Below are 144,179 nucleotides of genomic sequence, written 5' to 3'. Positions count from 1 at the left end.
ACGATAAACGTTACTTATTGCCATATGTTGTACTGTCTGAATATAATACTGCAGCTCACAGTACCCTCTGAACATAATACTGCCAAGCCAAAGGTCCAGTGCCCTGGTCCCTGGGGGACCTCAATTAGGGATGGGGTCTTGGACAGTTGCCAAGTCTGCTTCAACCTAATGCTGGTCCTCTTCAACATAGTATCTTTACCCATGAGAGGTAAGGTTTTCTAAAAGGGAAAAATGAGCAAGGAAACTACAAGCTTTTTGATTCCTTTATGAATATTGGCACCACATTTACTATGTGCCATTTCTGTTTAAATTTAGTAAGTGACCTTTTTCATCCCTTCCCCCCAAAAAAAACTTTGATTGTTTCTTAGGTGGCTTGTTTTAGGTTTCTTATTACAGGAACTGTTGAGTTACAATACTAACTCTTTCTGAGATGACCACTGTAAGCTGAACATATTGAGACCAAAAGCTCTGTGCAAAAGTAAAAATTAGTTCTAAAGTTCTCAAATTGCTCCAAAATAAGAAGAAAATAAAGAGTATGAAAAAATCAAAACGTACCTGTCATGAAAAAAAAAAACTTTAGAGTCAGAGAGACATTAAAAAAACAAACAACGGCCAGAACCCCAATACCACTATACACACTATGCAAGTGCATGCTGCTAAACACATGGCTAAAATACAGACAAAAACAGAAAAGTGCAACAGCAACCTGCAAGTGCAGGATTTACAGGATTTAGTGTATATCCTTCCCCTATCATAAACACAATATAGATATTTGAAATGGAAAAATTGCTCAAATTCCCCCCCCCCCCAGAAAAAAGAGGTTCTTAGCAAACCATTGAATCAAATAGAGTGTACTATCTCACCATGTTAAGATGACCCCAGGGAGATTGTCTCATATTGAGCCTGACCTCTCTTGGGATAGCACTAAGGCCTCATTCATACATCCGTTGTCCTATCTGCAATTGCATGCTCGCAATTGTGGGCAGAACATAGAACCAATGTTATATAATGACTCTTGAGAAATGAACCAGAGCGGTTCCGTAACGCGTTGAGTCTTTTAATAAATTTTATATATATATTTTATACATATTTTTTAGTTTTATTATATATTTTTTTGTTGGACCTGCGCCCTCACACCCGTGGGTTTGTGGTTGGAGGAATCGTTGCTCTAATGTTATATAATGGCCCTGTTCACACTTTTGTACGTGGGTACAGGGCCACAAATAATAATAAAAAAAATGGCCAGCACACCAGTACCACTATTCACACTATGCAGGTGCACGCTGTCATGGCTAAAACACAGACAAAAACAGAAAAGTGCAACAGCAACCTGCAAGTGCTATGGCTTTCCATAGTTACTGCATTAATCTTCTGCAATATATATATGGACACTGTCAAAGAGACATGTCAAAAGTTTTGATTGTTTGTTCAGACCGGGACCCATCAGGAGAACAAGTTGGGAGAAGTTGGCTTGCAGCATGTTCTCTCCCAGCTCCCAGCTATGGGGCCATCCAGTCCGGAAAGTGACACTGAGCCAGGAGTGAATGCATGCTAGCTCGTTTTCCTGATCACTCATTCCCCGACCGAACTCTGACAGTGTCTATTTAAGCAGAAAACTAACACACATGAAAGAAGTCCATACATGCGGGGAGAGCTGTAAAAAGCTGTTAGGCACTTTCTTCATACAGGAGTTTATTCAGGCACTTATGCATGCACTTACTAGACAATTGCTCCCACTTGCCAGATTCCTACTTCATACTGATGAGGGGCAAATACCCCGAAACAGCTGTCTGTGGATGGATACCTAGCTTGGGTGGTTTCCTTGATTGGAGACATTCCTTGGCTTGGTTGTTCCTTCCCGGAGTAAGGTCTGGCTAGTTCACTGAAGTCGAGACACGTGATGGTGTCTTTGCAGTGTTCTTTTGCATAGGAGTTTATTCAGGTTCTTGTAGCGCACTGAGTATACCAGAAAAATTAAATGGAGCCAACTTTAACTGATATCCAAAGTAGTTGTTTATCCTGACACAGGTAAAGAACAGCATAATAGTGTACTTTACTGTAGGGAGGCACTACTAAAGATTCAGTCAGGGCATTCCCTTCAGTAATTCAAGGGTGTGAGTAGTGAAATGTTCACTCTGGTTGAGACTTGCAGTCATTCACGCAAAACAAAGAGATGGACTGCATCAGCATTTTAATTAGAGAATAGTTTCAAGTTACAATGGTCAAGTATAGACCATTGTGTGTTGAAAATATTGTAATCTGAGGCAATCATAACTAGAGAGTCTACTGCATCTATGTACCTAAAAAGGGTTTTTTCTTTCAAATCAACTGGTGTCAGAAAGTTATATAGATTTGTAATTTACTTCTATTTAAAAATCTCAAGTCTTCCAATAATTATCAGCTGCTGTATGTCCTGCAGGCAGTGGTGTATGACAGTCTGACACAGTGCTCTCTGCTGCCACCTCTGTCCGAGACAGGAACTGAGCAGTAGCAAATCCCCATAGAAAACCTCTACTGCTCTGGACAGTTCCTGTCACCGACAGAGCTGTCAGCAGAGAGCACTGTGTCAGACCTAAAAAAAAAAAAAACATTTCCTGCAGGACATACAGCTGCTGATAAGTACGGGAAGACTTGAGATTTTTTAATAGAAGTAAATTACGAATCTATCTAACTTTATGAAATTAGCTGATTTGAAAGAAAAAGCATTTAGCTAAATAACCCCTTTAAGAATATTTGGGGTTCTTTTCCCTTTTTGTGGAAAAAAGAATATTTTACCCTTCTTTAGCTTCAACATAAGTCAATGAAAAGCCTTTCATTTTAGTAAAATATGTTTTGTGTGATGCAGAAAGACTGGCAATCCCAATTATTACCATATACAAGTGATTGTATTGTAGCAGACACCTTTAATTCAAATGTTTGTATTAAAGCCAATAATCCCTTTTATTGTACTACGCTTTGTTCTTTGTGGTACCTGTGACATTGTCTTGTTGGCAGCTAACTCCCCCAAGAGTTCTCAATATCAAAGAGATGTGAAGTGCATGTTTGTCAGATGGTAAAGTCCTCGCAATTGAGAGTTGGCCACACAACACTTTTATAAATTATCTGACACTTCATTTGCATTTGAGCTGAATTATAACTTGTTGTGTTCATTATGAGATAAAAGATTAAAGTCACCCATCACATGTTTTCTTGATAAATTTCAAAAGTGAAATGTAGAAGTTTGCCTTGATCATAAGCTTAGAGCTTGTTCACTGAAAGTAATGAAGCCAATTAAATGCATTCAGACAGATTTTTGTTGGATGTTGAGCTTTTTTTTTTTTTTTTTTTAATAAAATTCATTTATCTTTCTTGTTGGGGGGGTATACAGTCAACCTCAGAAATATATGGGATCAGGATCTATAGAGAAATTCATCATATTTCATTATATACAGTGTTATGGAACGTAGAGAAAATAAAGCTGCAAACAGGTCAAAGAAGAAAAGATATTTGAAAACTCCAGCTAATATTCATGTTATTATATTGTTTTAAATTATATTTTGACATGGCAGATATGATAGAAGACAATATGATAGAAGACAATGTAAAGTACGTCTGGAGCCGCACTTTACATTGTCTGCACAGTCTATTTTGTGGGGTGCTATTCAAATAATAGCGGCTGCACAAAATTTACATGTCAGTTTTCTGTGCGGCCGCATAGAATCCCGGACAAACAGCATGTGCAATATACAGACTTACTGGCCAGAGAAAATGTTTCATTTACAAGTTAGACTGCTTTGATCTGGAGACTTCTGAAGGTTTTCTACAGTTAGGTAGGATTGCAGGATCTTGTTTTTAGTGTCTATATAGTGTATAGAAGGCAGCACAGAGGCTATTCTGCATCCACACTGAAACTGAGCATAAGAAAAGCAGACATAGAGATGGTGTTTGCAGGGTGGTAACCAGAGGAAAATAGTGATAGAATGAGCAGATATAGTCCTGCTCCACATATACATACACAGGACAGTGCTTCCTGAAAATTACCCTAAAATTATGTCTACACTTAGTCAATGTAATGTACAGGAAAGTTAAAGGGGTAATTCATAAAAAAAAAAAAAAAAAAAATCAGCTGGTACCAGAAAGTGCCAAAGATTTGTTATTTACTTCTATTAAAAAATGTTAAGTCTTCCAGCTGCTGTATGTCCTGCAGGAAGTGGTGAATTTTTTCCAGTCTGACACAGTGCTCTCTGCTGCCTCCTCTATCCATGACAGGAACTGTCCAGAGCAGTAGCAAATCCCCATAGAAAACCACTCCTGCTCTGGACAGTTCCTGACATGGACAGAGGTGACAGCAGAGAGCAGTGTGTAAGACTGGAAAGAATACACCACATTCTGCAGGACATACAGCACCTGATAGTACTAAAAGTACTGGAAGACCTGTGTTTTATTAATAGAAGTAAATTACAAATCTCTGGCACTTTCTGGCACCAATTGGTTTGAAAAATGTTTATTTTTTTTTTTGCCGAACGTTCCCTTTAGGCTATGTTCCCACGTTGTACAAACAACGGCCGTTCCAAGTCAACGGCCATTGTTTAACACTAACTACGGCCTAAATTAATGAACATGATGCCATACATTTATGGCACAGTGACAGGATAGGCTTAGGAGCTGATCCAGAGGTAGGGCCTAATGTGCTGCCTTGAAATATTTTTGTTGACAGACATAAAACAAAGCACTACATAAGCCAACATAGTCACCACTAAAGAGACTTCATAAACCTAAAGACTATTCTCCATCAGTGTACTAATAAATCACTATTATCAAGACTTTCAAGTATTATTAAGGACCTTGACAAGCCAAGTTCTTAAGCTAGTATTACACCTTGCGTTAAAGGACGTTGTATTTACTGTACTGCTCCTTTAAAAAAAAAAAAACGACACGTAAAAATCTTATCCTGTCTAAGTGCTCTGGACACTGTGACTTCCTTATCCTGCATTACAACACTATCACAGGGACTATACTATACCTTGCACGGGCGTGTGCTGGGACCCAGGGAGAGCTTATACCACTCCGAGCCCCAGGACAAGTGCGGCAGTAGTACAGTAACAACAGGCCTTGCAAACAACACTTAGCAACCCTGGGTTAAGAGAATAGGGGAAGAGTGTCTGATCATAGACGACCCCTATTTGACATCACAATGGGAAAAGTAGTTCCCCAGTCCGTGGTTCCTGCGGCAAATAAGCAGCTAAAAATGTATTTCCATTATGGGGCACTCTGGATGTATAGATATCAGACCAATGGTATAATAAGTGTATTTTAAGCTTTAAACAGCCATAGTTCGGTAAGAAATACTATATCTATTACACGGGATTATAATCATGCGAAAAATCGCTAAAGCTGGGGGCCGGGGTTTGACACCGCTGGTCTAACGTTCTGACATTCTTGAATTCATGCATTTTTATTAGGAAAACCTATGCTAAACAAGAACCCAGAAAACTGCTCTAAAACTGCCCTGTGTGCATCGTGATCAATCAGAAATTTTATTGCTCATCAGTGTCACAAAATCTGATTAAATCCCCAGCAATTGATTGTTGTTACACAATAAACCAGGAATACATAGTAAGTATATGGCAATGAATAATTTTTAAAGACACTGTACACAGAAATCAATATATATAGTTTATCCATAAACCAAGCTATGAAAACCAACATTGTACGATTGGGGTCAACACCCAAGGACTACATTTTATAGACACTTCATTAAAAGACCTATAGTATGCGCTGTATTTCCAGAGAGAACCCTTTAACAGAGTATAATCTATACATTTAGATATATAGATGAAAGAGTTAATATGGCTGCAATGGCGGGATGCACATTAATAGACACAAGCTTAAGTGATTCATAATAAAAAACCTCTCCGCGTTGAAATGGCACCGAAGCGTTAACCAGTCCATTCATTTCAATCTGGTTGTATTAATACCAGAGGATGAAAAATAGCCTTACTGTGCAGGTCACCGAGGAAAGTTCAAGGTAACTCTGTGTTCAAGGTAACCTGTATAGACAGTGGCTCAGACATTTTGGGTTGTAGATGAGGAAACTTCTTTTTTTCTAGCATTTTAAAGGAGTTCTTACACCTCAACTCAGCGTAGAATAGCGTCTTTGAACCCTTGCAGGTGTTTCCTTTAATACATATGACTAACAGGAAGATGATCAGTAAAGATTTCCTTTCCTCTGATACCAGATGTTCTAATTTTACCTCATGATACAAGACGGCTGTATATTATTCTCTAAATCCCAATGGATTACGTGGTTTTGTTTGGCTGCTGTATAATACAATGGAAACATTTGTACTGTGATATCTTCAGAACATTATGCTCTTACAATCTCAGATTATTATTATAATCAGCTTTAATCAGTTTTCATAGGTAGCTTTAATTTAAGTAGCTTTAATTTTTTGTTATCAATACCATTGCTTTTTTCTGTCTGTAATTTCTACCTCTGTACTTTTTTTTTTCAGCATGTATGGATGTACGTGACCTGCAAGGATAGATTCATACCCAAATCCATTGAAAGTGCCTTCACCATGGATAAGTGGCCCAGAGAATGCCACAAGAACATTTCCCAGACTATAATGCTACTACCAGCTTTTCTTTTTCCAAGGTATTTGTTCTCTGATGTTTTTTATCTGACACGCCAACGTCCATTCGTTCAATGGTGATAAAAACAGGACTCATTGGAGTAGACAACTCTTTGCCTACCAGCGGAGGTATAATTCTGAAACTGCTTTGTAAATTGATGCCTTTTCTGCCAATGCAATGGCAGTGACCAGCCACCTGCATGGCAGCCCCATACCCAGCAGGGTTAACAGAACTGTGGCTGGTAACCCCCTGGTTCATATTGGTGGTGAGCTGCTCCACTGTAGTGCGTTGGTCCACTATCAAGTATCTTTACAGCTGAGGTGTATCTCTCACATCAATGACATGTGGCTCTCTGCAGTTTCTATGCCTCTTTTTCACATTTGTCCACTTACACACACTTTCACCACAGCAGCATGGGAACAGTTTACAAACTGAGCAGTTGTAGAAATAAGACCACCCTTGGCCTAAAAGCCAATAATGATCATTTTTTTCAACTGTAATAAATTGTCCTTTTTACCTATGATGGTAACTAGAGGTATATGTTCAGACAGCCTATTGCCCACCAGATACCCACTAAGTCATCTCTTGTGGTTTTCTTCATGAGTAGGGACGATCGAACAGCGGGAATTTTCAGGTTCGTTCAAACTTGAACCGTCCTTCATTCAAAAGCCGATGGTTCGAAACGAACAAACCAGTTCCAACATCTCTATTCGTGAGCTGGAAAGTAAGAAGTGGTCATAATAATGCTAATAATTAACTATGTAATTTGCCTTCTTCTTTGCCCTACATTTTTTTTTAACACCTACCGTAAGTGTGCTCCCTACACTATAATTTGCCCTATTCTGTGCGCCCACACTAGTATGAGTTCCCCACAATATAATGTAATTGTGCACCCTGTGCCTTGTGGACATCCTCTGCTTATCTGGATCATCGATGGATCTCTTCTCCATCATACAGTAGACACATACAGAGATGGAGCACTCCCCCGGGGGTCCCTGTGACCATGATTGTTATGTCCCTGCTCCTTCTTGCTGTGGCTTATCCCTCATGGGAACAAAATTTTGGGCATCTTCCTACTGCCCTATGCTGTGTGGGGGGACATCCCAGATTATGAAAACTGGCCGGTTAAACCAAAATGGGTAGGTTGGGCCAATCTACATCTAATGTTTACTGGCTTCTTTAGAATTTCTTCTTTATAGGGACCCAGTTAAGACAATAACCACAAATCGTTATTACAATGGTGTTTATGTGACAACTGTTTCCTTATCGCCATGTCATTGCACAAAAAAGAGTGCAAATAGATTCAGTGTGTTTTATTAAAGCTACACAATCTTCGATGTGCACATGATATTGTTTAGAATACGCAGTGAATATTGTACTTAATTTCAGAGCATAATAAAATGGAGGCGAATCTCTCGTGTTGCTTCCTACCCAAGCATATCTCAGATGTGAGAAGTGAGTCACTTTCTTAAGCTTACATAACCTGAAAACTCAGGTAGAAGCACCCAAGTGTAAAAATGTCTAGGATATAGGGATTGTGAATGGGGATCCCATTAGCACAGATGTCTGCAGTGATTGCAGCTCTGATAATTACGCTTCATTAGCACAGAAAATGACAATCATTATCTTGCTCAGAGATACAAATTTCACTCAAGAAGGTGAGGAAAGAGCCTTATTTATGTCAGAATTTGCAGTAAAATCAGCACTGTACCAACTGCAACAGATCATTCTCCATTTTATTGATATAGTTTATGATGGGGAGATATATATACGGGTAACCAAAGACTTTGTAAGAACCCTATTACACATAGTGATAATCGGCTGATTCGCTCTGTGTAATAGAGACAACGATCAGTCGATGACAATGATCTTCTGATCCTCACCTAAAATCATTGGCTGACGATTGAGTAAACTGTATACATTTCCTCTCCACACTCCCGGTGTTCTTCTGCCCTCTGCTTGCTCTGCTGTTGCTTCAGGGCTGGTCTCTGAACTGACAGGCTGCTCAGCCAATCACTGGTACTGTATACAGTTTAGGGAAGGAGCTGCATGGACATTGTTAATGATGTCCGTCCACCCCTTTCTAAATGATTAGTGAGCCGTGTAATAGGCTCAGTAAATGAGCACTGAACTAGCAGATTGGCACTCTCTTACATTATTGATCGGGTCATCATCAGCCTGTCTGATAGGACCCCTAGTAATACTGCACCTTAAAGGGGTAGTGAGGCGTTTAACATTTATACACTAAATAACACACATTACAAAGTTATACAACTTTGTAATGTGTGTTATTTAAATGAATGCCCCCCTTCCCCGTGTTCCCCCACTTCGGAAGTGTGGTGCAGTATACTTACCCAATTTCTGTTGACCCTGGCCGCTATCTTGGGTCGATGACGTCATCTTCAGGAGGCCGGCCTGACCGCTCCAGCCCTCCCTCATGCCGGCCCCCCTCTGCCGCGTCATCAGCTGCCCAGCCGCGATTGGCTGAGCATAGTTATGCGACCGCAGCGTTTAAGTGTAAGTGACAGGGGCAGTCCCCCTGGAGTTATATAGTAAAATCTACAGTAAGTTCTGTATGTAATCAGTCTTGTTTTTCAAAGTATATAGGAAAATCCATCTCCCTTATTTGATGGGATGTAACGAATCTTATCATATGTGGTTAATTCTGGGGCTATGTATGAGTAGATCCAGGACGGGAATAATGCTGGCATGATATTGGTTGGGAATATGAATACCAAACAATGGGTTCAAAATTCATCTGTCACTCCTATATGATGGATGAGCTGCCATCTGTGAACAAACACCAACATTTATGATGAAACAGACCAAGCAGCTTACTTAATAGGGGATACGGGTTTTTCTTTCTGGACAGTATTTAAAAGCAGAAAAGGTTTGTGAAATACGCTAGCAGAGAAATGTAAAAAAAAGTTAACTAAGGTAAAGGTACTCTAAGTCAAGCTGAGGCGAGAGGTATGGCTGATGCTGGAATTAGAAGATAAAAGGATGGAACAAGCACAGAAGTGGCAGTGCTCACTGTGTGGAGGGTCAAACAGTCTTTTCATTTCCATGGTAGACTTGAATTGTGTTTTCTCTTTGATGTGACAGGGTCATTCTCTATAGTTATAATGCAGGCACTGGTCCACCCAATGATATTACATATATAAAACACAAAAATTCATATACAGTAAAACCTCGGTGTTCAAACAATTCGGTACTCAAACTAAATTTCCCCCTCAAGTTTTGCTCGGTACTCGAACATTGCTCGGTATCTGAACAAAACCAGGGGGATAACTGTAAGCTGAACTGATGTTCAGCTGACAGATAGAGGTGTTCGGGAACATTGAGAGGCAGGAGCGGGCAGCTACTTAAACTTGCCGCCGTGCTCCTGCTCCTCTGAACTGCGGGGGACACCCTGTAAAGAAGCGGGGATTCCCCTCATTATGATGGGATTCCCCACTTCTTTACAGGGTGTCCCCCACAGGTGAGAGGAGCAGGAGCGCGGCGGCAAGTTTAAATAGCCACCTGCTCCTGCCTCTCACAGGGGGAACGATCCTGCCTCGCACTGCTCCCTGTCCTCTCTGTCTCATCCTCTAACTGACAAAACAAAGAGGACAGTTGTCACACAGATATAAAAGAGCGCCATTTTGAATATTTTAAAGGGAAATGACATATACACCTCTGCTAAATCTAAGACATAGACATGAACTATTCAAGTACATTATGGTTTCTTATTTGCCTCCCTGCCGCGCTCTATCCCTGACAATAACACTTATTACGTTGTCTTAGCAAAGCTTGTTTAGTGGCCAAAGTTATATGCAAATTACACATACAGCTCTGCTACATCTAAGTCATAAGGGGGCTTCCTTCTTATGTATTAGGGATTTTTTTTCCCCGCAAAATGACGCAATAAGTATCAGCGTGTATAGGCACATGTCAGACTTTTACATAGCGGATCTGAATGTGGCGACCTAAAAAAATTACATGACAAATTCCACTCTGCGACTTCTAACTCATAGCCGCCCATCATTACTTTTACACATCTATTTCTGTACTTGCATTTTAGTTTACACCGCCCAGTTACATTTCTATAATCAAAATGATCACCGAGGGGGTTGGGGTGTTTGGGTTTGGGGGGGTCTCAGCACGGGAGAGACTGTCAACGGGAGACTGTTAGTTGAGAGGGAGTTCGCAACTCAGGGAGGAGCCGGTGGCTGTGTGTGAGACTGTCAGCTGCAACCCTTCCCCCCGCACACACAGCTGACAGCTTCCAGCTCAAAGTCTCTATCTCCTATGCTGTGACCCCGCAGACCAACCCCCCTCCCCTTTCCCGGTCCAATACAGCTGACAGACTCCATCAGCTTCCAACTCCCCCCCTGTGCTCCCTTCTATCACTTCTCTATCTCCCCTCTCCCCCTGCATAGTTCCCCCTATCCCTGTAGCTTAATAGACATTGGTAGTGACTGAGTGCATGTAAAGCACCAATCACTACCAATTTTTATTATTAGAGTATTCATTGGTTGATAGGCTAAAAGTCATAGGCAGGAGGTATTGCATGAGTATTGCCAGGAAGTGTTGCATGAGTATTGCCAGGAGGTGTTTCTTGACAAATGCCAGGAGGTGTTGCTGGAGTATCACCAGGAGGTATTGCAAGACTAATGCCAGGAGGCATTGCAGAAGTATTTTCAGAAGGTGTTGCAGGAGTATTGCCTGGAGAGGTTGCAGGAGTGTTGCCAGGATTTGTTGCAAGAGTAATGTCAGGAGGTGTTGCAGGAGTATTGCCAGAAGGGGTTGCAGGAGTAATACCAGGAGGTGTTTAAAGACTTAGAAAGTATATAGTACTATATTTTATAATGATGTCACTAATTACTATTGTCAGGGATTGGTCCTCTTACTGCCCCAGTCTACCTGATATGCTGACATTAGCCCCTTCACTGCCCTCAGCCACCAAGAATATTAGTCTGTGTAATTGTTTTTTGAGTGATTGTCCTGAATGATGCTTGTGTTTACAGATGAGCAAATCTAACTGAAATGAAGCACGTCATTTGATCAGCAATCCAATAATCAAGCTGACGGCCTTTGAGCGCTGCTCTCTGTCTCTTCACCCCGGGTGCCGGGGAAAAGCTGGATTCAATCCTGGGAAAATAAGAAAAGTTACCCAGGATTGGATCCAACTTTTCCTGACATCCTGGGAGGAGCGTCAGGGAGCGGAGATTAAACAAAGCGCTTCACTTTGTTTAGATGAGCGATTTGTATAATAACCCCTTCAAGACAGAGCCCTTTGATGCACGGATGTCCGGGTCAAATTAATGCAGTGTTCTTCCTCGCCTTCTAAGAGTCATAGAGGGCTACAGGGCTGGTTGGGGTGTTATTTTTGGTGCTATGATCTCTAGTTTTTATTAATATCATATTGGTGTAACAGAAATTTTTTTTATCACTTTTTATTAATTATTTTATTAAAATCAGCAATCCTGGTGTTTGCTTGTTTGTTTGTTTTTGTTTACGCCGTTCACCGTGCGGGAACAATAATGTTATATTTTAATAGATCAGACAATTCCGATAGATCAGACCATATGTAATATATTTATTTATTTTCAATATTTTTATATTCAAATATTTTATAATGGGCAAGGGGGCATTTTAAACTTTTATTGGGAGGGGGGTTTATATGGGTTTTTTGAATACTTTTAAAAACTTTTTTTTTATTACACTTTTTTCCACTGTAATGCATGCAATCAATATATTGCATGTACTGATCTATGCTATGCAATAGCATAGCACAGATCAGTGTTATCGGCGATCTATCTATAGAGCCTGAGAGCAGACTCTATTCATAGATCGCCGATCCGACAGTACGGAGGTAAGTGACTTGCCCCCGCCCGTTGGCACAAGCGATCGGGTCCCGATCACTCAGTGACAGAAGCTTGGTCTGTCACTGAGTACCTTAAACGCCGCAATGGCAAAATATTGCAGCGTTTAAGGGGTTAATAAGACGCAGCTGTCTTTTATTACCTCTGGCCCCGGACACACTGATGTAAGCCCTTCAGTCAGGAACATATATACACTACTACTGCACGGGGTAAGTGCAGTAGGAATGTATATATACGTATCACTGACAGGAAGAGGTTAATGACGGGTATCCAGTCACAGGGGAGGAGATACAGTGGCTTCCAGTCACACTGGCCACACCCTCTACCCTTCCTGACCAGCTTGATTGACAGCCTGAGTACAAAGAGAAGGTGCTTACAGAATTGCATATAATATAGATGCTATGGCCAATGTCTGGGACACGGGGACCTAAAAGGTTCTCTTTAACTAGGACTCACAGCTGCTGGGACCAAGTCTACAATCCATAGGATTGAAGAGACTGAAGAGAACACGGCCCCTTTACTTCATCCTGCTCATTGTAATAATCTTCTCCGTCTTTCGTCAGGCCTCAGTACAGACTGAGGTAGAGATCAGCTGACCACAGGGCCCTTGTGGTTTGGCCAATATTTAAAAAGAAAATAGTATTTTGTATTTTATATATATTTTATATTGTCTTTTGTATTATATGTTCTCTTTTTAGGGATTTATCATAGGTTATACAAATAAATGTTTGCATATTAAGTATTATAAGAAGCTCATATTTATTACACTTATATATAGACTTGATCTATTATGATACATATTTATTTTGTCATAATTATGTACATACAAATAGATCTATATTGATCCATATCCCAGCATATATATTTATATTGATGCATTTACACATTTTTCATTTATTATATTATATGCTACTTTAGATCAGTATAAGGCCGGAATCACACTACGTATAACACCGGACGTTCTGTGACCCAGCCGGTACTGGGTACTGGCCGATTGATCTTAATTTCTGTTGAATTCGGATGCGGGTGCATCCGTGTGCGCCCACATTCCAATTCCCCACTGCAAACAATGGATTGTGCGGCCGGAACAATCTCCATTGTGTGAACTGACATGTCTGTGCGGCCGCTATTTAATGAATAGTGGCCGCAGAAAACGAACATGTCAGTTTTTCGTGCGGCCGGATGGAATCCCGGCCGGAGCATATACAATGTGTATACACTCGCTTGGATTCCATTCCTTCACATACAAAGTATGATTTGTATAAATCACGGCCATTGTTGCAAATTGCAACAAAGGCCGTGATTTATGCAAAACATACATTGTGTGAACATGGCCTAAAATTGGACTCATATTGACCATAACTCTGTTAGTTTACATCTACTGCTTTAAAGACTAGACACAACAGTTTGTTTTGACTTGAAGCTGTGAACATCAGTCTATTTCTTCTTTACAGGCCCAAACTTAGAAATAAACAATAGAGGCAGGAAACTGTTAACTATGAAATACAAGAATTCGTTTTATTTCATGCATTTTCCATTATCACATAAACCAATCACTTGTAATAAAAGCGGGCTGTTTTCAGGCCTCATACAAAGTAGCCTAGTATTTCATTTTTATATTACTTGGGGGCCAATGGGTTATTTTTTTACACTTTCATATATTTCTCTCTTTCTTTGTGTCTTTATCGGAAACATCCAACTTATCATTACGGCGTTGCAGGCGCAGGTGTATGCGGTTTCAAGCATTCTTCATTATAGAGACGTGAATCCGGGTTATGAAATGTTCCTCTATATTGCATTTCCGTTCAAAGAAATATGAAAGCAATTTCCAAATTCCATTTTTCCTAAAACATGCATAATTTATGTTCGATTCGCTTTTTGTGTATTTCATTTAGTTGAAGGGACTTTTGCAGCTGAACAGATAGGATGTGTGAGGGGAGCAAAGAATTCATAATACATTAGATTCCAATACTTGATGACCGGCCTCTTCTCCCACATTAAACCTCTTTGATAAAGTATTGTAGTAATCTTCTCAATTGGTAGAGGAGATTATTATGGTCTTAATATTAAATGAGGAGATTGCCGTCCTAATTTATATTTAAATTTTACTTTCGGTGATTGATCTATTATAGATGTCCTGGTAAGTTTGGCTCCCTCACAGGTATGGCGGGTATAGGAAATTGAATATAGAAATTATTTAAATCAACACTCTTTGCTCGGTGGCATTGTCAGTGACGGCCGTCTCTAATGCTTTGAGGAAATATTAATAGATGATATAACTAATAAGTGCTGCCTCTATTCTTTTCTTGTCATTTATCTGGAGCCAAGTTTATTCCACAGTGAAACTAGTAGGTAGAGATAATGGAATCAATCTGGTCCTTTCTGGATTTGACAATTTTGGTTAGGTTATCTGTGTGAAGAATAAGCCAAGAACAGTGGCAAAGCTACCATAGAGGCAGGGAAGGCAGTTGCTATGGGGCATGTGCAGGAGGGGGGCCCAGGGGAGAAGGTAGAAGCTGTGCTGTTCTCCAGCTGGCAATCAAGTAGGAAAATGTGTGCTTTGTGTTGTGCATAGGGGAGGAGGGCCCCTAAAAACTTTTTGCTAAGGGACCCCGTGATTTCTAGCTACGCCCCTGGCCAAGAACAGTATTAGCGATGAGCGAATTCACAGTAGGAACAAAGCAAATCGCTTTGTTCCTATCTGTATTCCACTTATCACGCTACGGGGCTTTGAAGTCTACTCCGCTTCCTGCCGTTCCTCCCCATGTGCTTGGAAAAGATGGATCCAGTCCTGGGAAACTTCTTCCAGTTTCCCAGGACTGGATCCATCTTTTTTCCAGCACCCGGGGAAGAGCCGCTGGAAGCGGAGCAGGCTTCAATGCCAAGCAACACGATGAGCAGAATACAGATAGGACCGAAGCGATTCTCTTTGTTCCTACTGTAGATTAACTCATCACTAAACAGTATATTTCTTATATTGGACCCTATAACACTGCTTAGATGCCTCAGATAACTTTTGTAATTTGTAAAGAGTCTTATGGAGTCATCACCAGTTCAGAACCCATTAAAGTGATACTTAAAAAAAAAAACAGCAGAAGATGTAGTTGCTGAGACCTGTAGGGGCTGGAATAGGGTTTTCCATGCCCAAAACTCTACAACCTTCTGGAAGGGAGGCAGAGCGTGCGCTAGTCTAGACTTTTCTTTAGAATTTTGCAGTGCGTTTTGTGGAGGAGAATCTAGAGCAAGGGGCTGAGGAGTGTGTTGTCCGTGAAGATAGACAGGAGAAGTCTCTAAGGATAATAGTAGGTTAAAATTCGGCCATTAAACTCACTTAGTAGCAATTCACAATTTTTTTCTATTCGCTTCACAAATTTGCTAAACATGGCGGCCGCACATGTTATATTACAGTACTGTCTTTTGGCGGGAGCAAGGGATTATCCATAATTCCTAGTGCCTGTCCAATCAGCTGCAAACCCCACTGTGATGTCAGCACCTCCCCCCTCCCCTTCTATATAAGGTGATTGGCTTCCTGGAGGCGGCCAGTCGACTGTGTATAGTGGAGAGCAGGTAGCAGCAGGCAGTTAGAGCAGGGATTGAAATATAGAGCGATAGGGACAAAGAGGAGAGATGGGGGGATTGTGGGTGGTTTTCTGTGGGAGCAGTGAAGCCATTGTCCAGTATACCAAGTAACTGGGTTACTGTTGTTCATTATACCAAGTCACTGGATGCTGGGTGTGAACACAGTGAACATAGTGCCTATCTTAAAAACTTACTGGGTGCTCATTTATTAATGTCCACTGCTGTCCTGGGAGAAAATTATGCCGCTGATCTACCAACATCCACTACTGTCCATGGCAGAAATTGAATGACTGACAGGCTGATTGACATTTTTTAAAAATTTACATTTTTCAATTTTCCGAGTGATTCGCTCATCTCTAGTTAAAATGACCTCTAAATCCTTAATCAGACCTCTTAGGCCTCTAGTCTGGACTAGCGTAAGCCACACAAAAAGTATACCTGCTCCAGAGCAGCTGCAAATTTTTGTGCAATTATTGCGACAGGTGCAGGTTCCACCAGCTTTACCAAGAGGCTCTTAGTAAATCCGGCTTTGTAATTGGAGCAGGGGCTTTACTTAAAGTCACACTTTCACCCCCTTTCAGTATGAGAAGTTCTCTTCACAGCTGTAAAGTCTGAATTCTGCAGTTTTCAAACCTTACCTTATTATAGATTTCTTGTTGGTCCTGTGAAAAATGTTTTTTTTTATCGTTGGTGGTTTGTGTCACCTGGGCGGGGCTTCATAGCCGCAGTGCCACTTGGCTCCGCCCATAGCAGCGCCGTAGGCTCTGGGATCATACTGGAATCTTATGCCTCTCTAATGAAGAAGCACCTGTTTGCACCAGTGTAGCTGGCCCTGGACCGTGTATTCATTTCTCCTACTTTGCTTAAACTTTGCTTAAAGTGACACTGTCACCCCCTTTTTTCATTCTGACTCCTCCACACAGGTTTAAAAGGTAAATTTACCAGTTTTCACACCTTATTTTACATCATACGTCATGGTGCTTGTTCCAGTAAAAAGTGATCTTTTATCATCTGTAGATTGTGCTAAGTGGGCGGGGTTTCTCGTCAACTGCGCCACTTAGTTTTGCCCACAGCACAACCATAGGCCCGGCCCCCTCGATGCCCATTGGGCCGACCTAGAGGGGGCGGGGCCTAGACCTTTAGGCAAGCCTGTTCTAATGGTCGACGAGGGGGCGGGGCATATGTGCCAATGACGTCACCGAGGGGTGGGGTCTATGATGGTGCTGTGGGCGGGACTAAGTGACACTGTTACTGTGAAACCCCACCTACTTAACACAATCTGCACTTTTTACTTTTTTTGAACAAGCACCATGACTTATGATGTAAAATAAGGTATGAAAACTGCTAAATTTTCCCTTTACATCTATGAAGATAAGCCAGAATGCAAAAAGGGGGTGACAGTGTCCCCCAATTGGGCTGATATGATTACCTGAACCGCTGTATACAGCTTCTGCAGCAGCCGCCGCATGTTCTGGCCACAGTCTGCCTGTCAGCACGATCCAGCGCGGAATGAATGATAGGCAGAGAGGTCTGTTACTGGCCTCTCTGTCTGTCAATCATCCCTCAGAGCGTGCTCACAGGCAGAGTGTGGTGACTAGACACAAGTAAGCTAGAGTAAAAGAGAACAAAGACAGCGCTCCATGTGCAGGACCAGATGCAATGGGATGTATAGAATTTCAGTACCGGAGTGAAACCGGCTCCCCTCTCACCTGGCTAAGTTGTGCAAGATCGAGGCACAACTCTCCATGCGTATACTCAAGAAGGGAACCAGTGTGCAGCCTTTCTGCAAACCGACGCCAGGGCCGTAAGGGCCAGGGCTGGAATTTGGAGAGGAGGTCTGCATCTTGTGACCAGACATGGACAGGGAGCCGCCCAGATGACTACCTCCCCACCTCTGCCTGTCACGCACCTGGGGGATTACAGTGCTTGTTTTTGGTTATACAGTTCCTGCTGCAGCCGCGGCCGGTACGTGCCACGGCTGCTGCAGGAGCTGCATACAGCGATTTAGGGAACCAAATGAGCCCTAGTCGGCTGATTGGCTCCCTTTAAACCCCAATGTGTCTGAGCGGGAAGTAGGTCTGATAGCATCATAGGAGTGGTCCGCCAGACTCTTCTACATATTTGCAACAATAACAAGATACAATCCAAAGGCTGTCAGGGAAAACGTCTATCCATTACTATCTCAATATTGTTAACTGAGCATTGGGGTGCTCGATCGATTTTTTTTATTGCTTTGCCGCGCAGGGGGCACCTGGTTAAATGCTCGAGTCTCCCACTGATTTTAGTTGGGCTCATTTGTCAGGTCAAGCACTTGATTTAGGTAACGAGTCCAGCCAGACCCATTTTTTTAGCAAGTGCTGGGGAAGGGAAGGATAAAAGAAATACTCTTACCTCCCCAGCTCTAGCACTGGTGACCGCATACAACCACTCCAGGCCACTTCCCAGTTTGAACAGGTGTCCCACCTCGGCAGCTGACTGGCTGAGCAGACCCCACATTTCACAACCCGGTCCCCACTCAAATCAAGAAGCAGCCGGGGACCCAGGGACCAGAGCGGTGGTATCTCCTTTAAAGCGACTCTCTACCCACAATCTGACCCCCCCCTGAAACCACTCGTACCTTCAGATAGCTGCTTTTAATCCAAGATCTGTCCTGCGGTCCGTTTGGCAGGTGATGCAGTTATTGTCTTTTAACTTTCAGCCCCGTGCCCTATGGGAGTATCTGTGCCCTAACTTTTCAGCACCTCTCCGTTCCTCCTCTCCACCCTCTTCATCATTAGGAATGCCACTGGAACATTCTCTCCATGCTGAATATTGCACAGGTCCTTAATGATCCAGCCCATGTGCCGGGCTAAACAGGTGGGGAATAGGAGGCAATCTGCCTGGAGCATTCCTAATGATGAGGAGGGCTGGGAGGAGGGACAGAGAGGGTGTGCCAGCCTAATGCATATACAATCCAGGCCACTCCCGTAGGGCACGGGGCTGCCAGTTTAAAAGTAAATTTTTAGCACAATAACTGCATCACCTGGCGAACGGACCCCAGGACAGATCTTGGATTAAAAGCAGCTATCCGAAGGTACATGTGGTTTGGGGGGGTCAGATTGTGGGTACAGAGTCACTTTAAGTGCAGGCTCAACACTACATCTAGCACCTTCATAAGTATGCCATCTTTTTTTTGATTACTCACCTATAAAAGTGTACCCTTGGCTGACAAACATTTTCTCTAAGCACCTATTGCTTCTATATTTTCATTGCGGTACATTTTGTACACATATAAAGTATTCTTTCTCCCTCAATATTAGATTTCATGTTTTCTCTCCATTTCTGTAATGTTTCCTATTGTCTTTCTGAGTGTGTCTCATGTCTCCGTTATGACAGATGACATTTTGTTAAATATTCATACGAGGTAAGCTCTAAATTGGAGGATATTTATTAACAAGGCTGACAGCTTCTAATGTTTGGCCAGCTTGATAAAACTTTGCATGATTCCCTATGAAGCTTTTATTTTTTTCTTCTAGGATGATATAGCACTGTGTCACGCAGTGGGAAGTATGCAGGCTTACATTCATTGATGACGAGTATAAATAAATGTATATGACAAGGCAAGCACATAATTTTTATATTGGGGGAAGGGCACATCTGCATGGTATGTGAATGTATTTCCAAAGCCAACTTTGACTTTCATACACTGAAATGCTGTAAAGAATATGTTATCAAACCAGTGCCAGGACCAGCCTGCTAATAGAGATTGTTGGGTGTAGTATTTCTTCACCACTCTGCTTTACCATAAGGTGCCTCAATCTCTTATACTGATGCAGTGTCCCAGAACACGCTGTCTGTTTCTCACTGTCAGTTTATTTTTGCTATTACAGCCATGCCTGTTCTGAAAACTATTTGCACTGCAACTGTGACTATGTAGTCCCTATTACTCTCAGGTTCATATATATTGTACATGTGTTTAACTCTGTGCAGTGGTATGCAAAGGCTGAGGATCACGTGACTAAGCCCTGTAACCATGGTTCCTCCAATGGCCGTCGAGCTTTGGCCAGGAGTACCATGTGACTTCCCCTTGCTAGTTAGTTCCGGCCCTTGCTCCCAAGCAAGGAGGTCATGTGTTTTGTGTCTCTCTTCACCTTCAGAAGAGTGGACCTGGTGCTCTGCTGTAACAGATCCTGGCTGTCCATCTGCTCAAGTGCCTGAAGTATCCTCTCATCTGGGTGTCGTTCCTGTTATTCATCTCCTCATCAAGTCAAGATTCATACCGCAAGTACTCTAAATCCACCCAGCATCTCTATTCCTCTCTCACCACTACTCCCATCATCCGGCACGTTTCACCTCAGCCTATGCAGCACCACCTTAGCTCTGTCTTTATAAGTCTGCTATATACCCGGTTGCATCCGGAAGAGACTGTTGCTACCAGTTACCTCAGTTACAATAAAAGTGTAACCACCGCTGTTACTGAACCCTGGCATTGGTGTCCGTTTACTGGTGCCCTGACTAGGTACAGCGAAGAATCGCATGCCCAGTAGCAATTCTACCGCAGTATCTGCAGACCGGTCCCTCAGCTGTGCCACCCTCAGGCCCTATACTGTGACAAGCCTATACCCTGCAGCTGCCCCGATTCCTGCCCGCTCACAACACCTGCACTGCGAAGTGACCCTCACGGGTCAGGGCATCGCACTGTGACCACAGGATTCTTGAAAACCCTTAGGCCCCAATCACATTTCAGTGTCAGTTTTTACTGTCAGGAAATTATGATCAGGAGACCTGGCTTCAGCAAACCATCAGGATTTCCTGACATTAATCAGTTTTTATGTTTAGGAAACCATCAGTAGTGTATTTAGGATTTTCTGATGTGCATCAGGATTTCCTGAACTCCCATAGACTTCTATAGGGGCATCCGTTCAGGAAATCCTGATGAAAATGGGACAGGTTGTTTAATTTCCTCACCTATTTTCCTGAACAGACACCTTTCAGGTAAAATCCTGAAGGGTTTCAGAGTTCAATGCAACCCTTTGGGTCAGGAAATCCAGACTGGAATTCCTGATAAGAAAAATGGACAATTTTTCCTGAAGTGTGAAAGGGGGCCTTATTATTATTTAAAGCACCCATAAAGCAAACAGGAACATTACAAGGTCAAAAACACATTACTTACAAGTATGAGGAATAGAGGACCCTACTCTCGAGAACTTGCAATGTTATTGGATCACATGCATTACATTTCTACGGCACCTCTGCCTTCTTCATCAGGGATGTTCCCCAGGTAGGTAACACCCACAAACCTGATTTGTGACCATGCCACTTTCTTCCATCAGTCCATGTCCCAGTTCTAAAAATGGGGTCAGCGTGGGCACTGACTGCTTTGTAGTTATGTAGTCTCATATGCAGCAATCTGCAATACAATCTGTTCTGACTAGAGATGAGTGGATACAGCCAATAACTATATCCATGTTTTCCACATAGCCTTAGGGCTTTATCCAAGTTCAGCAGCCACCGCTAATCAAATGCCGAAAGTTCGGGTTCGGATGGACTCGAGCATGCTCGAGGTTCGCTCATCTCTAGTTCTGACCCTTTTCTATCATAGCCTACATTACCTTTTCTAGTATTCTCTGCTACAGTAGCTCATCTGTGGGATAGGGCCAAGCAGGTTAGCCTTCACGCTCCACATTAATGGGTCTTGGGCACCCATGATGTTGGTTCACCAGTTCATTGCACCACTTTAATAGGTAGTAACCACTGTATACTATGTCATCAAACACAGTCATCTAGCCATTACAATATGGCCCCTGTCAAACCAGATCCCCAGATCCTAACACTTGCATGTTTTTCTTGCTGTACTGACCGTTCACTTGCTGCATAAATCACGGGCGATAGTCTGCTCCCCATATAAACCAGTTTTATTGGAAACTGATTGTTGTCTATGATTGAAGACAAAAGCCCAGACATTACTTCCTCTAGGTACTGACAGAATAAAGCTGACTACTAGATGACTTTATTGTCCATTATTTCCTGCTTTTACTGACTGACATAGCCTGTTGTTAGTGAATGAGCTGCTATACAAAAGATCAACAAATAGATGAATCCTCTATCAACTAAGGCAGACTGCTGTTCATCACATTTAACAGCCCAGTAGTATGGTACAGTATAGGGCTATATTCCCACAACATTTTTTTACATGAAAAGCGTCCATCTGTCATGATTAGAGATGAGCGAACCTTGAGCACGTTCGAGTCGATCCGAACCCGAATTTTCAGCATTTGATTAGCAGTGGCTGCTGAAGTTGAATAAAGCCTTAAGGCTATATGGAAAACATGGATATAGTCATTGGCTGTATCCATGTTTTCCAGACAACCTTAGAGCTTTATCCAAGTTCTGCAGCCCCCACTAATCAAATGCCCTAACCCGGTTCGCTCATCTCTAGTCATGATCATTAATAACATCCATTTTCATCAAAAGGCGGACGTTTTTACATTAAAAAAAGACGTTGTGGGAACCCAGACTTATTGTGATAAAAGGCTTAATCCCCCCCCCCCCATCCAATACCTAGCCCACTCTCCATACAGACCATAGACCAAGAAATAAAAACTGGTTTAATAACTTAGACTATGTCGCTCCGTTTGTCACCATGACCATAAAAGCAGAGTGAAGTCATCTTCTGACCTGATGTGAGCACATTATACTTGTCTAATCCATCAAAGGAAGTTTCATTTCCCATCATACTTATCCTCCGGACAGATGAATTGCTTGTTATTGTAGTCATTCACATTCTGTATTTTTAAACCACAATGCTTTGACATCCCCATACAAGTTCAGCAGGAAGTTGTCTTTGTTTTACTATAATATCCTAGATATCCATTTCCTACCTATAGTGTTAGAAGAATATTAGGAAATGTTTGTAATGGTTTGCAGAGCACAGACGTTATACTAATTTTAAGAATATAACTGTTAAACAAAGGAATTTAAAGGTGTATTCTGGTGACTAAATTTTTTTTTTCCAATACATTTCTTTGTAATATAACTTTATTAAAATAAATGTACAGTTTCTTTCTTATCTAACTTTTAACTTTTGTTAAGTGGTTGCAGTAAGGGGCGACATGGACCCCTGCAGCCATCAAAATTTGTGTTTGGAACTGTAGGGCTTAGATCTCCAGCTCTGATCAAGCACTGCTACACAGCGCTATTCGGAGCAGGTTTTCTAACCAATATAAAAAGGACCCACAAGGAGCAAAACAATAATTTATGTAAGATGTAAGATGGTTGATTACCACCATTGATCTATGTCAGTGTCACCACTATGTCAGGTCATGTGGCTTTTGTGGTGTGTACTATCAATGTGGTCAAAATATGATTAGGAATGACAAGCCTAGACTTAAACTGCTGTTGGGATTTTTTAAGGTCAATATTGTAAAAGGAAGCAGAATTAAAGGTAAGCATAAAAGTGTGGTTTACTGTTTTACTATTTGGAGGAACTTCACATGGTTATCCGAATGTTGGAAAATCCCTTAACTGGTGGCTACCAAGCAACACTGGCCACCTTGGCCAACTATGAACCTTGCACTAAGGCAAAACTAATCAAGTCACATTCATCAATAATAAGAACTGAACACCATTAAAAAAAGCAGTAGTGACCAAACAATACATAGGATTTAGGGATGGTCCGAACCTGCCGATGTTCGGATTTGTACGAACCTGGACTCTCGGCAATGATTCCCGCTGTTTTAAACCTCCGTGGAGAGGGTGGATAAAGCGGGAAGACCGCCTGGAAAACTGGCATACAGCCTATGGCTGTGGCTGTATCCCGGTTTTCCAGGCGGTTCTCCCGCTGTATCCACCCTCTGCACGAACCCGAACCTCGGCAGGTTTGGACCATCCCTTATAGGATTACAGTGGTTAGGCAGCAGTGATGGACAACAGCAGCAAATCTGAGAGGTTAGCGTGGCAACACCATTCATTCACTTATATCATATTTTATTCCTATATTCAATTCACCAGGATAATTAACATGTCTAATTTTGAAGTTAGAGATATTGATGTTCACGGAGTAGATAGCATTTAGCATAGCCTCCTGTAAGTTAAATTATAAAACTATACCTGAATCTGTTGGCAGAGCTCATAGCATTCGGGCTTGAGATCCATTTCAAATCATGAAAAAAAATTGATCATCTAGCACCCACCCTCTGGGTACTGGATTATTGAACTTTCAAAATTACCAACAAATTATTTGTGAAAATTTCCTTGTCCTTCTATGATTACACTAATATAGTTTTGATGGTTTGGTTCTGTTCTCTATATTATTTCAGCTCGAAGAACAAAGTGAAATGTGACTTCCAATCATAGGCTCTATATGTAAGACGTTTAACCTACAGAACTATACATTTTTTTTTTACATGTATAAATTCCAGTGTAAAATGTTCCACTTATTTAACGTTTGACCTTTTCACAGTCGTATGTTTTATAATGATAATTCCCAATGGTACAATACAAGGGCTATGCTTGCAGTCAGGTTATTAGACTTTGCTGGAGTCAGAATGAAAATCAGTGCGATGGAAAACCCTCCGGTGTATTCATTTTTCAGCTTCTGGGTCACACACCTACGTACTACTCTTGGGCTTCAGGCTATCCAGACTGGTTCTCTCACCTCCCACTTGATCTTCATCTTTGTCAAGGTATCCAGAAATGTTATCACGAATCATTTGAAAGGGTCTCCAAAGGGGGTTAATAAAGTAGACCTTCTTCTTTCCTCAGTTCCTACACACTTTGACCTTTTTGTTCCTTTTCTTAGGTCCCATTGCAAACATGTAATATATAATCTGTGTCATACATGGTTAGTATTCAGCAGTATTCAGTATTTAGCAGAATAATAGCATCTAACTACAGGTGAAAAGCTAGGATATGGTCATACAATACATATGTAATAAAACTTTATTATGGTAGAGGTAGTAGATTCTCTACAACAATTGAATAATTCAGGAATCTACCATGGCTATGTTAATATTGTTTCCACTGAAGAGTATTATGGACCATAATGGATGCAATTGGAGGCTCTACATGGTTACTAAAGGTTTTGTCTCAACGCGATTTCAGAAAGAAACTCATTGCGAGGCACATATACCATAGAGGCAGATGTTTCAATAGTTATAGTAGGGCTCTTGGATAGCAGTGCCATTCACAGGTTATTCCCATCCTATTTTCTACCAGGTGGCAAGAACCAGTTTCATAACAAACAAGGGGATAGGGAATCAGATATGGGTCATGGAAAGGGCCTTATGTCCTGCTTGGGCCTATTAAGTTGCTATAAGGCCACTTCTCTTCTTTATACACTATTGGATGTTTACTGCTTGTTTGAACTCAGAAGCTTCCAGTTTTCAGCTCTTATGCCCAGTAGAAGCCATGTTTAGCTGCATAGGTCCCTGCATTAAGATAGCCACACATCATCAATAGCTGTTGGCTGTAGAAACAATCTTCCCTGACCTTTGCATACACATGTCTGTCTGGTTCGGCCATATTCGGAATAAGAAGAGAACAACAGATAAAGTGCAACATGTTCCATCCTTTTCTTCTTTGGCATCATCTGTTGAGAAAGAGTCGAGTAGCTTCTATATACATTAGATGGAGGGTTGGTTCTATGGATGGTCCGAACCTGCCAAGGTTCGGGTTCGTACGAACCTGAACTCTCGGCAATGATTCCCGTTGTCTTCCACCTCCGTGGAGAGGGTGGATACAGCCGGAGGACCGCCTGGAAAACTGGGATACAACCTATGGCTATGGCTGTATCCCAGTTTTCCAGGCGGTCCTCTGGCTGTATCCACCCTCTCCACGGAGGTGGAAGACAGCGGGAATCATTGCTGAGAGTTCAGGTTCGTACGAACCCGAACCTCGGCAGGTTCGGACCATCCCTAGTTGGTTCTTCTGAAGTTTCCAGGTTCAAATGACTTTATATTGTATTGGGACCTTTATTCATGCAGGAAAAGTGTGGTGTATGGCTAGGTTCACACTATTTTCGCACTAGGTTCACACGTATTTTCCAATCCATTTTTTATCCGTTTTTACAAAAAAACAGATGGAAAACAGATGCATTTGTGTGTATATGTTTTAATTCATTTTTCCACTGATTTCAATTATAAAAAAGGATCAAAACCAATCTGTTTTTTTAAACGTACGCAAAAACTTAGTCGACCACATTTTTGTGTATGTTAAAAAAAACAGATGCGTTTCGATTAGAGATGAGCGAACCTCGAGCATGCTCGAGTCCATTAGAACCCGAACGTTCGGCATTTGATTAGCGGTGGCTGCTGAACTTGGATAAAGCCCTAAGGCTATGTGGAAAACATGGATATAGTCATTGGGTGTATCCATGTTTTCCAGACAACCTTGGAGCTTTATCCAAGTTCAGCAGCCCCAGCTAATCAAATGCCGAACGTTCGGGTTCGGATGGACTCGAACCCGAACCCGGTTCGCTCATCTCTAGTTTCGATCCCTTTTCTTTAGAATCGAAGTCAATGGAAAAACGGATCAAAACAGATGCACACAAATGCATCTGTTTTACAGAAAATGGATGACAAAAAAATAGATTGCAAAAACGTAGTGTAAACCCAGCCTAACCAACAATTTCATATATGGATGGTGTCTCTTGAGCCAGACTGGGCCCATGCATATGTCACCATTGGTGATATATGCATGGGCCCAGTCTGGCTCAAGAGACATCTTAAATTCTTCAGATTCGGCATCCCATTATTACAGGTCTTTAAGCTTCTTTAGGATACTTTTCTTTTTTCATCCTTGTAAGGAGATTATGAAGCCACTGATAACAACATTATTCAAGGAGCTCAAAACTTTGAAAATATATAAAGACCAACTTTCCAAGACCTATTGACACAAATCAATAGGTTTTTGCTCAGCTCTTTCCAGACTTTGATCCATTTAATGATTTTCTTGGGAAATTTCTCAAGGTTTTGTACAAAAAACTAGATCACTTATTAAAAAATAATAAGCTTCTATGATTCAGAAGAACATTTTACAATTATAACTCTTGATATCCAAAAAGCTAGGATATGAAACGAAAAAGTAAGCCAAGTCTACTAAAAGGAAGCTTGTGTTCTCGCCTTCATCCAAATATCAGCAATGGCTTGATCGTTGGTGTACTTTTATATTCATGCAGAACGGTGTGTTCATAGGTATCCTGATTTCAATAGTATAAGATGTTCCTCCTGCCGCTGAGAGTCTGGTGCAAAAACCTGTGAACCTTCCTATAATGAGTTCTCTTGGGAGATTTCTGTAAAGGAAGGAACAGTGTGAGGATAAAAAAAAATGAGATCAACTAAACACTTTCTCTTATAACAACAGTTTTATTTGCTATAATAGCTGTATTATTCCTGAAGACATGCAGATTGTATATCACTTTAAGGGATCAAACCCACTTGCCGGATCTGCAGCGAGTCTCCATGCTGCGTTTTTGCAGCGAGACTCGCTGCAGATCCCAGCCCTATACTTTCATTAGCAGAGAAACTCGCAGCAGGGATGTACATCCCTGCTGCGATTTTGTCTGCAGCCCTCCCCATTAACCCCCTAGCCGCCGGACATTATACATTACCGGGTCCCCGTTCCTGCTTGCTTCGGGGCTCCCGGTGTCTTAACGGCCCGCCCGGCCAATCAGTGCGCTGCGGCAGGGCAGCGTACTGATTGGCCAGGCAGAACGTGTCGGGAGCCGCCGAAGCAAGCAGGAGCGGGGACCTGGTAATGTATATCCTGCCCGCCCCCCCTGCAGCCCCGATCGCCCCCGGCTGCATGATCAGCCCCCCGCACCCCCCGGCCGCATGATCGCCCCCCGCACCCCCCGGCCGCACGATCGCCCCCCGCAGCCCCCTGCAGCCCCGATCGCCCCCGGCCGCATGATCGTGCGGCTGGGGGGTGCGGGGGGGCGATCGTGCGGCCGGGGAGTGCGGGGGGCGATCATGCGGCCGGGGGGTGCGGGGGCGATCATGCGGCCAGGGGGTGTGGGGGGCGATCCTGCGGCCGGGGGGTGCGGGGGGCGATCATGAGGCGGGGGGCTGGGGGCGATCGGGGCTGCAGGGGGGACGGGCAGGATATACATTACCAGGTCCCCGCTCCTGCTTGCTTTGGCGGCTCCCGACACGTTCTGCCCGGCCAATCAGTGCGCTGCCCTGCCGTAGCGCACTGATTGGCCGGACGGGCCGTGAAGACACCGGGAGCCCCGAAGCAAGCAGTAATGGAACCCGATAATGTATAATGTCCGCCGGCTAGGGGGTTAATGGGGAGGGCTGCAGACAAAATCGCAGCAGGGATGTACATCCCTGCTGCGAGTTTCTCTGCTAATGAAAGTATAGGGCCGGGATCTGCAGTGAGTCTCGCTGCAAAAACGCAGCAAGGAGACTCGCTGCAGATCCGGCAAGTGGGTTTGTACCCTAAAACTATTTCCCGTACGGTGGTCATAAATATTAACATGATCATAGTGTGAAAAAGAGAAATGTCATCTTCTGTAGAGTTGATCTATGGTAATGGCTAGAAATGTGCAGTAGAACTTTTAGAGCTATTCCGATAGAAGAAAATGTCTTCCTATAAACCTTCTTAAAGGGGTTTTCCAGTGCTACAAAAACATGGCCACTTTCTTCCACAGACAGCAACTCTTTTGTCCCCAGTTTGGGTTGGGTTTTGTAACTCAGTTCCATTGAAGTGAATGTATCTTAATTGCAATCCACACCTAAACTGGAGACAAGAGTGGTGCTGTCTCTGGAAGAAAGTGGCCATGTTTTTGTAGTGCTGGATAACCCCTTTAAATTATATGAATTAGACAGTGAAATGCTGAATTGGGGGCCATAATACGACCTAATCTGTGTTCGCTATACAGTGACTCTCGTACCAATCATTGGCTCTCTTACCAGTTCTAATGGTGGCCATATGCATTAGATAGTTGCGTGCTGAATGTATTTGGCGCACAATGTTCACACAAACGTTTTTTCCGTCATTTCACTGTCTGGCTGCCCATCAATGCAATGACGGCTGTTGGTACATTACTAGTTCAGTTCAGGTGGACTAATTGGCCTTTGGGTGTGTCTATTGATTTGAATAGTAAAAACGGTGAAAGGATGGTGAAAAAAGAAAAGCTGTGTGTGAACAACTAAAAAAATAACATCCGCTCTTTGCCGAAGATATCCGAAAATAATTGTCATGATCATTATTTTGACGTCCGCGCAGACAATGACCTTTATTTTATACACTGTGCATTGGACGTCCGTCATTCCATTGATGCCTTTTTAAATAGAAAAAGCAGATGCCTTTTCTGTATTTTGAACATCATGTGAACATAGCCAGTGTCTATTGTATAGTACATGTACTGTGACATGACAGTGCTCCTTACTCTTTATAGAGCTATACACTGTGACCCAATCACTATACCATGTAACCATGTGTGCAGTAAGAAAAGGAGGAGGGAGCTTAGCACCAAGCAGGTAAAACATCCAAGCTTTATTTTATGTAGTTAAAATAGATGCCAATGCGTTTCAGTTGCTAACCCTAACCTTAATCATGGCTGAACTCTCTCTGGTAAAATCACATCTTATAGGGTGGTATTACACTGGACAATTTTTTGGCAATTAAGGATAAACGATCTCAAACGACCGCTATGATGAACAATCTTAAATCTTTCACCCTATTACATAGGACGAAAATCGTTACTTAAGGTCGTTCTTGAGCTCGTCCTTTCCTGGCTGATTAGGGACCATGGAACGACCAAATGACATGTTATTACACCGAACAATGTTCAAATGATTTGTGAACGATCAATAATGAAAAAAGGTCTGGATTCTATCAAATGATCAACAATGAAAATAGGTCTGGATTTTAACAAATGATCAACGATTGTTAGTTAGACGTTTAATCATTGCCTGCTATTACACAAAATGATTATCGTTTAAATCCGAACAATCTAGTGATTTTTCGAATTATAATTTCTCCTTGTAATACGTCCCATAGCCACAGGCCCAGCGCATGTCATGTAACTCCTCCTCCCCACTCAGACAGCACTGCTGCTCACCTGGGCTAACAGGTGAGCTCCACCCAAAGAATCAACTGCCCATGTAAAATAAGAACAGATATCATGTGTAAAACATTTGCAAATACAGTGGTGCCTTGGATTACGAGAATAATTTGTTCCGCATAACGAGCATAACTTGTTCAAATCCACTCTTAAACCAAAGCAAAATTTCCCATAAGAAATCATAGAAATGCAGACAATTGGTTCCACACTCCAAAAATAATGATAAATTATTCTGAATAACATGTAAAACAAATGAAACAAACATTCAGAAACAGCAGAATATGTGATATTATAAATTACTGTACAGTAATGGAGAGGATGGGAAACACAAGGGCTGACAGACTGAAGGGCATGAAGGAATGAGCCGGACATATGTGGGCACATACATGCAGCACTCTCTGTCCGGAGAGAGAGGGGTTACAGCTATAGAGAGATTACCTCCACAGTCCTGTCCTCTGATGTAAGCCCCAGCCTGAAGGCGATCTGCTATGATTTGAAAGGTGAGGGAGACTTCCTGGGTCAGAGAACAGTGCTGTAGACCCTACTATGCAGGCCATGCCCCTCCCCCACACCCCCTCCCACCCCGTACAGGGAGCTCTTAAACCAAAGCAACGCTCTTAAACCAAGTTACTCTTAAACTAAGGTACCACTGTATATACATAACTCACGTAACATGTATCATACTAGTTACAATATTATAATTACAATCTCTATAGCAGTTACAGTGATATATATATAGAGCAAAATACCCCTCACTAGCTTATAATAGAGCAACATTTCTTTACGCAAGTTCATACCATGTGGAAAACATGTATTTAGACAAAACATCCAAACGCCTCCTTATCTTTGAGTAGACGCTGCATGTCTCCACCTCTACTTGGAGTGCAGACTTTTTCAATAGCAAAGATGCGAAACACTTTTACGGGCCCCTTACAGGACATATTAGGGAGAATCCATTATATCTTCAGTACCTCAGACCATTATCTACCCCTTCTCATCCTGGTCTAGTCCATTGGTGATTCTTTTTATTGTAATGGTTTTTAAATGGTTTATAATAAATGTATGCAATTCTCTTCATTTCCACATTTGGAATAATCTCCTAATGTTTTGAGTGCTAGCTGGATGTGATGGATATAATTGTCACCGCCATGGTGATATGTACTCACACTATGTATTATTCGTGTCCTGTGACATCACTGCATGTATTATCCCCACATTGTGCCATAACTGTGACTTTGGTCATTATCCATGGGCTGTGACATGACTGTTTTATTTCCGTTGGGAAAATATCACATAAGTTTTACAAGAAAACAAAAACAATATAAATTAGGTGTCACTGTAATCATTCTGAGCCGCAGAAAAAAGTTGAAGCGAATGTACCACTAGGTACATCGCTTTTTTTTCTGCCGGTGCCAAAGTCCTTTTTTTGAACCACCACCCAGTTCCAGCGCATGTCGCCGGTCTGTTTCTGAGCACCAGCTGGGTATGAAGCACTGGACGCAGGCCCGCCAGCCCCCAGTGTGATGATCTCCCCTCTGTGACGCCGTGCACAGGATCTGGGAGGCGGTTCAAAAAAATGACTGCGGCACCAGCCTCCCTGCACCACCGCGTTCAAGTAAAAAAAAAAAAAAACAGCAATGTACCTAGTAGTACATTCTCTTAAAAGTTGCACTTGCCTTGTAGTTAGAGATGAGCGAACCTGGAGCATGCTCGAGTCGATCCGAACCCAAACTTTCAGCATTTGATTAGCGGTGGCTGTTTACGTTGGATAAAGCCCTAAGGCTATGTGGAAAACATGGATATAGTCATTGGCTGTATCCATGTTTTCCAGACAACCTTAGAGCTTTATCCAAGTTCAGCAGCCCCCGCTAATCAAATACCGAATGTTCGGGTTTGGATCGACCCCGGTTCGCTCATCTCTACTTGTAGTACATTATATAATAATATTGAAAGTGGCATTAAAATGTATGACAAGAACTGTAAAAATAAACCCTCTAAAGGTTCTGTCAGTGGCAACATTGTGCATTCTTAAAGGGTTAATCAGTAAAAAAAAAAAACAACAGCAAGGTAATGCATTCCCATTCCAATGACATACATAACTCATGTAATACAACAAACATAAAAAAGAGGAATGAAGGATAACCCATATCTCCATTGTAGTGCAGGGTCTACACATTGAATGTAACTCTAGCTATTAAATGGCTTTGAGTGGTAATCCAATAATATGGCTGTATATGTGTTTAAAATCAATTTACATTACCCTTATTCAAAGTGACTGCATGCAGATACATTTTGCCTTCAATCTCATATATCACCTTCTTAATGTTTAAAATCTGGGACAATATAAAGATGAAATTGATCAAATTGTGTCCAGGCAAATAACGCCCGCTGTTTGCAAAAGACACCTGAAAATAATTGTCATGATCATTATTTTGACCTCCATGCAGACAATGACCGTTATTTTATACACTGTGTGCATTGGACGTTCGTCATTCCATTTACTTTAATGCATTGCATTGAAGTCAATTAATTTGTGGCAAAGCAGATGCCTTTTCTGTATTTTGAACATCATGTGAACATAGCCAGTGTCTATTGTATAGTACATGTACTGTGGCATGACAGTGCTCCTTACTCTTTATATAGCTATACACTGTGACCCAATCACTATACCGTGTAACCATGTGTGCAGTAAGAAAAGGAGGAGGGAGCTTAGCACCAAGCAGGTAAAACATTCAAGCTTTATTTTATGTAGTTAAAATAGACGCCAATGCGTTTCAGTTGCTAACTGCTACCTTAATCATGGCTGAACTCTCTCTGGTAAAGTCATATCTTGTAGGTGGGTATTACATTGGACGATTTTTTGGCGATTAACGATAAACGATCTCAAACGGCCGCTATGATGAACGATCTTAAATCATTCACCCTATTACATAAGACGAAAATCGTTACTTAAGGTCGTTCTTGCGCTCGTCCTTTCCTGGCTGATTAGGGACCATGGAACGACCAAACGACATGTTATTACTCCGAACAATGTTCAAACGATTTGTGAACGATCAACAATGAAAATAGGTCTGGATTCTATCAAATGATCAACGATTGTTCGTTGGACGTTTAATCATTGCCTGCTATTACACAAAATGATTATCGTTTAAATCCGAACGATCTAATGATTTTTCGAATGATAATTTTTCCGTGTAATACGTCCCATAGCCACAGGCCCTTAGCGCATGTCATGTAACTCCTTCTTCTGACTTTTTTAATAACAAAGATGCTAAACATTTTTACGGGCCCCTTACAGGATATGTTAGAGAGAGTCCATTATATCTTCAGTACCTCAAGCCATTATCTATAACCCTTCTCACCCTGGTCTATTCCATTGGTGTGTGTGTGTGTGTGTGTGTGCGTGTGTTTTTTTTTTTAGTTTTTTTTTTATTGTAATGGTTTTTAAATGGTTTATAATAAATGTATGCAATTGTCTTCATTTCCACATTTGGAATAATCTCCTAATGTTTTGAGTGCTAGCTGGATGTGATGGATTTAATTGTCACCGCCATGGTGATATGTACTCACACCATGTATTATTCGTGTCCTGTGACATCACTGCATGTATTATCCCCACATTGTGCCATAACTGTGACTTTGGTCATTATCCATTGGCTGTGACATGACTGTTTTATTTCCGTTGGGAAAATATCACATAAGTTTTACAAGAAAACAAAAACAATATAAATTAGGTGTCACTGTAATCATTCTGAGCCGCAGAAAAAAGTTGAAGCGAATGTACCACTAGGTGCATCGCTTTTTTTTCTGCTGGTGCCACAAACCTTTTTTTGAACCACCTCCAGCCCCCAGTGTGACGATCTCCCCTCTGTGACACGGCTCCATTGATTCTAATGGAGCCGTGTCACAGAGGGATGGGGTCTCATCACACTGGGGGCTGGGGGGCCCGTGCCCAGTGCTTTAGGCCAAGCCGGTGCTCGGGAATAGACCGGCGACATGCACAGGAACTGGGAAGCAGTTCAAAAAAAGGGCCGTACCACCTATTGGTACATTCTCTTTAAAGTTTCATTTGCCTTGTAGTACATTACATAATAATATGGAAAGTGGCGTTGAAATGTACGCCAAGAACTGTAAAAATAAACCCTCTAAAGGTTGTGTCAGTGGCAACATTGTGCATTCTTAAAGGATTAATCAGTAAAAAAAAAAAAAAAAAACAACAGCAAGGTAATGCATTCCCATCCCAATGACATACATCACTCACATTCCCATTCCAATGACATACATCACTCACATACCACAAACATAAAAAAGAGGAATGAAGGATAACCCATATCTCCATTGTAGTGCAGGGTCTACACATTGAATGTAACGCTAGCTATTAAATGGCTTTGTGTGTTAATCCAATAATATGGCTGTATATGTTTTTAAAATCAATTTATATTACCCTTCAAAGTCAATGCATGCAGATACATTTTTCCCTTCAATCTCATATTTCACCTTCTTAATGTTTAAAATCTGGGACAATATGAACATGAAATCGATCAAATTGTGTCCAGGCGAGTGTAAACTTTGACCCACACAGCTGCCTCACAATCCAATTCCCTGGAGTCTGCAACTCTGGGATTTATTTCCTTGTAGGGTTTCAGCTCAAAGGCATTGTATTACCTCAGAATTCAATTTGGCACGTTCTATTTATGTTTTCTTGTATAAAATGGAAGCTCTGCTGTGCTCCCACTGTACATAGTGAAGAAAGGTCATTGTGTATCCTATCCAAGTGAATTAGCTGGAGAAGGACTACATCCAGAGAAGTTCATTCATATTAAATGGACTCGGTTTAAAGGCTGGATTCGGATTAAATAAAAATCAGATTATTATTTATTTATTTATTTTTATAAAAAAAAAAACTAACCACTCTTAGGGTTAATGTATACGTATATTTTTTTTGTAGAGGCAGATAGCATACTACTACTACTACTACTACTACTACTAATAATAATAATAATAATAATAATAATAATAATAATAATAATAATAATAATAATAATAATAATTTATTCTGAATAACATGTAAAAGAGATTAAATAAATCTGTGATATTATAAGTTACTGTACAGTAATGGAGAGGATGGAAAACACAAGGGGTGGACAGAGACTGCAGGGGGCATGAAGGAATGAGCAGGGCAGATGTGGGCACAGTATAGCAGCACTCTCTGTCCGGGGAGAGAGGGGTTACAGCTATGAAGAGACCTCCACAGTCCTGTCCCCTGATGCAAGCCCCAGTCTGCAGTGGATTTGCTATGATTTGGAAGGTGAGGGAGACTTCCTGGGTCAGAGTACAGTGCTGTAGACCCAGCTATGCAGGCCATGCCCCCTCCCCATTCGCGCTCTCACCCAGTACAGGGAGCTCTTACACCAAAGCAATGCTCTTACACCAAGTTACAATTTTGAAAAACTGAGAGCTCTTAAACCAAGTTACTCTTAAACCAAGGTACCGCTGTATATAGATAGATAGATAGATAATGTCCACAATAGAGCGCACTCCCAGTTCCAGTGCTGGAGTGCCAAGCAACGGAGATTGGATAAAAATCTCCACTAAATAAATCCAAGAATTTTGCGGCACATCCGTATAGTGAAAAAAAGTTGTGGTATTTATTGGTACATCAAAAAGCAAGTGCAACGTTTCAGTCTCATCTCGAGACCTTTCTCAAGCAAATACAAACAGTAACTCATATCCTTTTATAGTGTGTAGCAAATCATGATTAACAGGTGATTAGAAGTGATAAGGAGTGATACAAATCTGGTGCATAAAATAGTGATAAATAAGGTTCTATATACTGAACAAATTATGAGATGTGATTACATATGATACACTCAGTGTGTTATACATTCATATGTGTAAAAGTATATTTAAAATCAGACGGCGGAGTTGGCTTCCACTTGTCACTGCTCTATCAGTTAAAGCAAAAAAAACAGGCATAAATAGCATATTCACAGTAAGTGCCCAGTCTTGAATATCTGTATCATAGACTGTCTTAGAAAAGTCACTGTGAAATAATCCTCAGGGAAAGTCCGTTGTCAGAACGTCAGAATGTAAAAAAAACGCATTGGTCCGTAGACGTCTGAATAGTGTTCAGTCAGGTCAGCGGGGTAGATCTTGGAACTCCTTCCTTTGAATAGCAGGTTATCCGGCTTGAGAGCCATGCGCCCCTGAGCTTCAAAGGCACATAGCACTCATTACAACGCGTATCTCAACTAAGACCACACTGTGGCTCAGGAGATACCCGGTGAAGTCGCCCAAACCCATATGCTAAATGTTGATCACCCCTACACCCATGTATTGTAGAACTACAAAACGGCTGAATCCCTTGCTCAATGTGAACATGTTCCTACTGACTTCAGCAGTGATTTGCGGTAAGCCTCCTCCGCCGTGTTCCATAATTTCTGTAACAAAAGAAAAGGAGAAAGGATATAAGTAAAAAGGTATAACAGAGCTTCTAAGGCAGGTATCATGAGGTTGCTGGACACACTCCCACTATAAAGCAAGCCATCATTTGTACATTTTTGTTGTTATTTTAAATTCAACATTAAGGCCATTGGGCTGGAGTGTATTTAATTTATGAATCCAGAGTAATTCCCTTTTTTTTAGCATAGTGATTCTGTCACCTCCTCTCTTAGGAGAAGGAATATGATCAATAATCATGAATTGTAAATCTTTCTCGCAGTGCCCCTTCTCAGTAAAATGTTTAGGAACAGGCAAGTCTTTTTTATGGCTTCGGATGGAATATCTATGCTGGTTTAGCCGTGTACGCATGTCCCAGGTTGTCTCACCCACGTATAACAGCTTACATGGGCACCACAACACGTACACAACCCAGCTAGAAGTGCAGGTAAGGTAAAATTTGATATTATAAGTCCTCCCCGTACCGGGATGTATGAACTGAGTTCCTTTCTGCATGTATGTGCAGCTCACACATTGTCTACATGGGAAACAACCTTTATTTTTTACCATTAAGAATGAATGTCCCTTTCTGCTGTCCTGTTTTGAAACATCACTCCTTACCAGTTTGTCCCTGAGGTTCTTGTTTCTCCGATATGACATTAACGGTGGAGTCTGAAAATCAGGAATCATGTGAAAACTGTTTTTAATGACACCCCAGTGTCGTCTGATCACATCAGCTATTTTAGGAGATAAATCGCTATAGGTTGACACAAAAGGGATTCTCCTAGGGGTTTCCCTGTGTATGGCAGTATGTTGACCAGTGTCACCCAGTACCTTGTTTTTGTGTCTTTCTAGTAATTGTTGGGGATAACCCCTACTCCTAAACTCACTAGTCATGGTTTTGATTGTTTTTTGTAGTCTCTCAGATGAATCTGTGATCCTCTGTGCTCTCAGCATCTGGCTGTACGGTAAACTCCGTACCATTGGACGTGGATGACAACTGTTGAAATGTAAGCACATATTCACATCCGTCTGTTTTCTGTAAATGTCAGTTTGTATATGATGGTCAGAAACTGAGATATTGACATCCAAAAAGTGGATTATGTCCCTTGAGTATGTGAGAGTGAATTTTATACTGCCTTCAATGCTGTTCAAAAAGTTGTGAAATTCAAATAATTCTTGTTCATTGCCCATCCATATAAAGCAAATATCATCTATGAATCTCCACCACCCCAGCACTTGGCTGAAGTGGTGGAATCCATAGATGTGTTGTTCCTCCATCATTGCCACAAAAGCATTAGCAAAAGTGGGGGCTACATTAGCCCCCATTGCCACGCCCCTCTTCTGTATGTACAGCACATCATCAAAAGAAAAGTAGTTATTCACCAACACCAGCTCCAGTAACGTCAAAATGAAACTGTGTGTATCACCAGGTATATCAAGTTTGTGTAAGTTATCCTGTATGGCTTTCATGCCACTGCTATGTGGAATTGCAGTATATAGGCTCACAATGTCAAATGTGGCTAATATAGCACCATCAGGTATAGTTAGTCTTTTCACCTTTTGTAAAAAATCACCTGTATCCTTAATATAGGATCTAGTGTCTGTGGCTAGAGGTCTGAGAATCTTGTCCAAAAAGATAGAGGCATGATATACTACAGAGTCCCTGCTGGAAACAATGGGTCTCCCTGGGGGGTTCTGCAAGCATTTGTGTATCTTGGGAAGGAAATAAATGACTGGCGTTATTGGATGTTTAATAATCAGATACTCTGCTAATGCTTCATCTATGATACCCTCCTCATGTGCTGTGGTCACTACAGTTTTAAGTTCACTTTCTATCCTTTTGCGGGGATCCCTCTTGAGAACCTCATATACATCAGTGTCGGTAAGTTGTCTGAGTGCTTCGTCCATGTATAGACTCCTGTCCATGACCACAATTGATCCACCCTTGTCTGCGGGTTTAATGATCAAACTGTGGTCATGGACTAAGGAATCTAGTGCCTCTCTTTCTTCAGTGGTCATGTTAGGTACTACAATGTTGTGACCTTTGTACATATCTTTGATGTTGGCTATTTCTTTCTTAATGAGATCAGTGTATGTCTCAAGTGCAGGTGGCATAGTAGGTGGTTGGAACTCACTCTCTGAAAACAATTGTAGATCTTTAGCTTTAAACACACATTTATCATTTTCAACATTTCTATCAGGTACAGTTCTAGACATAAACCAGATTTTTAAATTGATGCGTCTTAAAAATTGTGTCACATCAAGTTCCAACTGGAACCAGTCTATGGGTGAACTCGGGCAATAACTCAGTCCTTTTTCTAATACAGATAATTGTGCATTATTCAGTATGGTAGAGGAGATATTTACCACGGTTTTAGCGATTCCTTCCTCAGGCTGATGTGTCTCGGCATCGGAGTTTTGTTGTTCTTTTGAGTCCTCGATTTTTTGCCTGTTCCTCCTGCTGCGTCTTCTGCCTCCACGTCTGGTGCGGCGTCTGAACTGTGGCCTAAAAAAACCTCATCTTCCACTGTTGATTGAGTGCGCTGTGTTTTCTTGTCCACTTTTGTGGTTGCTTGTGTCTTTGTAGCAGTTTTTTTCTCTTTATATTGTGACTGTGTTGGTCGTCCGGTGTATTCCTTCCACGTGTAGACTTTTCCTGTGCGGTAGTCCATTTCATCTCTATACCATTTATGTCTCTTAATGTCCTGTATGTCCTTTTTGTATTTGTCAATGAACGCATTATGTTTCACCAAAAACTTTGAATATTCATCATCCTTAGCAGTTTTTTGTAAGGCTGTATCCCACTCAGTAACTTTTGCTTTAACCAGCGCCAGTTCCTTTTTTAAATATTCAATATTCAACATAATAATGTCCAATCCATATTTATTGGAAATCTTTTCAAATCTTGTACGGAATTCACTATCATTAGTAAAAAAACTCGGTTTCAAAGCTGAGCGAATACCTCTCGGGATCATGTCATACCTCAGATATTCACCCAGTGCTCCCAAATGTAGTTGCATATTAATCATGCGTTTAGTTTCAAACTCCAAAGTCCTTTGGACATCAATGAATTTAGGCTGCTTTAGGTAGGTAGTGTCTTCCTGCAGTTCCTCTAGAATCCTTGCCTTGTCCTCTCTGGTATATGACAGAATAGGATCTGAGGTGTTATCTGTGTTGGTGGACAAACTTGATGCAGAGTCGTCCTCCATGGTTCAACCAAAGGCAAAATCCGGGTGCGGTCTCTCAATCCACTAGATAATGTCCACAATAGAGCGCACTCCCAGTTCCAGTGCTGGAGTGCCAAGCAACGGAGATTGGATAAAAATCTCCACTAAATAAATCCAAGAATTTTGCGGCACATCCGTATAGTGAAAAAAAGTTGTGGTATTTATTGGTACATCAAAAAGCAAGTGCAACGTTTCAGTCTCATCTCGAGACCTTTCTCAAGCAAATACAAACAGTAACTCATATCCTTTTATAGTGTGTAGCAAATCATGATTAACAGGTGATTAGAAGTGATAAGGAGTGATACAAATCTGGTGCATAAAATAGTGATAAATAAGGTTCTATATACTGAACAAATTATGAGAGTTTGAAACTAAACTTTGGAGTTTGAAACTAAACGCATGATTAATATGCAACTACATTTGGGAGCACTGGGTGAATATCTGAGGTATGACATGATCCCGAGAGGTATTCGCTCAGCTTTGAAACCGAGTTTTTTTACTAATGATAGTGAATTCCGTACAAGATTTGAAAAGATTTCCAATAAATATGGATTGGACATTATTATGTTGAATATTGAATATTTAAAAAAGGAACTGGCGCTGGTTAAAGCAAAAGTTACTGAGTGGGATACAGCCTTACAAAAAACTGCTAAGGATGATGAATATTCAAAGTTTTTGGTGAAACATAATGCGTTCATTGACAAATACAAAAAGGACATACAGGACATTAAGAGACATAAATGGTATAGAGATGAAATGGACTACCGCACAGGAAAAGTCTACACGTGGAAGGAATACACCGGACGACCAACACAGTCACAATATAAAGAGAAAAAAACTGCTACAAAGACACAAGCAACCACAAAAGTGGACAAGAAAATACAGCGCACTCAATCAACAGTGGAAGATGAGGTTTTTTTAGGCCACAGTTCAGACGCCGCACCAGACGTGGAGGCAGAAGACGCAGCAGGAGGAACAGGCAAAAAATCGAGGACTCAAAAGAACAACAAAACTCCGATGCCGAGACACATCAGCCTGAGGAAGGAATCGCTAAAACCGTGGTAAATATCTCCTCTACCATACTGAATAATGCACAATTATCTGTATTAGAAAAAGGACTGAGTTATTGCCCGAGTTCACCCATAGACTGGTTCCAGTTGGAACTTGATGTGACACAATTTTTAAGACGCATCAATTTAAAAATCTGGTTTATGTCTAGAACTTTACCTGATAGAAATGTTGAAAATGATAAATGTGTGTTTAAAGCTAAAGATCTACAATTGTTTTCAGAGAGTGAGTTCCAACCACCTACTATGCCACCTGCACTTGAGACATACACTGATCTCATTAAGAAAGAAATAGCCAACATCAAAGATATGTACAAAGGTCACAACATTGTAGTACCTAACATGACCACTGAAGAAAGAGAGGCACTAGATTCCTTAGTCCATGACCACAGTTTGATCATTAAACCCGCAGACAAGGGTGGATCAATTGTGGTCATGGACAGGAGTCTATACATGGACGAAGCACTCAGACAACTTACCGACACTGATGTATATGAGGTTCTCAAGAGGGATCCCCGCAAAAGGATAGAAAGTGAACTTAAAACTGTAGTGACCACAGCACATGAGGAGGGTATCATAGATGAAGCATTAGCAGAGTATCTGATTATTAAACATCCAATAACGCCAGTCATTTATTTCCTTCCCAAGATACACAAATGCTTGCAGAACCCCCCAGGGAGACCCATTGTTTCCAGCAGGGACTCTGTAGTATATCATGCCTCTATCTTTTTGGACAAGATTCTCAGACCTCTAGCCACAGACACTAGATCCTATATTAAGGATACAGGTGATTTTTTACAAAAGGTGAAAAGACTAACTATACCTGATGGTGCTATATTAGCCACATTTGACATTGTGAGCCTATATACTGCAATTCCACATAGCAGTGGCATGAAAGCCATACAGGATAACTTACACAAACTTGATATACCTGGTGATACACACAGTTTCATTTTGACGTTACTGGAGCTGGTGTTGGTGAATAACTACTTTTCTTTTGATGATGTGCTGTACATACAGAAGAGGGGCGTGGCAATGGGGGCTAATGTAGCCCCCACTTTTGCTAATGCTTTTGTGGCAATGATGGAGGAACAACACATCTATGGATCCCACCACTTCAGCCAAGTGCTGGGGTGGTGGAGATTCATAGATGATATTTGCTTTATATGGATGGGCAATGAACAAGAATTATTTGAATTTCACAACTTTTTGAACAGCATTGAAGGCAGTATAAAATTCACTCTCACATACTCAAGGGACATAATCCACTTTTTGGATGTCAATATCTCAGTTTCTGACCATCATATACAAACTGACATTTACAGAAAACAGACGGATGTGAATATGTGCTTACATTTCAACAGTTGTCATCCACGTCCAATGGTACGGAGTTTACCGTACAGCCAGATGCTGAGAGCACAGAGGATCACAGATTCATCTGAGAGACTACAAAAAACAATCAAAACCATGACTAGTGAGTTTAGGAGTAGGGGTTATCCCCAACAATTACTAGAAAGACACAAAAACAAGGTACTGGGTGACACTGGTCAACATACTGCCATACACAGGGAAACCCCTAGGAGAATCCCTTTTGTGTCAACCTATAGCGATTTATCTCCTAAAATAGCTGATGTGATCAGACGACACTGGGGTGTCATTAAAAACAGTTTTCACATGATTCCTGATTTTCAGACTCCACCGTTAATGTCATATCGGAGAAACAAGAACCTCAGGGACAAACTGGTAAGGAGTGATGTTTCAAAACAGGACAGCAGAAAGGGACATTCATTCTTAATGGTAAAAAATAAAGGTTGTTTCCCATGTAGACAATGTGTGAGCTGCACATACATGCAGAAAGGAACTCAGTTCATACATCCCGGTACGGGGAGGACTTATAATATCAAATTTTACCTTACCTGCACTTCTAGCTGGGTTGTGTACGTGTTGTGGTGCCCATGTAAGCTGTTATACGTGGGTGAGACAACCTGGGACATGCGTACACGGCTAAACCAGCATAGATATTCCATCCGAAGCCATAAAAAAGACTTGCCTGTTCCTAAACATTTTACTGAGAAGGGGCACTGCGAGAAAGATTTACAATTCATGATTATTGATCATATTCCTTCTCCTAAGAGAGGAGGTGACAGAATCACTATGCTAAAAAAAAGGGAATTACTCTGGATTCATAAATAAAATACACTCCAGCCCAATGGCCTTAATGTTGAATTTAAAATAACAACAAAAATGTACAAATGATGGCTTGCTTTATAGTGGGAGTGTGTCCAGCAACCTCATGATACCTGCCTTAGAAGCTCTGTTATACCTTTTTACTTATATCCTTTCTCCTTTTCTTTTGTTACAGAAATTATGGAACACGGCGGAGGAGGCTTACCGCAAATCACTGCTGAAGTCAGTAGGAACATGTTCACATTGAGCAAGGGATTCAGCCGTTTTGTAGTTCTACAATACATGGGTGTAGGGGTGATCAACATTTAGCATATGGGTTTGGGCGACTTCACCGGGTATCTCCTGAGCCACAGTGTGGTCTTAGTTGAGATACGCGTTGTAATGAGTGCTATGTGCCTTTGAAGCTCAGGGGCGCATGGCTCTCAAGCCGGATAACCTGCTATTCAAAGGAAGGAGTTCCAAGATCTACCCCGCTGACCTGACTGAACACTATTCAGACGTCTACGGACCAATGCGTTTTTTTTTACATTCTGACGTTCTGACAACGGACTTTCCCTGAGGATTATTTCACAGTGACTTTTCTAAGACAGTCTATGATACAGATATTCAAGACTGGGCACTTACTGTGAATATGCTATTTATGCCTGTTTTTTTTGCTTTAACTGATAGAGCAGTGACAAGTGGAAGCCAACTCCGCCGTCTGATTTTAAATATACTTTTACACATATGAATGTATAACACACTGAGTGTATCATATGTAATCACATCTCATAATTTGTTCAGTATATAGAACCTTATTTATCACTATTTTATGCACCAGATTTGTATCACTCCTTATCACTTCTAATCACCTGTTAATCATGATTTGCTACACACTATAAAAGGATATGAGTTACTGTTTGTATTTGCTTGAGAAAGGTCTCGAGATGAGACTGAAACGTTGCACTTGCTTTTTGATGTACCAATAAATACCACAACTTTTTTTCACTATACGGATGTGCCGCAAAATTCTTGGATTTAGATAGATAGATAGATAGATAGCAGATAGATATCACACGAAAATCCAAAGCACTCCAGCATAAGGTGAAAAAAGGTATTGGTTTATTACAAAAATGTGCAAAAACACAGGACGCAACGTTTCAGTTCTCTCACAGAACCTTTTTCAAGCATGTTCTGTGAGGAAACTGAAATGTTGCATCCTGTGTTTTTGCACATTTTTGTAATAAACCACCACCTTTTTTCACCTTATGCTGGAGTGCTTTGGATTTTCGTGTGATACTTGGGGATGCCCCCTGCCAAGGGATTTGCATCCAACTGCACCCGCTACACCTGTGAAGAAGTGCGGCTCCTCTCTCCTTCCTAGATAGATAGATAGATAGATAGATAGATAGATATTTTTCATTCATTTGTTGCAAAAATTTAAGTTTATAGGATTTATAAAAATCCTATTCACATGCTGCATAAAAACTGCACTGGTTAGCTTACATGCAGATATACAACATACTTACCTTCCCCACTTTGATTTAGACCTATATGTGCATATCCTGCATTATCATGCGCAGTGGTATGCACCAATATGAAGTTCATTACATAAATATTATTTTGTGCTTAATTCGTAAATGTTGTACCAGAACTAAGCTCAATGCAAAGATATGGTATCTGGAAAAAAATAAATAAACAAAAGCCAATCTCTTTGAAACCTATTTGTCATGATAAAGCCTGATCAGTGTGCAGTCACTCCTGCCACCAGGAGATCAGTTAACCATAGATACATCCCCACCAGGTGAGTTCTGTGCATAAGCTCTGAATCCAAATAGGGCTCATGCATGGAACTCATCTGGCATAGATGTATCCATGGTTGTCGGATTCTCTGGCGGCTAGAGTGACACCTCAATCGGGAAAAGCTTCATCATGACAGGTAGGCTTTAAAGAGCACATACCGACCACCGCTGCTGCAGAAGCTTTATAGCGGAGAAAAAAGAGTTAAATCCCCCGGGCGCGTGACAGGCAGAGGTGGGAAGATAGTCATCTGGGTGGCTCCCTGTCCGTCACTAGTCACTGCTCCCTGCCTGTCAGCGCACTCCGCAGGATGATTGACAGGCAGAGAGGCCAGTAACGGACCTCTCTTCCTGTCAATCATCCCCTCCGAACGCGCTGACAGGCAGAGAGCGGTGACTAGACATGGGCAGTACTCAATACTCAATCAGAGCGGGGGCCCCTGACATGAGCATTGGTATCAGCAAAGGGGCCTGTGTCAGAAGTTGACAGCTAGAGAAAAAAATTATACATTTATTTTAAAGAAGTTATATTACAAAATAACATAACTTTGTTAAAGCAATGTGTTTGAAAAAGAAACAAAAAATCTCCGGTGTACCCCTTTGCCCATCTTAAGTATGTGAATACAAACATTTGTCTGATTAAATTACATTTTTTTCTGTCACTTGTAATCAAATTGTTCTTAAGTCTTATGACAATTGTTGTCTCTGCAGCTGTTACACAGACATTATTACAAACATCAGCCATATACCCTTTAGCACTGTCAATTAAAGGTCGTACAGCGTAGCCATTATTCAGTCCTAGGTATTAATAGAAAAGTACATTGACCCGTACCTTTTAACGAAAGCAATTTATTACCAGCTAGTGGGAGCACTTGAAGCACTTATTAGTTAAGAAGGAATCAATAATCAGAATCGTTGTCATCTCTAGTGGATATGCCGAATTGAAGCTGTCATTGTTGAAATTTCTTCTTTAAGTTGTACATCACATTTTATTGCCGTTATCATCTATATGTCCCAAGAGCAACAGCACATTTGCACTAGCCAATATGCAATTTCCTTTATGGATTATTATTGGATGGTTTTTTTTTCAAAACCACAATGTTTATTCCTCATCAATGGCAATTGGTTGTGCTAATGAATGCCTATCTCATTACTTAATGTCATATTCAATGTCATGGACATATATCATCCGCCATGGCATATGGTTCTCATTGTAGAAAACATAAGACAATGCACAGGAAGTATACGGAAGGAAAACGTGGATGTTTATGTCATTTGATAAGAGTACACCAAACAACCATAATATTGGAACCTACTGCCTATGTAGGTAGGGCCTATCCTTATGTTGGTTCATCTTTCTTGCTTGCAAAACATCAGGTCACAGGCATATTGAGGGGGGTGTAGGGAGGCTCAAGGTTGGGGGGGGGGGAGATGTAATGTGCATGGAGCTCCGCACACCCCATGCCCCTGTCACTTTAAAAGTTGCTGACAGACCTCCGCCTCCCATGCACTGCCGCTCTGTGCTACCTAGTGATGAGCGAATACTGTTCGATCAAATAGATATTCGATCGAATAGTAAGCTTTTCGATCTTTAGAATATTGTCGAATAGTTTGCCGAATATTCAACAAATATTCGATAAGCGTTCAACTCCCCCAGCTTCCGGTTTTTACCTCCAAGTGGTTGAATAGATGTTTTTCAATAATCGAATACTTGTTCCCTTTGACTTTAATGGGATCGAATATTCGATCGAATATTCGGGAGATATTCGTACGAATATCTAATATTTTACTATTCGCTCATCACTAGTGCTACCCCTTTGAGATGGAAGCAGTGTGATAGGTGATAAGCCTCCCCCATCTCACACTAGGAGCCAGATGTGACAGGCAGATGCCAGAGCGGCATCTGCTGAGGACGGCACAGGAGCAGGACAGGTGAGTATGAAATGCTGTACAGAGGGGTACCTGCATATTATACCTCATGGTATTATAATACACTACCCCTCTTACCTAAATGACATATAATACACTATGTCCCCGCCTTTTTGACATATAGCTCATTAATGGAGGGAATATAGTGTATTATTTTTTATTTGGGATGTTGCAATAGTGTACATTAAGGGGGGCTGCAGGGTACAATAAGGGGGCACAGTTCATTATACCTCATTAGGGAGGGAGGCACAGTGCATTATACCTCATTGGAGGGTTTCAATGCATTATACCTTATTATAGTGGGACACAGTGTGTTAAGGGGAGTCACAGTGTATTATACCTCATTATAGGGGGTGGTGGTGTATTAAGGTGGCACAGTAAATTATACCTCATTATGGTGGTCACTACTTCATCTACATATCCTGCCTCTTAACAGGTGCCATTGTTGAAAGAAAACTAATGTTCACTTCCCCTGAAAACTTCACAGAGAGAAGGGCAAAGAAGTAGTCTGGATGTTTACCGTCTAGCTCCCTAGCAGCAAGTTGTGCGACTACATTCTCTGTAGGCAAAGTAGTCCACAAAGACCACAAAGAGACAGATGGCATTTTAAGGTATGATACCCTAGATATACTTTATATATATATATATATATATATATATATATATATATATATATTGTATTTACCCCATCTCATGTCCATGGATCATCATTGCTCGTATGGCGCGGCGAGCACAACAGTTGTTTTCCCTGTGCAGAACCAGGGAAGGAAGTAACTGTGGCGAATTGATGCCTATAATTATTGTTATTTAGATGTTGCTTAATGATTACGCATTAAGTCATTGCTATGATTAGAATTACCCTGTGATTAAGTTCTAGTTTAGAGGAAAAAAAATCCAAACATCTTTGCCCCTTTAATTCTTCCCACTCATTCTGGTGAATATAACAGGAGAACTCTGATAATATATTTAATAGTTTTGTCTTATAAACCTGTTTACATTATTGTTTGAAGGTAAATTCTGTTATGGAATTCAGTGGTGCTCTCTAAAAAACAGCAAACAGACCATAGACTGGAACGGTGGCCAAATTACATTTGCCCACAATAGAATCTTATGAAAAAAAAAAAACATAAAAAATAACATAAAAAAGATCATTAGTAAATTAACAATATATGGATTAACCTTTAGCTTCATTTATTATATGTAAGTGTCTAAAGGGGAAGTAATGACCCCGATTTATTAAAATGTCTTATTATTATTACAATTATTATTATTATTTTTTTTTAAATAAACATACAAAGTAGGCAGCAACCAAGCTGCCCATACATGCAATACAGTAGTATGAAGTTGCACACAAATTATAACGTGTATCAACAGTACATAACATAATATAACTTGACTTGCTAAGAGCAGTAAATAATCAATACACATAAGCATTCTCTCACACAGGTTGGCACAGGATTTTAAGAACTCTCTGTTTTCCCTGTGCAGAACCAGGGAAGGAAGTAACTGTGGCGAATTGATGCCTATAATTATTGTTATTTAGATGTTGCTTAATGATTACGCATTAAGTCATTGCTATGATTAGAATTACCCTGTGATTAAGTTCTAGTTTAGAGGAAAAAAAATCCAAACATCTTTGCCCCTTTAATTCTTCCCACTCATTCTGGTGAATATAACAGGAGAACTCTGATAATATATTTAATAGTTTTGTCTTATAAACCTGTTTACATTATTGTTTGAAGGTAAATTCTGTTATGGAATTCAGTGGTGCTCTCTAAAAAACAGCAAACAGACCATAGACTGGAACGGTGGCCAAATTACATTTGCCCACAATAGAATCTTATGAAAAAAAAAAAACATAAAAAATAACATAAAAAAGATCATTAGTAAATTAACAATATATGGATTAACCTTTAGCTTCATTTATTATATGTAAGTGTCTAAAGGGGAAGTAATGACCCCGATTTATTAAAATGTCTTATTATTATTACAATTATTATTATTATTTTTTTTTAAATAAACATACAAAGTAGGCAGCAACCAAGCTGCCCATACATGCAATACAGTAGTATGAAGTTGCACACAAATTATAACGTGTATCAACAGTACATAACATAATATAACTTGACTTGCTAAGAGCAGTAAATAATCAATACACATAAGCATTCTCTCACACAGGTTGGCACAGGATTTTAAGAACTCTCTGTTTTACCAATTCAGCTCCTAGTCGAGGAAGGGATCCCAACCTAGTAGCTATAGCTAACTCCATCTGATAGTTGAAGCGAACTGTGGCTAAGACCTCTTCTACACTATGGAGGTCCCTACTCTTCTACATCTTTGCTATGCAGTTACGTGTTGCCATCAATATGCGTAATGCATTCGTAGGGTCTGAACTATGGCGATTCTCCATATTTAAGCCAAGAAGTGCAAAGCCAGGACTCCAATCGATTTTGGTGTGGAGAATTCGCTCTAGGACTTGATAATTGGACAATCCCACCAAACATGCATTAGATTACCTATGCTGCCCTGGCATCTCCAACATACTGAGAATGTACTGAGAGATGGTAGGGTGTCATATACAGTACCATCGAAAGAGTATTCTAGATGGTTAATACACCATGATACTATAGATACTGAGGTAAATGTATATAACCATTTTTCTTTCGTTATTGTAATAATTAAGTCAAAAATGTCTTAGATGGCATAGGCATAGACAGTCTACAAATGTGATTTATCAATGTAGCTTAAGCCTTCTTAGGTTAGGTTTAAATATGGTAAAATAAAATCTAAATACAACAACATATGAAAGAGCAGGTAGTAAATAGTGGGCATGTTCATTATTTGAATATTCGTAATCAATTACAGCTATGCCAAGTATAGTCTTCTCCCACAGAGACCAAGAATTATTATAAAAGCTACATAAAGCATTATTTGTGTGAATACTGTTTCTACCTTACTACCTTATTTGATTCTATAGATGTACAATAAAGCTCTTATTGTTCATTAAATCCCCAACTGCTAATATCAATGAGATGACTCTGCCGAACTTGCCCTGGTCTACACAGCAAATGTATGGAAAACAAAACAAAACAATTTTATGTACTATTGTTCTAGCTACTGTCACAATTCCATAGTGACATCCAATCAAAACGTACTGGCAAAAAGTAAAAACAAATAAATAAAAACTTAGAAAATGGCCTTATATTATAAGACTGTCAAGTTATTATTTTTTGTGGCTATGTGGATGCTAAGCTAGCATTCTGAGATAAAAGGTGACCTTGACTTGTCCTTGCCTGTTTTCTAAACTGGAAACTCTATCACAGACAAAAATCTTTGACAGAAATGTAGAAGCTAATGCTTCTAAATTTAAGTTGTGTCTCCTGTAAAAGAAATTGGTGCTATAATAAAAAAAAATTATAATTGGAAGTATATGGAGCTGCTAAACAGAAATCAATTTTTTTTTGTTACTGTTAGTTGAGTGCATTCTGTTTTACCATAACCCTCTTCCACACAGAGTTCACAACATGAAAATCTTAATATCATTATTTATTTCAGTGTTTTTATTTGCCTGTGTGTATTTTATAGATAAAATATACAAGGTAATGATATACTGTACGGATAATACACATGATAAAGTCATAGCATAGTGATAATACATGTGATAACACGTCACTTCATAGAGATAACTCACACGTTAATGTCACTGAGAAGAGATTAGTATCGCAATGAAGTTACAGTCTGTTTATGTCTATGCTGAAGATGTTTTAGATTTTTGTTATCCATATGGAAATCATCAATAGTAAAAACATAAAAATGTATATGGTTCAGTATAAAAAATAAGAAATTAACAAAAAAGGTTTCTTAAAGGGAAACTAACAGCAGGTGTATGTATACAAAACCTGCTGGTTTGTACCTAGAGATATTCTGATACTGATTAAAGATATCCATCTCTAGCTCATGTGTTTTTTTTATTTTTTAAAATCTACAAATCCATAATGTAGCAATATCTATTTTTGCCCATGCCAACATCCCACACTTAGTAACAGTGCACGGGATTTTGGAAATTTATATTCCCACATAGGAATAGAAATTGGATCAGAATGGGGGTCACGCGCATCACAGTCTTATTACATGTTAGTATCCATGGAGACCCGAACTTCCGGATGAAGAGAGGAAATTGCCACTGATCTATAAGCAGCCTGTTAGAGTTCAGTCTGTGTGTGTGAAATCGGCTGGAAGAATCAGCCGAAGCCCGATTTCTCTCTGACCAGTTCACACTTCTTGCTCTGCTGCCAGGGAGCCGACACCCAGTCTCATGCCTTTCTCCTGACTCCTCTCTGGTGCTCGTGGGGTTAAGCCTTCAGGTGTTGCATTCTCCTGAGGCTTGCTCCTGTCTGAGTACAGGGGAGGGCTCCCTGGCTGCTATTGGTGTCTCATGCTGCTGTCAGACTCCTTGCTCCTATCAGAGGCTGGGGCGGGAGCTCTGGTAGCATTTAAGCTGGTGATTTACACCTTGTAGTTGCCAGTGTATGTTTGGTCTCCAGCTACACCAGCGTATCTTATTGTTCTGCTTGCTATTTGACACTTGGACTTGGACTTCGCATCTGCCTCATCCTCTGTACTGCGTTACCTCTTGTGTTTGACCTAGGACCGGACTCTGTTTACCCCTTGTTTGCTGATTCGGATTTTGACGTGACCTCCTGTTGCTGACTCGGACTGCCTGACCTGTTTGTATATACTTGTCTGTGTGTACTGTCTACCTTCCGTTTCCCTAGGTAGGCTAGGGACTGTCGCCCAGTTGCTGCCCTAGGGGTTAGCCTAGGGGAGCAAGCAGGTAGGGACAGGGGTTGCGGGTCTAGATAAGGGACTTCCATCTTCCCGGACCCCAGGACTTCCTGACACAGCCCTACTGACAGGTACTTTTTTAAAAGAATAAAACTTCTTTTTATTTGTAAAATGTTGAGGTATAACCTCACACTAGCGCGACACTAAATTATGCTGCTATTCGTCAAAGAAATGAACACCCGTCAGTTCATTAAGGGTTAAATGTAGCAAAATAATAATAAAATTGACAGTAAGCGCAATATTAGGCAATCCTAGGTATGTAATAGTATGTTATACCGTGCATTAAATATATAGTTGGGAAATAAATTAGATTAGTTACCCGATTATCCCCTCTCACAACGTTGTTCGTAGTTTCCACTGTATGCTGTAGATCCAGTATCTATGCCGATTGTAGGTCCTTCTGAAATGCTCAATACCGTATGATTTGCAACAGGGTGGTAAATGTAACCTCCGCTGGAGGTGCTCCGGCCGGCGGCACTACTCCGCAGTTGGTTACGTGGATGTTGATAGTTCAAAAATATTTTTCCCGGGAGTCGAGTGACGTCACTACTAGTACGGGTGCTTGAAGAGGCAAAAAAGGTAATCAACGCGTTTCAGCAATAATATCGGTTGCCCTCGTCAGGATTATATTATTATCCTGACGAGGGCAACCGATATCACGGGAGAGCTGGGACCACACACTAGGAAGCATGCAGAAGCTCCAACAGGGAATAACAGGAAAGGTGCAGATGTATAGGGGAGGTGATTGGGTGAACAACCAATTAGAGATGTACTGTCCCTTTTGTAGGGAAAATACTGAAAAAAAAAAAAAAAAAAAAAAAAAAATAATATATATATATATATATATATATATATATATATATATATATAATTTTTTTTTTTTTACCACAACAAATAGACCTAAAACCTTGTCTAAAGTATGGGGAAAATAGTGACAAATGGACCTTATGTAAAAGGTTGGTGCTGGCTGTTTGAATCTTTTTTTCCCCACTCCCCTGTGCCCCCAATGTCTCCCCCTACATGGGGTGGGAGGGTGGTTGTGTGGGTTGGCCTAGGGAATATCCTCTGGTGGGTTGTGAATAATGTAATTGTACTTCTTGTATTTGATGTATGTAATTGATACTGTAACAAGAATTTATATGACTATGTATATTGTTTTAAAATTTAGTAAAAGAAATATGGAATTTAAAAAAAAAAGAGAGAGAGAGATGTACTGTCCCTTTAAATCCAGAACAGTGGAGGTGCTGGTTTTCCCTCAATTCCTTTTGGTCACATATATCTAATTCCATGAATATTCAATCAAGATCGGACAACCGATGTACTCGGGAGCTGTCTAAATGTCATACTTAATCTGCTCTGTGTCACTTCTCTTCCTTTTAGTAAGATCTATTTGCTAAGCTAAATTAAAAATAAGAAAATATAAGGCGCAATTTATAAAAGCTATATCTGCAATTACTAAGCTGAATTAAACATATCCCTTCATGAATAATGAAGTCGATAGAGGCCAGAGGAAAAACAAGATATGATCTCTAACCCATGTATTTTTAATTGCTTCATTATCTAAAATTTGGTGCGAATAACTGTATATATAGTTTGCTGTTAATGCACAAAAAAAAAAAAAAGAAATGGAAAATATTCTGCCAAATCACAAAAAGCTATCAAAAATTAATTTTGTCTGCTGTGATCACTCAAATTGTAAGTGGTTCTGTGTTCAAGTGACATAAAAAATGCCATTTATATGCTAATGGTGAACAGTCACATCAGTCCATTCTGATGTAAACTGTAGGAATACATATCTATATATTTTCTTTTTAATGAGCTGTGATGAGCGGAAAGTCATTATCTTATACCACAAGTCACAGAAACAAATAAAACTTTATACCATGAAACTGATGGCGTATCTTAGCAATGCATGAGATGTATAAACCATCTTATGGTACATTGCTAAGAGACAGTATACCATAATGTTCTTATTAGTGGGGGCCATAACTGAAGGGGCTGCAGTGGTGCTTTTGCAGTTTTACAAAACCCATGTGCCACTGCTGGTTCTGTGTATACATGTTATTGGGCATTCTGTGGATGGTAAAGATATCCTGTTTCCCTGAAAATAAGACCTAGCAGCATGCAACTGTAATTCTTTTTAGCCCACCACCGTCGTCCCCTACCTTAACCGTTTTTTTTGCAGAGGAGTTGCATGCAGGACATGAAGACTGTCACCTGCCGCCAATCCCGATGTTCCCTTCTGTGGCCGTCACTTGTAAACGTGCAGATAAGGTATCAAGAGGCCCGTCGCCTGACACCATCCCCGCTGTCCCCTGTCGCCAAATGTAGAGCTGCACATAGTCTGCTGTTATCCCGTCACCTGCCAATATACTGTATGCTGTCCCTGCTGTGCTGTATGAGTCTTGTGTGGTGAGGTCCCTCTGGTGGTCAAAAGCCACCATACGGCATGCTCTTTCCTGCTGGGCATGTGACATGTGAATTCTTCTTTATGGAAAATAAGACCTAGCGCATCTTTGGGTGCAAAATTAATAAAAGACACTGTCTTGTTTTCAGGAAAACATGGTAGTACTGCATTTTGGTCACTAGATGTCACTTTATATTTTCTATCCACTGTAAAGCATAGCTGAAGGTATTTGTAAGAAGAGCTAATGGTGTATGTGTCAAGGCATATGTCTTCTCCTGTTTGCTACCAGCTGGCAGTTTACTTTCTCCAATCTTTGCAAAGGTCACCTAAAACTGTTTCTATCCCTATCTCCCCGTGTCCTTTCCACCATTTAGAAACCTCTAGGAAGTCTATAGTAGAGGTGGGTTGGGCCATGTGAGTGTTAGGATCCGGTCCTGGTTTTATGTTTGCTGTGTTTGTGGGCATTTCTGCCTCTTTGCAAGATGGCCACTGTAGCTTCAGTGGCCATCTTACCTGCTCTCTGAGGCTATAATAATGTGTGCACCTGTGCCCCTCCCTACCTGAGTATCAGTTAGAACTTAGCTTCTGTCTGCCTCAAGCTTACAGACTCTCTGCTGCACATGGGATCACTCTGCTGTTTAAACTCCTCAGCAAGGTTTACCTAGTGCTACACATCCTGCCTGCTGTCTGTCAGCGGCGCTGCCGCTCACCTACATCTTCCTACAGATCCGTTAGTGGAACAGCCGCTTACCACCTCCAGCTTTGCTGAACCACACTCTGCTCACCTGCCGGACATCATCCAGCGCTGCTTCAACAAAACAAGAGTCTGCATATACTTACTGTGACTGTTATTTGCTGTGTACACCCCTACCAGCCATAGGCTTCCACAAAGTATCCACATAAAGTGTAACAGTGAGTTAGTTCTAGATTAGTACCAGTATAGTGAGAGAAAGTACAAGTGGTTACTGCTGGGTTTCTTTTTAAGGTCCTATGGTGGTTCCTACAAGAAAGCTAATCGTTTCTGCAACTGTTCCTGTATGCTAGCCATGTCCAGCTAGTACACCTGAGGTGTGACTACCGTTGACAGGGCAATCTGAATCCTATCCACGCTGAAGGGCTATTTTATTCTCTTTTCAAGCCCTGCAACTTCATCAGGAGCTTCAGTCAAGAATGCAGATTGGGAAAGAGCAACTACACCGATTTACCCTGCTCAATCCCCCCTAACCTAACAGGGAACCCCAACGGCTGGCTCACCCTTAACTTGGGCCTATACTACTGGACATGTCACATTCATTCAACCAGCAACAGACGGATCAGTCAAAGCCATGAGTATACATTGTTCTTCAAGTTTATCGAGTACAATACTATTTGGATAGGTCCTCCTTATGGTACTCTGCCTAGATCTCAAGTCAAGTAACTATCCAAGTCACCACCATACCCAGAGAACTTGAATTCCAGCATTTCTGCTGAAAGCAGTGTCCTCAGGGTTAATAGGATAATGACAAGGCAACTAACCAAGCTACTGTTCTGCACCTTGCATAAAAAGGAACCATGTATTTCTTGTACTGCCCCTTTAAGAGAACTACTAGTAAAACGTTAATCTGTTTATGTACTCTGGGCTCTGTGGACTCTTGCACCATCACACTACATGGACACAGGGACTGCTTCTTTAACAGGCGTGTGCTGTGACCAAGGGAGGGCTTCTACTACTCTGAGCCTCTTGACAAGTGCTGCAGCAGTACCGCAACACCAGCACTTGCAAACAACACCTAGCACAACACACAAAACTAGAGAAAAAGGAGCTGCTGCACCTCACACCTATGGCTGATACTAATTCCTCTCGGCTACATTTGAAAACCAACACCAGAATGTTGGTACATAATTTGACCAAACCATATTGCCTCATGTACCGCGTGCAGGTCTTCTGGCCCACATGAGTCCCTACACTAACTCCACACCGTGTTGGTCAGCGACCGCCAACCCCACAAATTGAGCAACAAAAGGAAGGGGGGATCCACTGCCCCCCCCCCACACACACACCCCGGCGGCTGCCAAGCAACACAAGTGACCAAATCAGCAGCAAGCACCTGTGCACATATGGTAATTACCTCCTCTTTCTCCCTTTATACCTCTTGGTGCAATGGTGTTGTGTAGTAACACCTTGTTCACACTTGTGTTGCTTGGTGGCCGCCAGCGGGGTGTGGGGGGCCCAGTGGGTTTGGTCCTGTGACAGTGGGGTTGCAGGGCTATTCTGAGGCCCCCCTCCCCTGTTGTCGCTCGCTTTGTGGGGTTGGCGGTTGCTGACCGACACAGGGTTGGTTTAGTGTAGGGACTTATGTGGCCAAGAAGACCTGAGTACATGGGGCAATATGGTTTGATCAAATTATATACCAACATTTTGGCGTTGGTTTTTAAATGTGGCCGAGGTGTACCATTAATTCAGAAAGTGAAGGGGCTGCAGTGGTGCTTTAGTGCTCATAAGGTAGCCAGGATTAACACAGTAGTACCACCATGCAGAAACAGACTGTGTAGTAGTTCGGTATTGTTGCTCCTTCTTTTATTATGTATTCACACTCATAGTCAGAAAGTGATGGCATATGTTTTTTTTTTCTTTTTTTACTATTATATCCAGATCCTTCAGGGTGCCATCTACTGCTTACCAAGGTTACCACCTAACATATCAATCCCGAAATGATTATTAAATGTGGACATGCCGTGACTGATCAATGGGGTGGTGTGAGGGCTATGTGAGGGGGCGTGAGGGCTATTTTGTTTTTTCACCATGTACCATGTTCACTGACACAGATCATCTGAACTCCATGTTCTACATGGAGATTTCCTGCCATCTATAGAATACGGGCACTGACTATAACAGCAAACTACCAGTACAATGACATTACAGGCTGACAAAATATATTTATTGTGTGTCAGTTTTAATGGTGGAGGGGATTTGAGTCATTACCCAGAGATACAACTTAGATTTCAATAATTTGTTCTATGTGCTCTAATACATGCGAATAAAATGCGGCAAACCGGGGGTCATTCACTGGAATCACCATCTCCTGGCAAGCACAAAGCCGCCATAATACACTGATCAATTTTTACTTCAAAACTAAGTAAAAATCTTTAGATTGCAGAAGCCACAGTATATAACTCTACAAAGGTATATACAGCCATTACTGTGCAGCACATACACTCACATACAGTTGTTTACACCAACCAGGAAATTAATATGCGGAATTGTTGATGATGTCATAGATACATATATAAGGTGACATCACAGACAGATAGAATAATCTTAGCTGGGTGGGGTTCAGCTTCAGTTTACTTTGTCAGTAGAAAGGTAAACATTGCTTTCCCAGTGGGCTGAAAAAGACTACATATTGCTATATTTTACAGTGATTGAAGGATATTTTTCCTCTTAGAGGATCTTGGTAGGAGAGTGGCCATGAGGCTGAGAGGTAGGAATAAGTTCTTTTTCAATGACCATACTGCTGTCCATCTGGCATATAACCTTTTAAGTTTTGATAGTTCACTGTTAATTATATATATTAATATATATTTCTCTTTTGCAGACATTCCGGTACTTTCCTTTCCCGTCATGTGTCTCATATATTTAGTGAGAAGCTGCCTGTTCTGGTATACATGTTATACATATGAGCCAGCAACACCTTACTATAACATCAGAAGATTAGGGAAGACTGTGGATAATAAATCATCCCGGCCAGCGTGACTATGTCATCATAGATATGCCGGAGTAGAGAGAGAGACAGCATCAGACAGACATCAGAGGACATCAGCCTAAAACACCTAGGTTCCTTTTAGTTCTATTTCCCTGCTAGACCCTCTGATGTGTCTTTCATGTTTACGGCGGTGTTGTTCAGGTCTGCTGTAGCTATGGAGCTATTGCCTACCAATCTACCAATCCTGTGGTGAGAATTCCTTCAGACAATATGCAGACGGCTCTAATCATTGATTCAATGTGGAAAGTTATGTTTTAAGCAGTTAAAAATCATGAAAATGCGATCCAGACAATGTTTCTACATGAAGAGAAATGCATGTGGCCGAAACCAGACTCCCCCATGCTCCCCATGCTTCAGGTTTAGTGCCTAGGGCAGCAGCAGGTGTTAATACGGTCCTTGTCTAGTGTCTCGACCACCTCTCTGTGTTATTATTAGTGGTCGGGCTGGTGACCTCACTCCCTGACTTCTTTGGAGGGAGGTGTAGCTGGATTTTTGGGTCACACTGCTCCTGAAATTACCTCACCTCTAACTTTGCCATAGCTGAATGTAATTGATCAACTATAAATGAAAAGAGTATATGACATACACAGCTCTGCTATATGGTTTCTACATGGTTTTCTAATTTACTGTACACATACAGCTCTACTATATCAAAGTCACTCTTTTCATACTTTTCAACACATATAGGCACATGAGGAACTTCTCAAAGTGTCCAGTCCCAAGAAAGGCAGATGACATATACAGACTGTCGGGTGTGTGTGTGTGTTTGAGGAGGGGGTGGGGGGCACGGGAGGGAAATTGTCAGGCTTGTGGACGGGCGCCTGTCCACAAGCCTCCACTCTGTATAATAAATGAGGAGTTAATTAATTGAGAAGTCCAGCGGGGGGATAAAAAAAGACAATGGGGGAGATTTATGGAAGGGTGTAAATATACACCTGGTGTAAACTGCCCACAGCAACCAATCACAGCTTAGCTTTCAGCAATGGTAGAATATAAGAGGAGCTGTGATTGGTTGCTGGGGGCAGTTTACACCAGGTGTATATTTACACCCTGCCATAAATCTCCCCCAATATGCTTACCGCTCCCAGTGCCCACTCTGCACCGCATCATGGAGCTTCCATACCCCTTTCCTTACTGACCACTAAGCTGTCAAGTCAATTCTTAACTGCAATCCCTTGTCAGCAGTGCCTGCAGTTAAAGGGACACTTGCAGATCCCAGGAGGTCTGTGCTCAGCCACCTAGTGCTGCAAATGATGACAGTTCAGGGGGACCAGTGTATTGCACGGCCCGGCAACAGGGCCCCTGATGCAGCAGGCCCCATGGCAGCCGCTATGGCTGCTACAATTGTAGTTACAATCTGACCCAGACTGTCTCCTGGGTCTGAGATGGTTGACACACTTCAAAGTGCAGTCCAAACTGTACAGTATATATTAAAATGGCTGCAGGCAACTTTATTTTTCTATCCTGGAACATATGTCGGGTATGGTTGGGGTTCCTCCTTTTGTCTTCATTGCATGCTGTTGATTTTAAGCTCAAAGGTTCTCCTATACACCTAGATTTGTATGTTACAAGGGTTTTCATTTTGGTTACATGCCAGCCAGATACTGGTAGTTTTGTTTTTTTAACCATAGGTCTTGGTGGTCCTAATATTTCCCTTGGCTAAGTTCTCACGTGTAGGGGTGAACCTGTATACTAGATGTGAGTGTACATCCTGCAGTCAGTACGCCTGGGTTACTCCGCATGGTAGGGGCTGAGAATGAGGTTTTTATGCTTGTCTGTTTGCCACCAGTTTCGGCTAAGTACCCCAATCCATCTATTTATACAGTGTGGGTTATAGATTTTTACTGACTTGATCATTCTTTTTCTGCATGACTTAAGGACTATGTAAATGAGGAATTCCAGTCTCTTTTCTTCTGTTGTCTCTACAGTCATTTTTTGTATGCAGAGATATGAAAAAAACAGAAGGTTTGATCTCATATTGCGGCGCTGCTCCACACAAAGATCCGAGGCGCATTGATAAAAAACAACAATGCTCTTTATTTGTGTATAAGAACACTTACAATAACATAAAAAAACAAAGTAATAAAACATGCTAGAAAGGTACAGATGATGCGTTTTAGAACTTAGCGCCCCTTCATCAGATCTTCAGATATGATCAGATATCATCTGTACCTTTTTAGCTTGTTTTATTACTTTGTTTTTTTATCTTATATGTCACTTTTAAGTGTTCTTAAACACAAATAAAGAGCATTGTTATCTTTTAACAATGTGTCTCAGATTTTTATGTGGAGAGGTGCTGCAATACGAGATCAAACCTCCTTTTTCTATCTCTTCATCTACTGTGACAGACCCCTTTACTTTGGGAGCATCCCAGGCCGAAGATCTCCAGGCCAGCAGCTCACTTCCACCACACCAACCACAGCAGGGGGTGATATGCATTAGGCCCAAGGGGCTTAAAAGTGAGGGTCAATTGTGATTTCCCTTTTTAAAGGGGTTATCCAGTGCTACAAAAAAAACATGGCCACTTTCTTTCAGAGACAACACGACTCTTGTCTCCAGTTCAGGTGCGGTTTGCAATTAAGCTCCATTCACGTTAATGGAACTGAGCAGCAAAACCCCACCCAAGCTGGAGACAAGAGCGGTGCTGTCTCTGGAAGAAAGTGGCCATGTTTTTGAAGTGCTGGATATCCCCTTTAACCTCACTAACAGGATTACATGAGGCGCTGCCCTCTTTTGTTCTTCTCTCACATATATGTTTTGTATGTCATATTATGTGTGAGATGTTTTTAACTCCTTCCCGCATGAGGGCGTAACTGTACGTCCACATGCAGGTGGGGGAGTTCAGAGGGGGCCGCGCGGCGACCCCGCTCTGAAACGCTGTGATCCCGGGTGCCGCTTGTAGCCAGGGACCGCGGCAATTAGCAGGCACGATCCGATCGTCGTGCCTGCTAATTTGCATTTTAAATGCAGCTGTCAAAGTTGACAGCTGCATTTAAAATGCTGCTTGGCCACTTCCCTGGTGTCTAGTGGGGGGGATCGCCCCCCGCGACGTTGTCCCGGAGGAGCGATCCCCGCATCTGAGTCCAACCGGGGTCTGCGCCGTAATGGTCCCGGCTCGGCATTCTATTGCTTTCAGCTGCAGCAGCCGAAGACAATAGAGTGCCTATCTCATGGATATATGCAGTATATCTATACTGCATAGATCTGTATGAGAGATCAGAGCAGTCATACTAGAAGTCCCCCAGGGCGGCTTCTAGTATGTGTGTAAAAAAGTAAATAAATGTTTTTTTTATTAATAAATAATTCCCTCCCCTAATAAAAGTTTGAATCACCCCCCTTTCCCCATTTTATAAATAAAATGCATAATCGTCAGAACAATTAAATTATCACATTCCCGATCTCTCACGGTAAACGGTGTAAGTGTAAAAAAAAATAATTTCAAAGTGCAAAATTGCGCATTTTTTGTCGCATCAAAGCCAGAAAAATTGTAATATAAAGCGATCAAAAAGTCGCATATGCGCAATAGAAAGTACACATCATGGCAAAAAAAATGGCACCTCACACCGCCCCATAGACCAAACGATAAAAGTGCTAAAAGATAAAAGAGCGATTTTAATGGTGCGTTCATGCTAAGCTCTGTGTTATGTGATTAGTCAGACTTATAATGAAACTCTATGGAGCCCGACTGATCAGTCCGACTGATCATGTGACACAGAGCCAGGAGAGGATTGTGCGTAGCGTGGTCTTCTCCCGGCTCTGTCTCCCAATCTGTACAGGACTTAACACTCAGACCCAGACCCATCAAAACTTTTGACATGTCTCTGACATGTCAAAAGTTTTCTGAAAAGACAAGGGCACTTTAAAAGGGTACTACAGTAAAAATCTTTTTCTTCAAATCAACCGGTTTCAGAAAGTTATATAAATTTGTAATTTATTTCTATTTAAAAATCTCAAATCTTCCAATACTTATCAGCTGTTGTATGTCCTACAGGAAGTGGTCTATTCTTTCCAGTCTGACACAGTGCTCTCTGTTGCCACCTCTGTCCATGTCAGGAACTGTCCAGAGCAGGAGAGGTTTTCTATGGAAATTTTCTGCTGCTCTGGACAGTACCTGACATGGACAGAGGTGGCAGCAGAGAGCACTGTGTCAGACTGGAAAGTAAACATCACTTCCTGTAGGACATACAGCAGCTGATAAGTACTGGAAGAGTAGAGATTTTGAAATAGAAGCAAATTAAAAATCTATATGACTTTTTGAAACCAGTTTAAAAGAAAAAGATTTTCGCCGGAGTACGCCTTTAACCCTTAGGGGACACAACCAGTTTTCATTTTTGCGGCTTCCTTTTTCCCTTCTTGTATACATAAGGCCATAGCGCATGCATTTTTCCACCTAGAGACCTAGATGAGCCCTTATTTTTTGCGCCATTAATTGTACTTTGCAATGGCAAACATAATTTTTGCCTAAAATATGCCGTAAGAGCTGAAAAAAATTATGTGTGTGATGAAATTGGAAAAAAACCAAGTTTTTTTGTTTGTTTGTTTGTTTTGGGGGTGTTATGGCGTTCGCTCTAGGGTAAAACTAACTCGTTATATATGTTCATCAAGTCAGTACGAGTAAGAAGATATGTAACTTGTATAACTTTTATTTTATTTGATGGCTTTTAAAAAATTAAAACCTTTTAAAAAAATATATGTTCCTTAAAATTGCTCTATTCCCATGCTTATAACTAGAGATGAGCGAACCTAGAGTATGCTCAAGTCCATCCGAACCCGATCGTTCAGCATTTGATTAGCGGTGGCTGCTGAAGTTGGATAAAGCCCTAAGGCTATGTGGAAAACATATAGTCATTGGCTGTATCCATGTTTTCCAGACAACCTTAGAGCTTTATTCAACTTCAGCAGCCACCACTAATCAAATGCTGAATGATCAGGTTCGGATGGACTCGAGCATGCTTGAGGTTCGCTCATCTCTACTTATAACACTTTTATCCTTTGGTCTATGGCAGTGTTTCTCAAGCTGTGAGGCGGGTCTCACCAGTGAGGTGCCCCCTAGTTGTTGGTGAGGCCCAGCTGAGGAGCCAGTTTTCACAAAAGTAACTATGATCTGCACAGTCCTTTTGTTGTTTGCAAAAATCTTCATTTTAGAAACATTATTAATTTATTTTGTACTTGCTTTATTAGTATATAGAGCTTGGGAGATGGATGTAAGCTAGCCCTAGCATTATTCTCAGCTTTTAAATCGTGAGGCCCAGGCACCCTTTTGGTCAGTCTGGTGAGGCCCGGGCATTGCCTTGGTCTGTTGGGTGAGGCTCCAGTAGAAAAAGTTTGAGAAGCGCTGGTCTGTGAGGCTGTGTGAGGTGTAATTTTTTGTGCCATGATGTGTTCTTTCTATTGGTACCTTGTTTTGCTTTTTGATCGCTTTTTATTACAATTTTTCTAGATTTGATGTAACAAAAAATGTGCAACTTTGCACTATTTTTTGGCGCTTACGCTGTTTACCGTGCAAGATTAGGAATATGATAATTTAATAGTTCAGGTGATTACGCACGCGGTGATACCAAACATGTTTATTTATTTATTTATAAAATGGAAAAAGGGGGTGATTCAAACTCTTATTAGGGTAGTTATTTTTTTTTATTAATAAAAAATATATATATATTTTTTTTACACACATACTAGAAGTACCCCTGGGGCAATCTCCTCACTAAACCACCAATAATGGGGGACAGCAAGCATTTAGATGCAGCTGTTAACTTTGACAGCTGCATCTAAATGCCTAATTAGCGGCACGGCGATCAGACCGTGCCCGCTAATAGCCGCGGACCCAGGATGCATATAGCACCGGGGATCACGGTGGATCAGAGCGAGGTTCCTGCGCGACCCCCCTCTAAACTCCCCCAGCGACGCCAGGACGTAGAATAACATCCTGGTGCGTCTAGGGGTTAAAGGACCTATAGGAATTAAATTGTTCCATCTATCTTTCTATCTATTGAAAGTAAAGTACCGTAAATGAAGTCAATAGACACCATCTCCACTAGCAAAGCTGAAAACATGTACGTGAAATGTAAACCAGCAGACTTTTACCTACAGGGCAGGAAGTAGAGTGTATTCAGAAGAGAATAAATAGCCCTACATCACATAATGTGCTCAATAAAAGCCACAAATCTGTATCACAACAATCACAAGATAGGTTCTGCCTTCCATTATTGCTCCAATTTGCAGAAGAGGGCTGCTTGCTGCTTTAACCATGGTGCAATCTTTAAATTACCGTTATTATTGCAAAGCCCGCTCACTTCAGCCCATTTAAATACGATACAGTCCTGGCTCCGAACTAGCAAATGGTAAAAATTTGTACCCCTGAGTATCTTACCAGCATCCAAGATTTTGACGTGAATAATAAAGTTTACCGTGGAGAGATAAAAGGATAAGAAGGAAAACAAGATGCGGTTGAAATGTTTCCTTGAGACAATAAACTTTTGATCTTGCTGTGCATACTGGGTAATTGTACAATATAAGCAGGAGGAGAGCACATTAGGGGCATAAAATAGACTGATATAAAAGGCCATCTTGTGCAAAAACCTACAAATTACTTGCATGGTGAACACGACTAAGGTCAGATATTGAAGGCATTTTCTTTGCCTGCTAAAATAAAATGACTTCATTTCATGTGTTCATTTATTTTTATAGTATTTTTTTTTACTGAGTTTAATTTGCCTTTACAATGACTCCTCACAGCTTGTTTAGCTTTAGGTTTTGAGTGTTTTTTTTTCTCTTCATCGTATGGCATCTGTATATTGTAGGAAGACAAGTGAGAATCCATGCACACTAGTATTAGCAATAATGGAGTCCTCACAATCTCTCCAATCTATGTCTAATAGATGGCACCAGGCAGCCTTTCAATAAGCATATTGCATTTCTACAACCTTAAACCTATAAGGGAAGGGGTTAAAATTTGACTCACCACTCCACTCTTCTAGCTTGTATCTTCGTTATCACTGTCGCTCAGCCAATCATTGGCTGCAGCGGTGTTCCTCCTCTGCCTCTTGTTTGCAGTGTAAGGCATGGTTCACATTACGTTTTTGAAATCCGTTTTTGCAATCCGATTTTTGCAAAAACGGATGAAAAACTGATGATAAAAACTGATGCATTTGTGTTCATCCGTTTTGATCCAATTTTCCATTGACTTCCATCATATAAAAAAAGGATCCATTTTTTTTAGCGTACACAAAAGCGTATGCAACCTCATATTTGTGTCCGTTAAAAAAAAAACGGATCTGTTTAGATCCGTTTTTTCATAATGGAAGTCAATGGAAAAACGGATCAAAACGGATGCACACAAATGCATTAACAGAAACAGATTAATAAAACGGATTGCAAAAATGTAGTTTGAAGCCAGCCTGACAAACTATTCTACAATTCAAACAAGAAGTGTCACTGCTGAGACCTGCTGCGATTCTGAGTTACAGCTGGAGGCAGTGTGCAGCAGTACAAGACTCTCTGTGGATATAAAGTCAGACTCTTTTACTTTATTATGGTCTTTGAAGCAAAAGAGTCAGATCTTGGTCCGGCCGAGGAGTGGAGCACATTGTCACACCCTTTCCCTGGCTGTACCTCAGGCTGGCTGTAAGTGTCAGGGACCAGATAGGAGGGCCCCTTGCCTAATGTACTATGTAATCTGCCGGGATGTGGTGAAGTATCTCCTTAGTGTTTGAAGATATCCTCGTACTCACGTATGGATGAGTCTCAGTTATCTCACTGAACTGCCTTCTGCCCCACAGTGTCGGGTTTCCATCCTAATGCGGTAGTACAAGTCCCAGGTCTCCGCTCTGGGTGGAGCTGGCTTGTAGAATCCTTCCTATTAAGCTGAGCCTCTGTCAGCAGAGAGCGGTTGAACTTGCACTGTGCTCTATTGCAGGATCATAGAAACATAGAAGATTGTCGGCAGAAAAAGACCACTGGGTCCATCTAGTCTGCCCTTTTAGTATTTTCTTTCTTATTATCTTAGGATAGATGTATGTTTATCCCAGGCGTGTTTAAATTCTGTTATTGTAGATTTACCAACCACCTCTGCTGGAAGTTTGTTCCAGGTATCTAGTACTCTTTCAGTAAAATAATATTTTCTTACATTGCTTCTGATCTTTCCCCCAACTAACCTCTCACTGTGTCCTCTTGTTCTTGAGCTCAGTTTTTTACTAAAAACACTTCCCTCGTAAACCTTAATCAGTCCTTTAACCCTTAGGGGACACAGCCATTTTTCATTTTTGCGCTTTCGTTTTTTCCTCCTCGTGTATATAAGGCCATAGCGCCTGCATTTTTCCACCTAGAGACCCAAATGAGCCCTTATTTTTTGCCCAACTAATTGTACTTTGCTATGGCAGATGTAATTTTTGCCAAAAATGTGCCGGGAAACCAGAAAAAAAATTATATGTACGGTGAAATCGGAAAAAAAAATATATATATATTTTATTTGGGGGGGGGGGGGGGGGTTGTTTTAACTCTGTTCACCCTAGGGTAAAACTGACTTGTTATATATGTACCTTAAGTTGTTACGATTACAACGATATTTAACATGTATAACTTTTATTTGATTTGATGGCTTGTAAAAAATTAAAACCTTTTAAAGAAAATATATGTTCCTTAAAATCGCTGTATTCCCAGGCTTATAACGCTTTTATCCTTTGGTCTATGGGGCTGTGTGAGGTGATATTTTTTGCGCCATGATGTGATCTTTCTATCGGTACCTTGATTGTGCATATACGACTTTTTGATCGCTTTTTATTACAATTATTCTGGATTTGATGCGACCAAAAATGCGCAATTTTGCACTTTGGATTTTTTTTACGCTTACGCCGTTTACCGTGCGAGATCAGTAATGTGATAAATTAATAGTTTGGGCATTACGCACGGGGTGATAGCAAACATGTTTGTTTATTTATTTATTTTTATAAAATGGGGAAAAGGGGGTGATTCACACTTTTATTAGGAGAGGGGGCTTCTAGTATATGCACTCTGATCTCTTATAGAGATCCATGCAGTATAGTTATACTGCATGAATCCATGGCCCGGGATGGATGCGGGCGGAGCGGGGATGGGGCGATCCCCCCACTAGACCACCAGGTATGGAGATGAGCAAGTATTTAGAAGCAGCTGTCAACTTTGACAGCTGCTTCTAAGTACTTAATTAGCAGGCACGGCGATCAGACCATGCCCGCTAATAGCCGCGATCCCGGGCTACATGCGGCACCCGGGATCGCGGCAGTTCAGAGAGGGTCGCCGCAACCCCCCTCTGAACTCCCATAGCGGCACCAGGACGTTCAGTAACGTCCTGGTGCAGCTATGGATTAACATACTTAAAGGTTTCAATCATGTCCCCCCTTTCCCTTCTTTCCTCTAGACTATACAGATTTAAATCCTTAAGTCTTTCCTGATATGGTTTATGCCTCACACCCTCCACCATTTTTGTAGCCCGTCTTTGGACCCGTTCTATTTTATCAATGTCCTTTTTTAGATTAGGTCTCCAGAACTGGACACAGTATTCCAGGATCAGTCTTGAAGAATCCGTCCCTTTTCTCTAAGGGGGTCAACTATCCTGTATTCTTAAGTCAGGTGAGACTCTCTTGTCTCCAGTTTCCCTAGAGGTCTAGTCTAGCAACCCATAGTGGCAAGGCAGAGGCAAGCTATATACATGTCCTGTCTGGTCTGAAGCCAGGCAATAACTCCCCAGCAAAAGGGAAGTTGTCACTATAAGAAAGGGAAAGGTGTGTGTACCTAGACCTAGAGTAAGCTGCAGCTGTGTTGTGAGAGTGTGACATCTAGTGGTTGGATTAAGGAACAGCAGCCTCCTGTCCTAACCTGTGACACTAGAGTGAGACACTTTTACCAAGGTGCAAGAAAAGAAAGAAAATATGTAGTGGGACAATACAGTTAGAGAAAGAAACATACCACTCTTACCAACATTTGCAGGACTGACATATCAGTGACCAGGTGTGCTAGTCGTCGACTCAATCTACAACCTATAAATGAGACACAAGAGGTATTCAAAATGTCAGGTAACAATAAGAAAAACACACTGATAGCAAAATCAGGGAGGGTGGGTGGGAATCTGCCTCAGGTAAATCAGGGAAGAGGAAATGGGGAACCAGCACTGGCTATATATACAGTACTCCATGAAAGTGGCACAGTTAGGCTGCCTAAGGTCATATGTTAGTCCACCTGATATAGGGAGCCAGTAAGCATGGGGGGGGGGGGGGGGTTTCAGGTCCTATGTTGTGCAGTTAACCCCTGTTACTGAAACCTGCCCCTGCAGGCCTGTATGTCTGCCTTACATTTCTGGCATATCCAGTGATGGTTACATGTGTATATCTGCAATGTCTGATGCTGATACAATGCTGCAAAATATGTTGACGTGATATAAATACAATTATTGTCATCATTATCATTAATATGATAGTAATGGGTTAAACACACATTCATTCCCTGATATCTGACATTTTATTTTCTTCGGAATATCTAATACCACTTTAAAGCAGGTGTCTAGTCATCAGCTCAAAATAAATGTAAGTCTTTGGCTGGATGTCATGATGGGCAGTAATTTTGTTTGCTCGCTGCTGTCTTTCTTGCTGCTTTTAGCTCAGGATTATTAAGCAGGACCTGTCAGCATCCCTGACATCCCAATTTTAGTAACTACTTCTAGTCTTCATAACGTCACAGTTCTGGAGATTCTTTTCTTAGAATTCGGCATTTTGCAATTTCTGTTATTTATAAAAAATTTAAAATAATTAAATCCTTTTTAACAGAAGAGCATAAATAGCCGTCCATGATAATGCACTCTGCTAGCCAGCCAGCACCCAGCTCTGTAATGGCTAGAACTAGGGCCGATTCCAGGTTGTCTGCCGCCTGAGGCAAACCTCAGGCGGCCACCCCATCACGGGACCTCAGATGCCCGCCCGACCCCTAACTATCCCCCCCATCACTCCGGATGACAACCTCTTCTATCATCCATGCCAAAAATCCCCTCCCCTGGCACGACCCCTGCCCGCCCCAGTACTCACCAAGGCGCAGAGCAGAGGCGAGTCATGCGGGTGACGTCACCGACTGGACCTGGCGGGACGTCAGTGAGCATGGGCGGCGGGACGGCAGGGATAGAGGTGAGTGGCTTCTGTGCAGGGCTGTGGCTGCTGTCATTTTTGTTGGCTTAAACTTAACAAAAATGACAGCAGCAGGGAAGACTATGCCTCCCCCTCCAGGACCACAGAATCTGCTGCCTGAGGTGGAATACTCATTTTGCCTCATGGCAGAAGCGGCCCTGGCTAGAACCATAAAACAGCTACAGTATCCAAAGATAAGTCACTCCGGCTTGGCTATTAATCTCTGATCATGCTCTAAGGCAGCCCTGTGCAAAACCTTTTTTCCCGCCCCCCTCCCCCCTTAAGGGGAACCAATCAGCCCAATCGAGTCCCCACACCTCAGGAGGCCGCCCCATCACGGGACCTCAGATGCCTGCTTGACCCCTAACTATCCCCCCCCATCACTCCGGATGACAACCTCTTCTATCATCCATGCCAGAAATCCCCTCCCCCTGCACGACCCCTGCCCGCCCCGGTACTCACCAAGGCGCAGAGCAGAGGCGGGTGAAGTCACCAACTGGACCTGGTGGGACGTCAGTGAGCGTGGGCGGGATAGAGGTAAGTGGCTTCTGCGCAGGGCTGTGGCTGCTGTAGTTTTTGTTAAGTTAAACTTAACAAAAATGACAGCAGCAGGGAAGACTATGCCTCCCCCTCCGGGACCGCATAATCTGCTGCCTGAGGCGGAATACTCATTCCAAAAGTAAATGGTGCCCAAAAAAATATATGGTCTCAAACGCACCAAAGAATACAAATCAAAACAAAAAAAGAAAAGATCCACAAGGGATCACAGAAAATGCAGGACAGTGAAAAATAAATATTGTTGTAATCTTTATTTGAATAATTCATATTTAGTAAAAACTCATTAAAAATAAAGGAAGTGAAACAGAACCATCCAATACAAAGACTGGTGAGGGGACATATAACATATCTTATGAGATCATATATTGCACATGCATGAACATAATACACAAACACTGTATAGATGTTGTAATACAGGTAGCGTCCACAAGATGGCAAGCAAATTCAATACTCATTCTGCCTCATGGCAGAAGCGGCCCTGGCTAGAACCATAAAACAGCTAGAGTATCCAAGGATAAGTCACTCCGGCTTGGTAATTAATCTCTGGTCATGCTCTAAGGCAGCCCGGTGCAAAACCTTTTTTTCCGCCCCCCTCCCACCCTTAAGGGGAACCAATCAGCCCGGGCTGATATGGTTCCCTGAACCGCTGTATAAAGCTCCTGCAGCAGCCCGGCACATACCAGCCACTGCTGCAGCAGGAGCTGTATAACCAAAAAAAGCACTTTAAACAGGCAGAGGCGGGGAAGTAGTCATCTGGGCGGATCCCTGTCCGTGTCTAGTCACTGCGCTCTGCCTGTCAGTGCGCTCGGAGGAAATGAATGACAGACAGAGAGGTCCGTTAATGGCCTTTTTGGCTGTCAATCATCCCTCCGAGAGTGCTGACAGGCAGAGAGTGGTGACTAGATACGGACAGGGAGCCGCCCAGATGACTACCTCTCCGCCTCTTCCTGTCACGCGCCCGGGGGATTAAAGTGCTTTTTTTCTGGTATACTGCTACTGCTGCAGCGGTGGCCGGTACGTGCCGGAGCTGCTGTAGGAGCTTTATACAGCGGTTCAGAGAACCATATCACCCCAATTGGTCTGATTGGTTCCATTTAAGGTAACATAAAGCTCCTTCAGCCTCGCCATACACACAAGTACCCCCCAGCCATTCACACAACTACCCCTGCCAAACACACAACTACCCTACCCCCCAGCCATACTTGCAACTACCCCTCTGTCATTCACACAACTACCCCTCCACCATTTACACAACTACCACCCCAGCTCCCTACACAACTACCACCCCAGCCCCTCAAACAACTACTACCCCAGTCTCCCACACAACTACCACCGCCACACAACTTAACCCCTGTCAGCCCCTGACACTCGCACTGTTCAGCAGACAGAAAGCTGCACTACCTAACTAGAAATAGAAGTTAGATGTGCACAGGACGCACACCCCAAAGGCCGGCCCTGCTCTAAGGCTTATTAAAGGCTTCAAGTATTGACTTGTAGACATGCTATCTCCAATAGAACAAGCTCTTTCTACTGGGGGAGGAAGCTACTTTACATACTCCTCACTTTCTGTCCAATCAGTGATGACTGTGCAGAAACATGCCCATTTGACAAGGGGGTAAAACCCAGTTGTCAAATTATATATTAATTTCTAGAAGAAATAACCGAGAAACGGTACAACCTAGAGAAAATATGCTTCAGAGGCACTGCATGGGATGTAGTATTTTCTAAAATAGACATATCAGAACTGAAGCCTGTAACTTAGTGTATAGTCTGAAACACACCTGATCTCGTCATTGGCTCAGGTTACTTCCCACTGGAGTTTTGACTTTTTAGATTAGCTTCTATGTAACAACATAGACTCATCACTAGCTCAACAGACAGCAGGTGCATAGAGGACTGACTTCCATTACAGATTCCATATGACAGTAGAATCTTGCTTGGAAAAACATGGAGGCTGTGCAGGTCTCTACTAAAGAACTTTAATGTTTTTATGCACTGTCCATTATACTGCGTATAATGTCACATGTGGCGAATGCTCATGTGTGGCAGTAACCAAAGAAAATATAACACCGTGCAGTATTAGAAAAAGGGGCCATTAAAGCCACAAGCGTCAATAAATCTCTCAAATATTTAATTGACCGTCTAATAGCATGTAGGAAATATCAACCCACAGAAAGCAAACAGGTAACGTATTGGGAAAGATTAAGCTACTAGCAGTACAATGTTGATGTGGACGTGAGAGTGGATGGCAGATTCCCAGCTGATTCTACCAGCACTATCCCCCACGTTCTGCCAGCTGCAGATAAAACATGGCTTGAAATAAAATGATCAAGGCTAATAATCTTTGATGGAACGTTCAAATAGGTAACCCTTTGATGGTCTGTTCAAAACATAGCCAGAAGTGTAACGACAGAACCGTTGGCAGAAATTGTTAGAAAGTGCTAGCTGCAAATATGGTGTAGTAGCTTGCTTGTGGAAAGTAAAACACTGTATTAAAAAGTTCAGCATTAGACTATACTGTAAGTTTTAGGTTCGATCACTGACTGATAATGTGTGCTTGCTCCAGGCACGGTTAGCAGCATTGAGCCCTTTGCGCCCCATGACATACCTATCTTCAACCGGAGAGTGCCTCTATTATCCCGCACAGTACCGTCTCCGCGCCTGCTAATTAAGCAATTAAATGCAGCTGTCAAACCTGAGAGCTGCATTTAAATTCTGGGTCCCTGGTGTCTAGTGGGACGGCTCTCAACCCCCCCCCCCCCCGCAATGCCATGCGGGGGGGATCATTTCCTCTGCCCGGGCCGGGCCTCAGCGTTGCACTGACGCTGATCCCGGCTCAGCAATACATTGCTCTGGTCTGCAGCAACCCGGAGCAATGCATCACTGATCTAATGGATCAGTGCTGTGTATATATTCACTGAGAGATCAGTGATGTGTATATAGAAGTCCCCCTCCCCTAATCAAGGTCCAAATCACCCCCTTTTACCATTTTTAAATATAAATAAATAAACAAATAAATAAACATATTTGGTATTGCCGTGATTAATCGGTCAAACAATTAAATTATCACATTCCTGATCTCGCTCGGTAAATGCCGTAAGCGCCAAAAAAATCCAAAGTGCAAAATTGTGCATTTATAATCGCATCAAATCCAGAAAAATTGTAATAAAAAGTGATCAAAAAGTCGCATATATGCAAGCAAGGTACCGATAGAAAGAACAGGTCATGGCACAAAAAATTACACCTCACAGAACCCCATAAACCAAAAAATAAAAAATTGTTATAAGCATGGTCATAGAGCAATTTTAAAAACATTTAGCTTTTTAAAAAGGTTTTAATTTTTTAAAAGCTGACAAATAAAATGAAAGTTATACAAGTTGCATATCGTTATAATCGTACTGAAGTGAGGAACATAGAGAATATGTCAGTTTTACTATAGGCAGAACGTCGTAAACACGAAACTCCCTGAAATGAAAACAAATTCCATTTTTTTTTTTATTTGACAGCACAAATGATTTTTTTCCGTTTTGCAGCATAATTTATGGGGAAATCTAGTCTTTCATTGTTAAGTACAATTGGTGTCACAAAAAATAAGGGCTCATGTCGGTCTATAGTAATGAGAAATAATGTCCGTTATTTTATAACAACGACCGTGTTTTACTTTTTCTTTCCCCCCCTTATAAAAGCTGCATCACCTGTTCCAAGTTGATGAAGCTATACAATATTTACTTTGACAACGAAAACTGGTGGGATATGTGGTGCACACTTGTCACAGAGATGGAGCTCCTAAGCTTTAGGGAGACATGTACGGGGAGTCACTGTGGGTGGTCTCACACATGTTTTTGCATTATCATGAAACACATGACAGAGGCCACCCACATTCACTTTCTCGCTTTTATTATATATTTAAACCACTGTGTCTTTTAACATATAGATGTACAGTATATGGTCTTGAAGAATCGTGCTGTCCTGAATTTTAATAATAATTTACCCTGCTAATCAATTCCTTGCTCTTATGCCTTCCCAAAGCTTATGGGCTTCATCTTAGGGACAAGTATGTGCCGAAGAAAGTTCCCAATACTTTCCAGCATCTTCCACCCACAGTAGTTAAAGATTTTGTACTTAAAGTGGCACTCTGGGCTGGGGTCATTTTTATTGTACGGCCGGGGAGGGGGTGGATATAGAACAGTCATGTCAAACTCTGGCCCGCGGGCCAAATCTGGCCCGTGGTGCCATTATTTTTGCCCCGCCAGGCAATCCAGAATTTGGATTACATCTGGCCCTCCATGGCTACTATATAAAAGACTATGGGGAGGGCTGACTACTATATGAGACTATGGGGGAGGACTGGCTACTAAATAAGAGATTATGGGGGAGGGCTGGCTACTATATAAAAGACTATGGGGAGGGCTGGCTACTATATGAGACTATGGGGGAGGACTGGCTACTATATAAGAGATTATGGGGGAGGACTGGCTACTATATAAGAGATTATGGGGAGGGTTGGTTACTATATAAGAGACTATGGGGGAGGACTGGTTACTAAATAAGACTATGTGTCAGGACTGGTGCGCATGGCATCCATGCCATGGCTCCTGTCTCTGACACTGCAAGTGATGTGGGTGCTCGCTCACATTCTCAAACATCAGCTGCACGCAGGAGAACATGAGCATTTATTCATTGCCATCTTGTACTGACCTGGTCACATCAGGGTTAATTTCTCTGGAGTTCTCCTGCTCTCACCTGTGGGGATGGGGTTCCAGCCTGCATTTAAGCTCTGCTCACAGGCTGCTTACTGCCACTGTTTGATATCTCTGCACTAGCTAGCTTGGTGATTAGATCTCTGCTATTCTGACCGTATACTGTGTTCTGACCTTCTCTTGCCTGACCCCTTTGTACCTTGCTACCGGTTAGTTTTGACTTCGGCTTGTTTTTGACCTTTCTTAGCTTTCTGATTTTGTCCTGACTCTCTTTCCTGGTTTTGACTCGGCCTGTTTGACAATTCTTCTGTGTTTGTCTGTGTCTTTTGTCTCCCATCCCCTGCACACTAGTCAGTGTATACGCAGTCTTCGTGGTTGTTGCCCCACGGTCTAGCGTGGGTGGGGCAATAGGCAGGGACAGAGGTTGGGGTAAGCGCAGGGCTCACGTCCCTCTGTTGTCTGTTTATCCCAGCCCTGACAGAAACACTGGCCCAAAACAGACCTGCATACGACCAGCTACATTCATTCCACCTATGGAGCCTATGTCAGCTGTGGTCTCACAGGTCCAGGCCTTTACCAAATTGGTCCAAGATCTAAATACCCGCCTTCAGGTTCAGGAAAGCAGGCATGACTCGGCCCAGTTGCCATCTCCGGCTGTTCAGTCACCTGCACCTGAACCTAAGGTCCCCCTTCCCAACCTTTAAATGGTTCGGTAGACGGTACTGTTGAAAGGCCCGGTCAATCCCGCCTTCAAAAAGGCTACTACAACATCCAAGGAAGGATAGAAGCTACTGGTGAAAGGATGGCAGAGGACCCTCCTAAGATAAGATGACATCCACAGATAATATGGTTCGAAATGGAAGGTAAATTGAATTTGACTATGAATTTGACTCAGTTGGGGTAACATTCCCTGCATCATGTGACTCCCCACTTCTCTCCCCACCGTTGTTTTGAGTTTGAATTTGACTTTTAATTTGACTGTAGCAGTTGGGGTTTGTTTAACTGGTTGACTTGCAGAAATGCCCACAGATGCGGTGCACCTTGGTGAGCAAGTCAGCCACATTCCCTCTGCCACTGCAGACGCTGACTTACTATTATCCGGAGACCGTGCTGGGGAATAAATTGTTGCTGTAGTGCTGCCAATGCAGCGATTAAGCACAGTCACTCTAATTCTTGGGAGTACACATGCTTCCCGTGTACCGCTACCCTGCATGGTTCTAAACAAGGGCCAGTGAGTAGCCGCTGAGCGGCAAGTATGGTCTTATGTACACTGCTAAGCCCTTCTATTGCATACCCTGCAATTTAATAGGCACACAGAATATATAGTTAGCAACAGATTGCTATTCTTGGGTATGCCTGTACCTTTAATTATAAGCACCTGTTTCCACCACCTGTGGCACCTATGCTGACACGCTCCCCTGATGACGCCGCGGTAACGAGTGGCAGAAACGCGTTGGGAGAATACAACGTTATCTTATTATATTTGGGGCTCACCTAGCCTCCATACTGTTTATCATACTGAATAATATGTTGGTTGAGGACGCATTCCGGATATGCGACTATCCAAACCAATCATTTTAAAATTTGTAGCTTGGTGATGGGTACACTATTATTGGTGTTTCTTAATCATTATAAATAAAAGTTACGTTTTAGGCACTATCCCCTTTTTTTCGTTGATTAATTCATTGCAGGGATACTATTATCTGGGACGGACACCCTAATTGTACAGTAATTTACCAAGTCAGCCACATTGGGGTAAGAAACCGCAGCAACACTAGGTTGAAGATGTGGGCCAGGCATGGTACATGTGTGAGGCTGCCGAGTTGCAGAGCCGCCACCAGGTTCCGCCCCTCACATACAACCAAGCTCGCTGCTAATTACACACAAACCCGGGATGCCAATTAAGGCCCAGCAGTAGCCAACAAGGAGGCAAGGGCAGGCACAGCAGTAGTCAACATGGATGCCAGAGGTAGGCATATGGACCATAAATCATTTGGTACGAAATGGACAAAACAAGGATGCTAAATTAGGGATGCCAGTAAAGGCCCAGCAGTAGTCAACATGGATTCCAGTTAAGGCCCAGCCAAAAGGAGGCAAGGGCAGGCACAGCAGTAGCCAACATGGATGCCAGTTAACTGGCTAGGCCAGCTGTCAGTCACCAATCAAGGATACACCTGATGCCTCTCGACCGGGGGTGGTGAGGCCCCGGCCACGGGTAGACAAAAAAAATTAAATAAAACAACTGGCTGGTTGGTGGGGGCGCGATCAGCGGGCCCCCGGCAACCAGTCCCGCTCCTGTAGCAGTTGGGGTAACATTCCCTGCATCACGTGAGTCCCCACCCCTACCCCCACCACCCTTTCGATTTACAATTTGAATGTAGCAGTTGGGGTAACATTCCCTGCGTAATGTGACTTCCCACGCCTACCCCCACCAGTGCCACCACCCTTTCAATTTTCAATTTGAATGTAGCAGTTGGGGTAGCATTCCCTGCATAATATGACTCACCACCTCTTCCCCCACCGCTTTTTTGATTTTAAAATTGACTTTGATCCTTGAGGATCTGGCAATTGTCTCACCATTACAAGTGAGTGAGGAAGCAACTGAGCCTCCCCAAAACTAGGCCAGACACTGCATGGCATTCCGCACACAGAGAGCCATTACAAGTGAGTGAGGAAGCAACTGAGGCTCCCCAAAACTAGGCCAGACACTGCATGGCATTCAGCACACAGAGAGCCATTACAAGTGAGTGAGGAAGCAACTGAGGCTCCCCAAAACTAGGCTAGACACTGCATGGCATTCAGCACACAGAGAGCCATTACAAGTAAGTGAGGAAGCAAGTGAGCCCCCCAAAAATTGGAGTGAGTCCGGGGGCTGGGATATGTAGTGGACATGAAACCGGGTGCTGACAGCTAACTGGCTAGGCCTGCTCTCACTCACCACTCACCATCAAGAGTACACTTCCACGCAATGTTTAGGGATGGGAAGATCTAGTTTTTGTTTCCTCACAGTATACTGTATCTGTGGTGTCCAAACCTGGTTTTAAGATCGTTAGTGGTTTCACCTATATATGTTTTTTTACAGGGACACCAAATCGCATACACTATCCAATCGGATGAGCAGGTGGAAGCTGGCCACACTGAGAAAGACCTAAAAGTGATGATTATTGACAGAGTACCTCCTCTGAAATATGGGGGGGATCGCCTGACTCTCTTGAAAAAACGTGAACTAAATTGGATACATGACCTGGGTACATTGGGTGACATGGGCCTCAATGTAGAGTTTAAGGTCAGTGCGGGCATGCTCAGATAGCACATCTCCTACTTGCTCATACTGCCCAGATCACTTATGGAATATTATGTGAAACACCTACATATGTGCAAATTGATTAATTTACTTTTCATTTTCTACCTAGATGTTATGGATGGAGAACTCACCACGTCCCACTGGAGTCCACTGTAAATATTTTTGCTTATATACTACCATGACCAGATATCAACGCTCAATGAGGATCTTCACCTGTATGTTGGAATTCACACTGTGCGGCTTTTGGAGTGATCAGTTGAAACCAGGAGTGGTTTGCCTTGACAGAGCAAAGTTCAAGCTGCTTGCAGAATTTCTCCTTTCCTGAAGGTGGGGGGATGAGCAAACAGCAGGGCAAGTTTTCTGGCTGTCCTGTCCAGGAGAGTCATTGACACAGCCGAGTCCGGACCGTAAAGGGTTACTCAGCCAAGTGTGTTCTTAGGGTGGATGTGAGAGCTTCAGCAGGTTACTACAGCTACCTGCACATGAGTCATCACGTGACTATCCTGCCTTCCTTGTAATCGGACTCCAGAGTGCAGAGGAATGGTGAGCGTCCTCATCCTGGGAATCTTGTACTACTATGTTTATTTATCTGAACTTACTTACAGAGACTCTTATAGGACTTTATACAGTGTGGCTAATAGCCAAATGTTTCAAGCTGTCTCACATACAGCACTGTTCACATGGGACTTATATAGCTGTCTCACATACAGCACTGTTCACATGTGTGTTTTACTGCTGTCTCACATACAGCCCAGTTCACATGTGCTTTATAACAACACTATGACATCACCATATGTAACTCACTGGGGGTGGATTCAGCACCCCTCGTTACCTAACCTCACAGATGATACTCATTGTTTAATTTGTAATCACCTATCACTTGCAACTTGAATGTATAAATGTTTGCTTTGTGTTTCACTTTGCACGCTTGAAAATGGTGGCATGTGTTTGCTTCCACATGTTCTTTTGAATAAATCACCTCACGATTTTGGCATACATCTGGAGTGCTGTGGACTTTTCTACATTTATCTACGTTTGGTCAGTGGTCTCTGACCTGGATCTGCTGACACCCACTACTACCTGCAGGCAAAGTCTATGTCCTCTCTGTCTGTCTGTCTGTCTATGTCCTCTCTGTCTGTCTGTCTATGTCCTCTCTGTCCTCGTAGCAAAAGTCCACAGCACACCAGCTCAGATGGTGAAAAAAGTGTAATTTATTCCCAAAAAAAGTGACAACTTTTCGGTTTTCTCACAACACCATTTTCAAGCATACTAGGAGGGGCATTGTGTCATCATTATATAGAGACAAAAATGTACATATTCCACCCGTAAGAGTGATTTGCATATCTGTGATAACAACATCATACTCTGTGTGCTAAAACCACATACAATCATAAAAAAGTGCATGGAAGGCAGCTATCTGCTGCAATCGATCGCCGTGCTATAAGTGACAGTGCTGATAAAATTCGGTCCTATCGATCTACAACATAAATCATAATAGTATTACTAAGAAGCTCATCATTGAAGAGGAGCCTTGTAAACACTCACCGCCTGTGGGGTGTAAACACTCACCGCCTGTGGGGTGTAACTGTCTAAGCCACATGTCAAGGGTTCCGAGCAGTGGAAAGAAAATGGAGATATGATCAGCTGTACGGCGTGGGGTCTGTGCCTCCGCGCATGTGTGAGGAAGTGGCGCCCGTCACTGATGACGCTGACCAATCCAGAGTATGGTGTATAGTCTCTATGGTGACAGTTTACAGCATCTTACTGTGACAGGTCAGATATTGATTGCAGCCGAGTACTTCTATTGGAGCCGCTGGGGACCTTCAGCGCACTGTACCTCCCGGACTGTACAGCTTCCAATCCCTCTGGTCCTCCCTCCGATATGGATCTGCATCAGAGAAGTGGACAAGTTCCAGTATCGTCATTTGGCCGCTTTGCATGAATCATTGCGCTGTGCCGTGCTGTGTCTTTTAGTTGTAATGTGAATAGTGATATATCTGGCTCGGTACTTGTACGTCTTGTTTATGGTGGCTTGACAGGTATAGGTTAGAGTGTTTCCAGGTCCTCTTTAATTTTATCTATGAGAAAAAATATAATTGTTAGAATTCATGTTAAAATCAAAGGACATGACATGTATATACAACGAACCAGTGTGAGCACAACCTACTCCATACTCTTATCCAAAAAAATTATGGATAACCTTGAAATCAACATTTAATCCTTGAGGTTTCAAATACTGTAATTTGTATATCCACTCAAGTTCTTGGCGCAGCAAAATACTCACTCGATCACCTCCCCTTTCCAATGGGGGGACGTGGTCGATAAGCATGAAGCGCAGGTCCCTTTCTGTGTGCCCTTGTTTGAAAAAGTGGTTTAAGACAGGTAAATCCCGCTTCCCCCTGCGGATGGTGTAACGATGGTGGTTAATATGAGTTTTAAAGTCGTTTTTTGTTTTACCCACATACAAGAGGCGGCAAGGATACCACTACATAAATTACGTGGTCGAAATTACATGTCAAGAAAAAAACTACCTTCGATGAGGGATGAGTAAATATGCTACCTTTTCGCATGAGAGGACAATTAAAGTGGTAGTGCGGCGCTAAGAAATTATTCACAAAATAACACACATTACAAAGTTATACAACTTTGTAATGTATGTTATGTATGTGAATGGCCCTCTTCCCGTGTTCCCCGACCCCCGCCCGTGGACCCGGAAGTATAGTGCATTATACATACCTCATCCTTGTCGACCCCCGTCCGCCGTCTTCTGACAGTGATGTAATCTTCGGGAGGCCGGCCGACCCGCTCCTGCCGTCCCTCATGCCGCCCCTCCCTCTGTCGCCTCATAATTATGCTCAGCCGCGATTGGCTGAGCACGGGGGTCGACACGGATCAGGTATGTATAATGCACTACACTTCCGGGTCCACAGGCGGGGGGGGGGGGGGCGGGGAACACGGGAAGGGGGCCATTCACATACATAACATACATTACAAAGTTGTATAATGGTGCGTTCACACCTACAGGATCTGCAGCTGATTTTCTGCAGCAGATTTCATTTAAATAACTGAACACAGCATCAAATCTGCTGCAGATCTGCTGCAGATCCTGTAGGTGTGAACGCACCCTTACTTTGTAATGTGTGTTATTTTGTGAATAATTTCTTAGCGCCGCACTACCCCTTTAATGCAAGAGCAGCATGGGAAGGAACCTTTCCTCTGGGTGGTAAGGAACGTTTGTTTTATTCGGCTGCCTTGTGAGATGTCGTTCTTAGTCAGTCTGTCTTTTTTATTCTTGTCTCTCCTGTAACTCATTAAAGGTGGATTTTGTAGAGCAGGTATATTAGGGTAACTCTCTTTGATGATGCGCCAGTGTCTCTGCAATGTATTTGAAAGGTGACCTGAGATGTGATGGTATGTTGTAATAAATGAAAGGCGTTCAATCTTAGGACATGGTTGTGAATAGAATAAGTCTTGTCTATTCAAAGAAAGGACCTTGCTTTTATGTTCTGCAATTAACTGTGCTGGGTACCCTCTCTCAGTGAATTTTTTTGTGATTTTGTGATACTATTATTATTATTATAGTATATTATTATACTATTGTGATACTATTATGATTTATATTGAAGATCGATAAGATCGAATTTTATCAGCACTGTCACCTATAGCACTTCGATCGACATCTCAATTCTTCTGGCGGAAATCAGATCTGTTGCAGAAAATTCATCCCATTGAAATTAATTGAGCAGTCAGTTTCTGGTCTGAAATTTTTCAGTGAGGAATCAGCGTGGATTCTGTGCGGGCTGTTTGCAGAAATTAAGCGCGGAATCCGTGTAAATTTGGAAAAAATGAATGAATCTGATTAAATGAAAAATGACTTTGTGCAAAATTTAGTCAGAGGAGATTCCGGGCAGAACATTTTCCGCTCTGAAAACTTTTCTTGCTGATTCCTCAGTGTGAACTGGCCCATACACTTTTCTATGTGTCCATGTTTTTAACCCCTTAATGACAAAGGGCGTATATTTACGCCCTATTGCCGGTAAGGGCGTTCAGAGCGGGGCCGTGCGGCGACCCCGCTCTGAACCGCGGCGGTCCCGGGTGCCGCTTGTAGCCCGGGACCGCAGGTATTAGGGGGCATGGTCCGATTGCTGTGCCCGCTAATACAGTAATCAGATGCAGCTGTCAAACATGACAGCTGCATCCGATTACCGGATTCAGCTTATCCCTGCTGTCTACTGGCGGAGATTGCTCCCCCGGGACGTTATCCCGGAGGAGCGATCTCCTTGTCTGAAGCCGGCCGGGGACCTCTCCAAGATGGCGCCGTCCCCGGCTCGGCACTCGTTTACTTCCAGCTGCAGCAGTGTATGTGAATTGATCAAACCACACTGCCCCATGTACCTCGTGCAGGTATCTGATACACATGGGTCCCTACACTAAGTCCACACTGTGCCAGTCAGCGACCACCACCCCCGCAGGCGTGCACAGTCAGGGAAGGAAGGCCATGGAACGGCCCTGCAACCCCCATGCCACAGCACCAGACCCAAAAATGCCACACCAAAAACCCAGCCAGCACCACCGGCGGAGGAAGCTGCCCCCAAACAGCACAAGTCTGGATAAGGTATTGCACTCACAATAGCTATCAAAGATAGAATGGGACAGACAGGAGGGAGCGACCTTCTCCGCCAGCGGTGCTGGCCGGGTTCTGGTGTGGTGTGTTTGGGTCTGGTCCTGTGGCATGGGGGTCACAGGGCCGTCCCATGGCCCCCGTTCCCTGACTGTGCACGCCTGCGGGGTTGGTGGCCACTGACTGGCACGGTGTGGACTTAGTGTAGGGACCTATGTGTATCAGATACCTGCACGATGGTACATGGGGCAGTATGGCTTGATCAATTCATACACAAAATTATGATGTGTTTTTTATTTAGCCTAGGGGCACTAGTGTCAGCCATAGGTGTGAGGTGCAGCGCTCTTTTTCTTCTGTGAACCGCATTTTGTTTCTTTCATTTCTCCATGTTTTGCACTCCTCCTGGTGAGACCCACATGACCACAATTAGCAGGAGACACCTGAGTGCACATGGTTTTAATCCCTCCTGTCTTTTCCCATTCTGTTTGCAGCAGCTATGGTGAGCGCAATACCTCATCCAGACTTGTGCTGTTTGGGGGCGACTTTCTCTGCCGGCGGTGCTGGCCGGGTTCTGGTGTGGCGTGTTTGGGTCTGGTCCTGAGGCATGGGGGTCGCAGGGCTGTCCCATGGCCCCCGTTCCCTGACTGTGCACGCCTGCGGGGTTGGTGGCCACTGACTGGCACGGTGTGGACTTAGTGTAGGGACCTATGTGTATCAGATACCTGCACGATGGTACATGGGGCAGTATGGCTTGATCAATTCATACACAAAATTATGATGTGTTTTTTATTTAGCCTAGGGGCACTAGTGTCAGCCATAGGTGTGAGGTGCAGCGCTCTTTTTCTTCCGTGAACCGCATTTTGTTTCTTTCTTTTCTCCGTGTTTTGCACTCCTCCTGGTGAGACCCACATGACCGCAATTAGCAGGAGACACCTGAGTGCACATGGTTTAATCCCTCCTGTCTTTTCCCATTCTGTTTGCAGCAGCTATGGTGAGCGCAATACCTCATCCAGACTTGTGCTGTTTGGGGGCGACCTTCTCCGCCGGCGGTGCTGGCCGGGTTCTGGTGTGGCGTGTTTGGGTCTGGTCCTGTGGCATGGAGGTCGCAGGGCCGTCCCATGGCCCCCGTTCCCTGACTGTGCACGCCTGCGGGGTTGGTGGCCACTGACTGGCACGGTGTGGACTTAGTGTAGGGACCTATGTGTATCAGATACCTGCACGATGGTACATGGGGCAGTATGGCTTGATCAATTCATACACAAAATTATGTGTTTTTTATTTAGCCTAGGGGCACTAGTGTCAGCCATAGGTGTGAGGTGCAGCACTCTTTTTCTTCCGTGAACCGTCAATAAAAAGACCCCTCCCCTAATAAAAGTCAGAATCACCCGCATTTTCCCAGGTTATAAATAAAAGTAAATAAATAAATAAACATGTTTGGTATCGCCGCGTGCGTAATCGCTCGAACTGTTAATTAATCACATTCCTGATCTCACACGGTAAACGGCCTCAGCGCAAAATATATCCCAAAGTGCAAAATTGTGCATTTTTGGTTGAATCAAATCCAGAAAAATTGTAATAAAAAGCGATCAAAAAGTCGTATATGCGCAATCAAGGTACCTATAGAAAGATCACATCATGGCGCAAAATTGACACCTCACACAGCCCCATAGACCAAAGGATAAAAGCGCTATAAGCCTGGGAATGGAGCGGTTTTCAGTGACATATATTTGTTGACAATGGTTTGAATTTTTTACAGGCCATCAGATACAATATAAGTTATACATGTTACATATCTTTGTAATCGTAACGACTTGAGGAACACATATAACAAGTCAGTTTTACCCCATGGCGAATGGCGTAAAAACACATTTCCCCCAAATAAACAAAATGCGTTTGTTTTTTTCAATTTCACCACACATTGAAGTTTTTTTCTGGTTTCGCAGTATACAGTATTTCGCAGTATATAGTATTTTTTATTTATTAGTGACACAAAAAATAAGGGCTCATGTGGGTTTCTAGGTGGAAAAATGCAAGTGCTATGGCCCAAGGAGGAAAAAACGAAAACGCAAAAATCGAAATTGGCTCTGTCTTTAAGGGGTTAATAGTAGGCGTACCGCGACACCTGCCCGTAATCAGCTTAGCCACATTGGGATCTCTGGAGACAACATATTATGGAGGATTATTCATGCCCCGTCTTGGATACTCCTGGATGTTGCTCAGCACCTCAGAAAATAGTCTCGGATACCATAAGGTGAAGCGAAGAGATGATGCGGCACTCATCCAGTCATGCAAAGCAGTGTCTTTTATTGTTTACATGCTCGTGGATACAAACAAAACAAAACTGGCTACGATCGTTTCGCGCTCTCACCGCGCTTCCTCTCGGCCACTACGTCAGCCCATACACCCACCCCCTTTATACGTGAGTGCATTTAAAGAAACAGTAACATTACAATAAAGATACATAAGTAAAACATCCTTATCTTATTAAAAACAATGATATGCAACAATATAAAGCTTCATCAACTGCAGAACAATACATTCAAATCATTGTTTGTAAGTCAGTACGATCATTTAGACCCAATGGTCCTACAGCTTCAGTACGGAGAATCAATTCCATTTCTTTTCGTAATAATATACCATGTCTATCACCACCTGATCTTGGATTATTTACACGTATTGGGCCCATAAATTTCATTTGTGACACATCGCCCTCATGTTTCTCTCGCCTATGCTGGATCAGCCGGGGACATCCCTTTCCTGTTCTGATCGAACGTAAGTATTCAGAGAAACGCTTGTATAGGGGTCTGATGGTCTTGCCTATATAAAAAAAATCCACAATTACAAGTAATAGTGTACACCACATAGGGGGTTCTACAAGTTATAAAATCTCTTATAAATATCTCCTGACTACCCAATCGTATCCACTGTACATTGTTAAAGTAGCTGCAATAGTTGCAGCTACCACACTTGTGGTTACCCTTGGGTAGATCACGGCTGAGCCACGTTCTACTGTTAAATTCTTCTCAAACATGTCCACAAACCAATTCATCCCTTGTGTTCTTACACCTCTTAAAGGCTATAATTGGATGTTCTCTAGTTTCATTTTGCAATAATTCATCATCACGTAGTACATGCCAATTTCTATGGATCGCAGTTCTAATGACCTTACTCATGGGACTATATTTAAAACTGAACACAAACCTACTCTCACTATCTCGTTTCTTCTTTCTGCCACTAATCAGATCTTTGCGGTTGAGTCCTCTTGCTCTTTCTAACGCTTTTTTCACACATTCCTGTGGATAACCACGTTTCAGCAACCGTTCACACAATTCCCCTGCTTGCTGCTCATACATAGTATCCACATTATTTATGCGGCGCAGACGGACAAATTGTCCGTAAGGTACCGCCTCTTTCACATGCTGCGGATGATAGCTATCAAACCGCAGCAGTGAATTGGTGGCTGTGGGTTTACGAAACCCTGACAATTGCAATGTCCCATCTTTAAGGGGTTAATAGTGTCATTTGTTTTTGCTATTGAACCTATTATTAAAAAGAGTAAAATAGTGAGTAGCAACCACTGCCATGTTACGGACCTAAGCTAGAATATGAAAAGGTGAATATTTTACCCCTTTTGCTGCAAAGGCCATGTCCACATTTACAAAAATTTTCAATTGAGAATTGAGAATCAGTTGTACTTTTTAGGCTTTCATGTACCTCGCCGCCCCATGTATTCTATTCAGTTTATTCACATTCTAATGGTGGGAATATCAATTTTTATGTAAATTTCAAAATAAAACCATTTTCTCCATTTTGCTCACTGGCTCTGGATACATGATGCAGCAAATCACAGCGCTGTGTCAAATTGTTTATCTCCAGAGCAGTTTTATTTAATGGCGCTTGAAGTTAATATTTTGATTATGCTATAATAAATTTGCATAAACCAAGGCTATTTCTGTTTACAGAGCGAGCTCAGATGCGTGATATTGACGTAGTGTATAACCCTATAACAACATTTCATTGACTTTATTTTCAGGCATTTTATTCACATATAATGCTAAGCAAGCGGTTTTGTGTGTTCACATTTTGTTTTATACGAAACAGATGCAAATTTATGAGGGAACGAGAGTCCATTCATATTTTGTTTGTTGTGTCTTGTAGCATTTAATCTGATCACTCAATGTTTATGTGGTGTATGCTCGACCAGTCATTTGCTAGCTGGTAACGTGTGATGCCACTTCTATGGTGGTTGGTCGGAATATAGCTAAGCCAGATGTTAGGTTGTTGTGACGCACACAGGTATGGTGGAACACCTGCTGTTATTTTAGGCTGAATCTACCCTTTCCTCTGTGGTCAGTAACCTGCCGGGCTGTTTAGAGGTCCCTTGGGTGCTTATCATGGTGGTCTGGAGTGGAGTTGTGACCCACCCGGACTATTGGTACCGCTACCCAAAGAAAGGGGAGATGACCCAAGGAGGATGCAATGGCTGTGTAGGTGCTTAGTGAACCAATTGTGAGTCCAAAGGCTAGGCTTAATACAGTGATAAACAGTAGGATCTTGACCTAATAATATCCTTGAATCTTTAGCGACCCAATCTGTGCTGGGAGTTTAGAGAGAGGTATAGTTGTGCGGACTGAGTTGTGTGTTGAGAGGTAGAAGAGGTTCAGAGAAGTAGAGAGGAGGATGTTGAGAGAGCCCCAACCCAGGGTAGAAATGTGCTCTGCCAGAACTTTAGAAGGAAAATAAGTAGAGTACTTGAGAATAGAGAGAATACTTGTGCCCGTGTTTTGACTCTTTGTTCTTTGCACCACCTATTGCCTACCATTATTGGGTGTCCCATCCTAGAGGGTGACACAAGCCCCAGACCTTGTTACTTGGGTTGAGCAGAGTGGTCAGAGTTCTCTGATGACACCCGCGATGCGAGATAGAGTACGTAGGCTTCTAGCAACTTTGCTCTATCCGGATCAGTTCCTTCTGTTGCATACTGTCCTGCACTTTTAGACTGGTTCTCAGCGTGGGTTGGGGTGATCCCTGACTTGTCCTCTTTTAGTGTACATTCAGCACTGCATAGTGTGTGGAAGTGCTGCTTTCAATAAACAAGTGCTAAGGTGCCTCATGTGTGTCCGTTCTCTACAGAGACCAACCAACTACTGTCCACATGGGACCTGGCAGAAGCCAGTGCCCTCTTTGGCTACTACAGGGACCTTGTTTGCTTGCGCCCTACCTCTACAACAGCCAGAGTAAGACTCACTAAGGTGTGGCTACACTTCCTCTCCCCATGTGACTTCCTTCTACAGCATTTGCAAGGTGTGCTGTGAGTGTGTGAGAAGAGATATGCAAATCCTAAAACAATAACTCTAGTTACATCCAGCTGTGCAATAGTTAGGTACACAATATACTTACTAGCGACATCTAGTGGCAAAACTTAACTACTTCATTACTACTTTTAATTTAAAGTACAGACTTTTGCGAGGGGTGTAAAGACTAGAAACACCTGTGGCGGGACACGACATTTAAATACAGTACTTAATAGAATTCTTAATCGCTCCCTATGGCCATGTGTACACAACAATTTTCAACAACCATTATTTAAAACTAAAAATAACAGCCATCGTTTTGAGTATCAAATAACAACCGTTGTTTATCGTACTTTGGTGGCCGTCATTATAATGACAGCCATTGGTACATTATTCAGGTTTAGGTTCAAGATGGATGATTTTTAACACCCTTTTGAGTGAGGATATTTTTAAAGTTCAATTTAAGGTTGTGTAAATTCCGGTGAAAAAATGCTAAAAAAAAATCTATGTGTGAACAAATTAAAATAACGTCTGCTGTTCACTAAATAACGTCCACCATTAAATGTCCTGAACATTAATTTAACAGCTTTTATTGTATGCATTGTGTGAACTAATGGCAGTTGTTTCCCTAGATTTGTTTTCCTAAACTTCAATGGAAATCAATAGAGACTGAGATTTGAGTATCAAATAACAGCCGTCAGACAGCGTGTGAACATGGCCTTAATGGAAACCTATCAGGTTCTATGGATCTTACATACTGGCCCAAGGACCTAACAGGACAGGAAAATAGCCACTATGTTTTGTTTCTTGTGTTGTCAGAACTTAAGAAATCTTTCTTATTAGCGAGGCTTCTGGCATTAGCATAGAAGCACTTTATGTTTTTTCCCCATACTCCTTCTACTCTTAACCCTGTGAAAGGGGTACGCCGGAGAAAAAATTATGTGTTGCTTTTTAAAGAGGAAATCAGTATCTGTCTTTATAAGCTCTTTTATAGCAGGTTTCTTGGTTTCTGTGTACAGTATTTTTATTTTAAAGATACTCTGTCAGAATGATGTATCACTTACATCGTCCTGCGTAGCTGATTCAGAGATATCGTCCTGAATAACGGGGACTCCGAGGACTGCACACTAGTCCTCTCCAATATGTGTGTGTGCTCAGTAGTCCTTGATATTCATGAGCACCAGCACATTCACACAACTGCCAACCAGCGGCTGGTGGGCAATTCATACTGTTTATATATAACGTGCATTAGGAAATAGCTGTAAATTAAATGCTGGAGGGTGGAGGGAGTGGCATAGTATGAAGCCCATTCTCCTTCATATTAGGAGAACTGCTGAAAAGAATAATGTAAGTAATAAACCAATCTGTTCAGCATTTCTGTCACTTGTTTATGTTACCCTCATTTTAGACAGCATAAACCTAGTGACAGGATCCCTTGAAGCTGTCTATGCCTATGAGTTTTAGGCAATGTATGCATATAGTATTGCATGAAGAGATACAAATATGTTTATGTTTACTGAGCATTTACTATAAGGCTCAACTACAAATCTTTTTTCCAAAGAGGGTGTAAACAGTCTCTGTTATATATGCTTCAGTGTAGAAAAAGGGGTAAAAGAAAAAGATAGTTTTGTTGGTATGCTATTTGCTATTGTTATTTCTGACCAGGTTTTGGACCTGCAATTACCCATCACCAGCCATGTAGAAAGTTGTCATCAGCCATCAAGAAGTACTAAGCACATACAAAGCCAATAATGTAGACAGAGCCTGTGCTTAATAATCAATCTATGAGTAATTTAACTAATCGGAACGTTCACTCTCATATCAATGGATATCTTTTCGCTCATGCATAAGCAAATGAGCCAATCTATTACATAGTTATCAGAGCTCTATCTCTTCCAGAATTATGAGACTATCTGTATACATATTTCCCAAGTGCCAGGCTTCCTAATTTGTTCGTTTTCTTTATAAATAATGCCCTCATTTTCAAAAAGATGTAATCTCCTGCAATACAGATTCCAAGTTGCTAAAAAGAGAGGCCCTTTTCTCTACACAATAGTGTGATTCTGCTCTGTAATGTATGCCGCAATTATACAGTTGATGGAACCTCATGTTGCCACAGTCGAAATTCTCTCCATAAATTTACTGCATGTTTAGTATAATGATAGTATAATGAGGACACAGGTCTCTGATGCTCATTTGCATGTGGTCCCTGTAAGGTAGCTGCAATCAAGGACTTTATTATGTAACTAACATAAAATAACACTGACTAGGTTCTAGTCAACCTGGCTGCCAGCATCAGCTTATTTTGCCAAAATGGAAGATAATTTTGTGGGAAACGACAAGGCTTTGCATAATAAAGTGAAATCAGCTTGGTGCTAATTTCTTAATCAGTGTAACAGAACTGTGTAGCGCATTATAATTCTTCCTTAAATAGGGCTTTTTTACGCTCAGTCTCTAACCTTCTGACTAGTCCAACATAGAGTTTTTCCTTGGAAAAGTATTTAGTAAGTAACTAAAATAATACAGGTTTTTGAACACTCAATGTAAGCATAGTGGATATAGGTGCACATGCTTTACAGCTTGCTGTAAAGTCAAGTGGTAGAAACCAATACCAGGTACTTTACTAGTAAAACCTTGGATTACTAGCATAATTTGTTTCGGGAATGTGCTTGTAGTCCAAATCACTTTTATATGAAAGCAAATTTTCCCATAAGAAATATTTGAAACTCAGACAATTTGTTCCACAACCTAAATAAGGTAGGTAAGTTGTTCTCTATCAATAAAGAACAATGTATCAGTAAAGAAGAGGTTAATCAGTTAACTCTCACTCCACACACAACTCCCTGTGGCTGAAAACCTGCTGGTGCTGGTGTGGTGTCACCATGGGTGATGTTTAGAGCACGTGAGTAAGTCACTCTTTCAGGTTAGCAAGTGGGAGATGTAGTACTTTGTTTTCCCCACGAGGTGTCACCACTGTTTTTGTTTCTCCCATGCACAGATGAAGTCAAGGGTTAACTGTTTCATACCATGTGTTTGTGTGCTGACCAGTCACAGGTGTTCTTTTATCTAAACCTATCCTGTCTTTCACACACACTCAGCCCCATTCACAGGAGAGTTAAGATTTGCCCCTGTAGGAGGAGTTAGTTCCTGGTAGGAGGAAGTGAGCAGATTTAGTAGTTGGAGAACCAAGCAGACAGACATGTGAGATACACTACCGTTCAAAAGTTTGGGGTCACCGAAACAATTTTGTATTTTCCATGAAAAGTCACACTTATTCACCACCATACGTTGTGAAAGGAATAGAAAATAGAGTCAAGACATTGACAAGGTTAGAAATAATGATTTGTATTTGAAATAACATTGTTTTTACATCAAACTTTGCTTTCGTCAAAGAATCCACCTTTTGCAGCAATTCCAGCATTGCACACCTTTGGCATTCTAGCTATTAATCTGTTGAGGTAAGCTGGAGAAATTGCACCCCACGCTTCTAGAAGCAGCTCCCACAAGTTGGATTGGTTGGATGGGCACTTCTGGCGTACCATATGGTCAAGCTGCTCCCACAACAGCTCAATGGGGTTCAGATCTGGTGACTGCGCTGGCCACTCCATTACCGATAGAATACCAGCTGCCTGCTTCTGCTGTAAATAGTTCTTGCACAATTTGGAGGTGTGTTTAGGGTCATTGTCCTGTTGTAGGATGAAATTGGCTCCAATCAAACGCTGTCCACTGGGTATGACATGGCTTTGCAAAATTGAGTGATAGCCTTCCTTATTCAGAATCCCTTTTACCCTGTACAAATCTCCCACCTTACCAGCACTAAAGCAACCCCAGACCATCACATTACCTCCACCATGCTTAACAGATGGCGTCAGGCATTCTTCCAGCATCTTTTCATTTGTTCTGCTTCTCACAAACGTTCTTCTTTGTGATCCAAACACCTCAAACTTGGATTCATCCGTCCACAACACTTTTTTCCAGTCTTCCTCTGTCCAATGTCTGTGTTCTTTGGCCCATCTTAATCTTTTTCTTTTATTGGCCAGTCTTAGATATGGCTTTTTCTTTGCCACTCTGCCCTGAAGCCCAAAATCCCACAGCCGCCTCTTAACTGCAGATGTTGACACTGGTGTTTTGCGGGTACTATTTATTGAAGATGCCAGTTGGTGACCTGTGAGGCGTCTGTTTCTCAAACTAGAGACTCTAATGTGCTTATCTTCTTGCTTAGTTATGCAACGTGGCCTCCCACTTCTTTTTCTACTCTGGTTAGCGCCTGTTTGTGCTGTCCTCTGAAGGGAGTAGTACACACCGTTGTAGGAAATCTTCAATTTCTTAGCAATTTCTCGCATGGAATAGCCTTCATTTCTAAGAACAAGAATAGACTGTCGCGTTTCAGATGAAAGTTGTCTTTTTCTGGCCATTTTGAGTGTTTAATTGACCCCCACAAATGTGATGCTCCAGAAACACAATCTGCTCAAAGGAAGGTCAGTTTTGTAGCTTCTGTAACGAGCTAGACTGTTTTCAGATGTGTGAACATGATTGCACAAGGGTTTTCTAATCATCAATTAGCATTCTGAGCCAATTAGCATTCTGAGCCAATGAGCAAACACATTGTACCATTAGAACACTGGAGTGATAGTTGCTGGAAATGGGTCTTTATACACCTATGTAGATATTGCACCAAAAACCAGACATTTGCAGCTAGAATAGTCATTTAGAAATGTATAGAGTGTTTTTGTTTAAAGTTAGGACTAGTTTAAAGTTATCTTTATTGAAAAGTACAGTGCTTTTCCTTCAAAAATAAGGACATTTCAATGTGACCCCAAACTTTTAAACGGTAGTTTACTAGCTCGTTACAAAGTTATCCTACTATACACTACATCTAGTATGCAGTGCTAAGTTCACAGCAGGGGAGAGAAGCCACCTAGGATAACCCTTGCCCACACCAGCATCTAAAACGTGCAGGGCAGTTTCAGAAACAAGAGGAACTAACCCCAGTAGGACAAAGCTACCAGGGAAAAGGTCTACGTATCCTACTGCACATCGCAGGACAATTGAGAAGTCTTGGGAACCTGCTACACCCAGATAACTGACGTCTGGGGCTCGTATTACTGACCTAGGATGGGTACCTTGCAACTAGGGGGGCATAGGCGGTTCAGAGCCACAACTAAGCATTCGTGAGTATGAGTATCACTTATCTCTTCTTTCTACACCCTTGTTCTGGCAGTGCACATATACTACATTGGGCAGGGCTCCTCTGGCAACTCCTCTCCTCTTCTTTCTCTTTACAAAGCACCAACTCTCGAAATCACTGGTTCTACATCATTGTCAGCCACAGCGTTTACTGAGTCAAGATCTGTACTGTTGTATTATGTGTACTGTTCACCTCAAGCCTTATCAGTAGAGTATTATATTTTTATTCAACACACAGAACACCACTGGTCCCGCCCCAGTCACGGATAGCTTGAGCAATCACTCAGCCAGGTTTGTGATGTTGCAGCTAGCAGAGCTGCAGGACCCCAGGACAGGATGCTATGAGGCATGGGTGAAGGGTGAGTTAACTTTTTTTTTATATTGATACCCAGTCATGCCAGCCTGCAGATTTCATAGTTATTGAGACTTCTCCTTTAAGCTTGTGCCTGGTTGAAAACTGCCAGATTTTATGAATATTTTTTTACAAAAAAGTAAAATGGATCATTAGAAAATGAATTTCCCCAAAAAATGCTTAAAATTCTTTGAAGCAATAAATTATTTTCTAAAGACATGGACTCTTTAAAGGCAATGGACACCTTTTACATTGATTTTTTTTTTTTATTGATTTGTTCTTAAATAGTCTTCATTACAAATTTCCTACTATTTAGATGCTGTTCTGAGAAAGATAAGTCCATTAGAGTCTGACAGACCTTCTGTACTCTCAGTATGAAGGCTGTAGACAAAAAAAAGCACATTTTTTTTGTAAAAAAAGACAGTTGGAGAACATGTTTTCTCCACTATAATACAAACAAAGCAAGAATTAGAAATGATGTTCAGAGGTATCTATAGCCCTTACTACTTTATTACTATATTCATAAAAGCTGAACAGTATTTCACAATACTTGAAAACATTTGCTATTTTCTATCTATTATAATGTTGCGGGAAGTTTCTCCAAGGTCTTATGAAGAAGCTGGCACTGTGTTTGAACTGTAGTCTCTAGGTGGTTTTTCCATGTTACCATTTTACACTCACTCCATTAAACACCAGGATATGTGTATAGCATCTCCCTGCTAATCCTATTAGGTTGCCCTAGGGAAACACTGCTAAAACACATGCCTTCTTACCCTTGCAGGTTAAGGTCATATTACAGTATCTCAATCTGTGAAAATTGCCTGTAACCATGTATACTTCCTGACATTAGTGACATTTTGAAGAAACGGTAGCATGATATTTAGTCCTGCATCTATACAGAATTCTATGTATATGTGATCATGGTGATGAGGCATCTTCAGAATTTACAGTACTCCTTGCCGCCAGCCTAATTAGTTTTACCAAGACAACACACAATGCCAAGTTTTCCTTAACCTGTTCTGAAAACTGCTAAAATCATAATGTCGTCTCCGTTTTAATTGAAGCCTGAGGCATATAGCAAACAAAACACCTCATTATCAGAATAAATGGAGTACTTACCGATTCCAAACTCGACATTAAAGCTTTCCACAAAATATATTTAACATCTGACCTCTCAAGTAGCGCTGCCATATTGTGTTGTTCACTTCTAATTCTAGTATTACGGGGAATAAAGAGGATGTAAAGGATTACAGTCACCTGCCGTATATGATATTTTACCAGTGATCTGTAATGGTTTCTTTAGGCACAGGTTGGAAATTTTTATTTAACTGCTAACGGACCTTTTGGAATATGACTTTTGTTTAATTATGGTTATGTAGTTATAAAACACCCTGAAGCTTATAACGTTTACATCACTACTGATACTGAAAGGATACATGATCATATCAGCTTGTTATCTATATCCATTGGGATGGGACCGAATTATAGTAACTTCTCCCAGTCTAGCGCCATCATCAGGTGCCTGGGGTCAGTAGCAGATCATAATATGTCCATTTCGGGCAGTAGCCCAAGGCAGAAGCTCCTGGGGGGCCCATGGTCACCCAAAAAAGACTTAAACTTTCAATGGTGTATTGTCCCTGGCTACAGTTCTGACATGATTTGCAAACAATCAATGCTTTTTAACCTCGATTTTGCACAAATCAGGGCATCATGACATTACCTATCCAGTACTATGAACGCCAGGCTAGTGCTGCCGTAGTTACAGTGGGGTGGGGGGGGAGCAGGCTTGATGCACAGCCCGGGGGCTATGGTAACGTTAATCCGCCCCTGCCTGTGGTTACTTACCTAAGTGGTGCACTCTCTCTACTCTGCTAAGCAAAGATGGAATCCAGTGAATATACTCAAGTTTGTTATCCTACACAGGCACCATGTTGTAGTTAGGTTTTTACTAAGTTGTAAACTTGCTTGGTAATTTTTTTTACACTGTTCACTTTTAAAATGCTTGAAAACCACCAGTAAGGAGGCTAACTTTGGCCAATGAATAGTTAAGAAGTGACTGTTTATAATGATGCTCAAACAGGTGCTAAAAACAATATAAAAATACCTGCTCTTCTACTGCCAGTATCATGGAACCCTGCTCTTGCTTAATAGAGCTTCCATGTTTAGAACTGGCACATGGTAATGTCCAGTCATCCAAAACCACGGGCCAATGTCCGAAGCCATAAACAATGCACAGCTGGAGCAGAGCTTCATGATACTTGGATTTATAGGATGAAAATGGAAAGAAAACACAAAAAAAGTCTGTTTCAATAAAATGTTTAGTTGCAGAGACAGATTATAGGGGGGACCAATGGGCTTCAGCCACTAATCCTCCCTGATTGTCAGTTAGGTATCCTATCTAGCCAAAAATGGAGGTTAAAAGGCTTTCTCTTTTAAATTGTAAGGCTATGTTCACATCATTTTTTCTGCCCCACTTCGGGAATCTATGAAAAAGGATGCTGACGTGCATCCCGGTATGCGACCGACAGCTGCCTTGACTTGAATGGGCAGGACGGAGTCATTTTGTCACTACATTCTGCACATTTGCCGGACATATACTTCTTTTGTGCAGGCAGGACTCATAAGCGTGAAAGACAACCCTTTTAAATCCTGCACAAAAGAAGTATCGGGGCCGTTGGCCCCATGCAGGGGAGCACATCAGCGCCTTTTTTTCCCCACATGTAGCCCAACGTGGGGCTGAAAACGTGATGTAAACATAGCCTAAGAAAATTGGAGGCTTCCATAACTAGCGTTGTCACCTTTCCTCTATGTGGATGTGGTAGAGGGTCAGCTAAGGTCTGTGTCCCAAAGATGCATAGGATATAGGGTCGGGTAGGGTCTGGATCCCAAAGATGGGTAGGATAGAGGGTTCAGTAGGGTCTGAGAGTAAGTTAAGATTCTTTATTTATAAATAGACAATCCCTTGAAAATAGGCTCTAATGTTGCCATGGGCATAGACCCAGTATTGATGCACATGAGGTTCTTATGGGTTCGTTTTACTGACTTGTAGGCCATATGGTATCTCTGTGGTGCACCATATTCTCTCTAGCAATGCCATATGTCATAAAGAACATATTGTGACATATTAAATATGGCTATCAATTTTTTTTATAGCAATGTTTAGCAACAGGCAATTTGGCGAATAATTCTCTCTTGTTATATAATATGTATTGAATGGATTTATGAAGAATTTTGTATCAGCAGCGTCAATGCCAAGACATCGTATCAACCGGGCAAGGATGTGATGTAAAGGAATTTAAGCTTTTAAGCTGCTGGAACTCCAAACGAAGGTGTCTTGTACCTCCTTTCTAATTCATTAGTGAATAAATCTACGATAAGCAAAGTAAATTAGATTCAGTGACATTCTGCTAATGAAGTCATCGCCCTTTGCCTGGCTTGGCTGCATTTTTAATTACTAGCTAATCTCATCAATATGGTGTCCGACTGGCAGACTGCAGATCTGTGTGTTACAACCAAAATGATTCACAAATACAGGTTCTCGGCGTAGCTTGACCTGTCGCTGTGTGTCCAAGGGAAAGAAATTGAGCATGCAGAAATTCTTGGCTGTCAAGTTACCTAAGGCTCCGCAGGACTTACAACATGCCATACAAACTGCAAAGCAACCCAGCGATATAATATAACAAAGAGATGGCACTTATGAGAGTACAAGGGCCTTCATGCACTTGCCTGTTATGTCCCTTTTAGAGACGAGCGAACCTCGAGCATTTTTGAGTCAATCCGAACCCGAACTTTCGGCATTTGATTAGCGGTGGCTGCTGAAGTTGGATAAAGCCCTAAGGCTATGCGGAAATCATGGACATAGTCATTGGCTGTATCCATGTTTTCCAGACAACCTTAGAGCTTTATCCAAGTTCAGCAGCCCCAGCTAATCAAATACCGAACGTTCGGGTTCGGATCGACTCGAACCCGAACCCGGTTCGCTCATCTCTACTCCCTTTCTTACCTCTATATACTGTATATACATTGTCGGATATATGTTCTTTTTCCTTGCTGGAGATTTAGTTATCTATATTAATTATCCATAGCTTGGGGTAGGCTTATAGACAGGCGTCATTGAAAAGTTAGAGCTGTAGTGTAAAGCTTGGTCCATCTAGTATGCCCTTATATTATTTTTTTTTTATACTTATTGTAGGTTAGATATGTGTTTGTGGTATCTTACTAGGGGTGTTACTGTTGTTCACACCCTTCGTAAAAGTCTGTACTTTTTGTGGTCTTGTTGCAGCCAGAGTACTATTTAAAGATGACCACTAGATGTCGCTATATTATGCGTTTAAGTATGGAAGCTGCACAGTTGAAGTATCTCAAAGGGTTATTGTGTTTGTATGTACCAGATTCTGTGAACCAGTAGGATCTTTAATTTTTTCTGTCCTATCACCTCTTCCCTTTCTACTCATCTGTTGCACTCTTTCCACCCAACCACAGTGCACCTTACATGCTGGTTAGGAAGTTAGTCCCTTGGGTAAAGGAGGAGTCTTAGTTGAGCTTCTGAGGAGAAAGTACACAGCTCAGATAGCTCTCCACCGTGGTTCTACCTGGGCCCTGGCCCTCTGCCAGGTCCCCTCTACAGAAAAGTCGCAGTCTTAGCCAGTACCCAGCATGGGTAGGAAGCAGGACAGTGCCCTCTTACAAACTTCTTTCTTCAAGTACCTACATGCTGTGTGATGCAGTGCTAAGCACTTCAGGAGAGGACTAGCCAACAGATCATCTCAACCCACGCTGAGGACTAGGAGTACTACAGTGCAGGACAGTATCCACTAAAGAGCTAGGAACTGATCCGGGTGGAGCAAAGTTACTGGAAAGTCTATGAACTCCATCTCGCAACACGGGTGTCAGTAGGAAACCCTCAGCACTCTCCTCACCCCAGGTAACTAGGTCTGGGGCCTGTGTTACTCATTAGTATGATTCAGACAAAGCTAGTGGGCATAAGGTGGTGTGAAGACTATAGGAAAGTCAATACATGGGCACAGGTTGTCTTTTTCGTCTTCTACAAGTATTCATCTATACACTTCAACCTCCCGGCAGAGCACATTACTACTTGGGTTGAGACTCTCACGGCACCCTCCTCTCTACTATGCCACCTCAGTACAACTTTATCAACCCTACTACATGTTACTCAGCACTTATCAAGCAGATCTGGTGGTTTTATATCTCGGTATGTATTGAAACTTTGTCAAGTGTATACCTAAGCACCTTTGTATTACCTGTTGCACATTTGCCAATAGCAAACCAAGTCAACATTATCCATGGAGTCTGTGATTATTCACCACCACCTGCACCTACACCGCAACCTTGGGATATTTTCCCTTTCTGTGGGTGGCGGGTCCTACTATTATTAGGGAGGGTCATTACACCGCTCTGGCCATCTGTGATAACACTATCCTAAAGGACCTGGCAGCAACCCGACAGGACATGGACCACAGGGGAGAAGAGTACAACCAGCCTTACACTTTAAAAGCAGGCGTGCCATCACACCTGTGTGCCCACTGGCGTCAAGTGACAAATTAAAATAAAATGGTGTTCATCTGGCTGATACTGCAGTATTGTCAGGGTGAACATATAAGATTGAGGCCGTTGTTTGACGCGTCTGTGTCAAACAACAACCGTTGTTCTTACATTGTGTGGACATAGCCTAAATCTAAAATTAGATAAAAAGCCTAAACAACCACCTAAAATGTGGTAAATCCAGGAATTTATTTATCCTTTTATTGGATTTAGTGACAAAATAGGGCTTACATCTGCCACAACAATAAGGACAATAATCCTATTTATTTTCCATGTCTTTATGGATCCAATAAAACAAGGTTCTCAATAGAAGGGTACCTTGATTCGCCTATGACGATCTCATATTTTCCCAGTCCAGCTTATACCCCGGCCGATGATGCCAGTCTCTTGGTTTAGGCGAATGCACTTGTGCAGTGCTTTGTGGCGGCGTCACCTTACCTCTCTGCAGATTCTGCTCAGTATCAACATTTCTACAAACCAGCATGGCTTTACTGAGGGCCGATCATGTCAGACTAATCTCATTGATTTCTTTGATTATGCCACAAAAGTGCTGGATGAAGGTGGTGCTGTGGATATCGCCTATCTGGACTTCAGCAAAGCTTTTGATACAGTTCCCCATAAAGAGCTGATAGAGAAGTTGGAGAAAATTGGACTAAATCCCTGGATAGTTCAGTGGATTTGTGGTTGGCTGCAGGATAGATATCAGAGGGTTGTTGTTAATGGTGAATATTCCGAGCAGAGACTGGTTACAAGTGGTGTGCCACAAGGGTCTGTTCTGGGTCCTATTCTTTTTAATATGTTTGTAAGTGACATAGGAGAAGGGTTGGTAGGTAAAGTTTGTCTGTTTGCTGACAACACAAAAGTGTGCAATAGGGTGGATATTCCTGGAGGTGTCAGTAATATGGAAAATGATTTAGCTTTGCTAGATACGTGGTCCAAACAGTGGAAATTGAAGTTCAACGTTTCCAAATGTAAAATAATGCACTTGGGGAGGAGGAATCCTCTATCCGAGTATCACATCGGCAGTACTGTGTTGGAAAAGACTTCAGAAGAGAAGGATTTAGGGGTAATGATTTCTGAAAGCCTTAAAATGAGTCACCAGTGCAACCAGGCGGTGGGGAAAGCAAATCGTATGCTGGGGTGTATAGCTAGAGGTATAACCAGTAGGAAGAGGGAGATTGTGATCCCGCTGTATAGAGCTCTGGTGAGGCCACATCTGGAATACTGTGTCCAGTTCTGGAGACCTCACCTAAAAAAGGACATTGATAAAATAGAACGAGTCCAAAGACGAGCTACAAAAATGGTGGAGGGTGTGAGGCATAAACCATATCAGGAAAGACTTAAGGATTTGAATCTGTATAGTCTGGAGGAAAGACGGGAAAGGGGGGACATGATTGAAACCTTTAAGTATGTTAAGGGACTAAATAAGGTTTAAGAGGGGAGTGTTTTTAGTAAAAAACTGAGCTCAAGAACAAGAGGACACAGTGAGAGGTTAGTTGGGGGAAAGATCAGAAGCAATGTAAGAAAATATTACTTTACTGAAAGAGTAGTAGATACCTGGAACAAACTTCCAGCAGAGGTGGTTGGTAAATCTACAATAACAGAATTTAAACACGCCTGGGATAGACATATATCTATCCTAAGATAATAAGGAAGAAAATACTAAAAGGGCGGACTAGATGGACCCAGTGGTCTTTTTCTGCCGACAATCTTCTATGTTTCTATGTTTCTATGTTTTGTATAGAAAACGCTTTTTTAAAAAAAAGAAGACGCTTTTCTTTCTCATGGTGATGAGTCCACTTGCAGTAGCTGCCCTATAAATACATGGTGGAGTGTTCCAGTTGCCTCTTGTATGTATGTAAGTTTCAGAGCAAAGGGTCTGAATGTTTCTTTCCATGTGATGTTATTTGCCAAGATGTCTAAAATTCAAATCCCAATGGAAGGGAGCATTCAAACGTACAGGATCCGCAGCAGATCTCATGCTGTGTTCAGTTATATAGATCAAATCTGCTGCGGATCTGCTGTGGATCCACAGCAGAAAATCCGCTGCTATACGGTGTGGGAAGCTACCCTAAATGTGAATATATTTATATCGAGATTTTGAATAAAAACTATTTGGACTCTATTTGAGCCGAACATTTCCCCCACTTTTTACAGCTATCACCATGACCTACACCTTACTACTATACTTCACCCAGGAGCTGGCTTGGCCCCCTACTCTGGCTGCTCTATGGGAGGATATTTCTTGCATTGGAGTTACTTTACATATTCTTATAGGTGTTATGTTCTTAGCATAACATCATCAGCTGAGCCTCTCCAACTATGCTAAGGAGACCCACTGTTTGGAGAGATGAATACCCTATAGCAGTGCTTCCCAACCTTTTCCACCTCGGGGCACCCCTACTAAATAATGTTCTACAAAATAAGAAAACCGTCATACAGTGACTCACAGGTGACGTCTTCTTTGATCTGAGGAGTCACTTTCCCTTTTCCTCTCCATCCACTATGATAATTTCTTCCAGCTACTTTTCATCCCCTTAGAACCTGCGAGACAAACAATTTAGGCTCCGCACATTTCTAGCAACTTCCTTCCCTTTCTCCCTCCTGTCGGCTCCCAAAGTAACTGCGCTGTTTGGTGTTATGTGCAGTAAAGTGAGTAGGAATGTGGGATGCCCCCTGTATGTAGGATCCCCTGCTGTGATGAACTAATAATGCCCCCAGAGGTGCCCCTATAAACTAATAATGCCCCCAGAGGTGCCCCCATGAACTAATAATGCCCCCAGAGGTGCCCCCATGAACTAATAATGCCCCCAGAGGTGCCCAGCATGAACTAATAATGCCCCCAGAGGTGCCCCCATATACTAATAATGCCCCCAGAGGTGCCCCATGAGCTAATGGTTCCCCCATGAGCTAATGGTTCCCCCATGAGCTAATAATGCCCCCAGAGGTGCCCCCATATACTAATAATGCCCCCACAGGTGCCCCCATGAGCTAATGCCCCCAGAGGTGCCCCCATATACTAATAATTCCCCCATCGGTGCCCCCATGAACTAATAATGCCCCCAGAGGTGCCCCCATATACTAATAATGCCCCCAGAGGTGCCCCATATACTAATAATGCCCCCAGAGATGCCCCCTATGAACTAATAATGCCCCCAGATGTGCCCCCTATAAACTAATAATGCCCCAAGAGGTGCCCCTATATACTAATAATGCCCCCAGAGGTGCCCCTATATACTAATAATGCCCCCAGAGGTGCCCCTATATACTAATAATGCCCCCAGAGGTGCCCCCATGAGCTAATAATGCCCCCAGAGGTGCCCCTATATACTAATAATGCCCCCAGAGGTGCCCCCATATACTAATAATGCCCCCAGAGGTGCCCCCATGAACTAATAATGCCCCCAGAGGTGCCCCTATATACTAATAATGCCCCCAGAGGTGCCCCCATATACTAATAATGCCCCCAGAGGTGCCCCCATGAACTAATAATGCCCCCAGAGGTGACCCCATATACTAATAATGCCCCCAGAGGTGCCCCCCATGAACTGATATTGCCCCCTGAGGTGCCCCCCAAGAACTAATAATGCCCCCACAGGTGCCCCTATATACTAATAATGCCCCCGAGGTGCCCCCCATGAACTAATAATGCCCCCTGCTCTGCCCCTAAAAACAAACAAACATCCTACTCACCTAATCCGCGCTGTGGAGCTGCTCTTAAACAGCTCTTCTTCCTCTTCGGGCTCCATCTTGCGAGCCGCGGGGACGGGACTTCTGGCAGGCGTGATGACGTCACATCATCACGCCCACAGGAGAGGTCACGTCCCAGCCTCCCATAGGCTGCTGGTATGAAGTGCCGGCGGCCTATGGGAGGGAATGTAGGAGCAGGATGCTGACACCTCCTGCTCCTATATTCTGCTCACATGAAAGTGATCCGTGATCCCGAGAAGCTGCGTGGCCGCAGCTTCTCGGGATGCTTAAAGAAACAGCGCACATTTCCCACCGGGATCCCGCGGCACCCCTGGCGGGTTCTCCCGGCACCCCAGTGTGCCGCAGCACCCTGGTTGGGAAACGCTGCCCTATAGTGTGCATAGCTCTTCTATTTTATCCTTGCATATAAAATTTTAATTATGGGGTACTGAGTGCAGATTACTGGGAAGGCCTTGGTTGGGGACCACTGCTTTAGTTGGCACTATGGATGGGCCTTTTTATGGAGAAAATATGGTACATACAGTTGTGGGGCACTGTGTAATGGGTTAGTTAGACAATAAACCCATGTTTTCCGTACATTGTGCTACCACCTTGATTATTTTGCCTCAATGTAGTCATGCTGTAGCATCCAAACATTAATGCCCATACCTTTTTCACATTTTTCACATTTCTGTACTAGTGATTTAGTTGTTTCATTGTTCGCAGTTTACTTACATCTGTTATTGTATATGCCATAGTGTAGCTGAAGTTACCTTCCTCGGGTGTATTCATTCTGTGATCATTCACAGGAAGAAAGGCCTTACAAATAAACTAAATAGATTTCCCATGTAACATAATCCCGAGCATTCCACATAATATATTGGATTAATGAACTTCATTTGATATTAACATGCTCATATTATTTTGTTCTGTTTGTACAATACATTTAATACGGGAGCAGCTGCAGAATAAAGGCCTGTGTTGTATATCGGAGGTGGCGCAGAACATTTTCTTATGTGGTAGTAGTGCCTCTAAGTACAACCCCTGTTGGGATTTATTTGTACGATTGGTTGCCATAGTAAACTGGACTTTGGGAACCAGCTTGAAATGAACATAAGTGAAATCTTTGCAGGTATATTGTATTGTTCAGTTCTATAAAGGCCAAGATTAAAAATATCTTAAAATTGGAAATCAATAGCTGCACAGTATTCTACTTATCTTCAACTATTTCCTTTTTGAAGGGCACATTGGTGGTTGAGCTGGTGAAATATAATAGCGAAAAATGCCAGGTTTGCATGGAATGATATTAGCAAGTAGTATATGAAATATGGAAACAGTAAGAACCTACTTAAAAAATGTTAGGGAGGGATATATATTCCTGGAAGCTGTAGTGTGATACAATGTTTATATCTATTCAGGAACTGTTCTGCAATTGCCTATAGTACAGGACCCATTCCATGCTATGGGCCAATGTGTTAGGGCTGCGGCAATGTCCCGTGCTTTGGGCCGCTGCACCCACTCTCCCTGCTCCCGACTGCCTCCTCTTTGGCCTCAGGGACACCTTACCCTGCCACGCTCCTGCCTCCTCCTGCTGTGCCTGGCATGCCCAGCCTCCACCCAGAACACTCCCCTATGAATCCCTGAACCTCCCTGAACCCTGTGTTGGAGCCTATGAGTCCTGCTGTGTTCCAGCTTGCCTGCCTACGTGTCTCCAGCTGCACCTCGCCCACCGTTGCTAGCAAGCCAAGCCAGCGGCCCCTTAGACTCCGCTCCCTGGTGTGTCTTACACCATCGCTAGTGGTGGTACAGCGGATGCACAACCATGGTTTCCAAAGTCCATACATTTGCAGATATTATATGATCTGGATTTGTAATGTTCCCTCTCCCTCCCACCCCGCTGCCTGTCTTCCCCCCCACACACACCTGCGCAGTCCTATGACACCTGGCAGTGGGATAATCGGTCATTATCTGACGCTCACACCGCTGCAAAGGCTCCTCCTGCACCTTCCCCCAACCAGCAACCCGTCCTCTCTGAGCCCCTGTGGCTGATAGCCCCTATGGCTGTGCCCCCCTGCACTTCAGGGCTCACCTGATCCCACACAGGATCGCTCACCCTGCTGCCTGGTCCGGGCAGGGTGAGCGCGCCTGCACGGGCACCGAGCAGCGGGCAGAGCACTCCTGCACCCCCTCCCAAACAGCTGCCCATCCTCCCTCAGCTATCCTGTGGCTGAAACACAGCGCCTCTATGCCCCGCTGTGCCTCAGCGCTCACCCCGCCGCTCGGTCCTCTGCAAGAGTGCTCACCCTGTCGCTCGGTCCCGTGCAGGAGTGCTCACCCTGCTGCCCGGTCCCGTGCAGGAGCGCTCACCCTGCTGCCCGATCCTGAGCAGGAGCGCTCACTCCGCCGCTCAGTCCTGTGCAGGAGCGCTTACCCTGCTGCCCGGTCCTGAGCAGGAGCGCTCACCCCGCCGCTCGGTCCTGTGCAGGAGTGCTCACCCCGCTGCCCAGTCCCATGCAGGAGCGTTCACCCCGCTGCCCGGTCCCGTGCAGGAGTGCTCACCCCGCTGCCTGGTCCTGTGCAGGAGTGCTCACCCCGCTGCCTGGTCCCGTGCAGGAGCGCTCACCCTGCTACCCGGTCCTCAGCAGGAGCGCTCACCCTGCTGCCCGGTCCTGAGCAGGAGCGCTCACTCCATCGCTCAGTCCCATGCAGGAGCGCTCACCCAATTGCTCGGTCCTGTGCAGGAGGGTGAATGCTGTGCATTTCCCATAATTAGTGTATATTAGAGAGTTGTCTAACTTATGTAATAACTAGTGATGAGCAAATAGTGAAATATTTGAATATTCAATATTCACACGAATATCTCCCGAATATTCGATCCCATTAAAGTCTATGGGAACAAATATTCGATTACTGAAAAAAATCTATTCGACCACTTGGAGGTAAAAACCGGAAGCTGGCGGATTTGACCGCTTATCGAATATTTATCAAATATTCAGCAAACTATTCGATAATATTCGATAGATCGAATACCTTACTATTCGATCGAACAGTATTTGCTCATCACTAGTAATAACATATTTTCCTGACTGATCAGTTGTTAAAGATAAAATTCCTGGTGGTCTATGGCTGTGAGGCTATGTTCACACAAGTTGGAGTTTCATTGCGTTAATCCAATGAAGGACGACTGGACAGCAACTAAATGATTAACTACTGCAATGAAGTGATGCAGTAACACAAGGACATGATAAATTACTGCAATGAAATGATGCATCAACATTGTATTTTTTTATTGAGTTACTGCAGGTGGGAACACAGCCTAAAGGAATAGATTAATGGTGCCAGAAAATGCCAGAAATTTGTAATCTACCTCTATTAAAAAAAACAAATCTTGTCTTCTCATACTTATCAGCTGCTGTATGTCCTGCAGGAAGTGGTGCCTCTCCTGCTCTCCAGACTCAAAAATAGACCACTTCCTGTAGGACATACAGCAGCTGACAAGTAGTGGAAGGCTCAGATTTTTTAATAGAAGTAAATTACAAATCTCTTGCACTTTATGGCACCAGTTGATTTTGAAATATTTTTTTTGTGAACTACCCCTTTAAGGGGATGAATTCAAACAAGGTAAACTTGGGTAGTGGAGGGAATAAATCCCAGCAGCATCTCTATATGAGGATGAAATCTGGCTTCTCCCTTTCCATTGTTCCTGTATCAAAATATATCAATTCCAGCATGCAGAGAAATCATCAGCTATTAGCCAACTAGTGAGCATCCTGGATAAACATAGATGCTCTGTCATTGGCTGATAGAAACAATGCATTGTCTGTTTCATCTGTTACAGAGTAGGGAGAGGCTGTAAGGAAAGGTGGGAGAAACAGGGAAAATTTACTAGTTCTAAAATTCCCAATTGCCTCCCAGAGTCACTGTGAAGTTACTTTATTTCTAATATAGTGCAGAAAAACTTTCTCCATTGATCTTTATTTAGATTCTCTTCTCCAGCCTCCACTGTATGAGCTCTGTTTTCCCTCTATACTTGATTCTCACCATACAGAATGTCCTGTATCTGCTTTCCTTTATAACTAACCTATCTTTCCTGTCTATCTACAACCCCTGTGGGTTGCCCTCCGGGAGCCTGCCACCTTCACACATCCGGAAAAAACTGCCCAGATTTCTGGACCCATAGGGGTACGTTAGTGACGGACACCCTTCAGGATTTATCCTGAAGGATGTCTGTTCCGAAAAATAGGATAGAATTTTTTAGGGGAACAAGGTGGCACAGTACACGAGGGGAGCACAGTGGTACAGTACATAAGGGGGAGACGGTGGCACGGTACAAAAGGGGGAGACAGACAATAAAACTCTAAAAAATGTGCTACACAGATATCCAAGTACTATAGTGGCACCACGACATGAAGAGAAAGGAACGGCTGCACATCCAATCTATGGCTGATACTAATGCCGCTAGGCCTATTTTAAAATTCAACACCAGGGTGTCTGTATATAATTCGATCAAACCATAATACCCCCATGTACCACGTGCAGGTCCCCTGGTTCACACGGGTCCCTACGCTAACTCCACACCGTGTCGGTCAGTGACCGCCAACCCTGCAAAGCATGCACATGCAGGGAAGAGAGGCCATGAAATGGCCCTGCAACCCCAATGCCACAGGAACAAACCCAAAATGTCCCACCAGAAGCCAGCCAGCACCACCGGCAGGGAGGCTGCCCCCAAACACAAGTATGAATATGGTATTACACTCACCACAGCTGCTCACACAGAATGGGGAAGACATAAGGTACTGACATGTAAGCACAGGCATATCCTGCTAATTTTGGTCATGTGGGTCTTATAAAAGAGTGCGAGCTGTTCAGAAAAGAGAGAACTGTAAAACACGACATGGAGAGAAAGGAACGGCTGCACATCCCATCTATGGCTGATACTAATGCCGCTAGGCCTATTTTAAAATTCAACACCAGGTTGTCTGTATATGATTCGATCAAACCATAATACCCCCATGTACCACGTGCAGGTCCCCTGGTTCACACGGGTCCCTACGCTAACTCCACACCGTGTCGGTCAGTGACCGCCAACCCTGCAAAGCGTGCACATGCAGGGAAGAGAAGCCATGGAATGGCCCTGCAACCCCAATGTCACAGGACCAAACCCAAAATGCCCCACCAGAACCCGGCCAGCACTACCAGCAGGGAAGGCTGCCCCCAAACAACACAAGTATGAATATGGTATGGCACACTTTGCAGGGTTGGCAGTCACTGATCGACACAGTGTAGAGTTAGCGTAGGGACCCGTGTGAAAGTAACATGTTGGCAAAGTATACAAACATGAAAAAAAAGTGCATCATCAGATGGTAAAGTAGTATAAGTAAAGCATACAGTGCAGTCCGCAGTAGCATAGGTCCAACATGTGCAGTTTTGGCGGTCACTGACCGACACGGTGTGGAGTTAGCATAGGGACCCGTGCGAACCAGGGGACCTGCACGTGGTACACGGGGCTATTATGGTTTGATCAAATTATATACAGACACCCTGGTGTTGAATTTTAAAATAGGCCTAGCGGCATTAGTATCAGCCATAGATGGGATGTGCAGCCGTTCCTTTCTCTCCATGTCGTGTACTATAGTGGCACCCTTGCGAGAGTGTATATTACATACGTGTTTTCCTAAGACACAAATATATATCTCTTGTGCATGTCTGTAGAATAAAACAGCAAAAAAAAGTGCCATACAGATATCCAAGTACTTTAGTAGCACCCTTGCGAGAGTGTATATGACATACTTTTCTGTTTTCCTGAGACACAAATATATATCTCTTGTGCTACTGCTGGGCCTTCACTGGCCTCCATGTTGACGACTGCAGCTCCTTCCCTGGCCTCCATGTTGACTACTGCTGCTCCTGCCTGGCCCCCATTTTGACTACTGTTGCTCCTGCCTGGCCTCTATGTTGACTACTGTTGCTCCTGCCTTGCCTCCATGTTGATTACTGTTGCTCCTGCCTGGCCTCCATGTTGACTACTGTTGCTCCTGCCTAGCCTCCATTTTGACTTCTGTTGATCCTGCCTGGCCTCCATTGTGAATACTGTTGCCCCTGCCTGGCATCCATGTTGACTACTGTTGATCCTGCCTGGCCTCCATTTTGACTACTGTTGCTCCTGCCTGGCCTCCATTTTGACTACTGTTGCTCCTGCCTGGCCTCCATTTTTACTACTGTTGTTCCTGCCTGGTCTCCATGTTGACCACTGTTGCTCCTGCCTGGCCTCCAGGTTGACTACTGCTCCTCTGGAACTGGCCTCAAATGACTATTGCTGGACCTCCACTGGCCTCCAATGACTACTGCTGCTCCTTCACTGCATTTGTGACCTTTTTCCTGTATAGACCCAGTAATGGGGAATTTCCTGTATAGACCCTGTAATGGTGAATATTGAAGTCTACCAAATACACTACCCCCGTAACATATAGATGCTTTAAACTATGAAATCCGAAGAAATCCGAAATTCAGTCGAACCGAATATTTAAAAAAAATCCGGAAGTCTGGTCGGAACAAACTTTTGCAAAGTTTGCTCATCTCTAGTGATGGCATGCCTGCTTTCATTTTAGACGACTGGTTGTACCTTTTTTCCCAGTGGACAGTGTCCTGCCGGGCTGCTATGGGGTCCCTCGGGTTAGTGTAGTCATGGATGGCCGGAGTAGTGTAGTGACCCTCCCTGACTATCATAACTGCCACCGACAGAAAGGGGAAAAGTCCCAAGGTTGTGGTGTGTACTGTGTCGGTGTGAGGCAAAGAATCACAGAGTCTCTTTATCATAAATAAGCTTGTTTTTACTAGAAAAGTATGTGTGTGCAGCAGGTTATACAGTTGTGCCTTGACAGTACAAGTTTCTCTTGATAAAGCACTTGATAAAAAACTTGATAATACTTGTAGACAAATATCTGACGATACAGCAACCAGATCTGCTATAGGAATGTAGTAGAGAGAGTACAGTCATGCTGGCTGAGTAGGATGTTGAAAGATACAAAGAATCTGAGTAGCAGAGAGGAGGATGTCGTGAGAGTCCCAACCCAAGTAGTACTGTGCTCTGCTGGGATGTTGGAGGATTAGGTAGAAGAAAACTTAAAAGAAGAAGAGAATACTTGTGCCTGTGCATTGACCTTTTAGTCTGAGGGTGACACAAGGCCCCAGATCTTGTTACCTGGGATGAGCGGAATGCTGAGGGTTCCCTGCCGACAACTGCACTGCAAGATAGAGTTCCTAGGCCTTAGCAACTTTGCTCTATCCGGATCAGTTCCTAGCTTACTCCTGTCTGTAGAGACTGTCCTGCACTGTGACTCTCCTAGCCCACAGAGTGGGTTGAGGTTGTCTCTGACTTGTCCTCTCCTGAAAGGGGTTTAACACTGCATAGTGTTGTGTAGCGTTACTGAGAAGAAAACTGTTAGCTGTGTCTTGTCTTGCTTCCTACCCATATGGGGTTCTGACTAAGACTGACCCCAGTAGGGGACCTTGCAGAAAGCCAGGGCCCAGAGAGAACCACTGTAGAGAGCTGTCTAGCTTGCATCCTTCCTCTACAATCTCCAACATGAAAGACCCTTACACTTCCTCCTCAGCGTATCTAAAGTGTGCTGTGAGTGGGTAAAGAGTGCAATAGAAGAAGTAAAGAGAGAGATGAGAGAAGGAGAGAAGAGATTCCTATAGGTCCACAGATCCATGTGACATACAAACAAACAATAACCCTTTACATACTTCAGCAGTGCAGCATCTAAATACATATATCTAATACAGCGACAACTAGTGCCAAAACTTTATAACTACCTTCATCACCACTTACTAACAATAAGTACAGAGTTTTACGAAGGGTGTAACCAATAGCAACACCCATGGTGGGAGACCTCATGATGGATTTATTTTATCTCTCTTTGAGTAGCAGCTGAATGGTAGGGAACGTCAAATGAAATCTATTTAAAATGATGCTTCATTTTGCATTCAGGAAACTATCAAATATATATATATATATATATATATATATATATTCCATCAACTATAAAGAATAAATCAGTGCAAATATGTCTATAGCCTTTAATTAAACTAGGTAATAAATGTATAATTCATTTATTATAAATGAGTCATATAATAAAATCCTACATAGAAATAAATTGGGTGCAGATCCATATTGTATCTATAACAGGAATTCAAGGTGAAAAATCCCTTTAATTATATAAATTAAAAGAAACTGAATTGAAGATGTATAAAAGTATTGAAGCAATGAATGAAATAGGCCAACCATTAAAATGACGGTGCCTCTGTTACATTAGGGACAGCAAGCAACCACAGTGAGGGAACCATATCTTTTTTATGTAGTTTTCCTTCAAGGACACTGGATACAAGAGCCATAATTTAGCCTGTCACTAGTGAATTTATGAACAAATGACGATGACTACAACAACACTTCCAGGAAGCTACAGAAATTCTAGATTGACCCCAAAAAATTAAGAATTCAATTTAGCTTCTTAGTGGCTATGTGTCATACTTCTAATCACGAGCAACAACAGATGATTCATGGCAATGATACATTACATGCCCTCCATCAGCACTACCCGGCGGAACCTTGGGATTTCTATAATAAAAATACAATGAAAATCTATTACTACTGCAAAATACAGGTAGGACTCACAATAAAAGACCTTGACTTATCTACCTTACATAGGGCTGGATCACTACGCAAAAATGTCTGACAGCAAAGCATTAATACACAACGGCTTGTTACTGTCAATGAAGAAAAACAGATTTTTTTAATTTACTTTAGATGGAAGAATAGGACCTGTATTGAGGAGGACGTTACTGTTCACCTACGATAGATGAAGAGTAAATGTGGTCCTCAATACCATACAAGTATCTAATTCATATATTCAATGTTGCCTGCTCTCCTGGTACAAAGGGAGTCGTCCCGAATAGGGTCTCTTCTTGTTACAGATGTCTGAAGCAGGTGCAGTCACAGAGGGCGACCAACCAGGGAGGCCATGCTGCTTAATGAGTGGCAGTGAGTGGCTATGGTCAACATCTAAAGTCTGCAGAGCTGCTAAAGTTCATCTTTTGTATCTTTACAAGACATTGATTGGGATGGGTTCTGCAATAGACGTCACACAACATCTTTTTTGGCCATCTCTAGGCCATTTTTTTCTTAGATGTCATTTTGGTGCCACTGTCCACGTTTTGGCACCAAAACGACAACATTCCCAAAGAATGGCGGTGAAAAATCCAAAATAAAGGTTGTGTGAACATAGTTATAGGGTACAACTAGAGATGAGCGAACCTCGAGCATGCTCGAGTCCATCTGAATCCGAACTTTCAGCATTTGATTAGCGGTGGCTGCAGAAGTTGGATAAAGCCCTAAGGCTATGTGAAAAACATGGATAGAGTCATTGGCTGTATCCATGTTTTCCAGACAACCTTAGAGCTTTATCCAATTTCAGCAGCTGCCACTAATCAAATGCCGAAATGGACTCGAACCCGAACCCGGTTCGCTCATCTCTAGGTACAACCATTAATGTCCTAATATTCATGTATAAACACAGGTAAAATGCAACACCAATATTTGTTAGCAATTTCACCCCAACAATATATCTGTAAAAACATTTTTTTTAAAATGACTTTTTCTTAGTAAAGACAAATCACAGTACACATGTAGTTACCCCAAATTAGTTAAAGGAAAACTATAGATGAATACATATCAGTAGACGTTCACATCGGTGCCAGCGGGCGGAAGAGTGCACTGAGGAGTAGGGGAGCCTTCAAGATCTCCTCACTAATACTTGAGAAAAGGAGGTGGCCATTCCAAAACATTCCAAGGTGCACCTTCCATGGATATGTATCAGACACACCAGAGTTACATACCTGTCAGCATTCCTGTGAATATTGCCTTTATGTTTTATATGGTACTGTGCATTTACTGATATGTATGTATGTATCAATGCAAGTGGAAAGTTTTGTAAATCCACAGAGTGAGTCCCATGTATAATGCAGATGCACAAGTATAAGGTTATGTTTACACACTGTTAACGACAGCCACAAATAATGTCCATGATCATTACTTGCTGCTGTCTTTATCAATAGATGTTAATTGAGAGCATATTCCCCTAATGGGAACATAGCCCAAATGTGCTGCAATACTGTCCCTGGTGATGTCATCAGTTGGAAAGTCCAAGAGGAGAAAACCCTGGAACAAATGGGTTCATCCTCAAATTCATATTACAACACATACTACTATATGTTTATAGCTCAATCCTTTAATCAATCACATTGCAATTCTCACACTGACATACTGGCATGTGGCAGTGGGTACAACATTACGTCTAGCACCTTTTCAGGGCAAAACTTTTTCTTTTTAACCAGTTTTGTGGCCCTGCTTTTCATCTTAGTAACCTGCTGAACTGAAGCCCAATATGCATTGGGCTTCTCACTAGAGATGAGCGAACTGGTTTGAGCGGTATGGGATCCTGTTCGGATTTTTCCAAAAATCTGAGTCCGATCGGATTCGGATTTTTTGAAATCCGCTCCAATTTTTTTTTTTTTGCTGGTGCTGCTGCTGTTGTGTACTACAGACTACTGAGAAGATATTGTAGGAAAGGAAAGATTAGGAAAGCGGAGAGGAGAAACATCTAGTGATTGAGAGAGAAATATAGGGAGGGCAAAAGATAGATAGATTAGGCATAGGACAGCAAAGGGTGCACAGAACAAAAACGTGCTGTACAGATATACAAGTCCTATACTTCTGATATATCACATTCGTCTTATCCTGAGAGACAAAAATACCTGGTGCAGGTGTGCAGAATATCTTAAAAAAAAGTGCTCTCTCTCTCTCTCTCTCTCTCTCTCTCTATTATATATATATATATATATATATATATATATATATATATATATATATATATAGACAATTTCTATACTTGGACCCTTCTGATAGTGTGTATATCACATCGGTCTTATCCTGAGAGACAAAAATACCTGGTGCAGGCATCCATGTTGACTACTGTTGGGCCTTAACTGGCATCCATGTTGACTACTGCTGGGCCTGCCCTTGCCTCCATGCTGGCTACTGCTGGGCCTTAACTGGAATCCATGTTGACTACTGCTGGGCCTTAACTGCCATCCATGTTGACTACTGCTGGGCCTTAACTGGCATCCATGTTGACTACTGCTGTGCCTGCCCTTGTCTCCATGTTGGCTACTGCTGGGCCTTAACTGGCATCTAGGTTGACTACTGGTGAGCCTGCCCTTGCCTCCTTGTTGGCTACTGCTGGGCCTTAACTGGCATCTAGATTGACTACTGGTGTGTCTGCCCTTGCCTCCTTGTTGGCTACTGCTGGGACTTAACTGGCATCCATGTTGACTACTGCTTCTCCTGCCTGGCCTCCATGTTGGCTACTGCTGCTCCTGCCTGGCCTCCATGTTGGCTACTGCTGACCCTGCCTGCCCTCTATGTTTACTACCGTTGCTCCTGCCTGTCCTCCATGTTGTCTACTGCTGATCCTGCCTGGCCGCCATGTTGGCTACTGCTGTTCCTGTCTGGCCTCCATGTTGGCTACTGTTGCTCCTGCCTGGCCTCCATGTTGACTACTGCTGTTCCTGTACTGGCCTCAAATGACTATTGCTGGACCTCCACTGGCCTCCAATGACTACTGCTGCTCCTTCACTGCATTTGTGGCCTTTTTTGCTGCATAGACACTTTAAGGGTGAATTTCCTGCATTTCCTTAACTGGCATCTAGGTTGACTACTGGTGTGTCTGCCCTTGCCTCCTTGTTGGCTACTGCTGGGCCTTAATTGGCATCCATGTTGACTACTGCTTCTCCTGCCTGGCCTCCATGTTGGCTACTGCTGATCCTGCTTGGCCTCCATGTTGGCTACTGCTGCTCCTGCCTGGCCCCCATGTTGGCTACTGCTGACCCTGCCTGCCCTCCATGTTGACTACTGTTGCTCCTGCCTGTCCTCCATGTTGACTACTGTTGCTCCTGCCTGTCCTCTATGTTGTCTACTGCTGATCCTGCCTGGCCTCCATGTTGGCTACTGCTGCTCCTGTCTGGCCTCCATGTTGGCTACTGCTGCTTTTGCTTGGCCTCCATGTTGGCTACTGCTGCTCCTGCCTGGCCTCCATGTTGGCTACTGCTGATCCTGCCTGCCCTCCATGTTGACTACTGTTGCTCCTGCCTGTCCTCCATGTTGGCCACTGCTGCTCCTGCCTATCCTCCAAGTTGGCTACTGATGATCCTGCATGGCCTCCATGTTGGCTACTTACAGCTCCTACCTGGACTCCATGTTGACTACTGCTGCTCCTGTACTGGCCTCAAATGACTATTGCTGGACCTCCACTGGCCTCCAATGACTACTGCTGCTCCTTCACTGCATTTGTGGCCTTTTTCCTGCATAGACCCTGTAATGGTGAATTTCCTGCATAGACCCTGTAATGGTGAATATTGAAGTCTAAAAAAAAATAATGATTTTGAGATATCGAAAAGATAACAATGTTACTGACATGTAAAGCCCTAAATTCAACCTAATACACTACCCCTGTATCATATAGATGTTTCAAACTATAAAATCCGAAGAAATCAGAAATTCGGTCGAAACCGAACTTTCCGAAAAAATCTGAAAGTCCGGTCGGACCGAACTTTTGAAAAGTTCGCTCATCTCTACTTCTCACTAGCTCCCAAAATCCCTGGAATCAGTGACTTGTTTCTCTGATAAAATTGATGGTCATTTTTTGACAGGTTTTTCATTCTACAAATCTGCCAATTCTAGTGTGGTGGAATCGTCAGGTTTTAATTTTGAAATGTGAAAAATCCGCCAGATTTACTAGGGGAAATCAGCCCCTTTAACCCCTTCACGTCAGCAATCTATATATATACATTCCTACTGCACATACCGCGTGCAGTAGGACTGTATATATACCTTCCTGCTCTGACGGGGTTATTGATGTGAGCAGGATAGCTCCAGGGAGAGCGATCCTGCTCACATCAATGTCTGGGGCCGCAGGTAATGAGAGTCAGCTGCAAACCCGCAGCCGACTCTCATTAACCCCTTAAACGCTGTGATCTACAGCGATCACGGCGTTTAAGGTGCTCAGTGACAGACCAAGCATCTGTCACTGAGTTATCCGGACCCCGAATCATGCTGCGGCGGTCCTGATCGCATGTGCCGACAGGCAGGGTTAAGCTCCTTAACTTTAGTAAATCTTTAGTAAATCAGGGCCTATATTTTTCCATGATATTTATAACCCTGGTCCAACCCGCCACATTAAAATGACTAATTCTAAGATCTTATAACATGTCCTCTGCTGCCTTGTTTTTTTTTTACAGCCACCACAGACATACCTCTAACATAATATTAAAACAAAATGCAAACGGCATAAGAAAACTTAAAAACAAAAAGCACACAATGAAATGACATCATGCAAAACATTAAGTCACTATCAACTGTAAGGCCATGTTCACACCACGTGATTTATACAAAACATACCTTGTATGTGCATGAATGGAATCCCGTCTGGAGTATATACACATAGTATACGCTCCGGCCGGGATTCAAACCAGCGGCACAAAAAGCTGACATCAGTTTTGTGTAGCCGTTATTTATTAAACAGCGGCCGCACAGAACATGTCAGTTCAGACAATGGAGCATGTGGCTCCGGCCGCACGCTCCATTGTGTGCAGCGGTGAATTGGATTGCATCAGCATGCGCCCGTATCTTAATTCATCAGAAATGAAGATCATCCGGCAGGTACTGCAATACCGGCTGGGATGATCTTCAGTAACACCGGCTGTAAACATGGCCTAAAGCATCAAGCCATTCCATTAAATAAACCCTACACAGAAACATGCCCTGTGAGAAATAGAAAGTACATACAACCTGACGGAGATGTACCAAGCCGGTGCATTGCAGAGTGGAGGAAGTGCTCCTAACAACCAATAAGAGTCCAGCTGTCACTTTTCTTATATCTGTGAACTGATTGGCTGAATAGTGCAATTCTTTAACTTTTCCTACAATTTTGATAGATCTCACCATACATATGCAGCTGTTGATTAATGTGAAGCTTCAACACTATTTCTAGCCACACATTATGCAGTCAAATCCCTCACCTAATAAACAGTGCATTAATTATGCCGCTATTAATCAGAGTCAATGTGAAGCGTTCTGTCTGCTGAGCCCAACAAAACATTGTGACAACACCCACACATACTACTGCAGCTCTGCTAGGTCATCTGGGAGCTCACAGGAAAATGCTTACGGATTACTAGACATGTTGTATATTAACAGTTATAGACAATTGACTTATATTCAGCTATAAAGAGTCATTATCTGTTAATAATACTCAACTTCAGTTTCCTGCATTGTAATGACAGGAGTGTCGTGGGTCCGCTGTACCTTTACAAGTAATGGTAGTAAGCCGCAGCAGGGAGCGGAGTCTAAGGGGCCGCTGGTCTTCACCAGAGCCCACCTTCCATGACCGGTACATCATGGGAGCCTGTCACTTAAGCACCCATGATGTACCAGTACGCCAGTCCGGTGGCGGTATTAAGTTCATAGCGCATGGGGACCGGCTGCTATTTGTAGCCAGGTCCTCACTGTTAATGAGGGGCGACACAATAGTGACAGGAGCTGCACTCTGGTCACTATCCGATCGGGACTGCGGGAGTTTTGATCATTGTAACTGACTGCCAGAGGTCCCTTTTTCTTTCTCACGGCAGTCAGATCAGCGATCAATGTATAGAGTCTGCCACAGACAAGAACCCAGATCAGCAAAGGGACCTCAGTCACTCAAGCCTGTATTGTTGCACCTTTTTTGAAACCAGAGACTTATATTCTGTACTGTCACTTTAAGGATTCAAGTAAACGTGTTCCCGTTTAAGTCTATCTGCCTTACTTTGCACCTACATCTGCACTACATGCTGTTCTACTTAAAAAGTGTGTGTCGGTACATCCAGGGGTGGGCACATGCCACTCCTGCCACCATGACAAGTGCCTGAGTGGTACACCCCCATCTTGCCCCCAGCGTAACACCACCAGCGTAACACCACCACTTATAAGAAACAGTTTTGGTCCCCTGCTCATTGACCCTAACAAGCGTGTTCTCTTGATTTTTTTTATTCTTATTTATATCTTGACCCAAGTCTCTCCCTTTTACTTTACACCTTCACTGTATCAAATAAAGAACGAAATTCCAAGTTACAACTGAGTTTCACAATGGAATTAGCCGAGAAAAACAGTGATTTTTATTTTCATAATTGCAGTTTACTGTCTCAGCCATAGATGACCCCGGTGACTTTTACATGCATCACTTTAAAACTAATGATGTACGATTTAGTGTAAAGGTCCAAGTGACATTGGAATATGTTCACATTTGCTATTTTAGAAACAGGAGAGAAGCAGGAGACCGATTTAATGACAGCTTTCTCGTAATCTCTGTAGACTCCATTGCGGGTGCGTTGTCAGTGGGAACACCTGACTGCCTCACCGTCCATTAATGATAATTGAGCTCAGGTAAAGAGAACAATGAATGAATAATGACCCCATTCTCATGTAAATCTAATGCAATAATCATCTGCAACAATGTGACTGGATATTTACTGTATGAATTATTTGTTATCTGCCAGACTTTATTTTGGCGTATGGAAGGAGAATAATTAGGTGTAAATGAGTCCGCCAGAACACATTAATGAACCCAAGGCAACGACTAGGACGAACTTTTGAACTTTTAAATTTCTGCCCTAAATGAGATGAATTATCAACCAATTTTGGCATAATGTTCTCAGTCCGTTAAGCGCTTATTATATTACTTCTTTTACTTGAATTAGTCTAAAAAGGCATGTCATTAATTCGCTGCTGTGTTCCTAGGAAGCCATTTACCTAGATCCATTGTTTAATACTGTTCCCACAACTTCCCATTGCTCTGAAATGATTAAAGTCTGGCTTTTCTCATCTCAGCACTTAATCTCCCGCCTTACCTGCATAACCTAGTGAACTTTCTATAACTTCTTATACTGTCGCACCCTATTAACACTTGAGAACTCCTGGTACTTCCTTTTTGCTTTCTTAACAAATTTCCTCATCATTATAGGGGTCAGGTTTAGACAAGCATGGCTACTTTTTTCCAGAGATAGCACCACTCTTTCCTCCAGTTCAGGTGCAGTTTGGTATTAAAGGGGTTGTCCAGCGAAAATATTTTTCTTTCAAATCAACTGGTATGACTCATCTGTATCTGTATCAAAGGTATACAGATTTGTAATTTACTCCTATTAAAAAATCTCAAGTCTTTTCATACTTATTAGCTGCTGTATGTCCTGCAGGAAATGTTGTTTTATTTTTAGTCTGACACAGTGATCTCTGCTGACATCTCTGGTTGAGAAAGGAACTGTACAAAGCAGGAGAGGTTTTCTATGGGGATTCCCATAGAAAGCTTCTCCTCCTCTAGAGAGTTCCTGTCTCGGCCAGAGATGTCAGCAGAGAGCACTGTGTCAGACTGAAAATAAAACATTTCCTGCAGGACATACAGCAGCTAATAAGTATGAAAAGACTTGAGATTTTTTAATAGGAGTAAATTACAAATCTGTATACCTTTCTCATACCAGTTGATTTAAAAGAAAAAGATTTTCGCTGGACAACCCCTTTAACCCTTTGAGGACCAGGCCCAAAATGACCCAGTGGACCGCGCAAATTTTGATCTTAGTGCTTTCGTTTTTCCCTCCTCCCCTTCTAAGAGCTCTAGCACTTGTTTTTTACAGGAATAGTTGTACTTTGTAATGGCGTCATTCATTTTACCATAACATGTATGATGGAATTCCAAATATATTATTTATGAAGATATAAATAGGTGAAATCGTAAGAAAGAATGCAATATGGTAACGTTTGGGGGGTTCCTGTGTCTACGTAATGCACTATATGGTAACAGCGACATGACACTATTATTCTATAGGTCAGTCCGAACACAACCATATGCAGGTTACACAGATTCTCTAATGTTACATATTTTTTTTTATGAAATCCTTTTTTTTGGCAATTAAATATTAATAAAATGGGCCTATTGTGACGCTTATAACGGTTTTATTTTTTCACCTACGGGGCTGTATGTGGTGTCATTTTTTCCGCCATGATCTCTAGTTTTTATTAATACCATATTTGTGAAGATCGGACATTTTGATCACTTTTTATTGATTTTTTTAAATATATAATGTAACATAAAATCGGTAATCTGCGCACTTTTTCCCCTCTTTTCGTGTACGCCGTTTACCGGTCGCAATGACGCTTGTTATATTTTAATAGATCGGACACTTACGCACGCTACGGTATATTATATGTTTATCTATTTATTCATTTTTATATGTTTTATTTATATAATGGGAAAGGGGGGTGATTTAGACTTTTATTGGGGGAGGGGTTTTGGGGTTGTGTGTTAGTGTTTTGAACTTTTTTTTTTTACACTTTTGAAGTCCCTTTGGGGGACTTCTACATACATTACTTTGATTTTTACACTGATGAATGCTATGCCATAGGCACGGAGGCAGGTAAGAGACCTCCGGCAGTCCGTTTCAACAATCGGGACCCCCGCAGTCACACTGTGGGGGTCCCGATCGGTAAGTGACAGGGGACTCCCCCTGTCACTTACACTTAAACGCCGCGGTCGCGCCGCAATCGCGGCGTTTAAGGGGTTAATGACACGCGGCAGCGCGATCGCTGCAGCGTGTCATTACCGGTGAGGTCCCGGCTGCTGATTGCAGCCGGCCCCCACCTGCTATGAAGCGCGCTCCGCTCCGGAGCGCGCTTCATAGCGGGAGAAACACCCAGGGCGTACAGTTACGCCCTAGGTCGTCTGGGGACAGACTTCCATGACGTAACCCTACGTCCAGGGTCGTCTAGGGGTTAAGCTCCATTCAGTTCAATGGAACAGAGTTGTAAAACCCCACCCAAACTGGAGACAAGAGTTATGTTGTCTTTGGAAAAAAAGTTGCCATGTTTTTCTAATGCTGGATAACCCCTTTAAGGGTAGCTTCACACGTACCGTTATTAACGCTGTGAGTCGGTATGTGTGAAGCTACCTTAATTTGTAATTTACTGTTCCTATTCCAATCTGTCCCCTAAACTGTTAGGGTCCTATTAGACTAAGCGATTTTTAACTATTAATAGAGATGAGCAAACCGGGTTCGAGTCCATCCGAACCCGAACGTTCGGTATTTGATTAGCTGGGGCTGCTGAACTTGGATAAAGCTCTAAGGTTGTCTGGAAAACATGGATACAGCCAATGACTATATCCATGATTTCCACGTAGCCTTAGGGCTTTATCCAAGTTCAGCAGCCATCGCTAATCAAATACCGAACGGTCGGGTTCGGATGGACTCGAGCATGCTCGAGGTTTGCTCATCTCTAACTATTAACGATAAATTATTGCAAACTAGACCGTTTATCGTTGACCTGAAATCATTCACCATATTACACAGAACTATAGTCGTTAGTTAAGATTGTTACAACGATCTCTACTGGGATCATTACTCTAATCCCAGCAACGATTTGGAATTACACTGAACGATTAGTGAACAAATGTGGAATTACAGCAAACAAATGTGGAATAACAGCAAACGATTAGCGAACGATTAACAATGATTTTAGGGTCCAATCTAAATCAACGATCAATGACACATGAACAATTTTTTTTATTGTTGCCTGCAATTACACAGGACGATTATCGTTTAAATTCAAACTATTTAATGATTTTCCGCACAATAATTGTCCCTTGTAATGGAGCCCAAACATGTATATATTTCCTAGCCTTTGTCTCTGATACATGAAAGCCTCTTTAGCTATGATAATTATGTGTGTAAATTTACTCAAATGTCCAAAAAGACCCTACAACTCATAACCCTGGTGGAATACAATTTATTATAAATGATCTAATTACTTGTGTAATTACCAGAGCCTTCATGTTCATGTGTTAAGTTTTCAGTCAAGTACATACACATAACAGTTTTACCTGTACGCCTGGCGGTTTCATCTCCTGCATTTTTTCTAGTACAAGCCCATGTCATGTCTCCTGCCTCTATCCCCATCCAGAAATGACATCATTTAGATGCAGATCTGTGCGATTTCTTCCATAAAGTATTGGAGTTTAATAATATCATTGGTAATTGAATGGACTATGTGCCTTCCCTAATGGGTTAACCCAGGAAAGAGGAGAAGGAAAAAATGAAAACACAAAATTGAAAATTGGCGCTTTCATATGGGTCATTTTGGGCCAGGTCATGAAGAGGTTAAATATATTTTTTAAGCATTTTTAGTGATTTTTTTTTTTAATTTTCCATTTTACTATCGTCATAGTAAAACAAATCCAGATTTTTTGTACTTTCCATTGTGACCACTAGGCCTAAAACTAAGCTGAAACTTCCTGTTCTGTACAGATCATTTCCTTAGGCAAGATGGCTGCCTCCATAACAATGCACAAATAAATAAATAAAAAATATAGAATCAGAAAATAGACATAGATTAGAAAAAACAACACGATCGTGTACCAGGCTCACATTAAATAAAAAAAAATAATAATAATAATAATATAGGTGATACCCTTATATATAGATGATCTTTATAGACTAAATTCTTACAGTTTACAATGTTGCACAAAATAACATAAACAGCATGGAGCATTCGTTTACCTGATTGACTGTGAGCGCAGTTGGCACTAAGAATACACAGTGCATAGTGTTGAAACCCATTTTTGATAGGTCATAGTGTTACCTTAGTGTTACCAGAAGTGTGGATTGTTTGTGGTACATGGTAAGCTCAATATGTAGTGAGGACTGAGTGGGAGTTTTACATATGAAGTGACATTGGAGAGAAACTGTATATGAAAAATAATGCTGTGTAGCTACAATGTACCAAAACCATAGCATATGGCTTTAGTAGACCAATTGGTGCAAAATTTCAAGCGTGCCCTAACCTTTTCAACTAGAAATTGCAATATATATACTTATGTTTTTTTAATAGATAAAGCGATAAATACTGTAGTGCGGATGGTAAAAGGTCTATAACCCTTGCAGAGCTTGGCCCAGTAAAGTCTCTGTTCAGCCCTGCTCCACATTCTTGCCAAGAGCTTTAAGGAAGAAGTCCGGCCATTTTTAAGCTGGCAGGGGCAGGGGGGGATTTGATTACCAGTATGAACTGCAGTGCTGACACGTCACGACCCGACTAATGGACTGGTCATTGAATCAGTCAGTGACTGGGGCAGGACCCCCCCCCCCCAGTCACAGATTGGCTGAGCGGCCAGTCCAACAGTCGGGACAGTCATTTTCCTCCAAGAAATGCCTTCTGGTGGGGGTCCTGACGCCAGTCCCGCTGTTCACCGCAGACACAGGGAGAGGTAAGTTCTTGTAAGTAAGTACTTGTAAACCAATTCCGGCCGCTAAATTTTAAAAATGTCTGGACTTCTCCTTTAACATTCACCATATGAGTGAAGTCTTAGGGTCCTATTCCACGGGCCAAGCAGAGCCCGATCAATGATGTAAATGAGCACCGATCTGCTAGATCGGCGCTCGTTTACTGGGCCTATTCCACGGCCCGATGATCGTTGAGCGAGGGCTGCAGGGACATCGTTACCAATGTCCTCGCAGCCCTTGCACCATACATTACCAAGCAGGACTTCTCCTTCGCTCCGTCTTCCTCCCCGGGTCCCACAGTGCAGCATCACATGCATTGGCTGAGCGGTCTGACAGCTCAGTCAGGCCGCTCCGGAGCTGCTGATGCTGTGCCGCGGGACCCGGGGAGGAAGACGGAGCGGAGGAGAAGTCCTTCCAGGTAATGTATACTGCCTCTTAAATTGTCGGTCACCGACGCGCACCGTAGCGATGCACGGTGGGGGAACGATGATTTTAGGTCTGGCCCTAAATAAACAATCAGCCGATGACACGATCATCGGCTGATCGTTTTCTCTACTCCACCGAGCGATAATCGGCTGAATCGACCAGATTCGGCCGATTATTGCTCCCGTGGTATAGGCCCCTTAGGGATCATTCACACATTCATTGACTTCTGTCCGTACACGGACGGTGTTGTGCGGACTGGACCTGGGAGCTCCCAGCTTCATAATTAATTATGGTGTCGGGGGCTCCTAAACAGTTTAAAAGTTTGCGCTAGTGTACTGACACAGCCATATTGCGTCAATGGATGCAAAAAGTGGAAAATGATCATATGATTTTCTGAGTGTATATTTAACAGTGTCATGCTTGAAACTGGTATGCTTCCCTTGTTATGTTGAATTTGTTATTAAAATAAAAGCATTTTGAAGCCCTCCTATCTTTAATGTTTGCTCCTGTACAGTAATTTGGAACATGTGACTTTGCAGAATGCAACATATTAATACAGGTTGTAAGGTGCAATTTAATGTAGTTTTAGGGCTGGACTCGTGGCTTTTATGTGATTTAATAATTTTCCATCCATTTAGTACAAGTTTAAAAAATAAAACTAAATCAATTAAAAGTTATAGTAAACACTAGTTCTAGGCTTCAGTAGGAAGCATGACGTAAAATGTTACTTCCTATTACTCATCCTTACTACTAGCACACTTTGCTACCTTATCATGCCACCTTAGTCTGGGAAAATATGTTTTTTTTTTAAAGTTCTAGTTTTCCTGTTTGTTTCATGATATTTCTTTCATTTTTTCCCTTTAGTAGATTGTTGGCAGTGTAATATTTTCATGCTTGATAAACTAAGATAGTAGTTGTCTCTAGCAGCACCTACTCAATGCTCATTGGGATCCTGGTCAACATTGGCAGTATTCCCAGCATCTCTCAGGTTGTGTCTAATATTTCTTCTATAGACAGGAGGTAACATTTTTGTTTGTGCATAAAATAGCTAAAAAGAAGAAGAAAAGATAGCTCCAAAGATGCAACACTGTGGGAATCTTCTATACAGTGCGAGATGTACAGTATCATATATCCTCTGACTATTTCATTTAATAGACTATTATGAGATTATAGAGATTGGGTCACGGGGACATCAGAAAAGAGAATATGTTACATGCTGGGGTCTAGGCCTAATACAGGCCGAAACATGTCAAAGGAGAGATTACGTTTTACCTGTACCATTTTTATGGATTTATTCAATAAACTTTTTTTTTGTTGGACCTTGCTGGAAGATTTTCTTTTGTACTATGACTATAAACTGCATCTCATGGTGGATCCTTAAAGAGAAACCATCAGTAGGTCCGAAGAATCTAAGTTTCTTACATTGATCCCCTGCGCCATTTCCCTGATATTAGGAATTTATTATTTGTGCTAATTAAGCATTAGGGGCCTACTGCCCCCAGTACACCACTCCGGCTCGTCCCTGGCTAGCCCGCTCCTCTGATATTCATTATGAGGACCACCCGGGGTGGATCCGAGTACTGGTGCTGGTGCTGCCCTGCTCTGTGGTGAGTCTGTCCATAAGAAGCTCCACCCCCTTAGTGTCCACCTCTGTGACTGTATTTGCCAGTGGAGAACTCAGGGTGGGGAGCATACTCACATGCTCCTCCATGTCCGCCATCTTATAGACAGGCTCAACAAGGCATCACAGCCTGGAGGAGGGGAGCCTGATTTTAGCTCTATGAGGTCCACAGGGAGCTGCTGTCAGTAAATGCAGTGAGTACACTTACTCATACTGTATACTGAAAAATTTTACTATAAAGTGGCCAACCCCTTTAAACCCTTAAGGACCAGGCCTGAAATGGCTTGAAAGGACCAAGGCAAATTTTATGAATATGACATGTGTCACTTTATTCATTAATAACTTGGGAATACTTTTACCTATCATTGTGATTCCATGTGTTTTTTTCGTTAGATATTTCACTTTATGTTAGTGGTAAATTTGAGTTTATATCTTTCGAATTTTGGGGGGGAATAACTCAAAAATATTGTTAAAAATAAAAAAAAATCCATTTCTCTAAATTTGAAAGTGTCTGCAAATAAGGTAAATAGTAATACGTCATTTATAATTTATTAATTCATATCTATAACAGGTCTACTTTATATTAACAGCATTTGGTGAACATGCTTTTACTTTTTTAGGATGTTAGAGGCCATAAATGTTTAGTAGCAATTTTCAAATTTTTCATGAAAATTTCAAACTCAGACATTCTTTAGGCACCAGTTCAGTTTTGGAGTATTTTTTAGAGACCTGTATACTAGAAACCCCCATAATTTACCCCATTTTGAAATCTTCACCCTTTCAAGTATTCAAATTGACATTCATACAGTATTTTCACCCTTGAGGCATTTCACAGGAATAACTGCAAAGTAGGATTGAAAAGTGAACATTTTCATTTTCTTTCCAGAGACTCCAATGTAATCCTATGTATTTTTTACCACACCAATTACTGTTACTGATCCACCAATGCCGGCGACTGCCGATGCTGGACCCCCTATGGGGGTCCGGAGGCAGTTACACTAACTGTCAGCTATCAGCTGACAGGTTAGTTGCAGCTCCCGGGCACTGTTTGTGTAAACAGCGAGCATCGGAAGCAGGTCAGTAAATGTACTGACTGGTGCTGGAACTCTCATCCTGTACATTTACTGACTTTAGCGGGAAGGGGTTAAGGAGCAAGCAGAAACAACACCACAAATCAGAATAAAAGAATATCAGGCATGGATCTATTATGGCAAACTCCAACCACAACTAGATCCAGATAAAAAAACGATAAGATGACATGGCCTGAACTCTCCTGCAGTGCTTAACACAGATAAACACATCTAAGTATTTGCCTCCTTCTAGATACCTGTCACCAACCAATGTACGCTGTAGGGGCTGGACACCGGAAAGACCAAAAACTCCAACAAAAAAATGGAAAATGAATAGAAATGAAAAAGTAACCCCGGCGGAGCAAATTCAAGGAGCAACTTTTAACTCTGATCATGACAAAAATGATCATTTGATTGACCTCTAAAAATGTCCTCTACTCCGTGAATACAGACTTCAAGAACAAAGAACAAAGACAGATGGACCAGGAACATGCTGAGAATATTCTAATAAGATGCACTGAGATGTCAGCTCAGGTAATGTATCAGCCTGACTAATGCATGGCACGAATATGAAACAACCTATTCATTATAGCAATTAGAAAACACTTACGAGAAATGACACTGTACTTACAGTTAAAAGTCATATACAAGAAAAGAAAAATCCATACTATTAAGTTACAGCTGCAGCCATTACTGAGATCTCACTCTCATCGCATATTTACAGTAATTAGTTCTTACTCCGACTTCTCGCCTTTAAATTGCTGTTGTACAAGTAGCGACTCTTTTTTGATCTATATATGACCTTATATGTAGATCATCATTGTTATCAGCCAATTATTATACAGTAAGAATATATGGTGTACTTCAACAGCACCCAGAGGTCTTTTCTGGAAAAAAAAATTCTCACTGACCAGAATATACAAAAAAAAAAAAATCATAAAAGATTGACCTCTACGCAAAGTATCAGTTATTGGCAAAGATTAAAAGTTTTGAAGAGGACAACTCTGTCAAGTAACTATCATTTAAACAAATTTCCGACACGTTATAGCAACATGTCAGAAATGTTTTTTTCGGTGGAGATCCGGGTGCTGAGACCCCTGCAGATTGGTAGAACTAAGCAGCAATGCACTCTGCTCCTTTTTCTCTGCTATAAATTGCCAATATGATTAGTCTATGGAATTATAATGGAAGCCTATGGAACTTCCGGCAACTCCGTATACTGGAAGTTTTATAGGCTTTCATTATAACCATAGACCGCTTGTATTAGCAGTTTCTAGCAAAGAAGAAGGGGCAGAGTGCATGCTACTTCGCACATCTGCTGCTTAGTTCTAGTGATCAGCTGTGGAATAAGCCCCTGGACTCCCACCGATACTACTATCTGACATGTTTGTTTAAAGGGGTAATACGGTGAAAGTCTTTTTCTTTCAAATCAACTGGTTTCGAAAAGTTATATAGATTTGTAATTTAGTTCTCTTCAAGAATCTCAAGTCTTCCAGTACTTATCAGCTGCTCTATGTCCTGCAGGAAATATTGTTTTCTTTTCAGTCTGACACAGTGCTCTCTGCTGACATCTCCATCTGAGACAGGAACTGTCGAGAGCAGGAAAGGTTTTCTATGGGGATCTTCTACTACTCTAGACAGTTCCTGAAACAGACAGAGGTGGCAGCAGCACTGTGTCAGACTGGAAAGAAAACACCACTTCCTGCAGGACATACAGCAGCTGATAAGTATGGGAAGAGTTGAGATTTTTAAATAGAAGTAAATTGCAAGTCAATATAACTTTCTGAAGTTGATTTGAAAGCAAAAGATATTCGCCGGAGTACCCCTTTAAATGATGGTGGATAGTAGGTATAAATACCTTTAGTCATGATATTCTATCCTCATATCAGCTATCACTTTATTTTATATGTAACAACCCAGAGGGACCTTCAGAGGGAATGCATCCGGTGGGATGGCTGAGAACAGTGGTTCCACAGCCAGTCATGGATGATGTTGGTTACAACAAGGGTTTCCAGTGAACAGGGGGTGCACTTCCAGTGTAGTGTCTGCTGACAGGGGAGGTGGTGTAGACATTTATTACCATTATACAAGGGCCAAATAATATCCGCCAAATTATGACCATATTATACCACCACATGATTTCTGACTATAACCTCCATATTGTTACTAACTAAAAAAGCATTATTTCTCCCATACAGTGACCAGATAGTGGTGGCTCTATACAGGCGCTGCAGACAGTATGAGTGATTACAGGGCTCCCTTTTAATTCAGAAACAAAAGGGTAAAATGACACCCTGAATACCCCAGCAAGTAAAGAGTGAATCGGCATATCCTTTAGGCTATGTCCATAACATGTCCACCATCTTGAAAGCCGCCATATTGGATAAAGGACAAATTTTTCCAATATTTACCATATTAAAGAATACCAGAATTGTCTTAAAAATCCATGCCACAATGAGATTTGCAATATTTCTTGAGGTTCAAACATTATCAGCAAAGAAACAACAATCAAGAACATTTGCTGCGATGACGTCTTCAATGTGTCATGAATGGTACTGAGCACAGATCTAAAGGTGCTGGATCCAATCATCATGAACCCGCTTTACAACTTTCTGTGTTGATAACTCTTGAACTGTGGCATAACATGTCATATATTGTGTTTGTGAATGTGAATCCCAAAATGTTGCAAATAAAAGACCACTTTAAGCGCTAATGTAAAAACAAGAAGTTCATTGAACACAGTTTTGTATACTTTTTCAAAAAGCTTATAGTGAGCAGGGGAAGATGGAAAATATCTTCCCTCATCGGGGAAGAGTTTCGGTACCCCCCTCATATATGACAGATTCTCCGATAATCCCACTAAGTCACACAATGATGCCTCGTATTGTCCCAGTTATTACTACTCACTTTTATTTTATTTTTAGAAATCCCATATAAATAATTAATACACTGTGTTCACTGGTACGTCCATTGTTACAAGATCTCTTAACACCTCCGTCTGAAGTCTAAAAGTTGCATTCCCTTTGTGCAGATTGATTTTTTTTTTTTCTTTTTGTCAAAATTTTATGATAGAAAACAATGAGTAGAATGTGGGGAACATTGCTGTCTGCCTAACCTTTATGTTTTAATCATTTTCTGGAAACAGTTTCACTTGTGTCTATGACCTTGTCATTTTTATTTCCGTTCCAAAAGATTTGCAGAGACAAAGCTATTTCTTTCAGCATCCTTAGATCTCAAACGTTTCAGTCGCTGTCACTGTGTGACATACGCAGCGATTGATTGAAATGTTATTGTGATTAGACTTAGATGTTTAGAGTGTAAATCAACTCAGCAAACTTGGTTCAGTTTTAGCTTACCTTCCAGGACCTTTATTTTAAAGTATGCTACCTAAATAATATAGAATATAATATATAAAGAAATATGATAAATCTTTGGATTTGTGTTCTTTTTTTGATTCTATGGTAATGAATGTTACATCACATGAAAGTCTTATGTGTCTAATATATGTTTTCAAAATTTTGTGTATGTAGCTTATGGCACCAGTGATCGAGGCACGCAGGAAAACAAAATGGCGGAGTCTAAGGCCATATTCACAGCAAATAAGAGCAGAGGAGGGATAAAATTCTTGTTTCGGCAAGGGAAGTCCGTGAAGGATAGTCATGGTGATATGTCGCAGACTTTGGGGGATCAATGCTCTTCATATTCTACAGGTAAAAGCTGGGTTGCCAAATTTAAAACGGCCACTTTAGCACTAATGATGAGGGACATCCTGAATGACCAAGAGTGGTTGTTGTACCGGAGATCGTTGAGGTTGTGCACAGCATACTGGAGATTCAGTGAATTTCAGCTAAAGGAATAGCAGACATAATGGGGATTTCTCGTGAACATATCTGTGTCATTATCCATGAACATTTAAATGTGAAGAAGCTATCTGCAAAGTGGGTCCCCAAATGTTTGACAACATATCACAAAAGCATGTCTGTGAAAACTTCCCGATCCAGTTGTCAGTGTTTCAGGACAGATAAGAACTTTCTGGATCAATTGGTCACTTTGGATGAGACCCAGATTTATTTGTATGACCCTGAAACATAGTAGCTGTCAAAAGAGTGGATGCACAGTGGTTCTTCTGGTCCAAAGAAGTTCAGGGTGCCATTAAGGTGATGGCGTCTGTGTTCTGGGATAAGGAGGATATGCTGCTAGTGGACTACCTTCAAAATGGTTCCACCATCAATGCAAGGTATTACAATTGAAGGCAGCTCTGAAGTCCACAAGATGCGGCAAGATTTCCAAAGGAACCTTGTTCCTGCAAGACATCGCCTCCACTCACACTACTTAAGTGACCACGGCAAAACTGGTGCAGCTAGGCATCCAGTTGGTTGATCCTCCACCATATTAACCAGATCTCACTCCCTCCAACTATCATCTGTTTCAAAACCTGAAGAAACATCTAAAGGGAACCAAATCTCACACCATTTCGGATGCCATGGCTGCTACAGATTACAGTGATCTCGCAGGTGACATAGGTTTAGTCCATTTATTAAGGAGAAAGCCTGAAGAAAGGCACACATTTATGGCACGGTAAAGCCTTAGTTTCTCAAGAAATCAGGAAAGCTACTGTAACATAGCATAAATTTCACCTGCCGAAAAGTTTAAAAATCAAAACCCAGTCTATTGCAGTCTAGTTTTTTTGGAGAGCGAAATGTTGGACATCATTTGTACTTTTCAAAAACGGAGAGGAAAAAACATAGTAAGAACATAGCCGTAAGCAGAAGCTGATGTGCCCGTGTAAACAATAAAGAGAATATCATGTTCTGTGTGCTACTGGCTGGCACAAGGGTCCATACTGATCAAACATTGATTGCCACGTATGGGCTCTCAATAGAAAACCTCTTGAACTAGAAATAACAAAGGGACATCCCATACTTTGTATTACCATAAACAGTCACACTGGTTTCTACTTTCCAAGTGGCCAATACAACCTTTATCTTGTGACTGACCTCAAAAGAGTTTTGTGAAATAAGGCAAAAAAATAGAAATCAATTTATCCATTTCTAACAAATGTTTCTAGCAGATGTTCATTCTTGCTGTGTTCTCGGTTTCTTTTTTTTGTCTGGGACACATAGTATGGCTGAACAATTAAAAACAAATTAAGAGATGTAAAGCCGTTTTGTAGATGAAAGCACAATACTATTATAGAAGAAAGGAAGAATTAGTGTTGGGCTTCACTGGTTTCCAGGTCATTTGCTGACGTTTTTTGCAGTTTCATGCAAGATTTATTTAGCCTAAAACTAAAAGTCATTGATCCAACCTGGTAAAAAAAGAAAAGTGGAGCAATTGCACTTGGCAGCCAGAGTACATCTCTTAATTTTTAGAAGCCTTTGAATAGTGAATTTAGGCATGTGCTACTCCCCTGCACTAGGTATAATAAATAATCTCTATGCTGAGGTCTAATTTTGTTTAGATGTCACAGAGGAAAGTTAAAGAAAAAGGTGGGTAAAAGTTATTCAGACTACTAATAATGACATTCTTACAGCCAAATCTTTTATTTTTCTATCTACAGAGCCATATAAGGGTTTTTTTGTAGGCCCAATTGCACTTTGTAATGATATTGTAACGCCTGGAGTAGTGGATCCACTGGACCGTCACTAGCGATGGCACTAACCTCACCAAGGAGCGGAGTCTAAGGGGCCGCTGGTTTTCACCAGAGCCCGCCGCAAGGCGGGATGGACTTGCTGCTGCAGGCGACCCCCAGGTCGCTACCCCTGGCTTGGTTGCTAGTGACGGCAGGCGAGTCGTGGCAGGAGTAGTAGGCAGGAGATGACTGTAGACGTGCTGGCAGGTGGCGGACAGGAGTCAGGAACAATGGGAAGGCAGCGGGCAAGGACTAGGGACAAGGACTGAAGACAGGAACAAGGGACAAGGACTAAGGTCAGGAACAACAGGGAGCTGGGCCAAACGCTATGGGAAGCATGTAGAGGCTCCAACCCCTGGAAGGGGGCAGAGCTGGAACTTATAGGGGAGTGATTGACATGTGGACCAATTAGGAGCGCACTGCCCCTTTAAATCTGAGACAGGCGGGGATGCGCGCGCCGGCCGGCACAGTGAGAGACAGGAGCGGAGGAGAGGTGAGGCGCCCCCAGGGGCCGAACTAGCAGCAGCGCCGGGTCCCTGCACAAGGACCCCGGCGGCTGCATGGGGCAGGAGGAGGTTGCAGCGGCGACCCGGAACACGGGACGCCGCCGCGGCCGTGACAGTACCCCCCCCTTTGGCCTCCCCCTCTTTCTTGCCTGCAGATGGAGGCAAATCAGTGATGAAGTCCATCCCTATGTGGTGCCAGGGAAGGTCTGGAACTGGCAAGGGCTGTAATAGGCCGGCAGGCCTTAGTCGGGAGGACTTGTTTTTGGCACAGATGGTACAGGAAGCCACAAAGTCCTTGACATCTTGGAATAGACTGGACCACCAGTAGTGGCGGGAGATCCGTCGCCCGGTCTTTTGGACTCCAGGGTGCCCGGCCTCCAATGAGGAATGTCCCCACTTCAAAATCCTTCTTCGAAGCGCAGGGTGAACATGGGTCTTTCTGGGGGGTATTCTCTGAAGAGTAGAGGTGGCGACTGGCACTAGGCGATCGGGAGGTATAATGTGGCAAGGGGATGTGGATTTGTGGATGAAATCCTTCTGTAAGTTCTCCCGGATGTAGGAGGACATGGCCTCAGTCTTGGGTACGGAGAGAGGGTACACCTGACCTCGTGGAGAAGAAGTACCAGGAAGGAGGTCTATGGGACAATCGTACGCCCGGTGAGATGGTAGAGAGTCCGCCTCCTCGGCAGAGAAGGCATCCGCCAGGTCTTGGTCTTCCACCGGTAGGCCGGATAGAGGCTTGGCGGGGTCAGGTGACGACATAGAGTACTTGGTCTGAGGTGACTTCAGACACTGGTTGGAACAGTCCTGACCCCAACTGAGAATCTCCCCGGTTCTCCAGTCCAGCTTAGGGGCATGTAATTGCAGCCAAGGGAGTCCCAGGAGGATGGCGGGAGAAGAATGGGGCAGGACGTAGAAGGATATCTTTTCCTGATGTAAAGGGCCCACCTGGAGGACTAGAGGTGCGGTCTGGTAGTACACATAGTCGGTAAGAATCTCGCCCGTGACCGAGGAGATAGTCAGGGGCCTGGCTAGTTGGGTCACGGGTAGCCGCCATCTTTGGACCAATGTTGCCGCAATAAAACTGCCTGCTGACCCAGAATCGAGAAAGGCAGTAGTCTGGTGATTTTTTCCTGAGGGTGTCTGGATGGAAACTGGCATAGACAAACTTGGAGAGGTGGCATTCACACCTAGGGACACCTGTCCCACCAGACCTAGGTGCGAGCATTTCCCGGACGCTTGAGGACGTTGGGGACATCTCTGCCGAATGTGATCAGGGCCACCGCAGTAGAGGCAGAGATTCAGCTCCAGACGACGAATTCTCTCATCAGGCGTCAGGCGAGCTCGTTCCACCTGCATAGGAACCTCAGGAGACGGCTGGGACACCGGAATGTCAGGATTCTGGAAGACCGGCGCCAGCTGGTGATGGCGACGGGACAGGCTTAGTCATTGTTCATGCCGAACCTCCTCCTCCCTCTCCGAAAAACGAGTATCAACTCTGGTGGCCAGTAGGATGAGTTCGTTCAGGGAGGTAGGTAGGTCTCGGGCGGAAAGCACGTCTCTCACCCGACTGGACAGGCCCTTTTTAAAGGTGGCAATTAGAGCGGCCTCATTCCAGTCTAGCTCTGCTGCCAGGGTGCGAAATTGGATGGCATAGTCGCCAACGGAGGAACTCCCTTGTGAGAGATTAAGTAGAGCAGTCTCAGCCGAAGACGCACGGGCAGGTTCCTCAAAGACGGAGCGAAACTCGGCCAGAAAGGTTCGGAGATTGGCAGCAGTAGGGTCATCTCGATCCCAGAGAGGCGTGGCCCAAGCCAGAGCTCTACCCTCCAATAGGCTGATGATGAAAGCCACTTTAGAGCACTCGGTGGGAAACTGACTACTTAAAAGTTCAATATGCATGGTGCATGGAGTCAGGAATCCCCTGCACAACTTGGGGTCACCACCGTATTTGCTCAGGAGAGCCAGTTGTAGTTTCGAAGAGACAGCAGTAGGTGGTGAGCGCTGAGCAGTAGTATGCTGCTGTAAGGCGGCAGTGAGTTGCTGGATCTGCTGCGACTGTTGCTGGATCTGTAGGGCCTGTTGAGCGACCACTCTGGCTACGTCACGGATGTCAGGCACCTCGCCGGGATCCATGGTTGGAGCCTACTGTAACGCCTGGAGAAGTGGATCCACTGGACCGTCACTAGCGATGGCACTAACCTCACCAGGGAGCGGAGTCTAAGGGGCCGCTGGTTTTCACCAGAGCCCGCCGCAAGGCGGGATTGACTTGCTGCGGCAGGCGACCCCCAGGTCGCTACCCCTGGCTTGGTTGCTAGTGACGGCAGGCAAGGCGTGGCAGGAGCAGTAGGCAGGAGATAGTGCAGGCAGAGGACTGTAGACGTGCTGGCAGGTGGCGGACAGGAGTCAGGAACAATGGGAAGGCAGCGGGCAAGGACTAGGGACAAGGACTGAAGACAGGAACAAGGGACAAGGACTAAGGTCAGGAACAACAGGGAGCTGGGCCAAACGCTATGGGAAGCATGTAGAGGCTCCAACCCCTGGAAGGGGGCAGAGCTGGAACTTATAGGGGAGTGATTGACATGTGGACCAATTAGGAGCGCACTGCCCCTTTAAATCTGAGACAGCCGGCGTGCGCGCCCTAGGAGGCGGGGACGCGTGCGCCGGCCGGCACAGTGAGAGACAGGAGCGGAGGAGAGGTGAGGCGCCCCCAGGGGCCGAACTAGCAGCAGCGCCGGGTCCCTGCACAAGGACCCCGGCGGCTGCATAGGGCAGGAGGAGGTTGCGGCGGCGGCCCGCAACACGGGACGCCGCCGCGGCCGTGACAGATATAGGTAAAACTGATACCTATATTCTTCAGGTCACATTACTATTATGATACCTAATTTATATATTTTTGTATATGTTTTACTTTTTTTTTATAAAAAACACGCCAAATTCTTACCCCTCTACATCTATGGAGTTGTGTGAGGTCTTGTTATTGTGCTATTAGTTATAGGCAGCATCTTATAGATGGGATTTTTTGATTGCTTTGTATCTTTTTGATCCAAATATGTTTTTCTTTTAGATCTCTTACTTGAAAAAAAATGGAAAAAAGAGAGTTATTGCAATTTTAATTATATGGAGAGGGAGAGAGGTTATTTTATATACAGCAGTGTGGAGAGCAGGAGGCTACAGGCTGCTAACCTCCAGCTACAGAGCTTCCTGACCATCCCCCCCCTGCCTTGTGCTCCACTGCAGGAAATGTCAGGTACCTGGGGCTGTAGATAGCAGGGAGGTCGGGACAGAGAAGAGGTGGGAGTCTGCAGATCTGGGCTGAGAGAAGAACACACACACACACCCCTACCCCTGTTCCCCCATAGCTGCCCCCTCTCCCCCAGGCTGCTTTGCCTCTATCCACCTGTAGCTGACTCCCAAGCTGCAATGTGCACCCCCTCCCCCCCAGACTGCTGTGTTCTCCCCTTCAGGCTGCTGTACCCCCATACACTTGAGGCTGCTGTACCCCCCCCCCCCCCCCCCCCCAGATGTAAAAACAAGCCTAACATGTGTAAAGATTATTTATATATATATACATAGATATATATATATATATATATATATATATATATATATATATATATATATCGTTACACATGTTAGGCTTGGTTCCTATTTGTGTTTTGTTTTGTTTTTCTGCTCCTGAGCATTGAAGGAGAGGAATGAACCCCCCCCCCCCACAGATGCTGCAAAACTGCTCCAGACAGAAGGATACACACATACAGAACAATGTGCATCCATACAGAACGATGCACACCCATACAGAACCATACAGTACAATATACACTCATACAATACAATATACACCCATACAGAGCCATACAGTACAATATACACCCATACAGAGCCATACAGTACAATATACACCCATACAGAACCATACAGTACAATATAAACCCATACAGAACCATACAGTACAATATACACCCATACAGTACAATATACACCCATACAGAACCATACAGTACAATATACACCCATACAGAACAATATACACCCATACAGAACCATACAGTACAATATACAGTACACCCATACAGAACCATACAGTACAATATACAGTACACCCATACAGAACCATACAGTACAATATACAGTACACCCATACAGAGCAATACAGTACAATATACACCCATACAGAGCCATACAGAACAGTATACATCCATACAGAACCATACAGTACAATATACACCCATACAGTACAATACACACCCATACAGAACCATACAGTACAATATACACCCATACAGAACCATACAGTACAATACACACCCATACAGAACCATACAGTACAATATACACCCAAACAGAACAATATACGCCCATACAGAACTATACAGTACAATATACACCCACATGGGGCTGCACAGCACAAGGTTGGGGGTAGGGGGGATGCGGGGACTTGATCTTGGGTCGGGGGGCCCAGTTCACAGCTATGCCCAGGGGCCCATCGTTTTGTTAAGACGGCCCTGAAGCAGCATCCTGCCCCATCAGCCGTCCATCAGCCGAGTTGTGATGTGTCAGCGCCGGACATCTAGAGTCCAGCGGGGGTCCTGAGGCTGGTCCTGCTGCTCACCACGGACACAGGAAGAGGTAAGTTCATACTACTGATCAAATTCCCCCTTGCCCCTGCCAGCTGCCAGATTTTAAAAATGGCTGAACTCCTTTAAGGTAGATAAGGCGTTCTCTATCAATAAATAAAGTACTAGTGCTGGCTGCCTGGAGCAGCTATCGATCAGTGATGGAGATAATTCAGGGGTCAAAGGGAAGCAGCGGTGATGGGCACCAGAAGAGAGACATCCTTAATAGAGATGAGCGAACCGGGTTCGGTATTTGATTAGCGGGGGCTGCTGAACTTGGATAAAGCTCTAAGGTTGTCTGGAAAACATGGATACAGCCAATGACTATGTCCATGTTTTCCACATAGCCTTAGGGCTTCATCCAACTTCAGCAGCCACCGCTAATCAAATGCCGAAAGTTCAGGTTCGGATCGACTCGAGCATGCTCCAGGTTCCCTCATCTCTAATCCTTAACATCAGTTACAGTGGAGTTGATTGCAAAATCTTTCTCGTTTACCGAGTTACAATTTTTAAAAATTGTTAGCTTGACTTGCAAAATGCTCTTAAACCATGAAATCCAAGGTTTCACTGTACTAGGAAAACATAGCGCAATCTACAGTCTACATCATTATACCATACTCTTTCTTCCTGCTTCTACCTTCTTTATCTTATCAATAAAGCCATTTTCTTTACTTTGTGTCTCCATTGACTCTTATATTCCCTGCTCACGCATTTCCTTGACCAAAATGACTTGACAATTTGTACCAAAAAGTACAGCTTACCTGTGATAGAAATAACATTGTCAATTCAGATGTATTGAAATACCAACCTAAAAGTTACAGTGTCCTACCATGTGACTATCATTACTGTAAATTCTACAAAAAGATTAGTCATCCCATTGTGTACTGCAAGTCTCCATGAATTTATTAAGCCCATGACACAGACCAGGTCTTTGTACATTACACTATGGTTTACTACTTTGAATAACCATTCAATCATTCTATATTACCACAAGTCAATGTTACACGTAGAAGCTCAGTTTTATTCTGTAGATTTTTTTCTTTTCTATAGTGCTGTCAGGACTGTATCTTTGCAGAGCATTATGCGCCCCTCGGCTCATGCTGTGCGGCCGAGAAGGCGCTGATTTTCTTGCATTCTGTTTCTGTGTTTTGTTTTGTAGTGTGTGAACACTGGTTATTTGCTCACCTTGGGAGACACACCCGACTTCACCTGCTGAGTTCTGTCTGGCCATGTCTGGGTTAATCTGTGTTTTGGTTCTGCTGTGACTGACAGGTCTTCCTGCCAGTGATCTGGTTTGTTCTCAGCTGTCTGTGCTTGGAGATCAGGGGGATGGTCCAATGATGTTCTGGATCAGAACCCTGGCCTCCTATATAACTTCCTCAGTCTGGGATATCATTGCTGGTTATTGACTTAGTCTCTGCCTACTTGAGTTTTGCTATTATCTGTCGTTTCTCTGACCCTTCTGCCTTGTGTTCTGACCTTCCTTGCTAGCCGCCTGCCCCTGACCATATTGCTTGTTTTTTGACTCTGCTTATTGGATTGGGATTTTGTACTTTTGCTGCCCGATTGTTGTGACCCGGACTGTCGACTATTCTTCATTGTGTTTTGTCTGTCTGTCTTGTCTTTGTGTCCCACCTAGCCAGTGCAGGGACTGCCGCCCAGTTGCTCGCCGCCATCTTAGGGCGGATTGTGGCAAGTAGGTAGAGGACAGTGGGCGGGGCTGAGCTGAGGGCTCACTGTCTTGTCTTGTCCTGCTGTCCGGTTCCTAACAAGTGCTTTTTTTTTTTAAATCTGATGTTATTTGAGGAAAGAGATTGACAAAATGTTTCTCTATTAGCTCTTGGAGGGTCCTTTGCAGAATAATTCTTTCTTACAGTCTAAATTTCATGGTCTACACGAAATAATATTATGTTTAATCGCCTGTCACCCGTTCCCGGCAGCCACGAATGCCCCGTCACATTCCCGACGCAGGCAGTGTGAGACACACTGTCTGTGCCGGAGGTCCCCGAAGCTCTCCCGGCAGCCGAGCGTCTCACAGCTTCTCCAATGAGATGTTTGGCTGCGGGGAGAGCTTCGGGGACCTCCGGCGCAGGTAGTGTGCATCATACTGCCTGCGTTGGGTACATGACGGGGGATGCGCAGCTTCCACGAATGGGTCACAGGTGAGTTGAATTGTTTTTTTACAGGATCGCCGCATACGGTGGGGTTTCAGGATTTCTGAGCTCTTCAACCGTATGCAGTGAACTGGGATTCCCAACTTCTTTACAGGGTGTCCCCGGCAGCTGAGAGGAGCAGGAGCACGGCGGCAAGTTTAAATAGCCACCCGCTCCTGCCTCACACTGCGGGGACAGGCTGTAAAGAAGCCGGCTCCCAGCGCTGTCCACCTGTCTCTCCCCACCAGCCCCCGCCGGCCCGGAGCGCTTCCGATAAACTTACCCAGCCCATACACCCCTATAGCCTGCGGCGCACCCGTGCTGTTGCGCCCACAGCCCCGCTCACCAGCTTCTTGCTCCTGCTGCTCCCCGCTGCCTCTGCAGACTCTCTTTTATCCTGCAGATGTGGCGGGGAGCAGCGGGAGCAAGAAGCTGGTGATCGGGGCTGCGGGCGCAACAGCACGGGCGCGCCGCAGTCTAAAGGGGTATACAGGCTGGGTAGGTTTATCAGAAGCGCTCCGGGCCAGCGGGGGCTGGTGGGGAGAGACAGGAGGACAGCGCTGGGAGCCGGCTTCTTTACAGTCTGTCCCCGCAGTGAGCGGCAGGAGCGTGTGGCTATTTAAATTTGCCGCCGTGCTCCTGCTCCTCTCAGCTGCCGGGGACACCCTGTAAAGAAGTGGGGAATCCCATCATTATGATGGGATTCCCCACTTCTTCACAGGGTGTCCCCCGCAGCTGATTGGAGCAGGAGCACGGCGGCAAGTTTAAATAGCTGCCCGCTCCTGCCTCTCACTGTTGCGGGAGATGTGGAGTGTTTTTGCTCTCTGTGGGCCGGGTGCTCTGCACCTGACCCACGGAGTGTAAAAACCAATTAATCACATTTACATTGTTCCCTATGGGAACTTACAGCTCGGTTCTCGAACTACTCGGTTCTGGAACAGCCTTCCAGAACCAATTATGTTCGAAAACCGAGGTACCACTGTATATATATATATGTATATATCATAAGTCCGCAGCAGTCTTAGTAGTGACTGTATATTGGGTGTCAACTGTCACACCTATGTCCACCGGTGTAATGTACACAGCTCGTGTGTATCCATGAGCCAATAAATCACCGTTTTCATTATTTTGGAGTGCTGCAGTCGTATCCTTCTTGTGGAATATATATATGTGGTGTCATTTTAGTTAAGTTAAACTTAACCAAAACGACAGTGGCGGGGAAGATTATGTCGCCCCTTCCGAGATCGCAAAATCTGCCACCTGAGACAGAATACTCATTCTGCCTCATGGCAGAAGCGACCGTGCCCTCATAGATGCCCCTATGTTATACCCCTCATAGATGCCCCTAATGTTATCCTCCCCATAGATGCCCCCTTACGTTGCCCCCTGTCTGTGCAAAGCAGACACAACTCACCAAACAACTCGCTTCCCCATCGTGGCTCCCTTCTCCTGCAGGCTCGGTCTGGCCCCTGGCTGACGCACGGCTCCCCGACTCTGTCCCTTCCCCGGCAGCACACGCACCAGTGAGCTCTGTGGGATCACGTGTTATAGAAGCTCCCTGTACAGGAAGTACTTCCCCAGCGCACACAGAGCTCACTGGTGCGTGTGCTGCCGGGGAGGGGACAGGGCCGGGAGCCGCACTTAAGACAGCTGCAACCGCGGTAGCTACGCCACTGTTGTCATTATGAAAATGTGTTCCTAAAGTGAGTAGGCCTACTCAGTGACTTGCAGTTATCTGAGTATATATGTACATATAGAGAGCCGTAATTCTGTAACTGCATGTGACCACTCAATTGAATGAACAGATGTTTAATCCATAAATTATAAGTTATCCTGTAATTTATCCCACAAAATGATATATCAATCTATTGAACTCTCCCTGGTTTATAAAGTGATACTTGCAGAATTGGACGGCATTTTTAACATGGCAGGTTCCCTTTAAGCTCTTTGGAAAAACATGGCAGGGTCAACGAGAGCTGTGTGATATTTTAGCCATGAGCAAGAATACTAGTGACTAATGACCTGGAAAAGACAGGCTACCCAGTGGTCTTTGACATGGGCACAATCTATGATCTGAAACCACAGATTTTATTGTGCTTGTTTGTAGCTATTAGGCATCTATATCACTATTGCAAGAAAAGAAAAAAAAATATTAAACTTATATGTTTTCAGGGGAATCGGCTATACTGGAGGCATTGTAAATGTCCATTTAAACTTAATAGCAGAAGATAAGGCAAGGGGGGATTATAAACTTGAGGTCATTGCCTTCCCTCACTAAGTGTAAACACTATGTAAGTTTATGGGAGGAGATACAAAGATTATTATCTAAATTAGGTCTTTTGGGTCCTTTTATAACATGTTGGGATATTGTGGTGGAAATATGTCATGAAAAATGCCTTTCCTTTGCTTATCTAAGGGAAAGGTAAGGGTGGATACAATTGTAATTGTAATTGTAAGCCCCTTTAAAGTGAATAAAACATTAGTGTACCAAAATCCCCTCCACTCTGTGAAGCGGCTACATTACAATCAATGGAGACGTGTCACAGAGGGGAGGGGTTTCGTCACACTAGGGGCAAGCAGTGCTTCAGACTGGTGACCTGGAATAGACCAGCACTGTGCGCGGGAACCGGGCCGCGATCGGTGCCACCAACATCCCCACATTGGCCCCTGTCTATTCATATAAAAAACTTAAAACAATGTACCTAATGGTACATTCGCTTTACAGTTCTGTAAAGGGTAATAACATTTCAAAGGGAGATCTCACACAAGTTTGTCAATAGTATAAATTAGGTTTTAAAGCTTGTGGAGCAAGGTCAGCCCCTGTCAGAAATATGGTGTTTTCTCTCTGTGGTTTAAAGGGGTAGTTTACAAAAAAAAAATCTTTCAAAGCAACTGGTGCCAGAAAGTGCCAAGAGATTTGTAATTTACTTCTATTAAAAAATCTCAAGTCTTCCAGTACTTATCAGCTGCTGTATATCCTGCAGGAAGTATTCTTTCCTGTCACAATGCTCCCTGCTGCCACCTCTGTCCATGATATGAACTGTCCAGAGCAGTAGTAAATCCCCATAGAAAACCTCTCCTGCTCTCCAGACTGCTCTCCTTCCGCACCATTAATCATTATTAGAAGGTGTGGGCCGGTTCTGTGTGATGGGGTGGCGCAGTGCTTCTAACAGTGCTCTGGGCCATGGATTCGACTACAAACTGCTCAGGAGCGGCGCAGAGGAGGAAGGTAAGAGACATACCTTTCTCTGTGGCGTCCCATGTGCATTAGGGGCTGTCAGCAGGTTAGCTTCATCTAACCTGCTGATAGTTCCCCTTTAAGAAACCTTTAAGAAAGTCCAGTTTCACAAAAAAAATGATCAGTTATTCTTCCAGAAACAGCATCCCTCTTCTTCATGGGCTATTTCTGGGATTGTCCACGGGCCCAATTAAGTTGAACAGGGAGGACTTCCAACATTGTCCTTGTTTTTAAGTTAACTAAAAAGTATAGGAGAAAGGTTAAAACAGAAGTCTGCTGACAGCAAGGAGAATTAAAGTCGCATTCTGTCAAAATATCTTTCTTATATATCAAACTAGAGAAAGGTGACTGTGCAGCTGTACCTTCCTCTTTACACAGAGAGATAAGAGATTCAGATACAAAAGAACATTCTGATCATACAGGATAAGAGTCTGCCCTCTGTGCTGTGACCCCAAGTGTTTCTACAAAAATCCTAATTATCTGTGGGAAATGACTTTGCAATGCTCCACTTGGTTGCAAATGAGCCCCTATGACAGAAGGCCTTGTTGACATTGACTGTACATATCAGCTAGATATGCATAAAAGTACTAGAAACTTCTTGCACAAAACAAGAGTCTATTTGTCTGCTTTGAATTTTCCCTATACTTTCTCAGGAACACTCCTAAAATTTAATCTTTAAAATTATTTTGGATAAAGTTTATACTTTTTTAGTAATAGTTACCAAACCTCTGAGAATTAACCCTAGTTTTTTTTTTTTTTTACAGATCCTCTCATAGAAATCAATGGGATCCACTATTTTGTACGGATTGCAACCTGTTTGACATCCATATTTCCATAAAAAATACAGATGAGTTATAATTGACATGTTAAAAACAACAACAAAAAAAAGGATTTACCGAAATACAGATGTACCACAGATCCACTACATATGCCCAATCCGTAATTTCAAGCAGATAGCGGGAACGTGTGCATAAGGCCTTAGTATTAAATGGACTGGTCAAACTGTTCAGGTTCAGCAACGTTCTCCGAACCCGAACGCTCTGCATTTGACTCCCAACGACAGCCAGAAAAAAATTATTTCAGCCTATGGCCGTGGTCCATGTTTTCCAGGACTTCTTCGGCCACCTGCAGTCAAATGCAGCGTTCAGGTTCGGAGAACGTTGCTGAGCCTCTTTGGCAATCACTCAACACTAGTCATACAGGTTATGTATATTGTGAGATTTAGGTAGGTAACATTCTCATGAATAGCAGAACCTAGGTTTCCCAACTGAAATCTATCCAGGGCATCACAATGTCTCTTTTGTATTGTTGTCCTCCAATAATGTATCCTACTATTTCTTCCTCAGGTAAGCAAAACACATATACCAGCCATTCACATGATATAAAAGAAAAAGTGGTTTATCTTACCAGATTACTTTCTTTCATTGCTCCATGGTCCAGTTCTAGTGCTGATGCACCCTTATAGGCACTACCAACAGCAGACAGGGATCAGCATTAGCACTGTGATTTAGTCCCATACACACCAAGTTGTGATGCCCGTATGCTATGACTCTTGTCTGCCACATTCAGCAATAAACGTTTCAGCTATTTGTGCCACAATCGTTCTTCTTGGTATGAGACCAGATTGGCTAGTTTTCTCTCCCCATGCACATCATTTTGTCTTAGGCAGCCTTTATTGCTTGTCTTTCTTTAAGCATATCTTCTACCAGTTTATGCACTTTATTTTGAGAAAGGAAACCTGTTTGTTTTCCGAAACGCGTCATATTAGTGCTTTTTAAGAATAAACCCTTTGTTTTAATCCCATTGGCATGCATGGATTTTTTTTTGTGCACCGCTGAATATTAGTACCTTGCTTTTTATTATTTTTATTTTACTTGGCCATTTTCATTGTCACTCGGATCCTTATAATTGCACCTGTTTCCTCGCATACATCAACTTGAACCTAGAAGTCTGTGCATTTGATTACTGATGGCTGAAGAAGTTGGATGCAGTCCTAGGAAGTCCTGGAAAATTTGGATACAGACCACACAGTATGACCACACAGTATGACACCGGCCGTTCTGTGACCCGGTCGTGTTACAGAACAGCCGCTGTCTGTGAAGTTCATCCTGGCCGGTACTGCAGTACTGAATGGATGAACCTTATTTCTTTTTAATTGGGATGTGTGTGCATTTCCAATTACCCATAGCCGACAATGCAAAGTGCGGACGGAACCGCACTTTACATTGTCTGCACTGTCAGTTTTGTGCGGCTAATATTCAATGAATAGTGGCCGCACAAAACTGACATGTAAGTTTTCTGTGCTGCCGCATGGAATTCCGGCCGGAGTATATACAAAGTGTATACACTCCA

Source organism: Dendropsophus ebraccatus, chromosome 9 (genome assembly GCF_027789765.1).
Source record: "Dendropsophus ebraccatus isolate aDenEbr1 chromosome 9, aDenEbr1.pat, whole genome shotgun sequence".
NCBI classification, from domain to species: domain Eukaryota; kingdom Metazoa; phylum Chordata; class Amphibia; order Anura; family Hylidae; genus Dendropsophus; species Dendropsophus ebraccatus.
Note: the sequence above shows the minus strand (reverse complement) of the source record.